The sequence below is a fragment of the Melopsittacus undulatus genome, chromosome 18 (genome assembly GCF_012275295.1).
Source record: "Melopsittacus undulatus isolate bMelUnd1 chromosome 18, bMelUnd1.mat.Z, whole genome shotgun sequence".
NCBI classification, from domain to species: Eukaryota; Metazoa; Chordata; class Aves; order Psittaciformes; family Psittaculidae; genus Melopsittacus; species Melopsittacus undulatus.
Window position 1 is genome coordinate 4,340,142 of NC_047544.1, and position 132,479 is coordinate 4,472,620.

At 53.1% G+C, this 132,479-nt stretch overlaps 9 protein-coding genes across 13 annotated transcripts; 5 read left to right on the top strand and 4 right to left on the bottom strand.

Moving 5' to 3' along the window:
• Positions 1–11,993: 11,993 nt before the first annotated feature.
• On the top strand, positions 11,994–13,987 carry NKX2-6 (NK2 homeobox 6). The gene is made up of 2 exons (XM_034070602.1): positions 11,994–12,231; positions 13,398–13,987. Exons 1-2 carry the CDS (start codon positions 11,994–11,996, stop codon positions 13,985–13,987), a joined length of 828 nt encoding a protein of 275 aa, XP_033926493.1.
• Positions 13,988–15,103: 1,116 nt separating this feature from the next.
• NKX3-1 (NK3 homeobox 1) lies at positions 15,104–17,137 on the top strand. Its single transcript, XM_031043294.2, has 2 exons — positions 15,104–15,293; positions 16,749–17,137. Exons 1-2 carry the CDS (start codon positions 15,104–15,106, stop codon positions 17,135–17,137), a joined length of 579 nt encoding a protein of 192 aa, XP_030899154.2.
• Positions 17,138–28,415: 11,278 nt separating this feature from the next.
• SLC25A37 (solute carrier family 25 member 37) lies at positions 28,416–38,595 on the bottom strand. The gene is made up of 4 exons (XM_034070489.1): positions 38,392–38,595; positions 32,530–32,758; positions 31,427–31,483; positions 28,416–30,530 (listed from the first exon to the last, which is right to left on the bottom strand). Exons 1-4 carry the CDS (start codon positions 38,593–38,595, stop codon positions 30,013–30,015), a joined length of 1,008 nt encoding a protein of 335 aa, XP_033926380.1. The 3' UTR covers positions 28,416–30,012.
• A 6,304-nt stretch (positions 38,596–44,899) lies between these two features.
• ENTPD4 (ectonucleoside triphosphate diphosphohydrolase 4) lies at positions 44,900–52,762 on the top strand. 2 transcript variants are annotated; one of them, XM_034070517.1, is made up of 13 exons: positions 44,900–44,945; positions 45,734–45,849; positions 46,096–46,293; positions 46,516–46,721; positions 47,264–47,414; positions 47,499–47,602; positions 48,184–48,243; positions 48,482–48,636; positions 49,501–49,667; positions 49,867–50,191; positions 50,842–50,927; positions 51,144–51,305; positions 51,694–52,762. In XM_034070517.1, exons 2-13 carry the CDS (start codon positions 45,797–45,799, stop codon positions 51,920–51,922), a joined length of 1,896 nt encoding a protein of 631 aa, XP_033926408.1. In that variant the 5' UTR covers positions 44,900–44,945; positions 45,734–45,796; the 3' UTR covers positions 51,923–52,762. The 2 variants fall into 2 exon arrangements, with proteins under 2 accessions (XP_033926408.1, XP_033926409.1); XM_034070518.1 differs by having other exon boundaries at positions 48,482–48,612.
• Positions 52,763–59,517: 6,755 nt separating this feature from the next.
• On the top strand, positions 59,518–88,819 carry LOXL2 (lysyl oxidase like 2). The gene is made up of 14 exons (XM_034070382.1): positions 59,518–59,651; positions 63,689–64,119; positions 65,059–65,234; positions 73,008–73,219; positions 76,248–76,470; positions 76,827–77,010; positions 78,126–78,277; positions 78,632–78,799; positions 80,372–80,537; positions 80,623–80,866; positions 82,453–82,568; positions 83,047–83,183; positions 83,978–84,089; positions 85,459–88,819. The coding sequence occupies exons 2-14, from the start codon at positions 63,759–63,761 to the stop codon at positions 85,536–85,538; spliced, it is 2,331 nt and encodes a 776-aa protein (XP_033926273.1). The 5' UTR covers positions 59,518–59,651; positions 63,689–63,758; the 3' UTR covers positions 85,539–88,819.
• R3HCC1 (R3H domain and coiled-coil containing 1) lies at positions 85,796–95,062 on the bottom strand. Of its 2 annotated transcripts, none has more exons than XM_034070383.1 (8): positions 95,008–95,062; positions 94,352–94,474; positions 93,428–93,565; positions 91,814–92,993; positions 91,432–91,604; positions 90,416–90,486; positions 89,494–89,589; positions 85,796–87,773 (listed from the first exon to the last, which is right to left on the bottom strand). In XM_034070383.1, the coding sequence occupies exons 2-8, from the start codon at positions 94,444–94,446 to the stop codon at positions 87,625–87,627; spliced, it is 1,902 nt and encodes a 633-aa protein (XP_033926274.1). In that variant the 5' UTR covers positions 94,447–94,474; positions 95,008–95,062; the 3' UTR covers positions 85,796–87,624. The 2 variants fall into 2 exon arrangements, with proteins under 2 accessions (XP_033926274.1, XP_033926275.1); XM_034070384.1 differs by having other exon boundaries at positions 95,015–95,046.
• Positions 95,063–98,671: 3,609 nt separating this feature from the next.
• On the bottom strand, positions 98,672–107,408 carry CHMP7 (charged multivesicular body protein 7). Of its 2 annotated transcripts, none has more exons than XM_005142622.3 (10): positions 107,052–107,408; positions 106,028–106,202; positions 104,352–104,537; positions 103,539–103,672; positions 103,090–103,138; positions 102,665–102,784; positions 102,270–102,368; positions 101,586–101,646; positions 100,985–101,146; positions 98,672–100,349 (listed from the first exon to the last, which is right to left on the bottom strand). In XM_005142622.3, the coding sequence occupies exons 1-10, from the start codon at positions 107,339–107,341 to the stop codon at positions 100,285–100,287; spliced, it is 1,341 nt and encodes a 446-aa protein (XP_005142679.3). In that variant the 5' UTR covers positions 107,342–107,408; the 3' UTR covers positions 98,672–100,284. The 2 variants fall into 2 exon arrangements, with proteins under 2 accessions (XP_005142679.3, XP_033926407.1); XM_034070516.1 differs by having other exon boundaries at positions 107,222–107,350.
• Positions 107,409–113,109: 5,701 nt separating this feature from the next.
• On the top strand, positions 113,110–120,113 carry LOC101867904 (tumor necrosis factor receptor superfamily member 10A). Of its 2 annotated transcripts, none has more exons than XM_034070414.1 (10): positions 113,110–113,260; positions 116,056–116,188; positions 116,551–116,679; positions 117,018–117,132; positions 117,216–117,304; positions 117,399–117,488; positions 117,586–117,626; positions 118,041–118,181; positions 118,596–118,677; positions 118,770–120,113. In XM_034070414.1, the coding sequence occupies exons 1-10, from the start codon at positions 113,111–113,113 to the stop codon at positions 119,054–119,056; spliced, it is 1,257 nt and encodes a 418-aa protein (XP_033926305.1). In that variant the 5' UTR covers position 113,110; the 3' UTR covers positions 119,057–120,113. The 2 variants fall into 2 exon arrangements, with proteins under 2 accessions (XP_033926305.1, XP_033926306.1); XM_034070415.1 differs by having other exon boundaries at positions 118,805–119,003.
• Positions 120,114–122,096: 1,983 nt separating this feature from the next.
• RHOBTB2 (Rho related BTB domain containing 2) lies at positions 122,097–125,804 on the bottom strand. The gene is made up of 9 exons (XM_031043288.2): positions 125,603–125,804; positions 125,325–125,428; positions 125,051–125,236; positions 123,941–124,965; positions 123,097–123,215; positions 122,871–123,021; positions 122,703–122,791; positions 122,411–122,516; positions 122,097–122,335 (listed from the first exon to the last, which is right to left on the bottom strand). The coding sequence occupies exons 1-9, from the start codon at positions 125,792–125,794 to the stop codon at positions 122,097–122,099; spliced, it is 2,211 nt and encodes a 736-aa protein (XP_030899148.1). The 5' UTR covers positions 125,795–125,804.
• Between the last annotated feature and the right edge of the window lie 6,675 nt (positions 125,805–132,479).

The window sequence follows — 132,479 nt, forward strand, 5'->3', positions numbered from 1 at the left end:
TCATGCTAGAGTGAGACTTGTCCAAGAGAACCAATGAATAAATATTAGCAACACAGCTGGGCTAAAATAAATCTCTGCTTCCTCTTGCTTTGGCCAGGAATTTAGGAATCATTTTCACCAGAGGCTATTTAAACTTTGCTGTTATTGAAATCCCATTTTAGTTGAAATGGAAGCTCCTCCTAAGGCCCGATAAGTCACCAAAATCATTATTTATCATGCATTGCAAAGGACTAAGCTGCTGTGGTTCACAGCAGTGGGAATTGATGCGGCTTTCCAAGTGGCTTAGGAAAGGATGTCACCCTCTGGCTTTTTAATTTGCTTTTCCATAAGGAGGAATCTCCAGATCACTCATGGAACATGCACCTCCCCTCTCCTAGCTGTAAATCACTGCCTGCTAAGTAACACCCCCACTTACCAGAAGCCAAAGCAGCAAAGGGAAGAGGGAAATGGCACAAAACTTTAGGGATACCCACTGCTAGAACCAAAGGCAATGAATGTTATATATAATATATATAGTATATATGCTATATATATAATTGATATATATACTGTACTATATTAATAGTACATAATGTAAATAATTATATGTACTATAAATGGTACATATCAATAATTACTACACCAACACAATGTACTGTTCATAGGGACTCTTCATCAGTCTCAGCCTGCACGGCTGCCTCCTCAGCAAGCCACATCCATTCCTGGATGAGCTGAAGGTTTCACACAGAAACACAGAGGTTTCCAGAGGCATTTTACACACCAGATTCGGTTTGAAAACCTGCTCATTCTGGGCTGGGGTTTGTTCTTTTGCCCCCCAAGTGCTAAAACTGAAGCCCAGAATGAAAGGAGTAAATACCATGAGAACTCTTCAGCATGGCCCAAAGCAAGATCACCTGCAGCAGCCTAATACAGGTTTTCCTTTCCCCTCCCTCATTCAAGACCCACCTCATGATGGGGATTATGCATCCTATGGGTTAAAATGTCTGCAATTCATTGACACAGCTTATGAAGCAGGCAGCGTGAGTCAAGGGCAGGTGTTTATAATGAACAAAGATGCTCATCAGGAGGGTATTTGCCATTGGTTTAGTGCTCATCTCATTCTTCTACTTCTCTTTCTTACTATTATTGGAAATTTTAGGGTACATTTGTCCCTTATGTCCCCGATTTCAACCCCATTTGTGAAGTGCAACAGCTTCTCAAGGGTTAATAGAAGCAGGGGTTTGCAGGGCCCTCCTCAGACCCATCACCACAGTGCAAGGAGACAGCCCCAGAAAAGGAAATCTCAGCTGGGTGGCATCAGAGTGCATTAAAGTCCTGGTTATCATCTTCAACTGGAACGAAGAGCCCTGGACTTGATGTGATTTGGCCAAAGCCCAAAGTCCATGATTGACTGATGCTCTTGTCTTGTCCTTTTTCTTTTCTTTCCCAAGTTTCATTACAAAACAAGGGGGAAATCATCCCAACTTTTCCTGGTCCTAACCCTTCCTGCTTGCTCTGCTCAGAGAGAAAGAGAAAGAGAAAGAGCAAGAGGAGGAGTGTGAGCGTTGGTCTCTTCCAATGACACTGGGCAAAATGGGAGCGAGATTTGGGAACAGGCTTCGCTTCCTCCCTCCCCTGAGCTGAGACAAATAAGAAGCAGAAAATAACCCCTTGCACAGTCTAATAAAGGACATTGTCTTTGCCATCGTGATTCAGCCGCTACAACCGGGAATATGAAAGGAGCTTAAATAATAAGTGGGATGCTAAAAATACAATCAAAGTGCAAAGGAATTGATTCCACAGTGGCCGTTCCCATCACGCGAGATGCCAAAGGAAAAAGGCAGAAGAAATCCAAATGGATGCAGATTTTACCACATTATAAACCAGGATCTCTCAGTCACAGGACACCGGGTGATGGGAATGCAATTGAGATCTTTCTATAGCTCAGTGTAAAGCAATGGCCAAGATTATGTTGGTGGATTTGGGGAAGTAACGCTGCTTCAAATCACTATTGAATGACTGTTGGCAAATCAGAGGGTAACACAGCTTCTAATAGTGCCAGGGCAATGGGAATGGCTTTAACCTGTCAGAAGGGAGGTTGAGATGAGATCTCAGGGTTCTATGAAATCCCTCTTTCCATGGCCTGGCCAGAGGGAGGGATACACAGTGAGTGCATAGAGCTTACAGCCAATCCTGTCCAACAGCACAAAGCACCCACCAGGATGACTTTCATTCAATACATCATCATTTCCCAAGGAAACAGCTCCTCCCCATCCCATTCCCAGCAGACAAACCTGTATTTCCAAAGGCTCCTTTCCTGCTCTGAAAAGCCAAGTCAGGTGTGAGAGATAACATCAGGTAATTCCTGCTGTAACCCCCCCCTTATCACAGCCATGGGGAGGGATCTGGGTAGCAGCAGCTGGAGAACCTTAGGCACAAAATACCTGTGAGAGAGATGAGAGGTTTATCCCAAAGAACAGCAGGAAAAACAAGTCCAACCTGTAGGAGCTCCCGGGAGGAGGAATGTGGTTATTGTTCACACAGATGAGAAGTTGTCCTCCTTTATTCCTCTTTGCTTTCTATAGCTCATAGCCACAAAGGATGATCCCTGTCACCTGCACCTCCCCTATTCCCCCTCCAGCCTTCCCCCCGGCTGGGATGGATGCTGCAGGTCCAGGAGCACAAAACTGAGATGGTCCTAATGGTATTTAAAGAGCAAACAATTATTCCATGGAAACTGCATTCCCAGTATTCCCAAAAATTCCAGTTGGTGCCTTTGAATTTCCTTCAGGCTCTTTTTCAGCTGCAGGCTTGGAACGGTTTGCGCTGTGAAAACAAATCCCTGCGCTTCTCTCCATGTGCTGTTTGGCTTGGAGTAATCACCCAGGCTCAATAAAATCATCAGCCAGCCATGCCGAGCCCAGCATGGAATTCTGACAGCCTGGACCAGCAGAAAGAGCATTTGGGTTTATTGCTGTGCTGATAATTAATCCTAGAAGGGGGTTTATTCAGGGCTTTAAAACCCTTATTTTTCCTAAGCTGATGTTTGCTTCACTGTTTCACACATGGTTCTTAGCATCACGTCTATTTGCTGGCCATGGCAATGAGGTGTCCGGCTGGGGGTTCAAGTTCACATGTGTGGCTCATTACCTGCAACAGGTCCCTTTGCTTTAATCCTAAACACTCCTTTATTCCTCCAGTGAGGAGTGCGACTCCCATAGGATAGACTCACATAAAGCATAAAACCTTTATATGTGAAATCAACCTGAACACTAAGAGGAGCATATGGGTTTTCCATTGGTGTTCTCACTCCTTCCCATGAGCATCCCTCATCCCCATGCCCTCACCACCATCCCCTTCCCCCAGCCCAGGCAGGACAAGGGAAACCTTTTCCTTCCCTTGGAAGGCCTCTGTCCTCAGGAAGGAGGAAGGAGGAGGTCGGGAGTCCCGGAAGCGTGTGAGGTGGAGCTGCCATCGGTGAGGCAAGAGAGTCCCAACGACGCACGAGCGTCTTCCTCCTCGTCACTGGGCAGGGACAGCACCCGAGCCCCATTGACAGCACTGCAGCTCTGCCCCATGCGCCTGCAGCAGGCAGATGCTGTTATCACTGCATCAGAGGAAAGGGCTCCAGGCAGATCCACCCATGGGATCCCTGAGGAGATGCAGCAGCCCCAGAGCTGGATTCCCAGGTCAGGGAGCAAACTTCCCTTAAGGATGGGGAGGGGATGTTGTGGCTGAAAGAATGAGCTTACCAGAAGGACAATGTTGGGTTTTCCTCCGGTGTGGGAAGGAGTTCTGCTCTGCTCCCAGCATTGTGCTGCTGTATCCCTCCTAGGGGTGGATTTGGAGTTCACGGAGCCCATCATTAGTCACTAATCAGAGTCAAGTACCAAGGACCTTTTCCTTGAAGCCTTGGGGCCCCCAGTGCTGGGGTGGGGGGGAAACAGCATCCAGAGGAGTTTTCCACAAATACCCAGGATTTTCCCAGCATCCCATTTTGGGGCTACTCCAAACACTGAGCCAAAGCTCACAGGTATTGAGCAAGGCTGAAAATCACATCCACACTGACCTGGACAATCCCAGCCCCAGCCATCAGCCTTTCCTTATCTTAGTGGTCCACAGCCCCCACCCACATCCCTCCTCAATCACCCAGAAGTTAGTTTCATCTGCCATTAAAATAGCAAATAACCCTCTATAGGATACTCAAAGTGCTAGAAAAAGCTCATTGGTTGCCATAGAAAGAGCAAAATCTCCTCTATAACCTCAATTGCCAGCAGTTTGCGAAGCAGACACCAACCAAAAGGCCATCGGGACCCACACACATCCCGCTTGTGCAGCCAATGCCAATGGTGCTAATCCCCAGCAAACCCCATCCCGGCTGCACCAGCCCTCACATAGCATCACTCCAGAGGATTTCTCATGCTCCAGGCTTGTCAGGAAGCGATTAAGAAAGCAAAGGAAATAAAAGCAAGTCAAAGAGTTCTGATCCGGCTCAACCTCTTCCCCCCACAAGCGCTGATGATGGAGAGTGGGATTATCCAGGGTCCCCTTTGAAGCCATGCTTGCGTCAAAGGACAGCACCTGGAAATGGGGAATCACCTCCATCCCAGCCTGGATTCAAGGCAGAGCAGAGCAGGGGCTGGTGTGGGGCAGAGCCTCACAGCTGTGGGTTGTTCAGCCTCATTGAAGGCTCCAGCACAGACCCAAAGCAGAAAGCCCCATCTCAATCAGGCCACCGAAGGGCTGGGTTCTCCAAACCCACCCCAAAAGCCAAGGGGATTCTTTGTCTTCCTCCCCTCTCTCCTCCTCCCATGTGTTTTCAGCTGGTTTGGCTGCCCTCGGAGCCAGTGCTCAGCCCCAAGTCACTCCCCCCACTGCACCTCCAGCTCCCATTTATGCTGGCAGAGCTCTAAAGATAGATCCCAGTGAAGATTATCAGCCCCAGCAGTATTAATAGGAGGCAGCTGCTCTCTAAAGAGGCTTTTAAATGATGGAAAGAAACTTTGCTGTATTTTTAAAAGCCTTTTAAGTGAGCCAAGCAACCCCTCTCCTTCCCTTGCACCCCCCAAACCCACACACACAGCACCCTAAGGGTCCCATTTTGCCACCCTGCTTGCTTGGAACCATGGTTTGTGTTGGAAAAGACCTCAAGATCATCTGGTTCTACCCCCCTGCTGCCTGACATGGGCTGGGGTACAGGCTCCATCCCTGCTTCACCCAAAGGGAGGGTTTATGGAGCAGGGAAGGGGTCCCATGGATCGGGGGGGTCATACTGGGGGTCTTCCCCCCCAGCTCTGCAGTGGGGCCATGCATATGGCACAGCCACAAGCCCTGTGAGCAGGAGGTGCTGCCCTGAAGCTCTTTGAATGGCACAAAGGGAAACAACACAAGAGTTTGGTCTTTCCTCCAGCCAGCACCGGCTGTGGGGCTGTGCTTCAGCCAAAGGAATGGCCCCTGAGTGCAACAGCCCGAGAAGAGCGTGAAAGGCAAAGCACGCCTATTGTGAAACTCAGGCTGCAGAAACCAGCTGCAGCTGCCGATGGCCACATCTGGATGCTGTAGCATGGCACAGGCAGGACCCGCTCGGAGGCTGCAGACAGTCACCAGATGCAGCATCTCCCCCCTGGTTTGCTGGGAGCAGAAGGAGGATGCTCTGGGTACCCCTGGCCATGGGCTCTGTGGTCCCTGTAACCTCATCTCCCTGTTAACTGCAGGGAAACCTCAGCTGTGCTGAAAATGAAACCTCCCAACACTGAGCAGGCTCCTGCTCAACACTGAGGGTTTTCTGAACCAAAAAGGGAGTAAATACCTTTAAATCCTCCTATGAAACCAGTGAGTGGCCCTATCACATCCATCATGAAGGGCCTGGGGTTTGGCTGGAGCAGGCAGCAAACAATGCAGCAGGGCACCACTGTGCTGCCTGCTGGCCCTGAGATGATGCTCATGCCCTCGGGCAGCAGATGCCTGTGGTTGTTAGAAATAGATCCCTGCGGCTCGCTGTTACTTTTAAAGGCCAAAACAGGGCAAAATCCTTTGCTGTGATGTGAAAATAGATGAGAGCAAATTGGAGGGCAATAAATGGTATTCCCTGTGGAAATAGAGGCAGCAAGGCCGGATGGGTGCAAACACCCAGCACAGGAGGGATGTGGAGAGCTTGGAGTGAGGCCATGGAGCTGCTATGAGGGCTGGAGGAGCTCTGCTCTGGAGCCAGGCTGAGAGAGCTGGGCTGGGGCAGCCTGGACAAGAGAAGGGGAGACCTGAGAGCAGCTCCAGTGCCTAAAGGGGCTGCAGGAAACCTGGAGAGGGGCTTGGGACAAGGGATGTAGGGACAGGCCAAGGGGAATGGCTTTAAGGTGACAGAGGGGAGATGGAGATGAGCAATTCCAACCCAAACCCATCTGTGATTCTATGGTCTGTGCCAGTGCAAGAAGCAGGACATGGCTGCAAGAGGGAGACACGATCCCTGGGCTCTAAAGAGACTCTCCCAGCCACCAGGCCAAGACCCATGGAGGAGTTTGTGACCCTCAGCAAGCACAATTCACACACTTGGGTTTTAAGGAGGCTCTTCCTTTTGGCAGCCTTTGCATTGGAAGCGGAAAGTTACCGTGCTTGCCCTCAGAGCTGATGCTGCCTCATTCATCATGGTGCTTTATTCCTCTTTTCAATCACATCCCAAAGAGGACACCACAAGCATCAAACAGGCTGCTGGGCTTGACCTCCAATTGCTGCAGCACATATCCGGCCCCAGCTCAGGAAGTTGCTCACAGCCAGTTTATATGTTTTAAGGGTGGGTAGATTGACAAATAGGAAACCTATGACATGTAATAGCTGATAAAGGATGATGCATTTCCCCCTGCCCTGTGAATTATTTGAGGCTGTGTTTTAGTTCAGTGTTATCATGCCTGGGATTTCGGCCTGTGGCAATCGCAGATGACATCAGGGAGAATGAAAATTAAGCAATTCTCCTTATTTTAGCAGCTTGTTTAGTCCAGATATTTTAAGTTACATTTTTGGACCAGTATCCAAGGGATCTTGCTGCCATCTAAATAAATATCCCCCCTTAGGGAGGCAAAAACAACCCCAAACCCAAGCCCAGCAGATGTGGCGATCCCTGACGGGTGTTCCAAGACAGAGAGCAAAGCAATTGCCAGGCCCCATCCACCCACTTAACCCAGGCTGTCATAACCAGTAATAAAGAACACTTGTGCAGCACTTGATGTTTGCAAAGCACAGGGCAGCAATGGGGACACAGGGGGAGGAGGAACCCCTGGGTTTCAAGGGAGGATGCTGAGGTTTGGGGAGGGGGGGCAGGATTTGACACCCCACTTTGCACCATTGGAAGGCAGGAGGGCACATCTCAGCCATGCACACTGAGCATCACAGAGGCACAGACCCACTTCCCCCTTCCCAAGGATCGTTTGCATCCCAAATACACCATACATTTCCTATCCCACCTCATCCCTATTTCCCTTACCAGAGAATCATAGAATAACAGAACAGTTTGGATTGAGAGGAACCTTCAAAGGTCACCTCCTTCAACCCCCTTGCAATGACCATAGCCAGTTTGGGCTTGGTTGCCACCAAAAAGCTCCTCAGTGCCCTGCTCCTGAGGCTAAATAACCCCCTGGCTCCCTCCTGAATAGCCCATCCTGCTGCTGGGGAATAGGATACAGCTGTGGGAAGATGGAGGATGAGTTTGGGATGCTCCAGAGCTGCTGATGGGAGAGGAAACAGCCCTGATGGACCCCCTGGGTGCTGGGAGGGGGCTGGAAGGGCTCCGTGCCTCCCTCTCTACCCTCATTCAGCACATTACAGGGGAATGCGCTCCTTTCTTTTCCCGTTTCTGTTCTCCGCTCCCTGCCCAAGGAGCTCAGCCACGGCTCTTGTGCCATCTGCTGACCAAAGGCTGCTGGCTTCATGGCCCCAAAACACCCAGCACCCACTGTGCCTCCTGCACCATCCGCACCCGTCTGGCAGTTCCCAGGTTTGGTTCTGTGATGTGGAATGTCCGGGTATAGAATCGTTTAGAATGGAAAAGACCTTTGGGACCATCACATACAGCTGTAAATCCAACACTGCCAAGTCCAAGTGCTGGGAAGAGGCAGCTCAGAGGCTGCAGACCCTCCATGGGGAGACTCTGCTCATGCTCTTCAGCCCAGACACTGCCACAGGCCATGGCCATCATAGAACCCCAGCCTGGTTTGGGTTGGAAGGGGCCTTAAAGCTCATCCAGTTCCAAACCCTTTCCAACCCCTTCCACTGGAGCAGCTGCTCCAAGTCCCTGTGTCCAACCTGGCCTTGAACACTGCCAGGGATGGGGCAGCTACAGCTTCCCTGGGCACCCTGTGCCAGCACCTCAGCACCCTCTCACAATGAAGCCTAATCCAGCCTAATCCAGCCTAAGTCTCCCCTATTCCAGTTTGAACCCATTCCCCCTTGTCCTGTCACCACACTCCCCGATGAAGAACCCATCACCCAGCAGAGCCTTGCACACCGATGCCATAACACACACAGATGCAGGCACACATCAGCCTGTTGCAAGCCTGAGGACCACACACTTCCCCATGGAAAACCACGGGGGAAGGAGCCGGCAGCTTGGTGAAGGATGCTCCCTCCAGCTGCCTCCTTAGAAGTGACAGCCACGTAGCAGGGATGCGATGCTGGAAGCTCAGCTTTGCTCCATCTGGGAACACTGAATTATTCATGATGCTTCGCCAGAATAATCCCGTTTAAAAATAGCTCCTCTGCTCAAAAGACGGCGAAAACCCTTTAACACCGCCGCTATTTCTGTCTCCCGAGCGTGACACAGCAAACCCCGAACCTCAGCAGCTCTCACCCGCTCCTCTCTAACTGTGGATGGAGCAGGGGGTTTATTCCCTTCCCTATTAGTGCTCGGCTTTGGTTCAGGGAAGCTGCACAGCTCCAGCGTCCAAGCAGAGGGCACTGCTGCCTAATGAATAGAGCAAGGGCTCTGCCACGGGGGCTTGGGTTAAATCCATCCCGAAACCTCTCCCACCAGGAGATGGGACCTTAAAGCTCATCCAGTTCCAACCCCACCTAAGAGCTCAGCTCAGGCTCCCCTCGGGCAGGTTCAAGCCATTCCCCTTGGCCTGTCCCTATATCCCTTATACCCCAAAGCCCCTCTCCAGGTTTCCTGCAGCCCCTTTAAGCACTGGAGCTGCTCTCAGGTCTCCCCTTCTCTTGTCCAGGCTGCCCCAGCCCAGCTCCCTCAGCCTGGCTCCAGAGCAGAGCTGCTCCAGCCCTCACAGCATCCCTGTGTCCTGCTTTGGCCTTGCTCAAGCAGGTCCATAGAACCCTGGGCAAACCCTGGCTCATCTCAAAAGGGCAAGAACTGGTTAAAATGGAGGCTAAAGAGAGAGGCACAGAAGGCAGGAGGTCACAGCCTGCCCCAGTTTCAGCTGCACATGGTCCCATCAAGATGTCCTTCAGCCCTGCCCGCACCCTCTGCCAGCACAGCGCGATGTGGCCTTCATCCAGAGCAGCGAGAGCTTCCCTGGGAATCCTTGTTAAAGTGTCAGGGTTATTTTTATCCAGGGATTGGGAGAAGCAGCACATTTTTGTGTGCTTCTTTCCCAATGTGTTTATTAGAAAGCCTCCAGTGGGAATCTGCTTTCTCTCCTGCCTGCAGCCCGTTCGCTGCCATCACTTCCATTCTCTCTGCTTTTCGTTTCATTTCACTGATGGAAAAGGACAGAAAGTAACTGAGAAATAGAAGAACATCTCAAAACCCCTTCAAAGTTGAGTTTCAAAGCATTCACAACCTCCTTAGAGATGCCTCCACACACCCTCTGTGCTTGCAGCCCCCATGCATCCACCTCCTTCGTTATCCCCTTCCTTCCCATGAGTCAATATCCCCATTATTCCCTCACCCTGAGCCCTTTCAAAGCAACACCTCCCGGCAGGCAGCGTCGGGTTTCCAGGGTTTCGGATGCTCCTCCGACATCGCGTTGGGATCCTGATGCATCCCAGCGATAGCTGCCAGAAATCAGATACTTTGGGAGCTGCAGTTGTGCTGCTGCCATAGAAATCCTCCCGTTTAAACACCCGGCGGTGGCTGGAAGCAGCTTACTCCTGATTGCACCTAACCCAGTTAAAGAGAGGAGTAATGTCCCTGTGGAGCAGTAATGGCATCAACTGCCCGTTCCGAAAGAAGCCGATGATTTATGATGGATCCTCTCAGGCTTCTTCCCAGAAATCCCTCAGGAGCCTCTCGCTGCCAAAATGCTGTGGCTAAGAGCTCTGCTCCATCCCTGGCACAGCAGCAAGGGCCTGAGCCCCTTCGGATGCCAGTATCTGCGGCATTGGGAAAGCAATGGGGAAGCTCCCAGGCATGGGGCAGGGAGCAGGGATGGGGCTGGGTGCGCTCGGCAGCAGGTTTAGGCAGGGAAGCCCCTGCTGCAATGAGTGACAAACCTCACCCAAGGAAGGGAGGGCTGGATGTAACCCATGGGGACACAGAGAGCGGGATGGGGGGCACGAATCCTGCCCCACTGCCGTGTCAAGCTCCGTTTCCCTTCACTCTCCCCTGACTCAACCCACCCAGTGCTCATCTCTCCACAGGTCCTGAAAGCCAAACTCCAGCCTCTCCATTAATCTCAGCCACTCCGAGTCATTAGGGGCGGATAAAGCTACTTACCCCAATCCCTTCCTGCCCGTCTCGATCCCAGCCAAGCATTTTACCTTGGCGCCGGCTGCCTCCTGCCATCAACAAGCCAAGGTGTAATGTTACTGTCTGTTTGCTCTCGCCTTTTGGTGCTTCGAGGCTCAAACAAGTCGCTTAAACCTGGCCATGAATCCAGCTGGGGACTGGGAAGGGGCTTTGGGAACAGGGTTGCACTTGGAGAATGGGATCTGAAGGATCTCACCTGTCCATAGGGACCATGGCAAAGGGCTGGTTGAAGTGAGCTGCAGCAGTGTTGTTCCTCTATGGGATTAGAAATGTGGGGTCTGGGAAGGAAGAGCCCCAAAAAGACAAAATTAAGGATACTCCAGGTATCCCTTCAGCATCCTTTACCAACCAAGGGTAAAGAGGGCAGGATCAGGCCTGCAGCAAGGAGCAGCACAACTTGAAGCCATCCCAGAGCAGAGCAAGAGCTCTCCAGGGGAAAGCCTGAAGGAAACCCCTTGAGCAGGGTCTGAGCTTTATCCCTGCCAAAGGCACTTAGCAGATGCTAAAGGAGGGCTGTGCCACATCCACACACATCGCCAAACCCTCCCGGAGAACGGGAGCTCCTATGATGTATCCATCCTAATTCCTGGAGATACAGGCACTGTGTGCAGGGATGTTCCATGGGCATGAGCAGAGCTAAAACCAGAGAGGGGCTGGGAGCTCCCCAGTGCATTACACAGCAACGAGGAGAGACCTGTGAGCACTTCTCTCCCCAAGCCACTGTATTCATTTCCCCTCCTGTCCCAGCCCCTCTCTTCCTTGCCTGGTTTATTTATTCAGCCCCCCCTCACAGCCCAGTTTGGCTGTTCCGGTGCTGCAGGAGATACCAACTGAACCCAGACTAAAAGCCAGCTCTGCCCTGTCAGGGCTATCAGCAAACACCAGCACCAGGAATTTTAATTGACGTAGCCGCTCACTGGGCTCCGATAAGACCCAGCATCACCCCACGGCTGGAGGGGTCGACCCTGCTCCCCAAACCCATTTGGGGGGCCCTAACCCCACTCCATGCCCTGCTGGGGGTCTGCTACTGCCCAAGGCAGCACTGGGACACACTGGGAAGGAAGTGGTGGCTCCCACAGCATCCCCCCCCCCCCCCTCCCCGGCCTGCAGGAGCTTGGTGGTCTTCTCCCCTTATCAGCCCTTATCTCCCGAAGCCGCTCGCTAATGTGACCTTAATGGAGCTAAAACCGACCTGATTTGGTTTATTGCTGTTTAGCCCAAATCCCCCCCCCCCTCCCCTCCCTCTTCTCGCTTCCCCCTTGTTTCGGGAGCATCGAGGGGAAGGGTCTGGCTCCGTCTGCGGGAGCTGCAGGGGGGGCAGCGCATGGGGACCCCCCCCCCAACGGAGGGGCCAGGGGTGGCGCTTGGCCCGACGGCTACGGGAGGGTCAGAGCCGGGCAGCGGGGCCCGGAGCGCAGACGGACGGCCCCGACGGGCCCCGCCGGCCGCGGGGATGCTGCCCACCCCCTTCTCGGTGAAGGACATCCTCAACCTGGAGCGGACGGACACGGCCGGGGCGCCCCTCGGCCCCCGCAGCCCCGGCGGGGAGGAAGAGGCTCCGCGTAAGTGACCGGAGGGGTCGGGGGGGAAGCCGGGGCCGGGGGGTGTCCTATGGAGCCGCTTTCGTTCCCCCCGGGTGGAAAACCGAGGGCAGCGGAGCCGCCCGTTGCATCTTCGCACCCTGCAGGCACGGTCCCGCTGGAGCAGGGGTTCCTCGTCACGGACCGTGGAGAGTTTCCTCCTTTTCCCTTCTCTTTTCCCCTTTGCTCACTTTTTTTCCTCTTTTCCCCTTTTTTCCCCTCTTTTTCCCGAGGGTTTAGGGGTTTTTGGGGTTGTTTGGGGCATTTTACCGGCATCCCGGCAAGCATCCTGCGCATCCCTCCCCGTGCGCCCTCGGGGAAACGAAACGGCCGCCGGCGAAGGGAAGAATAGATGGAGCTGGGGGGTTCTGCCGACAACCCCAAATCGATGTCACAGCCCCCCCGTATCGATGCTCCAGAGCTGTCCCCGCTGGGGACGGGGACGAACGACCCAAGGGACAATGAGGGGATGTGGCTCCGGACCGGGTCCATACCTGCCCTCCAGCGCCCCGGTTCCCAGCACTGTGCCCCCCACTTTCCCTGAGCCCCTATTGTGGTTGCTGGGGGACCGAGCGCATCCCAGGCAGGATGTGCAGGACCCGTGATTACCTCACCTGCAACACAAACCCCAGCAGGTTAAAACAGACCCAAATAACTCCTTTACATCTTTGCTCAGATCTGATGTTTTCCCCTCCTTCATTCCCAGCCCTTTTCCTTTTTCGGGGTTTGCTTCCATTCGGGATTCTCCTTTCCATTGGTGCTGCAGGTAATTCCTGCCAGAGATCCGACTGCTGTCGCTTCCATCACTCCTGAACATGATGATGGGAAGGGGATTTGCCTTTTGGAGTACTCAAACCTGCGGGTATCCCACTTTCCCTGTGCTCCTTCGGGCTGGGGCTCCCACAGCAGCAGGGTTAGGAAGGACCAAAAGGCGGCATTATCCAAAATCCATGTAACAGCCTAATTCCATCCCAAAAAGGAGGGAATTGTTGAGATTTCCCATTAAATACCACAGGAGAGTTGATGTTAAACTTACCAACTCTCAGCCCTGCTTCATCTGCCCCATTCCCGGTCCAATCCCTCCTTCGGAAGCACTCCCCGGTCCCAGATCCAGGCTCGGGTCTCACTTTGGCTTTTCCTCACTGCAGGACATCGTTTGCTCTCCCCCGCTCCGGAGGCAGGGGAGCAGAGAGCTGACCCCTGCCACCACCCCCGGCAGCGGCAGCGCAGGAAGCCTCGGGTTCTATTCTCGCAAGCGCAGGTCTCGGAGCTGGAGCGGCAGTTCAAGCACCACAGGTACCTCTCTGCCCCGGAGAGGGAGCATCTGGCCCGTGTGCTCAAGCTCACATCCACCCAGGTGAAGATCTGGTTCCAGAACCGCAGGTACAAGTGCAAGAGGCAAAGGCAGGATAAGTCCCTGGAGCTGGCTGCCCACCCGCTGCCTGCCCGCAGGGTGGCAGTGCCCGTGGTGCTGGTCAGGGATGGCAAACCCTGCCTCGGGGGGGCCCAGACTTACCCGGCCCCGTACAGCGCCGGCCCTTACTCCTACAGCTCCTACTACAGTGCCTATAGCAGCAGCCCCTACAGTGGTAGCTATGGGGGAGGCTATGCTGCGGTGCCCCCCAGTGCCACCCCCAGCAGCCACACTGTGAATGGGAGCTTGGGTATGGCCAGCGCAGCTCAGCACCAGCCCCTGTGCTTGCAAGCCACAGGGCAAGCAGGAATCAGGGCTTGGTAGGTGATGACTGATTGGGAAGCACCAAGGAAAACCCCAGTGCGTTCGGGATGGGAGCCGGATCCAGAGGTGTCTGACCCCTGGACAGCGGGATGACTCCAGGACATCCATCCCATGTCTGCAAAGGCAGAGCAGGAGAGAGGGGGACCCAGGGACTCAGGGTGTTTATTTATTCAGTGCTTTGCAGCAGGGGATTTGCTCCTCCAGGCTGCCAGCACAGGACCTCAACACTGGATTGCTTCCTAAGGACAACTGGGAAACAGGGTCTGTGCACATCGCTGTGTGTCACTGTTCTATGGACGCTATTGGACACTTGGAGTTCCTCTGATCTTCTGAGATGTGGTTTTCATTGATATTTCTTATGATCTTTGGTGTTTATTTTGGTCTTTACTATTATTATTTGCAAATAAAACCCCAGGATGGTGAAACAGTTTCAGTCGCTTTGCAGCAAAACCTGATCCAAAGCAAAACCAAACACACAACCCCCAAATCAATCAATAGCAGTAATTAAACCAGAAAGGCAATCACCTTGTGCTCCAAGCCTGGCCTGCGTCAGAGGATCCCAGCTCGGTCTGGGTTGAAGGGATCTCATCCTGCTCCAACCCCTGCTCCACTAGAGCAGGTTGCTCCAAGCCCCATCCAACCTGGCCTTCAAGCTGAACAAGCCCATCTCTCTGAGCATCTTTGTGGCCTCCTCTGGATCCATCACAGGTGAGCATCCCTCCGAGGCACCAACGCTGCTCCCCCCTCTTACCCCTCTCACCCCAAACCCCACATTGGAAGCATTCTGACCCCCAAAAGGATGAACTCACTTGGGCATCATCCACCATAAGAGTTCAGGGGAGCAAGAGGGGGGCAAAGGAGGAGGCTGAGGTTTGGCTGTGGATCCATGGGGAAGGGTGTCCTGAGCAAAGGGGAGCAGCAAGCAGCAGGGAGCCTGTGGGAGCCAAGACACCAGGGAAGGGCGTCACTCATGCCAGGGATCTCCAATCAGGCCTCAGAGGCTTGGCTGCCTGCCCTACAAATGCGGAGCCGGAGGGTGGGAAGGTCTGGAGGCTCTGGGCAGGGAGAGGAAGAGGAGCAGGAGCGCCTGAGAGCAGGCAGCAGTGCCCAGCAGGGATGAGCTGCACCCCAGCAGCAGCCCAGCACACAGCACCCATCACCTCCAGGCCCCGGACGTCCTTCCTCATCCAAGACATCCTTTGGGATGGGGTGGAACAGGGAGCGCAGCTGGAGAGGGGCAAGAGCAGAGGATGCGGCAGCCAGGATGGGGAGCCAGGGGCAGCGGCAGTGGAGGGGAGCAAGGGCAGCTCTGCCCCAGGGCACCCCACCAGGAGCCCTCATCCCGCAGGAGCATCCCAAGCCCAAGAGGCAGCCAAAGGTAAGGGGGTGGAAGCTCCTGGCTGGGGAATGGATCAGCAATGGTTATGGTTGGGTCGAGGAGACAGGATCCAGACCCAGATGATGGAGCCGAATGAGTTGTGCTTTAAATACCATGAGTATCTGTGCTCTAGGGGTGGGAAAGGAGGAGGAATAGCAGCAGTGTAATAGCAAACCTCTCACCGGGCGCTTCAAACAGCTCAGAGGTCTGAACCTGCCTAAAGTACCACTTCAAAATGAAACCCAACTAATGCATTTCTGTGATTTCTTGGGAAATAAAGTTCCCTTCTATGTGGAAGGTGCTCAGCAAAGGCACCATGGGGCTGCCAGCCCAGAGAGGCAGCTTGTGCCCATCCTTGATGCCACCTCAGCCGAGCTCATTGGTGCCTCTGGTCCTTTGAATGTCCCCGTGTTGAACCTGTGCTGCTTGAAGCCCTGATTTCACAGCCTGTACCCCCATATGTGGTTTACTAACAGTAACGTGCTCCTCTTGCCACAGCATCCCTTCCTAGCACATAACTCCTAAATTCCTTGTGGGAATAACGTTTCCCTGCGGAAGCATCACACTGAAAACCATACCGGGGAGCAAATCCCTGTGCCTATTCCCATCCCAAGGTGGGGGTTACACGGAAAGGACCTCACTGCATGAATAGACTTGAGAGGGTTTAACACTCCTATGGGATGCATCCCAGGGAATGCAGCACCTTTGTGCCTCAGGTGCCATAAGAAGCAAGGCAAACACTGAGATGCTGCTTTGGGGCTGCAGTGATGCACATAAAGCCAGGCCTGAAGGTTTCAAAGTGTGCCCCCAAAGTTCTCACCATTGCCTTGGAACCATGAAAGCAAACAGGGAGGGATTTATTTGCAATGCTTCCTCCCTGCAGCCTGCTCTAAGCTGCACTGATTTCCCCGTTCTGGGCTGTCCTTTGTAACCTGAGGACAGAACCTTCTGCTCTTTGGGGAATCGGGATTTTCCCATAGGCTGAGGAGGAGAATTCAAACAAGCACCTTCATAGCATGAATCCTGCAATACAAACCTCCAGAGCTGTTGGTGCCACACTGTACATAACACTAGCACCCAGGCAGACCCCTCTACCACTGCAGACCTGCCCTTTTGGATTCATTTGAGTGCCTTGAATTGTGTATTCCTATTGAATGGCAGGGATGGGGCAGCCACAGCTCTGGGCACCCTGTGCCAGCACCTCAGCACCCTCACAGGGAAGAGCTTCTGCCTAAGAGCTCATCTCCATCTCCCCTCTGGCAGGTTAAAGCCATTCCCCTTGTCCCTCCAGGGTCACCACCGCTATTTCTCTCTCTGCAAAGGGAGCATCAAGGGGCTGGGGCTCTTCCCAAGCATCTCATTCCCATCTCTTTCCTCCCACAGACACCCCAGCAGATCCCTACCCGTCAGACTGTGCCCCCCCACTGCAGCCCATGGCTCCGTGTCCCCCCAGGCAGGCGAAGCGCTCGCGGGCAGCCTTTTCCCATAGCCAAGTCCTGGAACTGGAACGGGAATTCAGCCACCAGCGGTACCTGTCTGCCCCCGAGCGAGCCCGCCTGGCCCGAGCCCTGCAGCTCACCGAGACCCAGGTGAAGATCTGGTTCCAGAACCGGAGGTACAAAACCAAGCGGAAAGAGGTGGCCTCCGGCATCACCAGACTGGGCACGCCGGATGCGGCCGAGCTCCATGGAGCATCCCTGCTGGCGCTGCGGGGAGGATGGCACTACCTGCCCTGCCTCTACTACCTGAGCGCCTGGAGCCCTGCCTGGTAGCAGCTGCTTGTGAGCAGAAAGCAGCTTTTTCTCTTCTATGTGGTGGGGGTTTAATCCTGCCTTGCTTTTCCTAGTGTTAACCGAGACCCTGCGCCCAGCATTGATCAGCATCTAGGTGCTGCACAAGCCTCTCTTGTTGCTAACAGAAAAGAACCCAAACAGAGCCCCAAAATCCCCCCTCGAGCTTTTAATTCAGCTCATTTGATTGCACTGTTACGAGGTGGAACTGCAGCTGTAAAACACTGCAGGCTTTGGGGGGGGCAGAAAGGGATGGCATCTCTGCCATTGATAGCATCGTGGTTCATGGTCCCAGAAGGGACTTAGACACCTCCCCCCCCCAGTACTCCCACATGCTGTGAGGCAGCACCACCGGTAATGCAGGTGGCTTTTGGGGTGACCTAAACCCCTTTCCACTATGAGGGACAGGAACCTGAAGTGCCCAATGGCCCCAGCTCCCCTGAGCAAACCCATCCCTCTGCCCCTGGATGCTGAGATGCCAACTGCTGCCTTGAGAAGCCAAACCAGCCCCTCAGGAACACGGACAATAGCACAATGACAGATGAGCTTTGCATATCCGGGTGTTGCTGCTGTTTGAACATTCCCATATGAGCTCTTTAGAATAGCAACGGCTCCGAGCTCAACGCTCCCACCAGCTTCCAAAGCACCAGACTCCCTGTTTGCCATTGAAATCAGCCCGAGCCCAGTGTCAGGACATGGGGACAAGAAGGGGATGAGACCTTTACAAGTGGATTCTTAGGGAGACAATAATTTGCACTGGTAAAGTAGCAAAGATTGGGGTTTTTTGCACCTAATCATACTTAAAACTTGAGGTGCCACTAAATCCATGGGAGAAAGTGTAAAAATAAATGAGATTTCCAAAAGAAGGAACACATCAACTGCTTTTGTCACTCGTGTCCATCAGCAGAGCTCTGCTGGAACACATAGAACACCCTGGGATAAAACAGGAGAGGTTTCTTCCCTGTGGTGCCTGTTCTGACAGAGAACTCAGAATCACCCTGGTCCAACCCCCTCCTGCAGCAGGGAAATAGAGAATTAAACCAGAACCTGCTTAGATCTGTCCCTTTAAACCAGTTTATTTGGAAGCTGAGCTTTGCCTTGCCAATAGACTCAGATGGTGCAAGCTCACAAAGATGAAGCTGCTGGGGGATGCGGATGAGGGAGGACAGGGAGGGGAGAACGCACAAACTAAAGCCCTTTGCAGTAGATACTTGTGTGCTCTTGCTATCAAAGCCCTTGCTGGCTTTGGAGGACAACCAGTTGCTTTCTAATAGCTTGAAAGTAACCCTTAATATCTGGAGATATCATTTTCCTTCCAGCTCCTGCTCTCAGATGCTGCGTGTCCCTGGTGCTTGAAGCAGACATCTCCCCTGCAATGCGTTTCAAACCCAGCCCTGCTGCTTATCCACTTTGCACTTTGCTTATCCACTGCTTGGAACAGCAAAATAAAGCCTTTCTGGCCTCAAAGCCAAGCCCCAGCAGGGCACGGATTCCTCTCCAAGGGGAAAAGGCCCTGCCAAACCTCAGGATGCTGCTTAAATCAATGCAGAGACACTGAAGGTGCACCAAATACACTGGATTAGCAGCTCTGAGCATCCCGGAGCTGCCCCTGAACAGAGATCATGGCACATCCTTTGCACAGGCAGCAGAAGAGCAGCAGGGATGGGCACATAACATTGGGAAGGACTGAATTGGGCTGGGAAAATCAGATCTAAGCTGAAAATTAGCTGTAAACTGAACATCTTGGATGCTTCTTTGGGAAAATGTGGTGTAGCTGCTTCTCTCTTCCCCACTGATGGTTTCTAACCAATAAATGTCCTTCTTGCTGCTTCAACACCCAACTGCTCATAGTTAACTCCTGGCACAAAGAAGCCCAGTGCAAATAGTTGCTATTTTTGTACATATTTTTTGATACTATTTCATCTGATTTGTGTTGTCCTTTGGAATAAAGAGCTCAGAGTCTTTACTAAAACCCAGCTGCCTCTGTGGGGTTTTTGCCCTGGGTCTGGGGGTTCTTTTGACCCTGTTTCTGGCCATGGGTGCCCCATCAGCTTCTCCCATGCAGATGCTGCACCCAAGTGAGTTTTGTGCAGTGAATTGTCCCAAGCACCAGCTCACAAGGTGGGAAATCATCATTCATCTATGTTTCATGCAGCCAAGTAGAGAGTGTCTGAGCATCCTCTAATCCCATTTACCATCTGATGAACATGAAACAGGTGACTACTTCCCAAAAGTAAGAGTTTATATAGGGAAGTACCTTATTTATCACCCCAAAATTACCCATAATCCCACAGTTTAAACCTAATCCCGCTGGCATCCAGAAATAAAACCTGCTCCCAGGTTTTATTTCTGCCCCTGTTTCCCCTCCTGCAACCACATCAGCACAATCAGGGCAGTGCTGGGCTCCATAAGGAGAAGAATCCATCCTGGGAGCTGTCAGTGTGAATGTTTCCCCTTGTATAGGGGTGGAGAGGGACCAACCTTGGGCACACACTCCCTCCCTGCTGCTGTTGGCAGCAGCAGCTTTGCCTGCATGGAAAGCAAAGTGCAAGAACCACCACTGCACCCAGCTTCAATGGCTTCAAAAGGGAACAAATCGAAGCCAAAGCAAGCATTAAGAGGGCAAAATGAACAGGTTCTGGCTCAGACATTGGTGCTGGTTGGAGGCAGGGATGCTGGCAGCAGATCCAGCCCCTTTGCAGCCTCTGCCATGGAGAAGCATCTTGGCCATGTCTCCCCTTGCAGCAAGCACTGCCCTCTCTCCTCTCCTTCCCAACCCTACTCTCTACAACCCCAAGTGGTTTCTTTATGGGCAGAAGATGGACTTCAGTCGGTTTGTCCTTTCCTTGTCCAAGCACAAAGCACGAGGACAAAAAGGAAGGGCTGTGCCATTTGGATAACCAAAGCATCGGAGGGTGTTACAGCATTAATCCCAGCGGGAATGACATGGGAGGCTTTCCCGCTGATAAACAGCCCCTTGATTCATAAAGGGAAGAAAAATCCCCCCCTTAACTATGGGGACTTGGAGTTCTAATGAGCCTTAACAAAGGAGAACTCCTGTTTGTACACAACCAGAAACAGAAAGCATCATTTAATGTCTGTCAATTAATGTCACGCTCCGCCGCTAACGCATCCATCAAGATTAAAGAGCTTCTAATGCTGACATAACATTTACACTGCTTTGTGCCAACTCATTTATCTGAAGCTAGGGGAAAAGAAGGCAAGAAAGAAAGAAAAAAGGCAGCCTTTGGATAATGTAACTGTTGACTAACATTTGCATGCAATAAACCACATACTTGGCACGGACTCGCAGGCCTTGGGCCAAGAGAAATCTTCAACTTGACCTACACAACATTTGCAAAGCAGAGCAGTGGGAACAAGATTGCTACATGGAGCTAAATAGGGGATGGAAAAGGCAAGGACACTGCATCAGGCTGGTGGTTCCCCCTGGTTTTGGTAGCACTACAAAGATGCTTTGGAGGGAGGCACAGAAAACCTTTCAGCAATGAGCAATGGGATGAACCTTTCGGGATGCGCGGATGCTTCCCAAGGAAAGAGGCAAACTAAGCCATAAAGCACAAGGGTTTGCAGCTCTTAAAACCCTTGAGGACTTCCAGTATTTATTGTTCTTATTGTAGATGCTCTTATACACAGAAATGCTTTATCCCCTTCTAATCCAGGGAGAGCCTCTGTGGCAAGGCCACATCCATCCTATGACAGGGAGTCCCAGAGCCCATTTTGAGCCACTGGATCACTTGGTGCTTCCCTCTGCTCCTGGAGCCATCCTTGCAGCAGCAGCACCAAAGGGGGGACAGGGAAAAGCTGAATGACAGAGTCATCGAGGCAGATTCTCACCATGATGAACAGTTGATGGGGAAAGAAAAGGGGGGAAAAAGAATAGGAAATACTTTGGAGATGGGCAAAACACGATTGGCATCCCATGGGAAACTCCTCTTTTTTCTGTTATGGTCTGGGCACTAGAACAGCCAAAGGAGGAGAGAAATGCACAGCAAAGAGCCCTGGAAGTGCTTCCAAAGCCATCTGGCTGCAGGAATTTATGGCAGGCCACTCACAGAAGGGAAAGTCGGGAGATAAGACAAGTATTTTTACAGGAAAAGGAGTGAGGAGTGGAGCAAATACGGGTGGGTTTGGGCTGAAGTGCTCAGGTCTTGGAAGGAAAAGGAAACAGGGCCAAGACAAAGGCTTTTGGAGTCAGGTACTGGGGGTGTGAGCAGATGGATTCAGGCTCCTTGCTGTATCCCTAAGGCAGGAAAGGGAAGGTGTCACCATGGTCACCTCACTTCAGCCATGGACCCCCAGCAATGCCTGTCCTGGGAACAGGGAGGGGGAAAGCCATGGAAGGAGCTGCAGCATCTGGGCTCTGCCTCCATCCCTGTGGCATGTGGGAGTTGCCGGCTATGGCAGGGAGAGCAAGGACATAAGGGAGGCTCTGGCTCCTGTGGGACATTCCCACTGGATAGTGCTGGAGCTGGGGGGGGGAATCTCTGCAGAGTCAGCAGGGGAGGATGCTCACAGCACTGTGGATGGTTTTCCCCTGTTCTTGCAGCACGAGGGTTTGGGTTTCCAAAGGGACATCAGCCAAGCACGGTCTCCCCAGCTCTTCTCATCCAGAGCCTTTTGGAGCACCCACATTCCTAGAAAAGCAGGTTTATTCCAGGCTCCAGGTGGCATAACCTTGGAATCTCCCTTGGCCATGTACATCCCCCTCCAGCCCTGACTCCTCCGGAGCCTCCCAGGGATATTCCCAGCATTTAAGGCTGAGTTTCCAGTGCCTCCTCCGTGTCAAACAGTTTGCATTGCTCACATCAGGGCAAAGGGGGGGAAAGGGAACCCATCTGGAGGAGCCCAAGAGGAGGTAAAGGCAGGGATGTCAGCAAAGCCTCCATGGTACTTTTCCATGGCCCAGGAGGCAAACGGGGTCCTGCTCACACCGCACCAGAAAGCACAGGGATTAGCACAAGTCTGTCTGCAAACAGAGCCTGGGTGAGGGCACCCAGAGCTCCTCACCACTCCCCTCGGAATAAAAGACCAGGAAAACCGAGCTCTATAGAAGCACTTATTCATCTGGAGCCACTTTCTCATGGGATACAGCAGTGCCCAGGCCCCTGCGGTGGGGATTGGCAGGATTTACCCTGCCAATTCCTTCACTTCCTATGCAGGAAGGTGGCAAAAGGCTTCATAAGCATCATCCCATCGGCTGGGACCAGGGAAAGGGCCCCCAGAGGCCAGATGTTGCCCTCAAGCATGTGCAGATGTTCCCCCCTCTCTCCAGAGCTGGGTCTGAAGCAAGTCATGGGCTCCCTTTATACCCAGATAACATTAATCCTCCTTCTAGACTGCAGCAGCCAAGAGCTCTGCTGGTGTCTATGGGGTGCGTGTGCTGTGAGGGATGCTCACAACATCCTCACATCCCTGCATCCACTTTTCCCCCTAGAACAAGACAGGGATGATTCAGGCCTTCACCCATCTCAATCCAAGAGCCAGCCACTTGAATTAAAGGGAGATGGAGATGGCCAAAGCTAAACCAAAGCTTCCTATCCCAAAGGCACAGCCTGGTCCCCATCAGCCCAGGCAATGTGGAGCATTGGGGTTTTCATGCCAACTAATAGGTAAAGGAAGAACTTTAGGGCAAAAATCCTGGAGCATCTGAGGCTTCTCTGTAAGATCTGAGGCATCACAAGGCAGCCTCATGACTAGGCACCAGGCAGCAGGCTAAGTACCAAGACATCATCTAACCGAGGGTCTGGAGCTGTCAGGCTTCAGAAGAGGGACCAAAATCTGCTTCACGACACCAAAATCTGCCTCATTTCACCCCAGTTTTGTGCCCAGCAGGAGTTGGGGCCACTCTTTTGCTCTCCCAACCCCAACAACCTGGAGCATCGTTATCAGATGACCAATAATTCACCCCTGTGTGCTGAGAGAGGCGTTTTGCTGGGTGTTGATGGCACATCAACCCTCCTCATCCTCTGTTTGCGCTGGTGAAAGGAGGAATTACCGCAGTATTTACCTACCACACTCTCTTTCACCAGGAGATTCTGCATCCCCATTGCAAAGCAGCCCTGGGGCACGGCTCATGCTAAAACCCCGCTTGCTAAAACCACCTCGGGGGGCAAAGCTTTAAAGCAAATAAAGCAATGGGACTTTAGAAAGGAAGGTGCTTGACTGAATTGGGCTGCACAGTCAGAGCTGCAGCTCCGAGCAGCTTTGGGAGGGTTTGGTTCATTCCAGGCAATAGCAAACAGGCTTTTGGTGTGTAAATCACAGCAGGTGAAAAGCAAACGGGGAAAGGAAAGCCTGGCTTTGCTGCTCACAGGGAGTAAGGGAGGCAAGGTGAGGATGCTGCACTGGGATGTACATTGTAGATCCGGGGTAGGGGAGCTGCTTAATCCCAGGATTAAAGCCTCATGGCCAAAACCTGGTGTTATTTGGGGCTGGAATCACGTTCACCTCCTCCACAGCCATTCACATCCAGGGCTAACCCAATGCTCCACAACAGATTTACACCTGCAGAGCCCGGCGGAAAACACCTGTTCTACAAAGGGATCCCTTGTCTTTCAGAAGGAATTAAGTCTTATGCATAAATACAAGTGAGTTTCTTGCCTTTGTGGACAACTGTGGCAGAGTAAGATAGCGACTCAAGGAGTGGCCGGAAAACCTTTTCCTCCACAGCCTGCATCTTGTCACCCAAGGTAAATACACAGCTTAATGAAATTTCAAGAGGGAAAAGGTGAAATATTTGCCTTTATGTTCATTCCCCTTTAAAGCAGGAACAATATTTGAAGAGAAACAAAGATAATGATTGTACGCGGTGAACAAACACAGCCTAGATCCTGGATTAATCCAAGGACTTAAAAACCCAGCGCTGGGGCTTTGGTGGCACAGGGGGAAGCACCCATGTCCATAGGCCTTGCACTGGTCCTAATGTCCCTGCCCGAAGGACCCCTTAGATGGCATCCTCACACACTGTCCCAGGGATGCAGCCCCCAGCAGCATCACCCACATGTCCCAGGGAACATTTGGCCTTTGGCATCGTGCTGTGTTCACAACTGGTGCTCGTGATGCACCTTCCACCCTCCAGCAAAGCCTTCAGTTGCTATTCCTCCTTTCACCCATTACAGAGCCTATTTAATCCTTGTAGGCCCTTAGGAAAAATACTGCTTGGGGAGTTTATAGATCATGGACTGCACAGTAGCAGGGAATCTATTTGCTGGTACCAGCCCAAGGCTTCAATATAAGAGCAAGTGCTGAGCGCAGCAAAGCCAACACCTATAGAGCTTCCCTACAGGAAATCCTGCAGGTTGAAGGCATTGCTACGCTCTATCGGGTACATACAACACATGTGGAAATACCCTCTAAAGATATTGACACAGTAAGCTGTACTGGTTCCAACAAAGCCATTAGTGTCAGTCGGAACATCGGATGCATTCCCAGAGCAAAGCACCAGCCAGCCTGGAGGGAGATGGGGATATTGGTGTCACAGCTCTTGGCAAATGCCACATGCCCATGGCTGGCACCTCCAGCAGTGAATTCCTCCTCCTAAGGAGCCATCCTAAAGGCTTGAAGGTGATGGAGGAGCTGGGGGGTCACCCTTGGGCTTTGGTTGTTCCACTGCTGCTCTTGGTACCCACATGTCCCATAGGATGTGTCCCATCCTGTGTGGCTGCAGGAATCCCCTATTTCCACTCATCAACAAGCCAGGCAGATACCAGAGCTAAAGCAGAAAGCAGGGAGCAGAGACAACCATCAACGTGATGGTTTGCAGGGTTCCTACAGCCTTCCTCTCTCCATCCAAGGGGAAAACCAGCCCCTTCTCCCAACCACAGCCTTTTCCTGCTGGGAATACTGGGGCTCAGCCCATGCTTTCCTAATGAACAATCTCTCTTTACTTCCTCAATAACCAGCCTCATTCTCCATCATTATTTGCAGCATAAGGCACAGCACAGAAGCAAACCCAAACCAGAGAAAAGAGAAAGTTCCATTTACTCACCAGAAGTGGAAGGAGAGCAGCCTGAAGCCTTCGGGGTGTTGAGGTCTCCCTGTTGGGCAGGCAAGGAAAGCTTTTCCCACGGGCACGGAGTCTCTTCCCACAGGATCTCAGTTTTCTTGACTCTTTTCCCCTTTATTTCAGCAGATTTCAGTCAGAATTTGGTCAGCCTTGAGTAAACCCAGGGGTAAAAATCCCTTCATCCCCCTGGGGTGAGCAGAGCTCACAGGGATGGGCAGCAATAGTTGCGTTATCAGCAAGTTTAACCATGTAATTCACATCCTCCATAACCACACATCAGCCAAGCACAAAGCCCCCTCCTATACAGACACTATAAGGGGCATTTCCCACTTCCTGAGGAATCACTGGGAACACGATGCAGCTGGATGGTGATTGTGATAAAGAGAAACACAGGGTCCCCATGAGCCTTCATATAACCCCAGTATTCAGTGCTTATGAAGCACATTACACACCTCACCCTTCGGGACTCCCACATCTTTACTACATGGAGGAAGGGGAGCTCAGTATTTACTCTGCAGTGCAAACAGGGATATAAACCTGTCAGAAAGGGGTTTGCTGGGCCTAAATAGCACTTTTATCTCCTGATCTTGTCTCCTTAGCTCATGGGCATTGAGGCAGCCACGCTCTGATGCATCTCCTGGAGTATTCACTGGCAGTTAAAAAGCAACCAGGAAAAGAGAAAGGGAAGAAGAGGTGACAAAAGGAAAGCCCTTCCTTTGGGGTGAGCTGAGGACAGCAGCCTCCTGCTGCTGCTTCCCTTGGCAGCCTCCTCTTATAGGTGTTTGCTGCTGAACCCTGTGATTATCACATTATTCCCACCTGAGCCTGTCCTGGAGGGGCTGGGGCATCCCAATAAAGGTTCATCAATAGGATTTTAGGTACATCTCTATTTGCCGCACCAGGAACACACTGAAATCAGTGCTTCTGTATCACTGGAAGTTGTGTATCCCAGGGATGAGCATCTGTTCCAAACTACACTGGTAGGAAGCAAGTTCTGCTCCCAGAAGAATCCTTCAGATGCAGCTGTGGAGTTTGAATGCTGGAGATTGACTCCAAGGAGTTTCAGACCCTTCTATTTGAAGCAAAGATGCACTGCAAGCTGGAATGTGAAGACAATCCAGTTTTAGTGCCGGTTTGGAACAAGGACCATGTGGTTCTGCTGGGTTTAATAGAGATGGAAAGGAGGGAAAGGAGCTGGAAAAACCCCGATCCTCCTCATAATGTTGGGAAGAATCCAATTTAGAAGAAGGAATAGGAGACTTGGGATGGACCAAGATCACCCTTGGGCTCTGCCTGCAGCCCCCAGACCCCCAAGCACAGTGGGGCTGGGAGAGCTGGGCTGGCTCAGCCTGGAGAAGGCTCCTAAAGGGGTTCTGTGATTGCAGAGCAAAGCAACCTGCATCAGACAGAGCTGAAACCAAACCCCCAGCACGGAGCCACCCCATGGGCCCAAACCTTCCCTCCTTGGAGCTGGAAGTGCCTTGTTTCAGTATTGGAATGCTTGGATTTCAAGCTCACTTTTGCCCTTCAGATCCCACCTTGGCCAAGCCCTGGGGGTCCCATTTGCCTTGGGCACAACTCAAGCTCTGCTTTAAGCCAGTGCTGCTGAGCCCAGCTTTATTCCTCCCGCAGCACCAGTGCTGGGCAGAAACCAAACCCACGAGGGTGCCTTTTCCTTTTGATGGAAGGGGAAGGTAAGATCTGAAGCAGCTTAATGGCTTCTGGGGTTTCCCCTTCAAATGATGCAGCAAACATGAGTGAAACCTCAGCAAACAAGGATCTCTCCCCAGGCACTTTCAGCTGCAGAGCTGAGGGAAGGCATTGCCAATGGGGAATGCTGAACAAACCATAGCTGTGGGTTTGCTTTGCCAATGCCAAGAGCCAATTCCTTGTGCCAATGGGACCGTTCCAAGGCCCTTCAGAGGCTCCTAGAGGAGCACAAGCCCATAACAGAGATTGCAGCTCTCAACCCCTCCCAGGACTCATTTTCTTCCTCCCACAAAGGGCTTGATGTGACTCATAGCGAGGTGCTGAGCCTGCTGAGTGCTCAGGCAACGCTAGAAGGCACCATTCACCCAGGGATCAGGACACCTCCTGCTGCTCAACACCCAACAGCAAAGGAAAGGCACAAGCAGGAGCCTCAAAGGCCAAAAAGAACGAGGATGTTTTATTTCCTTGAGCTCCAGTGATACAACTGTAGCAGCATCTCACAAAGGGAGTCCTGCACTGTTAAATATACATTTAAAGGAAACACATTAAACTCCAAGGCAGGCAAAATATATATATATATATCTGTAAAACTAAGAACTGCAGACAAAGATCCTCATCCTCCCTCTTAAATAACATGTGCGTTCATTGCAGACAAAGCAGCAGAACATGGTTCACAGACCAGGTTAAAGTGAAGCTTAACTCACAAAGGCAAACCCAGAAGGGATGAGGAGGGGCTTTGGTGAAGGGGCTTTCACTGGGGATCCAGCATCACGTACAGCAGGAAACATTCCAGACATAGAAGAGACCTCTGCTACTATCAGATGGGATGCTGCATCCCTCTCCAAGGAGGATGCGCAGCCAGGACCACCCTCCCTGTCATGCCATGTCCACAGGCTCCATCCCTGGGCAGATCCAGCCTTCACATCCCAGCTACTCACAGGTTACTCCAAATAGGAGATGAGGTTCTCCCAGAATAGCCAAGGTGAAGTCAGAAGTATTAAAGCTAAGCAGCCAGCACAAGAGGATGATGCACTAGGGACCGCTTGCCCAGTGTGACTCCTGGCTACTGAAGTCACACTGGAAGCTGTCACCTTCCATGTGATGCTACAGTTTGCCCCTTAACATTAAAGTGACCCAAAAATGTTCATCTCAAAGTGTTTCTGCCCATCTCAAAGGAAATATTTGGTGCAGTTCTGGTTCCTGTTAGTGATAACTCCAGTTTCCCAACAGAAAAAGACATCCAAGGCTAAGAGACAGCTCGGAGACCTCCAGCCCCTGCATGCATGCATAGCTGAGAGCGTTCTCCAGCTGCACCACCACCACCAGTGGCCTCAAGCTCACAATGTGCTCACTTTTAAGACACAGGGTGCATTTGACACAGTGATTCATTCAGTTTAAGTGACAAAAGAAAAGGCATCAAGAAGCTCATTTCACCATCAGCAATGGTACAAGGCTAATTTACGCAAGGCACATGCAACACCACCCCAAGAGGTGCGCTTTGATTCACCTTCTCCAAGTAACACAGCAAGAGGTTTAGGTCTGTTTAGTGTCATCCTGGTGCATGGGACACCTCCAGTGACGTGTCCCAGCCCAAAAGCTGCCCATCACATTGCAGCTCCCCCAGAGACATCCCACCCAGTGCTGACAACAAGCTGAAGCCACATCTCCCCAAGCTGCACCATGGAGATGGTGCCAGCTTGAGCCATCACTTCCAGGGAGGATGGAGATGTGCCGGCTGGTGTCCTGTCACTTAGGTTTACACATCCAGGCCCCTAAAACCCCTCATTGGCTCCTGATCACCCAAGTAACTGGTTAAAGGCTGCATTTTGGGCTGGAAATCCCATTCCCAGTAGGAGCAGGCACAGCTCTGCTGGCCACCGCAAAGCTCAGCATCCCACAGCAGCAAACCCAGAGCACGAGGAACCTCTCGAGGTTGTCATTTATGATGCTTTCTCCCCTCCCCAACAGAGATGAGCAGCAGCTTATTGTCAAACATGGGGCTGGGAGATGCCTTCGCTTCTGTAGGGCAGAATTCCCTATGGATATCCCTGCCTGCTGCTGGTTTGGTGCTGCCAGGATGTGACCCTTGTGACTCTGTAGCCAACCTGTAAACAGAAGCCCCGGGTCCTCCCTTAGGGAGCAGAGCAGCTCCATGCACCCCATTCCCAGCTATGGGGATGTGCATGGTCACTCCGGTGAGCAGGATCGGGGCCGTGGTGGGAAAGGATGAGTAAGTTAAGGGAGGATGAGGCTGTGCAGCCACCACACACCACCAGAATGTACCTTAAAAAAAGTAGCTGCAAAACACAAAAAAAAAGGACTTTTCTGATTAAAATCCACAATTTTTAGTCTTCTCCTTGTAAAATACAATGGAATTGTTTCCCCCTTTCCCCCACAACATGTTTTGGGATGTCCTTCCTTGCTGGTGCCCCTGGTCCTTCTCCTCCCCATCCCAATGAGTCTCAAGGGGGTACCAAGTACCTTGACACCCCCACTAGAATCCAGGCCACCATCTGGGGGTTCAATGTTGGAGAATTAGAGCCAATCCAGCTATAAAAATAAATGCTTTTGTGTCCTCCTCGCCCAGGATGGAGGAATTGAGCCCTTTTTAAACAGCATCCAGCTGTAAGAGTAGTTACAAACCCAACCCAAACGCCTCGATAGAAAAATAAAGGATAAACATTATCCATCTATTTTATATTCATATAAAAAAGTAAGCTCTGGGACAGGATATTTTGCTTCTTTGCTGTAAAAAAGCCACCACCCCAGCCTGGGTTTTCCTACCCAAGCTTTGCGGTGAGGAGTAAACTGCATCTTCACCTTACTCAGAGAGAAAAATATCAGTCAGCAATTTCCCTTCTCCAAAATAAAGTTATTAAATATATATATATATTATTATGAGGAGTCTTTGTAAATCTTTTCCTGGAGCAAGGAGGGGAACGTGTGGCTGAGGAGCACTTGAATCCCTGAGGAAGGGAGAAGTGGACATCAGCTGTGAATCCACCACGAACCTGGTACTTCCCTTAGCAGAGCCCCAGAGCTGGCTGGCTTGCAGGTACACACACACACACACACACACAGAGGGGACACAGGGGCTTGCATTCACCCTGGGAGTCCTTCACTAGGATACTCTCTTCTCCAGCTTGTGCTTTGTGAGGAAGTACTTGAAGAACTCGTACACGGACCAGGCAATGGCTGTGGAGGGCATCTGGTAAATGACACGAGCTTGCACCCCCCGGAAGCAGCCCGAGACCCCCCCCAGCTGATAGACAGTCTTGAAGGCATTCACCATGCCCGTGAGGTGCCCGCTGATGTTCACAGAGCTCAAGGCCATGTTCTCCTGGGTGTTGAGCAGGGTCTTGCAGACATCCAGAGGGGTGGTGGCAGCGGCAGCCACAGCCCCTGCGATGGCACCGGAGACAATGTGGGAGCGTGGGTTGTACTCCCTGCGTGGGTTGATCTGCTCCTGCATGAACTCGTAGGTGATGAAGTGAATGGCCTGGAAGGGCACGTTCATGGTGAGCTGTGTGGTGTAGCTGCGGTAGAAGGCACCGAACCCTTCCGTCTTCTGCACTGTCCTTATGCAGGCCAGGACGGACTTGTAAGGGGAGTTGAACATCTGCATCCGCTGCTTCACCACTGGTCCAGGCGATGGCCACAGGGTGGGCAGCACCAGGCAGGACAGGCACAGGGACATAGGCTCATTAGCTCAAGCACATCTTTCCTGGTCATCCCAACCCCCAGCCCTGCTCCAAGCCCCAACCATCCAGAGCCAACCTTCCCCTTTCCAAGTCCAAACTGGTACGACATAAAAGCAGGTATTTCTGTAGCAATGAGCTCCTTGACAATGGGCTTTCATCAAAAAGCTCCACAGAGCCTCTGCTTCCCCCCACTGGGCCCAGTGCCTTTAATTCTAGCTAGAAAGGCATTGAAACAGACCGGTAAGGACCTCAGATGCACCCATAAGTGCTGAAACACTGACACACCAAGAGGACAGGGGCAGAAAGGTGACTGGGAAGTATAACAGACCCCAGTCCTGAAACGGAACAACTTCCACTGACTTAAGCAAAAGGCCAATTCATTTGATCAGGATGTGATTAAAACGATTTCAAACACTAGAGACATTTTTCCTTCAGAAAAAGCTGATCTTGGGCCAATTCAGAAGCCCCATACATTAACACTGAAGAGCTGGCAGCCCAGTTCATTGTCTTCAGTTTAGCTGCATTTTACCATTAGCCCTCTTCATGCTGGACTCTACCTACCCAGGAAGCACTAGCAGAGTAGTAACAGCATCGTGTTAGTAAAGGGGACCCCAGCTTTCCTAAGAAATCACAACATGCCATGCAGATGCTGTGCACCCCCTTGGCAAGCAAGGGAGAGCAGCCAGGCAGAATCTATCCCTATGCACTGACCTGCCTGAGCTCGTTAAAAGTTGGGCAGAGTCACTAAAGCAAAGGGCTTAAGGTGCTGAGATGGCACAGGGTGTCTTCCCAGGCTAACGGGGTGCAGCACTTCCCAACAGCACAGGGCATTACCTTCAGCAGGATTCATCACTGCGTCGTGGAGTAGCGTGGCCACGCTCCCAGCTATACCTGCAAGACACAAGAGCATCCTTTAAGGACATTCAGAAGGCAGGAATTGCCTGGGCATTGCCATCTGCAGAGGCAGCACCAGCATCATCATGGAATGGTCTGGGGTGGAAGGGACCTTAAAGCTTCCAAACCCCTGCCATGGGCATGGACAACTTCCATTAGAGCAGCTTGCTCCAAGCCCATCCAACCTGGGTACCACTGCCTGGGATGCTGCAGCCCAAGGAAGCACCAGCAACACAACTCACTCCCAGTGCAGGAAAACCCCATCCAGAGCAGCCTGGCAGGAAGCAGGATCCCAGCCATCACCTTTGCTACTCCCTATAACAACTCCCAAGGTTTTGTCCATGCAGGAAAGCACCAGGTTCACTCAGCTTGTGCTGGACTGAGGCATGAGCAACGTTTAGCACTGGCTCAGTGCATCCATTATTAGGCATCTTCATCCGTTTGCTCAGTCTAGTTTTAAACACAAACTGCCCAGATTCTGCCAACATCCAGCCAGCCATTAATGATTGTACAGTTGGCTCAAGGATGGGCCTCTCGAGCCACACCTTTCTCCTTTGATGTAGGTTTCCAGCTCACATTCTCTCTCGCCCAAATGACTTTCGGTCATTTCTCATTAAGGCAACGCTTCACTCTTCCCACTGGAACCAAAAGCCTGTAGCTACTTGAAAGGCAAACCCAGGGAGCACATTGCCAGCAAAAGCAGCAAGCCAGAAAGCTGTTACATACCCTTAACTGAGGTGGTTAAGTGGGAGCTGCCACGGCAGCTTCCCACCATTGCATCATGTCAAGGACCAGCAGTGGTGGTGGGTACCACACTTGCCGTTCTGACTGCCCCTTGCCTCTGCAGCCCTTCCAAAGCCTGCAAGCCTGGGATGACATTTCCACCTCCCATCCATGTATTCACAGCAGCATCCTGAATGCTGGCTGCCTACAGCCCTTCCCAGAGCAAAGCACAGCGAGGGATGCCAGGCTAAGCACATCAAGCAAGGGACAGGTTGGTAACTGCAAGCTTATTTCTGTGCATAAACCCCCCCAGAAAATACCATTGGCCAAGTGGCTGTTTCCTCCATGCTGGAAAGTGTCACTTAGAGACTTTTTCATCTTTTCATAGCAGGCAAAGTACATGGCATGGGCAGGGCCAGCCCCCAGCATGGTGACATTGATCCCACGTAAAGGCCTCCAGAAACCCTCTGTCCGGACTATCTTCTTCAGCGCTTCATACACGCCCCTGTACTGAGCTTTGGGGTCCGGCTGCAAGCTCTGCATCCTGGTCTGCAACAAAGCACACAAAGGGAGAGGCCTCGGTTAGCACCAGGTGGAGAGTGAAAGAGCCACAGGATTCCCAGTATCATGAGTGGGCTCCATCACTCAGTCCCCAGTTGCACCCACGCCGCTATTCAGAGAGGCAAGATTAAGTTCATGCTCCCATTGCAACACCACAACCTTACGAGGCTGCTCAGACAAGTGCTCAGGAGGGAAGTGTAACCTCTGCTCCCGTTCCTGCAGGGAAAACACAGGGAATTCAGCTGGAGCAGTTCAAAAGCCTGGGTGAAGAAATACAGTTAGGTCTGTAATTGCCTCCTGCTTACAACACTCCCAGCTCTCTGCCCCAGCTTGTTCCTCCTGCTGTTGCTCAGCTGCTTGTGACACTTGTGTGCAGTGTTTGTCTGATCCATTGGGAAACAGCGTTCCTAGAAGGGCAAGGTGAGAAAACCGGTACCCACAGTAACCCCCATAGAGACAGGTAAAGGACAGCGGAACTGGAGCTGGAGCACAGGGGTGATGGGGAAGGGCTGAAGGGACCTGGGGGTTCAGATGGAGAAGGCTCAGGGGGACCTGATGGCTCCATACAAGTGCCTCTGGACAAGAGGAAATGGCCTCAAGCTGCACCAGGGCAGGTTTAGATGGAGCTGAGGAACAAGCTTTTGGAAGCCAGCTGAGGTGCTGGCCCCCAAATCCTCCCCCATTGCTGCCAATGAGGCAGGTACCATGGGAAGAATGACTCCTTTTGGTCTGTTTCAGGCTGATGCCATCACACACCAGCAACACCCAGAGCCCTTGCAGGGATGATGCCAACCTGCAATGCTGCTTGCAGGGCACAGACACCAGCTGCTTCCCACCAACAGGAGAGCCCCTGACAAGGCTTAAACCTCTGCAAACATCCCAGCAAGACCAAGCACATGCAGAGCATCCAAGATGCAAAGGGCTCTGGTGCTCCTGCTGGTCCATGATCCCAAACTGATGGGATACAGCCTCCCACCCGGAACCACAACAAGGGAAAAGCCTTCAGCAACCTGTAACAGGCACCAAACTGATGCTCCCTCAAGGAGAAGCTTGGGAACTGCAATGAACAGGTCCCTGATGCAGGGTTTGACAGGAAGGATGCTCCCACCCCAGCCTCAGATTGAAGTTCTCCCCCAGCAATGTGGCAGAACACAGGCAAAGCAGCTCAGTCCTCAGCAGGGATTCCACAGCCCTGGAGAAAGCACCAGTGCCACCTCCACACTTCCTCATGGGGACACATCCCTTCAAGCTTATCACCTCCCATCAGCAATTAGCCGGGGGTAATACTACAGCCGAGCTTACAGGCAGGACTAAGCCAATAAGGAAGGTTTGGACCTTTGATTCCCCAAACCGCTCCCATCACTGCAAACTGCAGCGCTTTCAGATACACTTTCTAGGAGCAAGGAAGAGCTCAGAGCCCAGTGCAAGACTTTAAGCTGGTACAATAAACCCAAGCTATGCAAGCAGCAAAGGCTTTGAGGCTGAGCCGGACAAAGTGGTGTGTTCGTAGTAAATAGCCTAAAACAAGGGCACAGGAATCACATCTGCGAAGTGACTTAGTGCAGCAGACTTGAGCATCAGCCAGTGTCCAGGACAAGGCATCACCATGCAGCAGGGATTTGGCAGCCTCGAGCAAAGCTTCCTGCTTCAGAGCATTAAATGCATTGTAACCTATGAACAGCACTGGAAATAGACCCAAAGGTTGAGGAAAACCCTCCCGTAAAGGCAGCAGCAGCACTGGGTTATCTTGGAGCTTAAAACAGGCTTTAAACCCAGCTCAGAGCCACCTCTGAGCAGGCACAAGGGTCCTGAAGCCCTCACCACGAATCCCAGCACATTCCCACCCTATGGATGCTCGTCAGGAGGGGCTGGTTTTGTGATGCTGCCAAGAGGCTCCCGGCAGCAGCTCCGTCATCAGCGTGACTCAGCAGACCCACCACTGCCGAGCTGGTCCCATCCAGCCAGGGCTGGGCTTCACTTGGCTTCTATGCTGGTTTTAACTGGAAGGCATTGCTTCCGAGGCCAGAGCTGACCCACAGATCCCCAGCTCACCCCCCTCTGCTGCTGGGATGCCTTCGTTTAAGCAGCTTCATCTCACCAGGAGGGGAATGAGGAATAACCACTCCTTTAAAGCACTAAGCTACCAGCCCGGCCCTGGGTACCTTCACCCTCACCGAGGATCCAGTTGCTGTCACATCACAAGGGATAAATGCTTTCCCACTCTATAGGGATCACTCAGCACCCCGGAGCGGGTGGGTGGGTGGGTGGGAAGGGTGCTGGAGCCACCCAACCCACACATGGTCTGCAGTTTGCATCACCACCAGCACAGCCGGGTCCACCAAGCTTATTGTGGTGTGAGCAATGAGTTACCATCAGCTCTGCAGCCCTTACCCCCCCCATCTCCTGCCACCTATCTCAAGCCATCGAGCTCCTCCAGAAGCCTCACCCCCTGTTACCCAGCCAAGAAATACTTCTCCACCTACTTAGATAATCCTCGTTGCATAAGGCTCTGACAACCACAAGCATCCTGGTAGTCCGGGTTTCAGCTTGGGCAGCAGAAGCAACACCAGAAGTCCCAGCTTCGGGTCCATCAGGTTACCTGTTTGTGGACCAGCGCTGCCTTTATAGGTGCTGTTTGGGGGAGAGCACCCAGAAGCACATCAATAGCCCAGGGTTGGTTTCTACCTAGAGCTGCTTTACTAACAGGAGTCTCTGGCTTTGCACACTCTCCCAAGGGTCAGGGATTGACATGCCACTGTACAAATAGGCTGGGATCCCATTCGCCTTTGTTTCCCCTGCTGGACACAGCATGCCTTCTTCAAGTCCATGTGACAGACAACCTGAGGCTAACAAAGGACATGGAGAGCACTGTATGCTTTGACCAGGAAATGAGCAGGGTTTCTGCCCTGTCTGCAAAGGCCCATGGAAGGGGAATACAGGGCCAGCCATGACTTTCCAGCATCCCCAACACGGACACAAGAGGAACTGCTCGTCCTGGACCTGCATTGAGAGGGGTGGATGCAGAACCTCCCACCACCAAACCCCACCACTAACCCCAAAGCCTGAATAGCTGCAGTTAAACAGCTCACAGGCACTCATCTGCCCTGCTCAGTCATACTCATGTGCTTTCAAGCTGCTACAAGCAGGGAAGCTCCAAAGCCTCCTTGCTCCAGGCAGGTCACCTGGTTGATTGTCCTGCCTGCAGCCATCAAAACACTTGCTCCATTCCCTCCCATCAAGCCTCATTGTACTCGTCCTTTCCTGTCCATTCCCCTCTCTGGCATCACAGATGCAGGCTCCATGTTCCTCTCACCTTTCAGCCTAGGAATTCCCATTATAGTCCAGTCCCAGCCCACTGGGAACCATACACAGGCACAGCAGAACAGCCTACAGACATCTGGTTGCATCAGCTTGGGCAGGAGCAGCTCAGGCTTTCACAGGTGACTGCAGCACGGACCAACAGCCCTGCAGGGAAGCCACTGCACAGCTGAAGAGGATGCTCTAGGAGAGTCCTCCTGAAGCCCCAGTGATGAGAAGCTGACCTCTACCATTCATGTGGGGCTGATCAGGCTCACCAGGCCAGCTACAAAACAAAACCAGCCTAAGGACTATGAGACACTCATCTAAAACCCTACAGAGTGCTTTAATACAACCACAGCATTAGGTGCGTAAGACAGAGCCCAACACATAACTAAGGCTGAAGCTGCAATGGGGTCTTTCCCATCAGAAGGAAAAGGCACCAAGCAAGCCTCAGTAACCACAAGCCTCCAGGTTTAGGTGGTAAACACAACCCACATTTCCCCTCTATAAAGAACTGGAAACACTGCTGCAGAACACCCAAGTGGTGATGACTCCAGTGGCAGCACATTCTCACAGCCGGGAGCTGCACGCAGGGATGTGCACCATGGATTTACATGTTACACAAGCACCAACAGCACTTCGGGGTATTCCCAACACTGCCACACCAGTGCCTATGAGCTTCACAGAGGTCCTTGGGTGCTCTCGTGGCTGCTTCCCACCAGGACACCACCACCACGGCCCTGCCCTACCCCAGGAATTGTGCAAGCACCTGAAGCCAGTTCCCAAATTGAAGCATTTTCAGTTTCTCTTTAGGAGGAAATGATTCGCTGGAGCCAAAGCATCGACCTGTGAGCCGGGTGCCTGAAACACATCCCACTGCAGCATCCACAACCCCTGATCCCATCAGTCCATCCCAGTGTTATCCACAAAGCCAGGCTAAGGAAGGAGCGATGCTGCAGGAGGAGAGCAGCGCATCTCCCATGGCTGCTTTCCACCAGCCTCCATTGGCGTTTGGTGACTCCCATTACAATAAAAAAGCCCTTTTTGGGTCAGTTCTCACCTTTCCCACAGGGACAGGGCAGGGGTGAGCGCCCATCACAGGACCCAAATCCTGCGGCTCCGGATCCCACCCTGCCCTAAACACATGGGGTGACTTTGGCCACGCTTCAAAGTTCTCCCAGTGTTTTACCAGCTCCCAAGTGGGATTATTCCCGGAGTAAGGCATTGCCTTGGCACCATCCCAGCTCCGGCAAGGGGGGAACTCACTGCTTGGGGAAAGCACCTCCCTCGCAGGGATACCGGGCATGGCTTTCGGCTTTCGTTTTCTCCCTCTCCCTATTCCCTGCAGAGGAAATGCCCTCTTCAACCACACCACCCGAGTGACGCTGCTCTGAGCGTGACTTGGCACAAAGCACCCGGCTTGCTTGGGATAGGAGCCAGGCTGGGCTCAGACCCCGCATCTCAGAGCAGCCCCAGCCCATGAGCCAGGTCCAATGGGCACAAACCCAGAGGGAAAACACAGGAAAGCAGCAGAAAATGTTTCCTTTAAGTGCTTATCGCAGCACACGGGCACGATCTCCAGTGCCTCAAAGCGAAGGCATTTCCTCTCCTCTTGCTACTCCTTCAGGAGCCCTGTATTGGGAAGAGGGGAATTAGAGCATCTCCTTGAGGGGACCACTGAGGATCCATCAGCACCACAGCATCGAAGGTGCTTGGCTTTTCCCAGGCTTTCCTCTCTTTAAGCGCACACTGGCAGGGCACAAAGAGGAAATACCCTTCGTGATGCTTCCGACCATGCTGGATACACTGCGAAGTCCTCCCTGCTGTGCACCCAACAGCACCCAGAGCACCCTCCTTAGCCTGGAGCTCATTTGCATCGACCTCAACCACCACAGACCCCTTTGTAAAGCCCTGACCCCGGTAACACCACCATGGCCACGGCACTGGGGTGGTGGAGGTCGGGTTCACGATCCTCATGTGTGGATGGACACCAGCTCTTCCCAGCCGGCCTTGGGATTCCAGCACTGCAGGAGGGCACCGATGGCATTTGTGCCCCGGGGCAGGAGCAGCACAAGGGGCTTGGGGCACACCTTTGCACCGCGGCTTGTGCACCGCTCAACGGGGCCGAGAGCACCGGTGCTACCGGGATGGTTCCTCCATGGGGAGACCTCGACGGACCCCTCGAGGGGGACCCTCTGCACCGCAGCCCCCGCTTCTCACCCCCCGCACCTCCCGTCCCCTGCTCCCCGCAATGAGCATCCCGCACCCGGTACCCCCGTGCGCCCGGACACCGGCAGCCACCGGGGGTCTCCCGCACGCACCTTGACCGAGTCCACCGGGTACATGACCGTGTGCTCCATGATGCCGGCCACGGCCCCGGCCACCATGTGAGTGCCGAGCGAGGCTCCGCTGGGCAGGCTCTCGTACTCCTCACCGTCCATGGGCGGCGCAGCGGCAGCGGCGGGGGGGGGGCCGGGCCCCGGGGCTGCGGCCGCGCTGCCCCCCACGCCGCAGCTCAGCTCCATCCGCCCGGTACCGGTACCGGGGAGGGGGGTGAGGGGGGGGGGCACCGGGGGGTTAACGGGAACGGGGGGGGGTCCGCACGGGGCGCGCGCACCGCCCCGGCCCCGCTTTAAAGCCGCGCCCGCGCCACGCCCCGCCCCTCGCCGCGCTGGCCAATAGGAAGCCGCCGCAGCCGCTTCCCACCGCGCCGCCGGGCGTGACGTCACGCGCGGTAGGGTACCGGGAGGGGGTGATTGACAGGGAGGCGGGCGAATAGGAAAGAGAGGCGGGTGAGCGGCTGGAACGCGATTGGCTGCTCTCGGACGCGGGGGGCGGGGCTGCAGTGCGGGCGCGCTGATGGGGGCAACAGGCTCGGGTCCTGCAGCGGGGCTTGGGTCCTCGGGGATGCGGAACATGCCTAAGAGCTCAGCTCAGTCGGGTTCAAGCCATTCCCATTGGCCTGTCCCTATATCCCATATATCCCAAGCCCCTCTCCAGGTTTCCTGCAGCCCCTTTAGGCACTGGAGCTGCTCTGGGGTCTCCCCTTCAGGAGCCTTCTGTTCCCCAGCCTGGACCAGCCCTTCTGTATGGGCTTGAGCCTCACCATGGGGAAGGGAAGCCTGGGGAAGGGCTTAGGAGAGCTTTTAGTCTTCCCTGCAATGGCTTTTCACATCCCTCTATGCAGCTCCTGCCCCATAGCAGAGCCATTAATCCTGGCCCTTCCACAGGAGGATCAAGCTCACCCCATGCCCTTGCATCCCTGGAACTCTCCCTTTGCAATATCCCTTTGTCCCACCATCAAATCAGCCCAAACCAACTGCATTTGACGCTCTCAAATAGACAGAGGCAATGGTGTCTTCTCCAGGCACAGCGCTGCCTTCATTCCATTCCTCCTGGAAGGATCACTTGGAATTCGACCTTGCTGGGAAGTTGGCATTGCGTGGCCTGCACTGAAATCAAGGTTAACCATTAGTGTGAAGCACAACAATTCATTGCTGCTGGAGCCTTGGGAAGCATGGAAGGAAACTGGCCTCTGAGAGCCTGGAAAAGCAGGGAAACAAAGTGCTTGGATTTCCCATTAACCAGGAAGCCAATACACGTGAGGTGGGAAAAGCCTGGTCTGTTCTCACCCAGGTACTTGGAGAAGGGCTGCAGCACTGGAATGTTCCATCCTCCTCCCTCCTGCCCTATGTTTGTGCTGGGAAGCCTCCATTCCTGGTGGGAACACGATGTATGACTTGCTCCTGGTTGATTTTAGGTACCCTGTACCCAGAGCAATGCTTGTATGGAGCGGGTGGGAGAGATGGAGCGAGACCTGTCCGCTGTCCTGCGTGTCCAAGCCATGACACTGACATGGAATCATGGTGATCCCATGGAGCAGGCATCACAAGAGTGCTGCGAGCTGGAGGAATCAGAGACTATTGAGAGCCCTTCACCCACATGGGATTTAACACCGGGATTTCTCAATGTCACCTTCCTTTCCACTGGAGGAAGGTCCTGGATTATCACAGCTTCATTCCCACATTGCCAGGCCCACATTGACACCACATTCCGGCACTGTGGAGCCGGGAGCCACGTGTGCACACATAACAGCAGCAGACAGCGCTGCAGGGATCACCCGTGTCTGTGGGATGTAACCAACACCGGGCACAAGAGCTTCCTTTCTGTAGGGCTGCCGTGTCCAAGGAAGTGCCTGAGCTCCGGCTCCAAGGGCAGGATTGCTCCATGCAGTCTGTCTGGGGTTTCTGTTCCATAAACAGCCCTCAAGAGGAGCTGATCTCCTCCCAGTGCTTAGGGCAGGGGAGGGTGGGGAAATTACAGTGTCACCTTAATGAGCCCTTTCCCCTACAGTCTTAGGTCTGGCTCCCTGATAAGCATTAGTATGAATCAGGCTGAAATATGGTGCTGGTTCCAGGTAGGAGCAGGTTATAGTTTAACCCTGAGGAGCACGGGCACAAGGAATCCTTTCTGCTCCTGCTCTGTGCCCCAAGAGCCAGCCCAGGGTTTCCCTGCCTGATTTTCCCCATCTTCATGAAGAAGAGATTAAATCATTCACCATCTGTGGGGCCTGATGGGGCAGGGAAGCTGGTCTGGCCTGTGGGTTTGTCCTGTCACATGCCCTGCCACAGCAAAGGAACAGCCCAGGGTGTCCTGGAGGGTTTCCTGCCATCCCTGCCTGGCAAACAAGAGTCATCCCTAAGAGCATCACCAGAGTGAGCTTGATTTACAAACCCTTCCTTTGAAACGGATCTTATGCAATGATTCCCTTCCTGCCTCCCAGGGCACGGCCGCAGCTCTGTGCATCCCATCCCTATGCTGGAGCTGCCCAGGTCCCTCTGCGAGCCCCTAACTCCCATCACAGCAGAGAAGCAGCAAAGGACAAAGCCATTTATGCTGCTAAGAGCACAACGTGGCTGCAGGCTGCATGGAGCACACTCATTTCTACACCAACAAGTCAATGCAGGAGACACCATCGCAATCTGCATGTGTGTTGCATCACAGCAAGCAGCTAAGATGATGAATCAGAGCCACAGATCTGAGTCCTCACTTGTGCATAACCTTCTTCATGGGGCCTGTGCACCTCAGGGCAGCTTTGACCCAGCAGAAATAGAACCCAAGACCAGAAACATGGTGAGGAATGCGAAATAACCTGCAAAATGAAGGGAAATGCTCTTGGCTTCCCTGAGACCTGGCCCAAAGAAGGTGTCTGCAGCCCCCAGGCCATCTGCCTGATGCTCCACAGCTGATTAGGAGCACCCAGTTTGCTTATCCTGGTCCCTCGCTGGGCAGGAGGTGCAGGACAGGGCTGCACCCATGGTGATAAAGCAGGAGTGTCCTCCTGGGAGGCAGCCACCTCTGCAACCACACAAGCTGTGGGTTATCTGCACCCTGCAGTGGCAGGGATGGCACTTTCTGCTTCACTTTCCAAATGAACAAGCTCTCTCACAGCTGAGCAACACCTTGGCTTAGGGTGTAGCTGCCCCATCACGGTGCAGAGCCATGGGTGCTGAATTGGGGTGAGGGGAAGGTACCCAGACCCATCAAATGCTTTGTGTTGGAAGGGACCTTAAAGCTCATCCAGCTCCAAGCCCTGCCATGGGCAGGGACACCTTCCACTGGAGCAGGGTGCTCCAAGTGCCTCAGCAGCCTCACAGGGAAGAACTTCCTAAGATCCCATCTCCTGGTGTGGATGCAGCCCCTTCCCAGCACACCAGCACTCGGCCTCCCCCAGCCCCATCCCTCCTTAGCCATGTTTAGTGCTCAAAACAGACTTCAGGCAGCAGCTCTGGACCTGTTTCCCTGCGGAAAGGCAGCTATGGGGATGCAGCACTTGCTGGGAAACCTGATGTGTTCCCCTTTATTTCATTATCTCCCTATCAGCCAATGCCACCGAAAATAAGCAAGCAATGTTGTTTTGTCTTCAGGCTGGACTGACCCACTTCTGTGAGCAGCAGTGTAACACAGCCCCTGGTTTAAGCCCTTGCTGAGCACACTGAGGTGCTGGCAGGTGAGATAATGCTGCAAAAGCAAGAGCATTAATCCCTGCACACAACTCAGAGCATCTCTTTCTGCCTTGATTCCCCAGCACTCCAGATTCCCAAGGTATTCATTTAATGGCCAGCACATGTATAACAGGTTTATGTGTAACAGCTCAACCACAGTGTATTCGGTTGATGCCAGTGAGGGCTGTGAACATGAATGCAAAGGGAATTAGAGGGAATTGGGTCCTAATGATGCTGTGGGGTTATTCCTAAGCCAAAACAGCCCAAATCTGAGAACTCAGCATTGCAGCTTCACAGACAGATCCAGCACCCATTAACATTTATGCAACCTCAGAGGTAAAGGAGGTGTGGATGTGAGGAATTTGGCCTCTGGGTTTTATTTCAGTGCTCACATAATCTGACCTAATTTACCATTCCCCAGCTCCATGGATTAATGGAACAGGGAGAGGCGATACCCACTGAGCATCATGGAACCTGCCTTTTGTGTTACTTCCTGGACCGAATTCTTTTCATCAACTTGCCTTACTGGTTTGAAGCCCTGGGGAAACAAAGGGAAAAGTGCTTTGGGGTGAACTGGGAGCACTGGGCAGAGAGGCTGAAAGGATGCCACGAGGTTTGCTGGGGTTGGGTTGTTTTGGCTTCGTTTCTAGCAGTCAGCAAAGCCAGATCCAGAAAACAGGGGGAAGCCTTTGGCTTGGTGAGGGGATGTGTTTAAAGCTGGGGATGATCCTGCTCTGCCACCGACTCCATGCGTGGCCGCAGTCAAATGGTTGAATTGGGATGTGTTTCACTTCTGGGTGAGGTTTGGTGTGACTCGAAGAGAGTGAGGATGAAAACCAGGATGAAACGAGGGCCACAATGCAAGCAAATGGAAGATCAGCTTTATCCGGGGGGGATCGGGCTGCGGAGAGGCCAAAGAGATCAACACAAACATACAAGCAAAGCCCATGTGGGAGGCACAGCCCAGCCCTGCCTCCTGCACATCACCCTTCGCCAGCCAAGAACCCTGCTCCTCGCCCTGCATCAGCAGCAACAGCCCCTGCTGCTGCCCTATCTGCCCGCCCAGTGTCCCAGCAGGGGCTGATACTGGGAGGGTGCGGTGGGGTGGGTGATGTGGTGCCCTGAGATAGGGGCTGGGCATCCTGCACACACCTCGCTTGGGCCATCAGGATCGACCCAAGCATGTCCCAGGGGTGGGTTTTCTCCTTCGGAAGGGCACCATCAAGCTGCTTTCAGCAGGGAGCAACTTTGGGGTGAGCTCCAAAGGTCCATTCCAACCCTAATGATTCTGTGATGGTTTTAGCATTGTCCTCAGGATAATGGAGGGGAATGAAGCAGGATTTGGTGCTTGAAGGAAACTTTTCTCCTGTGCAAAACGCTGGGAGCTCTTGAGCATCCAAGCCAGAATCCAGCCTGGTTTGGGCTGAAAGGGCCTTAAAGCTCATCCAGCTCCAACCCCTGCATCTGGAAACGGTTAGCATGCACAAAGCCAACTCATGCATTCCTCCTGGGCTTCCCCTTTTGTGCCTGCAGGCTCTGGTTTCAGCAGCAGCTCTCCATTGCTACACATTCTTCAGTGTTTCTAACACCCCTTGCAGCCCAAAGCCTGTGGGTGACACAGAAACCACTCAGCCCCATTCAACCCCCCCCCCCAGAGCAGCTTTCCTGGCTCTGCTTGGATGGCAGCACTGCCTTTTACTCCTTTCCTTGTTTTCTGTCTTGCCCTCGCTGCCGCTGACATGCTCCTACTTGTGCCTTGTCTCTGGAGATGACAGAGCTGCAGCGATGACTTTTGGGTTGGAATTCCGCTTGGAAAGGGACTGAGGGGCTGCCCAAAGCTGCTGGGATTTAGCCTATGCAAGGCCAGGATGGGTCCCCCTAGAATGGCCACCATGCTGAGAGAGGGATGCCCTGAAGGGACATTTGCTTCTCATCCCATAGGATGAGAACCATCTCATCGCCTTCGCTGGGCTGAACCCAGGGCTCTTTGTTTCCCTTGCAAACCAAGAGCAGGTCTAAGAGTTCCTGGAGGTCTTGGCATTAACTCCATGTAATTTGCCATCCTAAAACACCTGCTTTTTAGCCCAGGGCCACCGTGCTGGGAATGCCTTGCACACCTAACACAGCTTTCCCTGCAGGTTAATACCCTCTGCTCCGCTTTGGTCCAGGCTAACAAGGAATACACCCCCAGGACCCCGCAGGGAGAGGTGAGGCCCCAGCCACGCTTCCCAACGGGTTAATGCTGTTATTAACACATTATAACTGCTCAGATAAACCTCTTCTTTCCACGTCTTTAGCATCCTGGAGCCGGGTGGCCACAAGCTGTGCTGCCGCTCAGTGGCAACGAGGAGGGCTCCTGCTTTGCCAGTGCATTTCCAGCCCCTTTAGGGCAAGGAGAGGCTTTTTGCTTGATTTTCCTTAACCAGATTGATGTATTTATTACTTATAAATATTTATTTGCTCACTGCCGGTGCTACAACCGTTGTATATTCATAGTATATAATGAAGTATTTATAGTGGTGTATTTATACTAATAAATTTATATGTTTATATAAACATAGAGCTTTGTTTGTTCTTATGAGCAGTGTAACCCATTGCCACGCTCAGCCTGCAGCACTTACCCTAAGGCTGCCCGTTATACCTGCCCTATAAATTATATAGGGCTGAGCTATATAACCTATAGCTTAACATAACCCCTCCCTGGCCACGCCCCCGCCCCGTGACCACGCCTCCTCACGCGTGGCCACGCCCCCGGGGGAATCCCTTCCCCGCTGGCAGCACCGCCACGTGTGTGCGTGCGTGCGTGCGTCAGGTCCGGCGGCGGGGCCGGAAGCGGCGCCGTGGCCGGTTGCTATGGGGCGGGCGGTGCGGTGAGTGCGGGGGTCCCGGTGTGGGTCCCGGTGTGGGTCCCAGTGTGGGTCCCAGTGTGGGTTCCGATGGGGGTCCCGGTGTGGGTCCCGGTGTGGGTCCCAGTGTGGGTCCCAGTGTGGGTTCCGATGGGGGTCCCGGTGTGGGTCCCGGTGTGGGTCCCGGTGTGGGTCCCGGTGGGGGTCCCGGTGTGGGTCCCGATGTGGGTCCCGATGGGGGTCCCGGTGTGGGTCCCGATGTGGGTCCCGATGGGGGTCCCGATGGGGTGAGACGGGACCGGGCCCGTTCCGCTGCTGACCCGGGGTGCGGGGGGGGTGGTACGGGAGTGTCGGCCCTGGACACTGGTGGTTGACGGGCTGCAGTCACCGTCCCCGCCGGTGCACACGGGGTAGACCAGGCCTCAGTGCCGTGGGTCGGTGGTGGCCTCGGTAGGGCTGGGAATGGTTGCACTGGGCTGTGCAGAGGGAATCTTGTAGCTGTTGCCTCTCGTCCTCCATTGGCCCCAGTGTGTTTGCTTCCTTGACCTTCTATCAGATATCTATTGATGAGAACCATGCTCTCTCCAGGAAAACAGGCCCAGCTTCCTCAGTCTCTCACCATGTGATAGATGCTTCAGTGTTATAGCCGTCCTTATGGCCCACACTGGTTTTCCAGCAGGTCTCTGTATTTGTCCTTATTAGAGAGCCCACACTCCAGATGCAGCCTCAGTGCAGAGCAGAGGGGGGATCACCTCCCTCCACCTGCTGCCAGTGCTGGCTACAAGCTCACCTTTGGTTTCTATTTAATTCAGGAGCAGAAGAGCAATGGCTTTGAGAATGGTCCGTGTGCCTTGTCAGTGCGAGGGGACCGGCTGATGCTCCAACACCAGCGTCTGACTGTCTGCTGCTCACATCCCAGAATGGGGAGGTAAGAATCCAAAAGGAACAGTCCGATTCAATTGTGATGTCCTTTGAGTGAAGTACAGGGAACCTGAGCATGAATTCCTGGCAAATCAGAAATTCCCAGGTGGAAATAGTGTCTTGAGTACAGTCTTGAGAGCAGAGCAAAGTGAAAAGCTGTGTGGAGCATCTCTTTGCCCTGAGCTTGTTCTGAAATGCTGCTTTTTGGTCCTGCAGCCCATTTTTAAAGCAGGTTCTCCTCTTTGGATTGTAGGATCAGCATCTCGTGTTTGCTTCCTGCTTCTTGGCACTTCAGCATCTCTCCCGTGGGATGCCCGCGGCTTCTCAACACCACCTTGCGACAGATCCTGGTGATAGGAATTCTTGCTGCTGCTGTCTCTGTGCTTTACTACTCCCTGGTGGTCATCCGCAATAAGTATGGGCGTGCACACAGGGACAAAAGATTCCACAGGTGAGAGCTGGAAAGGGCTGAGGTGTGAAAGAGAACACACATGAATGGGGTGGGAAAAGTATGAGTCAAACTTCCTGCTTTCTTCACAAAGCTTTCTTTATCTAAGGGGACTTTGATTTATCAATACTTCAACCTCCTAATACCTTAGCCTTAGAGGTATATATACCTCTTTACCTTAGAGGAAAAGCTTCCATATGGGATTAATGCTTAGTTTTCTTCTAGGTATCTTGCCCGAGTGACTGACACTGAAGCTACAGATACCAACAACCCCAACCTGAACTATGGCATCGTTGTGGACTGTGGCAGCAGTGGCTCCAGGATTTTTGTGTATTGTTGGCCAAGGCACAATGGGAATCCACACGATCTGTTGGACATCAAACAGATGAGGGACAAAACCAGGAAACCAGTGGTTATGAAAATTAAACCAGGTACTGGAAAGAAGTTAACTTGAGGGGAGGTTTTGTAGCTAGTCGCCTGTCCTGATGCTGCTTTGGCCAACCTCTGTTTGAAGTGGCCATTTGCAAGCTGTCAGTGTGGCCTCCCTCTAGTTTTCTTTAGGCTTGGTTTGCAGAGAGCTTTGTTCAGCTTTAAAGCTTGAAATAGGGCACTGATGGGCAGGAGGGAGAGGCTCCTCTGGAGTAAGACGGTTGCTGGTTCAGTTGTCAACTCAGTTCTGTTTGTATTGGCTTTCTGTAAAGCTCTTTAAGCCAATTATAGAAACACATACTCTATCTACTCCAGGTTTTTGTTTGTTGTTTAGAGGATTATTGTTCACTTCATCCTTATTCCTGTAGTTCATTTCCTGCCTTTCTTAGAGTGGTTTGGGTTGGAAGGCACCTTCAAGCTCATCCAGTTCCACCCCCTGCCACAGGCATGTTTGGGTTTGAGTGGTTGGTTTCTCTGTGTGTTGACTATCAGGCTTTTCCAGGCAGTGCCCTGAGTTGTTTCAGTTTCCCATGTCTCTCACCAGGCATCTCGGAGTTTGCCAGCTCTCCCGAAAAGGTCAGTGATTACATTTCTCCACTCCTGAGCTTTGCTGCCCAACACGTGCCACGTGCAAAGCACAAAGAGACTCCTCTTTATATTCTGTGTACTGCAGGAATGAGGATTCTGCCAGAAAGGTTATTGCCTGTTGTATTTTTAGCATTTAGAATAGCAATCCTGGTGTGTGTGGCTATTTATAACTGTCAAATGTAACTTTGCAGCCAGCAGAAGGCAATACTCGAAGATCTGCTCACTGATATCCCCGTGCACTTTGATTTCCTGTTCTCAGACTCACATGCAGAGGTTATTTCAGGGAAGCAGGAAGGTAGGTCAGTGTTGGGAGAATTACCTTTGCATTGGTTATTCCTTTCATGATCCAAGTATATTTCCAAATACATTGGATGTATTTTGTTGCTTCTTAGAATTCCGGGTTGGTTGAGAGACCTTATTCCTCAGCAGCAACATATGGAGTGTGGAGATGATCATCTGCTGGGAGCTTCTAACTTGTCTAAATGTTTTCTAATTAGCACTGAAAATAACTTCTCTGTGTTCAGCAGGAATTTCAGGCCATGTTCTTGGCTTTAGGGAGGGAGCCACGTAATGGGAGAAACTTTGCAGGGGAAAATGGTTTCTAAAGGAGGGATGTTTCTATGGGATCGGCTTAAAAGGCACTTTAAAATCGAATGTGCTTGCTTGTTCTGAAACTCCCACATCAGGCTGACTTTAATACAGTGAATTAGGAGTTTTATCATAGCCTTGACTTGGGAGAGAACAGCTAGAATAACTTCTCGGGAATGTTTAGCTTCTGAGTGTTCTATATAATACAATATGATCAGTGATATAACACATGTGCAAAAACCCCCTTTTTGTTTCTAAGAGGAGAAACTTGTTTTCTTATGCACGTAGGAGTATATGCATGGATTGGCATCAACTTTGTTCTTGGAAGATTTGAACATACAGATGATGGTAAGTGTCTTAATTGTGAATTGGGTTTTAGAAAGGACTCCGGTACCTTCCCCTGGTGCTGGTCTGGTTTGAGACCAAGATGTCAATGAATAGTGTGCGTGCAGCTGATGTTGACTTCATTTGTACCTGAGCCTTCACTGATCTGCATTGCTACAAACACTAAGCTAACTGGCAGTGTACTGCTGCTTCAGGCCCACCCTGGGTGTAGTTCTCACTACTTGTTTGCTGTTGTATGCAGAGGATGAGGCCGTTGTGGAGGTGCATGTCCCAGGCAGTGAGAACCAAGAGGCCATCTTCCGCAAGAGGACAGTGGGTGTCCTTGACATGGGCGGAGTGTCGACCCAGATAGCGTACGAAGTCCCTAAAACTGTAAGCTTTGCCTCTTCACAGCAGGTTATTATCTGTGCAACTTTCTTCTTTGCCTTTTGATTTATCTTAATGCATCCTTTTTGTTGTTTTCTTTGTGTTGAGTCTTATTCTTCACGACATCACATTCCAAACCCGAGGCATGAGAAGATGGGCAGTCCGAGTCCTTCATCAGCTGAGCAATTCATTTGTGTTTTGGTCATTCAGAAAGCTTGTTTCAGTTAGTACAATTTGCCACATGCATTCTGTGTGTGTCTGCATGTATGTTAAATGTGCTCTGCTTAAGAAAGTGTATTCTGGAGTCTCTGGAGAGGCTAGGAGCAGATTGCCCCAGGCCAGTGCGAATTAGAGCTGCAAACAATTGATGATGACTGTTGTATGGCTCCATCTGAACATAAACCAATATAAAATAGGCATTTGGTCATGGAACCTGTCCAGGTTCCCAGACAGAGAATGACAAGAGAGTCACACAGCTCTGTGAGGTTTGCAGTGCTAGTGCTGATTTTCATTTCCAGCATTGGGTGGAATCCATGCTATGTTATCCTATGGTTCTGAGCATGTTCCATATGAGGTGCTTCTGCTGCACATCTCTTATCTGAAAAGCAAGTGACTGCTGTGTGGTATGTGAGGAGAGCAGAGTGACTGCCAGGTGTCCTGAAGAGCTTGAGAACTCCAGATCGGGAAAGGAAGAACTGAGATTAGTACCTCCTTTGTCACAGGAGAAGATACTTTAGTGTCCATAGGAGCAGTCTTGGCCTTTGCACTTCCTTGAGTATCAGCAGTGATAGTGCAATTGATATTCTTTGCTCTCCCTATGAAGTAGAAGGTAATGTGGACCTGTAAAAAGGTTCATATTGTTTGTACCTAATCTTGGTGCTTGTGTTCCTACAGGAGGAGGTAGCCAAAAACCTACTTGCAGAATTCAACTTGGGCTGTGATGCTCACCAAACTGAGCACGTATATAGAGTCTACGTCGCGACGTTCCTTGGCTTTGGGGGAAATGCAGCACGCCAGAGATACGAAGACAATCTATTTACCAGTACAGTGCTTAAAAACAGGTAGCTGGCTTGGAGTTATGGGTTCTGTGCATCACCAGCTATAACTTCCTAAGTTAAATATATTTAGTAGTGTCCTGATGTAAAACTTCTACAGCATGCAAGCCTAAAGTGTCTTTAAATGAGGCTGGTTTGATGCTCTTACATCTCAGAGCTTGATGTTTCTGATATGCAGTTGTTATGTGCTTGCTCTTTTGTACAGACTGCTGGGCAAACAGACTGGCATGACTTCTGACTCACCCTACCTAGATCCTTGCCTGCCCCTGGATGCTCAGGATGAGATCCAGCAGAACGGACAGACCATGTATTTGCGGGGAACAGGAGACTTTAACCTGTGTCGGGAGATGATCCAGCCCTTCATGAATAAGACTAATGAAACACAGACATCTCTCAATGGTGTCTATCAGCCTGCTGTGCACTTTCAGAACAGTGAGTTCTATGGCTTCTCAGAGTTCTATTACTGCACCGAGGACGTGTTACGCATGGGAGGAGATTACAATGCTGCTAAATTCACTAAAGCTGCAAAGGTAAAGTGGTCTGGAGAGAAGCTTCTAATTCAACCCAACTGCTCTGTAAAAGCATTTTATTCTGATAGTCTTGCCCCAGATCTGTTCCTTTAGAGATCCTAAATCCTTTTACCCTGCAGTGAACTATCACAGGGACTCTTTTCCTCATTGGTTTTCCTTTTAGGATACTTGTTTTAAGGCACAATAGTAACAGTGACTATAGAGGGGATGGGATTCATGGTAGTCAGCTCCAGCAGAACTATTGATAATGGGAAAATCCATGCTGCTGCCATCCTTTGCTTCTTTTTAGGCATGGCTGCGTTGTTACAGATCCTTTTCCTCTTGCTTTATCCATTTTGTGCCAGTTTCTGGGGTGTTACTCCTAACAGGGTCCATCTGCTGGGGACACTTTAAAGTAAGGCTACAACATAAAGTAGGGATTGCTTTTTTTTTATCAATGCCCTAAAAATAGGTTGTCTATTTTCCCACCTCCATGTGCCCACAGAGCTTTAAGTGCTGCTGAATATTAATTGAACCACAAATGGACCAAAGTGTTGCAGGAAATACTGTGAAATTTGTGCTCTGACTTAGGAACAGTGCAAGGGAAGATGTTACTTGTTAGTTTTCCTTTTGGTGTTGAAATCCTTCTGCTTTCTTTCCTTTCCTTGAAGGATTATTGTGCCACTAAGTGGTCTGTCCTCCGGGAGCGCTTTGACCGTGGTCTTTATGCATCACATGCTGATCTCCACAGATTGAAGTGAGTGTTGGTGTTTGTACAGCAAATTCCTTCACACAGAGTTGTTAGAAGAGAGGTCAAGGTCATGTCTAACTGATCCATGTAATTAAATCATTGAAAGTGTGAATGTAACCTTAAATGTTGCATCAGCCATGAAAAGGTACTGATAATTGTGTCTAATTGCGCTCCCTTGTCCTCTGGGACTCTTTAACTGCCTTTATGCCACTCTTTCTATAGGTACCAGTGTTTCAAGTCTGCCTGGATGTATGAAGTATTTCACAGTGGCTTCTCTTTTCCTGTGAGTTACAGCAATTTGAAAACAGCTCTGCAGGTTTATGATAAAGAAGTGCAATGGACCTTGGGAGCCATCCTTTACCGAACACGGTTTTTACCTTTAAGGTACCAATTGTTTTCTGGGGTGCCCAGAAAGAGCATTTGGGTGGAAGCCTAAAGGGGCTACAATAAACCTGGAGAGGGGCTTGGGACAAGGACCTGTAGGGACAGGCCAAGGGGAATGGCTTGAACCTGCCCGAGGGGAGACTGAGCTGAGCTCTTAGGTCCCTTCCAACCCAAACCATCCTGTGATTCTATGGGGATAGCAAAGGAGCTGACAGATAGGGGGAGACAAGACATTGTTCCTGGTGCATTATGTATAACCTCAGGATGCATTTCAGGTAGCTCAGTAAATGCTTTCTAAAGACTATTCTGGCCCTTTCCTGTGGTGAGATGGTTTGGAGACTAACTCAGGTTTGCAGCTGATGTTGGTTCTCCCTTTGCTTCTTTTCAGAGACATCCAGCAGGAAAACTTCCGTGGGAATCACTCCCACTGGAGGAGCTTCTCCTTTGTTCACAATCACTATCTGTTCTTCGTGTGTTTTCTGATCGTGCTGCTCTCCATCCTGCTCTACCTGCTGAGGCTCAGGCGCATCCACCGGCGGATGCTGCGCAACGCTTCCTCCCCTTCCCTATGGATTGAGGAAGGCCTCCCACCACAGAAGATTGCAGGAGCTTTATGAGTTGCACTGATGGAGGGAGCTTTTCTTGGACTTGCTACACAAAAAGCCATTTTCGCCTCAGGGTTCCTCCTTTTTGTCCCTTTAAACCATTGAAGAAGCAGGATGTCCTACAGAAATATGGGGTCAACTTGGCTTAGTCTCATTAGACAATATTTGCCAAAAATTACCTTTTTCTTTGAAATATTGCACTTTTGTGTGTAATGGGATGAGCAAAAGCCTCGTCCTCAGTAAATGAGTAGCAGCAGTTTAAGCTCTGTATGGTAAGAGGATGAGTGTGAGTCCTCATCCTAGGGGTGAGGCTGTGAGGTACCATTAAGGTCAGATGAATGAGGACTGTGTTCAGTTTCTTTTCCAGCTTCCAGGATTGATATCACTTCTCAACTCTGAGCCTCCTCCATCAGAGAAAAGGAAGCGCAGGGTTTTCCAAAGCAGTAAGAAAACACCTTTTAGGACAGATCTGATCTGACTTTTATATTGTGGAATGAGTTCTGTGATGGAGAAGAAGAACCTTGCACCCAGTGATGTGCTTCCACAAAACTGCTTAAATCAGTTCTGTTTCTTTGGGACAGTTTCCCTTTTGTCTTGGAAGCTCCATCCTCGTAGTGGCAAAAGTCACCACTTTTTAATCCTTGATTTCTCTTTCATAATCACTCGGAGACCTCCTGACACTCCAGTAGGCAAAGAGAACTGGAACATGCCTGAGCTTTTGTTTCTGCTAGAGTAGACAATGCACAGTGTCTTCTTTGGAGTATGATGATTTGTTAATTTATATTTTATTTAAAACTCTTGATTTTACTTGAAAGTAAATTTGTCCATGATTAAAAGTGGGATTTATATGAACTTTGGGTGTCCGGGTGTCTTACTGCATGCTGTCTCTTCTGTTCTCTGTGGGCCAACTGGCAGCACTGTGTTCCAGTAGGTGTGAGGATGCTGGCAAACTGGGTGCTGTTCTCACTGCAGAATGAGACACGTTGACACCATGTTTGTCATTAATGTACAACTTAAATCTAGGGAGTTTGTTTTCTTGTCTCCTTTTGATACACTTGCTTTTGCCTAGGACTATAGGGAACTTAGGCTTGATCTGCTGAACTGCCTCTGCCTTCCTGCTGCTTCCATCCAGGGTCTGGGAGATGCAGTCACAGGATTACCTATGAAACATCAATGCAATCTTGAGCTGACACTTCAGATATGCCAAACAGCATCTTTCCTTCCCTGCAGGATCCTTTGTACCTGGCAAATCCAAGCACTTCCCAGCCTGATCTGCAGCTTGCTATTTTTTGAGCAGCATCTGAGTGAGGGCTTAGATAATCCAGCTCTCACTTCTGATGTCTGGTACAAACCTGTTGCACTCCTAAGCTGATAAGAGCTATCAGCCAACTCCCAGTGCCAATTGTTAAGAGAGCCTCTGCTTCCTGCTTTAGAGATACCCAACACCCGAGCACAGAGCCTCTAATTGCAGGCTGAGATAAAGCAGCCAAGGGCTGAGGTTAGTGGTGAGGTGGCGAGGAAGCATCAGTGTGTGACTTGGCAAAGCCCAGATGCCAAACATCTCTTAGCAGAAGAGATAATGTCTAAAACGCAGCAAGAAAAAGACAATGAACAACTTTAGCATCGATTCTGTAATGGAACCAGCTCTTTTTTATTAACTAATGGACAGTCTGGGCTAAAAAAAAACCTATTGTGACATTCCTGTGGTGAGAAAGGGATGAGGAAAATGAGCATGAATGGCCAGGAAGCTTCCCATGTACGAGGGACTGCTCTGCAGTCTATTGGCTTTAGTTTGTCCTTTTCTGTGCCTCAGGCTCCTGGCACTGTTCTGCTGCTTCTGGTGGTTTGCTTTAGGAAAAGCAGAATGAGGGTGACCAATTCATCCTGCACTGATGAAGAGATCAAATCAGCACATGAAGAACAGATTCAAACAAGTCGAAGGCCTGGAAATGTGGCTCCAGTCATGCAAAAGAGGGCATCGAGTCCTGGTTTCCATCTGTATTTTTCCTGCTCATTCAGCTACCAGGTGGTAACTGCTGTTGAAGGTGAGCAGAAAGTGCTTCAGAACCTTGGCTGCTTCTAAACCAAAGCCACCTGGTTCTTCTCTTTGCTTTCCTCTCTTCCTTAAGGTCTTCAGCTGCATCCCTGTGCATGAGAAGGGGCAATTTGTCATGGGGATACCAGGCTCTGAGCTCCACATTCACACCTGGGGATGGATTTCGGGTGCTTTTCTTCCAATAAACTCCTTGGGTTTCTATTTCTTTGGGCAGGTTTTCTCCTCCATTGTGTCTTTATGGCTGTGGTGCTAACAGAGACATGAGGGGAACCAGCTGAGTTGCTTTAAGCCCTGTCTCAGCTGTTTAACCCATGACCACACACTCTTTAACCTTTGGAGGAGCACAGGGGTTGCATACACTGGTAAAGCAGGGCTGGGACCCTGTTTCCATGCAGCAAGCAGGGAGTTAAGCCCCTTGGTCTCACTCAAGCTGCATCAAGAAGCAGCTGAGTTCATTAAGTGTCCTAAAGATGCACAGGAGAGAGCCATTAGGAGCAAGAGCCCATAAAGGCCAGGAGAACAAAGGGCTGAGGAAGAAGAGGTGGTGCTGTGCCCTTTGGATGTGTTATTCCTCATCTGAGGTGTTCCAGCTTCCAGGTAAAGGTCTTTTAGCTCTGTTGGAGAAGGGTTGGGATTGTGTTTTCCTTGTGGATCAGTGGGGAAGGTGCAGTAGCAGTGGGGTGGGATGCTGTAGGTGGTTTTAATGCTGTAACTGGGCTGTGCTTGGGGTTGGGGTATAGAAGAGAGAATTTTGTCTTGGGGAGACATGTTTTAGAAGGAAGGACATTCAAACCAGCTTGAGGCCCAGCCTGGCTATCAGGGCAGTGCAGAACAGACTGTAGTGTGATCAGAGAGTACCTCCATGCATGGAGTGCCCTGCAGATCCCTCTGCTCCTATAGCCCTGCTGCTGCTGTGCTTGTGAGGCCAATGGGATGGCCTGAGGGGTAGGACTGGGATTGGGAACAATCTGCTCCTGGTGGGCATCTCCTTGGGGTGCTGCTCCTTGATGGGGAATGAGACTTTGGTATCCACCCTCTGTGGTGCAGCACATGGGCTTTGTGAGACCCTTCCTTCGAGGGCTCTGTTGAGTCCATCCTATTGGTGTCTGCTCTACATGAAGGGAAAAGGCAGGAGGAAGCTTCTCATCCCCCTCTGGATGAGCCTGCACTAAGCTGCATGATTCCTGGAGGAGCCTCAGCAATGCCTGTGTTCACTCAGCACCTGCTCCTGGGCTCGGATTCCCAGCTCACAATGGGATGTTTATCTGTTTGTGTCTCCTTCTGCATTAACATGCTTTAGCTTCTTTCTCTGCTTCTCCTATTCACATTCTCCTCTCCAGGTCCATTAAGCACAGGGAAGGGCATGCAGAAAAGCACAGAGGGGAGGTAAGGGCACTGCTCTTTGCCCTATCCCAGTGACCTGGGATGGACAGGTGAATGTCACTGATGCTTTTGGCTTCATGGCCTCTTAAATATGTCACTCTTCTTTTTGTCGCTGTGTTTTTGTGTGTGGGAAGCATCCAAAGCAAATGTGGTCCCTAATGGAAGAAGTGGTTGGGAGACCAAAGCCTACAGGGTATGATGGAGAGGGTGGAAACAAAAGGGTTTCTGTCCCTGCAGCACTTATGGAAGGGGACAGTCAATAGCAGTGGTTGATGGCACAACTGAGCAGGGGCACCTTGTTCTGCTTGTCCCATTGTTCCTGCCATTGTTGCTACTAAATAATGCATGAAGCTCATTGAGAGCCCAAATGAGCCTCGTGAGGACTCGCTGTGTCCCTGGGCACCAGCCTCTGTGTGTGCAGTGGGCAGGGGACCTGGTCCTGACAGGGTCACCCTCCCTTTGTTCAATGGCTGATAATCACTTTCTCACCTGCTTGTGCTTGAGGGCCTGGGGATTGGCAGGGATTGGTGCTGGGAAGTTGCTTGGCCCTGGGTTAGTGGTGTCTTAGAGATGGCAAATGGGATGTGCTGCTGGAGATGCTCCTTTGAGCCCTGATCTACAGCAGGGAGCACTCAGCACACTTGTACCGCACAGCATAGAAAGGAACTGAAGGCACAAAGGTGATGTCCAGGTGTTCCTGAACTCCAAACGTCTTCCAGGGTCCTGGGCATCACTGTTCTATGTTCCCTGCTCTATGAACTGAGCAGGGCAGGATTTGAACCTATGCATTGCAGCTGTTTTCTGTCCCTGGGTTTCATGTCTATGGTGCTTACCAGCATTTCCCTTGTGCTGACAATTCCATGGTGACTTACAGACAGGATTCCAGCGGTGCCAGGCTTTTGCCCATGGGCCTCTTTCGGTTGCCATGGCCAGATCTTGACCCCTGCATGAAAAGCTGCGCTTGCAGAGGCCCTGCTGTTCGGAGGGGGACTCTTGCCATCTAGTGGGAGGGGATGGTAAGCCTCCAGGCCCTCTGCTATCCCTTAGGATAAGACAAAACGCAGCTCTCCCTGCACTTGCGGGATGAGCTCTCGTTGCTTTCCCAGTTGGAGAAGTGCGTTTCTCAAACGCTTTTCCTTGTTGGAATTCTTCCTCTTTTCATACTTTTTAGGGGCAAAAGTTTCTTTATGCCCTTTTATACTCACATCCTGGATGGCTGAATGGGAACGCGTCAGGGACTGGGATGCATGGGGAGGATGCTGGTGTGCACTGCTCAGATGCTGCCGCCTGCACTGGGTCAGGGCATTGCTGGGGGGAAGCTGCCTTTCAACAGCTGGCTCCTTGAATCGGTGCTCGGATCCCAGTCACTGCCCTTGCAGATAGGGAATGACAAGTGCTTGCAAAGGGCCCTGTGCTCGGGTATTCCTTAGCTGAGGAAAACCGGAAGCTCACATTCCAGTTGGGAAATCTCAGTCTGAACTGGCCTCTCCTCACCCCTTTTGTGGAAGGTTAAAGAGAGAAATCCAAGGAAGATGAATGTGCTGTGCTTGGGAATGTGCTGTCTTTGGGAATGTGCTGTCCTTGGGAATGTGCTGCTCCGTGTCCAGGCTGCCAGGGCTGAGAAGGAGCAGCTGCTCCCATGGACAAGGAGACATCATCCCATAGACATGGATCTGCTGCAGGTGTTTCTCAGGGCTCCAGGCTTGCACCCATTGCAGTGCATGGGCCTTCCACTCGCTCTGAGGTCAATGGGTGTTGAGGATGCTTTGCATCAAAGTGAGCCAGGCCCATCTCAGATCTCCATGAGGATGATGTGTTTGGATGGGCTCCTTGCTGGGAGCCTGGACTCCAGCAGAGAGCTTGGGATGCTTTTGTAGAGCTGTGCCTTGGTGGGGTTATTATGGGGGCTGCAGAGCATGGAGAATGAAGCTGCTGATGGGAAGTGAGCATGAGGTGGTTGTTGTGTGCATTGCATTGACCCTTGGAATAGAACACATGGAGAGGAGGGGAGAGCTCAAAGGACTGAGGTTATTTCCTATGGAAAATGAGCCTCCTTTTCCCAGCCTTCCTGGCTGCAGAAGAGCTGTGTTGTGCACGGGGCCTTCCCTGAACAGAACCAACACCACTTCACAGTGCTTTTAACAGCAACTTGTAGCTACCAAACCACAGGGGATGGGCAGCTCCATCCCTTCCACACATCATAGCAATTCCAGCAGGATTAAACCTCTCGGCTGGTTTCAAGCCCTTGAGGGAAGCATGGCCCTGCTTCACTGGGAGAGCAAAGCAAGGGCTCCAGCTCTTCACTTCCACGTTGGTGTGAGAGCTGCCATGTGTCAGTAACACCCTGGGTCCTTCATGTCTTTATTATCACCAAGGGCATCTCAGCACAGAGCTGATGGATCCGCTCCCTGAATGTGCAAGGCCAAGTTGCCCTGTGGCTCCAGAGAGTCTAGGGTGTGAAAAGCCCAGTTTGGGGAGGCAATGAGCCTTCCCCTTTCAAAGGAGCTGAGGGCTGGAGAGCAGATTACAGCACCTAATAGCGCGTACCTAATCTTCGGGAGCACGGACCATGACTGCGGCTCCTTGGGCCAAACCAGCCTTGACTTGTCCATGGGGCAAGGTGTGGCCTTCAGGTGTAGGCAAGGGAGGTGGGCCTGAAATGGTGACTTGGCAGGGCCGAGGGATAGATCCAGGACTTGTACATCACTATCAATTCAAGTGTGGAATCACTGCATGCAGGGAATGGGAGCCTGAAGAGCAGTGAGGGGGCAGTAAAACAGGTTGGGAGGTGCTGGGGTGGGATGGCTGGTTGCCTGTTTGCACCATCAGATGATGCCCATCCACTTAGAGCACTTTTTGCCATCAATTCCGTGCTTTTGAGAGGTTTTCCTGTTGTTTTTTCGCTGGGTGCTTCTCTTCTGGTCTTACCCATCTGCAGTATGAAGGGGGCAGCAAATTCCCTGGATTACCTTGGGAAGCTTTGCTGGATGTTGCACTTTATGCAACCAGTGAGCTCTTCCATCAGCTGGAAGCCCTCATGGCATTTGCTGCTGTATCCTTACCCGACCCGGGCACCCGGCAGACATTCCTGGGGCAGGCTGTCATGTTCCTCCATGCCCTGCTCGGCAGACGCTCACACATTCCTTCCTCTGGCCAAGCTGCTTCCAGCTTCCTGCAGTCTCCAAGAGCTCTGCCCTGTGGAGCTGCTGCTGGGACATGTGGCATCCCTCATGCCCCCAGCACTGACCGGTCCAGCCCTCCCCAGAGGGCTCTGCTGGCAGCCATGGGGCCATTTGTGGTGTTTCACTGCTTGCTGGTGTGTTTCTTCCCCTTTAACAGCACCATTGATGCTGGGGATGCTCTGCAGGAAGAGACAACTGCTGTGGTACACTAAAACCCAATGAAGAGGCCAGTTTTAAAGCAAAGGGGAGATTTGTGCCTTTAAAAGGTTGCAGAAGTTGTGTCTGAATCACATCCAATTGATTTAAGCTGCTGCTTGTTGATAGCAGAACTGTTTGAACCAGCTCTGAGCAGTGTTTCTTGGTCCCTGCTCACATCACAGATGCTCTGAACCTTCTGACATAGCAGAGCTCAGGCTGTTTGAGTTGTTACATGAAGAGCAGTTTGCTCTGTCTCCTTAGTCTTTGGGACATCAAAGAGCATGGAGTAACTTGCTGCAGGTCTACATGGCTTGGTTTGAGCTTAAGGCTGTTTGAAGAGCTCTAAAAGCACTTTCTGGCTGCTGAAGGGTTAAGGTGGGCAATAGCTTCAATGGAATATTGAAGAATTCGAAGTATTCAAGGGGAGATGGACGCTGCAGACCCTGCCCGCTGTGGGAAGGGGTGTAAGTGTGAGGATGCTCTGCCCTAGGACCCTGCCCTCCTCTGTACTGTGCTCTGGGATGCTCCGAACGGGATCGGGGTGATCAGAGTCTGTACTCGCTGTGCTCGAGCCCTGCACGGACCCAATTCCCAGGGTTTGTGCTGTGGAAACATTCCCGTTCCTGACCCAGCTCCTTCCCTGCTCCTCTGCCTCGATCCCCCCCCTCATTTCTCCCCTGCCCGCAGCCCTTCTGCTCGGGTTACAAGGCAAGCCCATGATATCACCGCTCGCTGAGGCTGGAGGGGCCGGCTCTTGGGAGGGGTTTGCTTCCCTGGCTCCAGTGAAATTGGCCAGGAAGCAGCCGCTTCCCGCACCACATCGCTCCGGCTGCGGGAGGCTCCCAGCGAACCGGGACGAAGAGCTCCATGCGGCAGGACCGGGCATCGCTGGCCCCCGGCGCAGCCCACCACTAACGCCAAGGTAACGGCGCTGGAGGTGAAGGGGTTGAGTGCTTGGAGCGCTCCTATCCCTCTCTTGCTTCGGGGCTGGGAGTTGGAGTTCGCTTCTTCCCTTCTCTCCCGTGGGTTGGTTCTCAAGGGGGATGTTTGCATGGAGCAGGCTGCTCCTACCCATCCTGGCCCCCAAGACTTGCTTTGGCAGAGGTGGGACAGCGCAGATGCTCAGTGCTGATTGCGAAGGTGTCGTGGGCAAGTTAAAGGTCTTCCCCTTGCCCACAGGGATGAAGTAAAAGCCATGCTGCAAACAAGCCCAGGCAATGGGTGTGCTGTGAGACTCTAAAATGGGCTTGATTGAGAGCAGAAAGCTGCAGCCCTGGGTACACGTTACCGGGTGCACTTCAGGAGCAGCTGAAGGCTCCTCTCTGCTGCTCTGTCAGAGGAAAGGCTCCAATGCAGCAGATGTTTCCCATTGGCAAATCGGTTTTGTCCCTGGGTAAGGACCTTTGTTGCTGTCACTGCTTGGGGTTTGCAGCCCTCAGCCTAACAGCACCGTTCTTGAGGCTGGTTCATCCCAGGGGTGCTCAGGATGACTCCAGGATACTTGGAACCAGGGGAGGTTTCTCTCTGTGCTGACCCTTCCCCAGGCTGCTTTTATTGCCTTTTATGAGCAGTGAATGCATCCAGGGGTTAAAGCTGGAAGCAAATGTGCATTGCTTCACTTGAAGAAATAGATCTGGGAAGAGGCCTGGATTTGGAAGCTGTAGGAAGTGCTCAGCTGAGCCCTTGCATGAAACGTGCTGGCCATGGACCAGGCTGTTTTGGCCTGCAGAAATCCCTGCATCCTTTGGAGAGCAGCACACTGCTAAACACTTATCTCATAGGTGTTATCAGTGCTGTAAACGGCTTTGGTTGGGCACTTGCCACAGACACTGATTCTTTGTTGTTAGACCTGTAGCTGTCTTTAAGAGAAAACCCAAGCCAAGAGCTTTTTCCTTCCTAACTGATGTGTTTGTCCATCAGGGCTCCTCTTGCTTCAGCAGCAAGTGATGGCAAGCAGCATCCATCCCTGGGCTATAGGTGTGTGTTTGCTGCCTGTTCAAAGTGCTGTCTGCTGTAGCTCATCCTCATCACTTGGCAAACAGTGCAAAGTGCTTTCTTTTCCAGATAGCACATATTTCATTGAGTTTTGGGAGGAAGTGAAAGGAGTGAGTGTCTATGTAGGTATGGTTCAGTGTGAAGTAGAGGCCAGAAAGTTCTTTAGTTGTTATCAAGTGATGTTTCCCTCTTGAGTGAGACCTTTGGCAGGTAAAGCCATGGCAGGGCTCTAGCTTTGCCTTGTGTGAGCTTTCCTTCTGTGAGAAGTCACAGTGGGACTTTGCTCTCTCTTTCTCTGCAGCATCCCAACAGACCAGAAGCAGCAAATCACATTTGGAAGCTCTCCTGATGCTTCCCAGCAGTTGAATTCGGTACTGGTTGCCCTTGGCCTGTTTGCAGTGATGTGAAATACCTTCCTTAAGGCAGCTCTCAGGTAGCAGGTTTTGGTTGCTGAGCAATGGCAGCTCTAAAGTGACTGCAGGGCTTGGGCTTTGATGGGGTGCATGGTCTTCTCCTGAGCTCCTTATCCACGGAGGTAAATCCTGTTCCTCTACCTTATGGGTCTCTGCTGTAGATTTGGGTTTATTGCCATTGCTTGGTGTATCTGGGCCTGCCAGTGACATGTATGGCTTTGTGTTTTAAGAGGAGGATGTGAACAAGAAGGCTCTTACACCAGGGTTGTCATCAACGGGGTTTAACCTATGACAGCATCACCTCTAGGGCCTGAGAGGCAGGCATGCAGCATGGTCCCAGTGCCAATGCCTCTTCCTCCCAATGGATGCCAAGCCACACGAAGCATTGCTGGCTCTCCAGGCACAAAGGACTCAGATCAACCCCTCCAGACTTCCCTTGGATGTCTGGATAAGGATGGAAGCAGGAAAGACGGTTTCTGGGTTGATCTGAGCTCATCTCTTGGATCATTTGGTGACGTTCAAAAAGGAATTCCTGTTGGCAGGAACAGGTTTGGCTTTGGGGAGATCTGAATCCCATGGGTTGCACCAGGGAAGCCTCTGAAGAAGATCAATATTATCTTGCAATGAAACTGGTGTTTCCTTATAAGCCTGTGTCTGTTCCCTTCCAGACTGATCCTGAAAAGGGCTGAGTCAGCAGCCAGCAGGAGCATGCCTTAAAGCCTTCAATTACACAGTAATGCAGTGATGGAGAATCATCCTATGGCCTCAAGTAGAGGATGGGGAGCCAGGAGACCTGGAGCATTTTCCTGGCTTTTCCACTGACTTTATTCAATGGGATTTTTTATGTTCTCTCTTGGAGGCTTTTGAATGGGGAGACCAAAATATATACTTTTAGGATGACATCATTATTAAATCTGGAGGCCATTAAGGAAAGGGTGTGAGGGGAGGAATGAGCCCTGCAATAAAGGGAATAGTCAGCACAAACCCAATGTCCTGTGCTGCTTTATCAACCCTCTAGATCAGGCCTTGTGTGTTGGATGTGGTTGTAATGGGTCCCAAGAGCCAGAGGTGGAAGAAGCTGTTTCATAGCCCATACATCTCATCCCAGGGACTAGTGGGGTATTTGTTCTGTTGAGACTTCCCAGTGTTTTCCCTGTTGTTCTTTGGGGCTTGTTGTTCTGACATGATTCTGCTGCTGTTTGGCTTGCCTCCAGTGGGAAGTGGCCTGGATGGGATGGATGGATGGATGGATGGATGGATGGATGGATGGATGGATGCTGCTGCCTCTCCAGTGTGCGTCTGAGTCGTTTTCCTTGGGAAAGGTTTGGGATTGTGTTCATGCAGGCTCATTCAAACCCCTTTTTGCTGGTCCTGGACAGGGGCTCTGGGGCAGCCTTATCCTCGGGGCCAGGGTTTCTGCTCTGAGCTTTTGGGGAACAGGAGCAAATGCGCTGCAGTTTGGGGGTGTTCGACCCCTTTGGCTTTGCCAAGAGGGATGATGCATTCCTGTATCCCAATGGGCATCTCCCAGGCTGAGCTCGGTATCGGGTGAAATAACCTGGAAGGCTGTTGCATGTTTTAGGGATAGCAGAGAGCAGGAATACGGGAGGGTTTCAGTTTCTAGGCATCTGCGTTTAGAGCCAAGTCTTTCCCCTTCTCCCTCCCCTCTGGTGGTTGCCAGGAAATAAGAGAGCTTTAAAGAGCTGGGAGCTGTTTCCCACCACACTCTGGCATTGCTTCATTTGGAAACTATGGAATCCTCAACCCCCTGTGTGCTGCTTGTCCGCTCCATGCGCTGAGTGAGGCTGGGGATGATGGGAGCAGGCAGACAGGGACCAGGATTTAACTCCGCATGGGATCCCTCAAATGAGTCAGTAAACTGCTGGTTCCTACTCCCAATGCCAAGCTTAAGGAAGGATGGAGCACTTGCCTGACAAGTAAGGCCCTATCCAGACTTAGCAACCCAAAGCTGGAGACCATTAGTCACTACTCCATTGGCAGACAAGGTGAGCAAAGTGTCTGTGTACAGTAATGTGTTGATTCTCTATAGAAGGAACCAGACATGCAGCAAGAGAAATACATCATCATTGGACTGGGAAAACAGACATCAATAGGAATAGCAAATTGTAACACATCTCATTACCTTCTGCTTTTCCACTGTTTAAGTGATAGGTTTGGCTTCTTTCTTGAGGGAGGGATGGGAGCAAAAGGGTTCAGTTGTGTCCTGGTAGGATTTGACCTGAGGTTTGCTGGAGCCACTGAACTGCTGCATCTGCAGAGAAATAGGAAAACCCATTGCACTTGCAACCTGTTTCTATAGGGAAAAAGGGTTTTCCAGCTGAAATGATTTGGCAAGTTGCTCTAAACTTAGAGTTTGCTTTAATGGGAGGGGATTTACAGCTCCCCCACCCCCAAGAAATCCTGTGCTTGACTTTGGTTATCACAGGTATCATTGGACATAGCCAATTCCTCAGCTCTATTCCCTGCTGAAGCGAGAGCTACAAAGTCCATGTCATTACCAAGCCTTACCCAAGCTTTTGTTCCCTTCCAGGCCAGGCCTGCAGCACCTCCCTGCACTGACTGGCAGCTGCTGGCAGGGGCTTTGGCTCTGAGCACTGAAGATGGGCAGATTCCTGGGTTTCATCCATAACCACTGTTTCATCACACTGCTCCTCATCTCCTTGAGCCCGCTGAGCCTTGCCCAGTACGAACACTGGCCCTACCTCCCCGGGTACCCTGAGCCACCCCCCCAAGTGTACCAGCCCCCCCCGAGACCAGCAAACGTGCCCAAGATCCAGCTGCGGCTGGCAGGGCAGAAGAGGAAGCACAACGAGGGCAGGGTGGAAGTGTTCTACAGTGGTGAATGGGGCACCGTGTGCGACGATGACTTCTCCATCCATGCTGCACACGTGGTCTGCAGGGAGCTGGGCTATGTGGAGGCTGTGTCTTGGCTACCCAGCTCCAAGTATGGAAAGGGAGAAGGTAAGGACATGCCAGGGAAGCAGAGACTGGATGTCTGCAGCTCCTGGGAATTCCAGAGCTCTCTGGTTTAGGGTGCAGTGATGCTTCCTACAAGCATCCCTGAGGCAGCCCCTTCTGCTGCAGTACTCTTCAGACAAGCAAAGCACTTGGTACCCCAAAATAGGGGAATTGCTTGTTGGCTTTTGCACCCTGCAATGTAGGAGGCAAAGTGCAGGGGAGCAACATGTGCCCAGCACATATCCATAGGGAAAACAAGCACTATGGGAAGGAGGATCTCAGAGATGCCGCTGAGGCTTTTGCTCCTCTTTTTGGAGGTGGCACCTATTGGTTTTTGCCTGTTTAACTCAGAAGTGAGCTCTGAGAGACCTGATTAAAGAGTATCTAATACATTGGCTGGGGCTAAAATGGCCATTGCAGTCTGGAAACTGGACCTGGCCATTTGCTTTCAAAGAGCACCCAAACCCCAGCAGGTTCCAGTCCATGGGGCTGCGTTAGAGCTTAGGCAAGGACCTGCTTTTGAGAAGCTGGGGTGTTCAAGCAAAGCTTGAGCTTTTCCTCCAGGTGCTGCAATGAAGATTGGAGACCTGATGGAAAGAGAAGGCCGATGGGGTGTGATCAGAGGTGTAATTGAGCCAAGCCGAGGGCACTGGTGATGCTGTGTGCTCCAAAGGGGCTGTCATCAGCACTGATGCATCAAGGATCTGCTTCCCTCTGAGCCCAGTGCTCATCCCCATGCAGACAAGGAAAAGCTGTGGGGCAGAGCTGCTTCCAGTTAGGAAGCACTTCAAGTGAATCATTGATGTTCCTTGGCTGGTTTGTCCAAGCTCACTTTAGCAGCACTCTCTTCCCCTGCCACAGAGCCCAGCACCTTGCTTGCTATGAGTGCAACCCAGATTTACCCCTTCAATGAGGCTCAGTTCTGTGTTCTTTCCCCTTCAGGGAAGATTTGGATGGACAATGTCCACTGTAACGGGAAGGAGCCCACCCTGGCTGCATGCACTTCAAACGGCTGGGGAGTGACTGACTGCAAACACACCGAGGACGTGGGGGTGGTCTGCAGTGAAAAGAGAATCCCTGGCTTCAAGTTTGACAACTCCTTGCTTAACCAAATAGAGGTAAAGGTGCTTACAGCTGCATGCTGCTGCTCCAGAGACATCCCTGTCTGCTGCACACTGTGGTTAAAGCAATCCCAGCAGTGCCCCTAGATACTGGCTGAAGATGCAGTTTTCAGCTGGTCAGACCACTATATGCATGATAAGAACTGGAAAGTGGGGTTGGGGGTTGGTTTCAATAGCATAAGGAATGAGAAAATAGGTTACTCCTGTTCTGCCATCACTGTTCAGCTGCAAACTGGTTTATTGCATTTCTAAGAATGGATTTAGAGAGACACGATGGGTGCTGTGCTCTCAGACCTTCCATCCAGGTGACTTTGTTGGTTCATAGGACTAAACAATGAGTTTTCTTCCTGTCTACCTCCCTTTTGGTGCTGGGAACAACTGGGAGGTCTCTGGCATAACCAGGGCTGAGCAGGTAGGGCTGGGTTTGGAGGTGAATAGGGCTTCCAGCCATGACATGGAATGGGAGGATTTAGGAGAGAGATAAAGCTATTTTTGCACAGTTTGGTTAAGCAGAGCTGACGTAACCATGATAACTGGATGGAAATATTTGTGGGAATGGGGGATTAGTGTGCAGGAAGTGCTGAAAGTGGTTGAAGAGGGGAAAACATGGGCTGGTCACTGGGGGAAAGGCTCTGATTGCAACTGGGTTAGGCTGAGACTAAGTGCTTGAATCACCATCCAGGACTTGCTGTATTCCTGCAGAATAAGGAGCTGGGAAGAATCTGGGGAAGAAAGTGGTGTTTTCCCTTGGGCTTTTCAGGTTGGGAAGTATTTGTGGTGGCTCCACTACCAGTTCCCTTGTTTCAGGTGCTCTGATGTGTCAGTGAGTTCAGTGGCTGCTCTTGGTCAAAAGAGCCCATCCGGTAACTGCAGCCAAATCCTTTTAAGCAGACAGGGAATCCAGGATGTATCCCATCACAGTGAGGTTTCCATGGCTGAATCTTGGCTTTGTTCATGGTCTGAAACAATGGATTCAGCTGCCTTCATCCCTTTAAACCCAAATCACTCTGGCAGTTACAGCACAGCCACTGGTTCCCAGCGTTTCCTTCTCCTTTAGGAAGTACACTGCATGGGTGAGCAGGCACCATTCATTGTGCCATGGAAAGCTCCTGTGCAAGGGGGCAAATGTGGGATGCGAGAGCCAAAATGCCCTTCCTTGCCTTGCCCTTGCTTCGCTTGGCTCAGGAGGGAAAGGCGGCTTTCCAGAGGGATCCAGCTTGGGATCCAGCCTCTGTCAATGGCACCGTTGTTGCTCAGGGAATGAGGCGAGCTCATGGAACACCAGTGATGGCTTTGGCAGACGTGTGCTTCCCCAAAGCCACAGGGAAGCCTCACAACAGAGGCCTGGAAGAAAAGATGCTTTCGTCTAGATGGAGGTCACTTCTCTCTTGTATTAATCATAAAGGCTTTAGAGGGTCTGCTTTTCCATTAGCTCAGCCCTGGGGTTTGACTAATGAGTTGAGCACATTGGGTAATGCAGGGCCAGCTGGTGCTGTGTGGGTGCTTGAGCTTTACATATGAGAAGTAAAGGTTGAAGCAGTTCATGGAGCAGAAGCCTGGGTCACCAATAGGAGAAATGGGTGGAAGAGAAGTCATATTCCCCATGTTCTGACTGTGCTTGGGAGCTGTGGATGGATGAAGGCATCCACTGATGTCATCAGTAACAGCATCCACAGGGGGAGGAAAGTTGTTGCTTCTGCTTTACAAAACCCAACTGACTTTACTTGGATCCCTATAAGGTCATTGGTAGCTGAAGGGTTCCTTTCCTGCTGGTTTCCTTGCAGCAGAACCAAGGCTGAAGGGGATGTGCTATAGACATGTTTAGGATGCCATTTCTCATCCTTCCTCCTCTTAATCTTTGCTTTCTCTCCTTAGCAGCTGCTGTGCCATAGTTAGAGCCAAAGCTGACGAGCAGGGTTACTCATAGGGTCACAAACTCCAAACCAGGGAGGTCAAAAGGCTTGTGTGAATGTACACTGGAAGTCTTTGCTCTCTCCAACCCGCCTGGGAATGCTGCACATCCTACCTCCCATTCACCAGAGGAAACGGAACTGATTTGTAAGCTGCTGGTCCTTTAGGCTGTGGCCCAAAGCTTGCTCAAGTGATGTTTTCTCTCTGGAATGAGACCGGGGGTTGAGGGGCCTGGAATTCCCTGCTGAGCAGCAGTGCTGTGGTCAGGTCTCTCCACCAGCCCCACTGGCTTCAGTTATTGCGCTGACAGAGCTAAACCCGCCCAATCCCACTGAGATTTCCAATGGAAACATTTCAGATTGCCCTTAAACTGCTTTTAAAACCAGGCTTGGCTCGAACTAGGCCTGGTTTAAGATGATGCTCAGAGCTTGCATATTCAGTTGTACCTCCCTTTGCTTGTGACAGGCAGAGTTCACACTTGTGAAAGCAGCACGATAGCCCTTGAGCTGTTTGGCCTGGACAATGCACATCTCTCCATCTCCCAGTCTAGAAATGCAGCAGATAAGTGGTATAGGATGAATTTTCCACCCCTGTAAACCACTTGGTTTATACATGTCTATGCTCAGATCTTTTCCCATTACAGCTCATATTTTGAGGGTTAAGTCACTTCTCTTCCTGTCCCTGAACCTTTCCATTCCCTGCCTGTTGGCAAGGGGCAGTGCTTGACCCTGCTTCTGTAAGACAAGCTGCTTGTCACAGCCCAAAGTGGCAGGTTGCAGTCGAGGGTGAGTGATGGAAGGTGGTGGTAAGGAGATAGGAGACAGGCAGGAAGAGGTTAATCCTTTAACAGGACGGAGGTTGGGGCAGGCCTGAAATCCATCAGTGTCTTGTAAAGGGCAGTGAAGCTCCATTGCTTTTCCTTGCTGTTTTCTGCAGCTTCTAGCCTTGGGACTTGTTCAAAGGGTTCTGTCTGGGAGTGTGATGAATGGGCAGAGCAGAGCAGCCCTGTCATGGGCTGCTGCCAGCTCGGAATTAGCCCAGTCCCCTTTCAGCCCAGGGGCTGCACAAACACTGGAGGTTGCTCCCCATTGCAGGGCAGGGGAGCAGTGTTTGCTCAGCACCAATGTGTGATGGCAGCAAGTGCATTTCTCAGAGGGGCTTTTCCCCCTCCTCTTTAAGGCATCTGGGCCTCATAGGCAGCTCCTCATGAATGGAGAGAGCAGGGTTTGTGGTTTGACTTTGTTATTGCCTCCCTGGGAGCATTAGGAGGGGGAAAGCAGGTACATATCCTGCTGGAATCGCAGCCTCTCCCTTCCTGCAGACCCAGTGTGCTCTAATTCACATCAATGGCTTGATGGCACAGCTCGGGTTCTTGCCTTGCAGTTCCCAAGTGTCTGAAAGCAGCCGAGTGGGCAGCATGGTCCTGCCTTAAGCTCCTTCATAGAGCACCAAGGGCTGCAGTTTGGATGCGTGCACAGGCTCCAGGGTTTTCCCAGGTCTTTGCAGGATGCCAGAAGCTCTGAAATCAAAGTGATCCAATGAGTGCTCACTAAGCCAGGAGCAGGGAATGCTGTCCTGCTTCTCCAAACAGCCCTTGCAGCCACTTGGGGCTGTCCAGACACAGCAGAGGCCCTCCTGCAAGTGCTAAATGGGCTGAGCACCAGTATGAAGACCACAGGAACCAACTCCTGCCTTTAATAGATTTCTTATATAAATGCACCATAGCGAATTCATTTTAACCCAAAAACATCCCTAACAAAATATTTGTTGTCCACCCTCTTCCTCCGGGTGCACAGAGAGGCTGCAAATAGGACATACTCTAAATATATCGCATTCCTGAGCACATTACACGCTCACAAACAGGTCTGGTACCTGAGAGCAGCCCCAGCTTTGGCCAGACGGTGGGCAGGCAAAGTCTAGCTAAACACAGCAGCTATTTCTGGCCTTCTCTTCCTTTCTGGGGGGATGTGAAGCATAAAGGAACCTCACTTCCAAGCCCAGCGGCTCAAAGGCTCTGGTTATCCCATCTCAGGCTTCAGCTCTGTCTTGGCCATCCAGTTCTCAGGGCTTTTGGCAATGAAAGGTTTCTTTGCCTGTTTGTTATGACAACAGTGGCTTAATTTCTGTCCCCTTGGTGTAAATGTTTGCTTCTCTCAACATAAACCCATGTGCACCATCAGTGCTGATGCTCTGGGAGCCTAGAAAGGGTCTTCAGCATCTCCTCTGCAGCAGACTCCAGCTGCTATTAATGAAGCTGCTTTGGGATAAATCACTGCTTTTCTTCAGTGCTGTAATTAAAGGTGAGGGGATGACAGTTTGGAGCTGCTTTCCTCAATGGGCTCTTTGTGATGGCTTGTGGCATGTTGGGGTGCTGGGTTTGCTGGGCAGAGACCTGGTGCTTGTCCCCTACCTGGAGGTGGAAGCCATGAACCCCATAGGTAGAGCTTAGGAAGCACCAAGGCTGCAGTTCCTGCTTGTCTCCTGCCCTGGCTGCCTCCAGCCATCACGCTGGATGTGGCACCATCTCCCTATTACACCAGACAAGGTTTAACTGAGCCTGGGAGCAGGGTGTGATCTTGTGGTTTGCAGTGGGGAGGTCAGGTAATGAGGGAGGTTTCCTTGCAGCCTCTGATCCAGCTTCTCTGCATCAGGAGAAAGGAAACGGGGAAGGTAAAAGCTTTGCTCAGGCAGAAACCCTCTGACCATGATGTGCACAGGACAGAGCCGCATCCTGCCTGGAGCTGAGCCTCCCACAGCATCTCCAGGGCTCTGCTGCTGCCTTCCCTTGCCCCTGTCACCAGTTTCTTTGCTCTGGTGCTTTTCACTGTCCTGTTCCGCATTGGCAATGGCAGGGCTGCTGCTGGAGCAGTTCACAGCTCAGCAAAGGCCTTGGCTTTTGTCACTTCCAGCCCTGGCCCCTAATCCGGGGTTGCTCTCTCAGCCCTTACCCTTTTGTACTGCACATACCCAGAACAAAAAGTGCTTGCGGTCCAATGCAGCATCACATTCCCAGGGGATCGCTGTCCCCCATCCATAAAGCAGCCCTGGTCTCGCAGCATCCATCTCCCTGTGTTTATTTAACAGCTGGGGCTTTGTCAGTGACTCAGAGGCAATGCTGCAGATGGTTAAAGCAAAACAGATTCCACCCATTCCTCGGGCTGTGAAGAGAGAAGTCAGCATCAGGGGGCAAGAGCTGGGACTTCAGTGGAAGCGAGTGCAGGGTTTGAAGAGGGGAGAGGCGATGCCCTGGGGATAAAGTTTGTGGAAGGAGATTGGTTTGGGCTTTCAGTATTGCAAAAGAAATTGTGTCTGGTCCAAGCTGCAGCCTTAAAGCCTCCGGGTTTGGGAAGCCAAGAACTGGAGCTCCACTGTGCAGGAGCAGTGATGATCTGCAGAGGTTTCTGCCTCCTAAAGCAGGACAGCAATGAATATGGGTTAGGCAGGGACAGAGAGAGCACCTCCATCCTCTGCCCTGCGCTCCTCAGCATCACCACTGGGGATGGGCTCCATCCTGGTGCCCTTTCTGCTTGTTTTGGGCAGTTTCTCTGTCCTTGGCTGTTCAGACCCATCCCATGCAGGTCTCTTGCTGCTTCCTGACCAGGGCCACTGTGCATGGGGGTGTTTCAAGTGAGTGTTAAGATCCTCCTGAGCTGGGTCTCTTCTTGTGCTTTGTGGATAGAAATCTCCCCCCAGTGCTTTTCCCTTGTGCTGAGGGAGCTGAGCTCTGGCTCTGGGCCTGATTTTCTCCCTCCCTCCCTGCTTTGCATCCCTCATGCTGAGCAAACCACATCCCATCAGCTCTGGGGCTGGAGTCTCTGTTTCCATACCTACAACCAAGCCAGTTGTGTTTCCTAGAGCTCCCATTGCTCTCTGACTGACTGCTTGGCTCCTGCAGTACTGCTGAAGGCTTTGCTTTATGGCTGATACGTGAGGTGGGAGCTCACCAAGTGCCCATCCAGGTGCTGAGGCTGCTGCTTTGTGATCCTTGAGAGGATTTAACCAGCCTCCCTTGTAGCTGCAGCATGTGCCTTGAATGCGAGCAGAGAGAAAGCTTTCAGAGATGGGTTTTCCCTGTGGAGGGGACAGCTTGTCGTGGATGTTTGTCTCCACGTGTGCACAAAGCATGGGAGGGTGATTTTAGAGTCTGTTGTAGCCATTAAGGATTGTTTGCTTCTGATTTTTATGGGGAGCCTGTTTTCCCCATCAGAGGCTCCGCGCTGGTGTTGGATGATACAATACATCTGCTTCTGTGTGTGTTATTGAGCACTCTCAGGGTAACAGAACCTCTGCAGTGAAGCCATCAAAAGCTGCAGAATTAGGAGGAGAAAACTCCTGGTTCTTGCTCCTTGGGAAACCTGCAGCTTCCTCAGCTTGATCCTTCCACTATAAAGCTGAGCTTGACAATGCCTTGAATTCAGACTCTGGGCAAAGCCTTGGCTGCTCTATCAATAGTGCTCTGCTCTAACGCGCCCCTCTGGGAGTGGGAAGGGGAATGGATGGGGATTGGGTTTGCTCTCAGCCACATCATGAGGATGTCATTGTGTGCTGGTCTGCTATAGCTATCTGAGGACTGAAGTACCCTCCAGGGAGGGAGATGATAGCTCAATTCTTGCTGATTTGCTCACTTTGCTTCTGCATCCTTGGCAAATACAGGCAAAAAACCCCATGACAAAGGAGTTGGACTCACTGAAGAATCCCAGGGCAGAGCAGGGATTGGGTTTGTGTCTATGTCAGCATCTCCGGGGGAAGAGAGATGTGTTGTGGGACCTTGCTTAGGAGAAACTGCATTGCAAATGGACTTCCCAGACTACACATCAGTCATGTGTTTTGCTGTAGAATAGGTGGTAAATGGAGACAACAAAGGGGAATCAAGGAAGAAGAAAAGCCTCAAGTGACTTGCCCAGGTGTAGTGTGGGCAGAGCAGGAGCAGAGCTGAGGTTAAAGGGGAGATGCTCACTTGGTCTCCACTTGCCTGCCTGCCGTCAGTTGTATCAGTGCTGGAGATGGATGTGCCACGTTTCACCTGCAGGACCCGGCACGGCCTCAGCACCTCTGCCTAACCCGGAGCCTTGTGTCTCTTTAAAGCTCTGGGCATTCTTCTTTTCCAAGTCATTGGATTCGAGCAGAGGAGCGAATTCCTGAGCTCTGATGTAACCGTCAGCAGGACCCACGTGGGTTATGCCGGTTTTGACAAGAAAAGGTCTCCTTGGAAGCAAGTTATAACGTTTTCAGTAGCTCTTTTGTACAGCAGTGATTTTCCAGCCCTGCAACGCTGGTTTGTGCCGTGCCCTCACGTAGGCTCCGAATGTGAAATCCATTCAACCTCCGTGACTCATTTGCTGTCCCAAGGAATGCTGTGGCTATAGCAGGACCCTGGCTTGGGGAAGCAGCAAAGTGCTGGTGTCAGCACAGCAGGATTCCAGCTTTTCCAATGCCTGCCCAGGCCAGGAAGGGGAGGGATTCCTATGGGCTTGATGAGACCCCCAGCATGAGGCTCCCGCTTCCCTGTATCTCGCCAGCATAAAGGTGGCTCTAGGAAAGCTGAGCTGGGTTCACTTCCATAGTAGCTGAGACCAAACTGATGCCCCTGTGCTTCCAAAACAAGCCCTTCAGTGAATGTGAGTAGCAAGGGAGGTTTCTTATGCAGCCATTTGTGAAATCATGGGGTTTCTCTCTAAATGAGGACCAGCATCCTCTTGCATGGGCTGGAGGATGGATTTGCACAGGGTAGAAAGGTTGTGTTGCTTCCCTGTTGTGTCTGTTCCTGCTGCACCTCTCTAAGCAGAGCTGGGTTTTGCTCTCACCTCAAAGCCGTTTCCTTGCAATCCGGCATCATCTCTGTTCCCTTTATGCTTTCAGAACATGAACATCCAGGTGGAGGACATCCGGATCCGTCCCATCCTCGCCACCTACCGCAAGCGGGTGCCGGTCACGGAGGGTTATGTGGAGGTGAAGGATGAAGGGACCTGGAAGCAGATCTGTGACAAGCACTGGACCATGAAGAATTCCCGTGTTGTCTGTGGCATGTTTGGGTTCCCAAGCGAGAGGAAATACAACACCAATGTCTACAAGTAAGGGCAGGGTTTGGTGTGAGGGCACCAGCGGCTTCCTTGGCACACTTGGGTTCAGATTGCCAAGTGCCCTGCTCCTTTGGCTCCCATCCATCCAGGTGCCAGGCTGGAATTGCTGCAGCCATCCCCAGCTGTGTGTGGCTTGCTCTGAACTGAGCACTGAGCTAAGAGTATCGGTAGCACCTCCTTGCTCCTCCTCCAGCATCGCTCCTGCCTGTGCAGCTCAGATGGTGCCTGTAGAAAGATGACTTTAGTGTTGCTTTTTCTTCCTGTAGCCGTAGAAGGCTTTAAAAGGAGGGAAGAAACCAGTGATCCACAGGGAGACCATTGCTGGAAGCTGATGGCTTTGGGCTGTGTTTCCTGTTTCTTGAGAGCCAGGAGCTCTGGGCTCTTTTATCACTGCTTCAGTTTGTGTTTCATCACCAGCCTCCATCACAGACATGGTCCTTCCTACACTTTTCCCTAGGAATAACACCCTAAAGCAGATGCAAAACAGTTTAAGTGAAATCCTGCCTCATTCCTTCCCTCTGCTGTGACCTGGGGAGGGGGAAAGCAGCAATGCTGGGGGGAGAGCTGAGCTCTCCAGCCAGGAATATGGTTTTCCTGCCTGCCCCTTTTGGCCTGAGTGCTCCCACTGGAGCTGCCTGGCCACGTTCCATTGCTTTCATTAGCCAGGTCATGATCAATTGAAGAGGGCCGTGGGTTGGAATAGTGCAAAGCCACACAGCACAGAGAGCATTGGGTGAATAACCCAGGTGGAACTCTGCTTTCAGGCTTCCCAGGGACATGAGCAGTGGGCTCATAACAGGTACCAGGCGGCCTCATGCCCTGGACACCACTGAGGAGTGTTGCTTCCATCAGTGCAGCAAACTCCTCTCTGAGATTCCCATCCCCTGCATGGGAGCAGGAAGGATAAATGAGCCCTGCTAGCACAGAGGAGAATTTTCCTGCTTCTTAGTTGTGGTGTTTCCAAGAACAGCATTAACTGGAGCAGCTGGAGCCATCTGCCTTCAATAAGAAGGGGCTTGGTAATTGTCCCATCTCCTGCAATAGAGATGGAAAATCCAAGGCACAGTTATCCAACAAATCCTATTTATTGTGGGTGAAGCCTCAGGACTGTTCCTCTCATTTCTCAGGCTTCGCTCTCCCTCATTTGTAAATCCCATTCTCCAAGAGCGAATCCTTCCCTGCTCCTGCTCCGCAGATGGGAGATGGGCAGGAATGGGATTTCTGCTGGCTGGGGCTGAGTGCCCCTTCCCACATCCCTGCCAGCCCCATTGCCCACACGCTGAGCTTGCTGATCCCCTGCTTCTGCACAATGGTGGGAGGTGAAATGATTTGCAGATGGAAGAAAACAACTTAGTTCACGGCTGTCCCGGTGCCAAGGGTTTATTCCTGACCGTAACCGGGAGCTGACAGTGTGATTTATGGTAGGAAACGGAACAAATCTCAGTCTTGTTTCCATGTTCTTGTTCAAAGCGATTTGCTGTGGGCACTGCTTGTGAGCTCCTCCTCCCAACCCCTGCTCTGCTCCAGGGAGCACAGGAGGATTAAATGCGTTTTGCTGATGGGGAGAGGAGGTTCTGCCTGGAGATGCCTCAAGCCGGGAGCTGGAGCTGGTGCCTTCCTGAGGCCTCCCAGCTTTGTGATGTGTCACATAAGTGCAAGGAGGAGCTCAGCAGTTCCAGGATACTGGGTTCAATGTCAGCCCAAACAGCATCGCCCAGTTTCCCCAGTGTGCTCCCAGCACTGGAAAGCTGCTCAGAACTGGGGGGCTGTTAATCCCTGCCACCCTCATGGTTGGGGTTCTCTCTGGCAAAGCCGGGATCTCAAAGGCTTTGGCAGGAGGTGGCAAGTCTGGCTCCTCTTCTGCCTCCCTGAGGCTGAAGGCAGCAACCGCAAAGGCTTGGAGAGCACCTCAAGGGTAAAGACTTTGTGCTCCCAGCCCTGTGAGGAGTTCCTTGTGTTTGGGTGAGTTTTCCCAGTGTGAATGTGGCAGTGCTTGGTTTTGTGCTGCCAGAGTCCTCTCGGATGCCGTCTTCCATTGCAAGGCTCCTTTAGCTAAAGCTGCAGCCCCTTCCTGCAGCCCTTGGGCTCAGTCTGGGGCTCTGATTAAAGCTCATGTGAGGAAGGTCCCTGCCTCCTCACCAGCAGGAATGATTTAGACTCCAGCGTGACTGCTCCCTTACACCTCTGCTCTGAGCAGCGCTGCCCTTGGCTTACACCAAGGCGGGGGAGAGAGGGTGCAGCCTTTCTGTGTTAAAAGGGGATGAACAAGGATGCCCTGGGTCTCTGTCTGCACAAATCAGTGCTATTCCACTCCTTATCCCAGGGAAACGAGGTGGGGCTTTCTCCGGCCCTTTCTCCCCAGCCTACCACGGGCTGTTAATACCAACCAGATGTTAAAGCCTCCTGAAGTTTGCAGGATGAGGTCACTGCTATTATAAGGCATCCCCACAATGAGGGCTCGAAGGCAGGCTGTGGTTGTCTGCTTTGGAGCTCTCCTCACGTGTCTGCAGTGGGAAGTATTCCCTCAGGTTCCCACTTCCATACTGAGCACATGCAGGAGCACAGAGGGTGGTGGGGCAGAGCTGGCTTGTGCAGGGAGAGTACAGAGCAGTGGTGCTGGGCTGGATGCTTTCCAGGGTACCACACATGTCAAAAAGCCATGGAAGCCTCTTCCCTGGGGCTGCTGGAGCTCAGCACTGAGGTCCCACTTGAGCATCAACTGCTCTGGATGGCAGAGCAAGGGGGCAGATTTGGGCACTGTTTGCCCACTGCCTTTGAATGAGCTGATTTCTGGCCTGTGCATGGTGCAGGGAACTTCATTATGTGCCTGTCATTGTTGCTCCAGCTTCCCTGTGGATTCATGCTCTGATCTTTAGCTGAAGGAGATGACCCCTTTACTCCCAGGTGACACTTTAACAGAGTCATTGTGGGCAGGAATGGATGAGCCTTCAAACAAGGCTGCTCAATCCCATCTCAGTGCAGCTCCTATGGGCTCCCTTTTCCCATCCGTTCCTTGCAGGATGTTTGCCAGCAGGAGGAAGCAGCTTTACTGGGCATACTCCATGGACTGCAGTGGGAACGAAGCTCACATCTCCAGCTGCAAACTGGGCAACCACCTCAATGTGGATGTGGAGAAGAACGCCACGTGTGACAATGGGATGCCTGCAGTCGTCAGCTGTGTCCCAGGCCGGGCCTTCGCCCCCAGCAGCCACAGTGGCTTCCGAAAAGCCTTCAGGCAGGAGGTGAGGAGATGCTCTGTTGTGCAACAGTGATGAGCTCATAGGCAGAAGGGTTGAATGAGCTCTGTGTGCTCAGCCCAGCACGGAGAGGGCTGAGTGTAGCACCAGAAGATGTGCAAAAGCCCTAGAAAATGACCCTGGAGTCAGTTTTCTCAGTGTGAGTGCAGAGGAAAGAGCTGTTTAACTTACAGCAAATGTTGTTTAGGTTGATGCTCAGGGCAGTATTCCAGTTGTAAGGGTTGATTTAAGGTGCCTCAGGGTAACACTTGCTGGGTCACAACGTGCCATAAGTAAGGGCTTTAGGAAAGGATGCTTTGGTCCTGGGCAGTGGGAACCCCTCCTCTGTCTGTGTCTTCCAGCAACCACTGGTGAGGCTGAAAGGAGGAGCCAACACTGGCGAGGGCCGAGTGGAAGTGCTGAAGAATGGGGAATGGGGAACAGTTTGTGATGACAACTGGAACCTGGTGTCAGCCAGTGTGGTGTGCCGGGAGCTGGGCTTCGGCAGTGCCAAGGAGGCCATAACAGGAGCCAGGCTTGGGCAAGGTAAGGCCTCCTAGGGAATATCCATCCAGCCTCTTTTTGCTTCTTCCTCATTAAAATCCTGTTTGTGGTCTGCATCTGGGAACGCTGACATTGACCCAGTCATTCTGCAAGCCACCGAACAGTTGGAGCAGGAGGAATGCCTTGATGCTGACCGGAGTTGGAGGGTGATGCCCCAGGAATGCAGCATGGATCCAGCCTCACATTTCCCACTGAAATAGCCCAGCAAAGTCATCCCAATGGAATGCCAAAGCAAGAGGGCAGGGCCATGGTGCTGAGCCACTAACCTGGGCACATCTCATCTTTGGGGGAAGTTCTTTTAGGCCATGGGGGCAGGAAGTGCTGCTTGCAATCCAAGTTGTATTCCCTCCCATGTCCTTCCCTTTAGGATCAGGAGTGGATTATGTGTATTCCAGGCAAGACTCTGGTTGCTCTTTGTGATGAAGATCATCTGCTGGAGCCTCTGATTCATCCCCCAAGAATCCCTTTCTGACCAGCTTTGGAAATGGGACCTCATTGCTTTACAGGCAGGATTCATCCCATGTGCCCCTCTCCTCATGCTGGTTCTCTTGGGGAGAAGCAGCAGTTTTCTGATGCCATTTGTCCAAAGAGGATCTAGGTTATTCCCTTTGGCTCCCAACATGAGGCCGTTCTCTGTGGTATGGAATGATGCTTGCTCCTGTTCACATCAGCAGTGTTGGAGCCGGTAGCACAAACCTGCCCTGAGCTGTTCCTCTCCCTCCTCACTCATCCCTGTGCTGCTGTTGTCCCATTTTGTCCCATTTAAATGTCAGGCCTTGATTGGGAGCAGATTCCCACTCACGACCCCAGCCAGAAGGATTCCTGCAGCTGAGGTTTGTGACTTCTGGAACAATGGAAAGTTTTGGCTTTTCCTGCAGCTTTTTGGTGCTCAAGCCCCAGGGATGCTGGAAGGAATTTAATGGTAAAATCAGGACTTTTATCCTGCAGCTTTTTGCTGGATTTGTACAAGAAATGCCTGGAATGTTTTCAGGATTACTGTGCTCTGATGCCTGCACTGTGCTACCGGCCGGCACTGGGTATTCACCATGCAGCAGCATGGGCAGAAGGTTAAACCTCTCTTTCCCTTTCTTCCCAAGGCATGGGTCCAATCCACCTAAATGAAATAGACTGCACTGGCTTTGAGAAGTCAGTCACAGACTGCAAGTTCAACATGGAGTCCCAGGGCTGTAACCATGAAGAAGATGCTGCTGTGAGATGCAACGTCCCAGCAATGGGCTTCCAGAATCAGGTGAGAAACCAAGCGATCCAGATGGGAGTGAGCATGGTGCCATGTGTCCAACCCGGAGCATCATCTGCCCTCCCTCACTATGCAGGAACCATTTCACCTAAGCTGTGATTTTCACGTTGCATTGTATTGGCCAGGAGGGCAAGGAGGGTGATGCTCACTTTCTGTACTGAGCTTTGAGCTCCTCCAAGCTCAACAGAGGCTGACTGGGTGAAGCAAGCACCGCTTTGGCTGCAGTCAATGCAAGCCAATAACACCAGTGCCCATCCCTGTGGTGATGGGAGCTGGAAGCAGGGTTCTGGTCTCTGTGCCCATGAGTTGTGCTGGTTCCCATGTGTGCTCTGTTGTGCCCTGCAGCTGCGGCTGAGCGGCGGCCGCAACCCCTACGAGGGCCGGGTGGAGGTGCTGGCGGAGCGCAATGGGACCCTGCGCTGGGGCACAGTGTGCAGCGAGAACTGGAGCACGGTGGAGGCCATGGTGGTGTGCAGGCAGCTGGGGCTGGGCTTCGCCAGCCATGCCTTCCAGGTGAGCCCCTGCCCTCTCTGTGGGTGCTGGGATCGGTGTGCTCGGCTGGGGATGCTGCAGGAGGGGGAATGGAGCAAAACACCACAAATCACAGCCTTTCACTTCAGGGCATTATCTAGAGAGGTCCTGAAGGTTAAACCTCATCCACAGCAGCCCCTGGGTGGAATATGGAGCAGAAGCTGTGGCAAAGCTGTTTTCACAGCTCAGATTTCCTGGGAATCCTGACTCCCTTATCAGTGGTTGGGCTGTGGTTCCAGGTGGTTTCTTGGCCTTGCCTGAACCATCAGGGAGTTGAACTCCTCAGGCTGCCTGATGCGTGGGAGCTGAGTTTAAGCTGGTGTCAGATCACTTGAAACCAGTTGTAAGCTGGGTCCAGGAGGACACACGGGGCTCATGGGCAGGCTGATTCCAACTGGTTTAAGCATTCTCCATTGCCAGAGGGGATGTGCGGGTCCAGGCAGGGGTTGGTGCAGGAGGCTGCAGGCACTGTTGTAGTGATGTCCATGCACACCCTGCTTCCTCCAGCTGATCCTGTGTGTAGATGCCAAGCAGACACAAGGGCTGAGGAGAGGCACGTCCCTGCAGTACAGCCTCTCCAGCCGCCTGCCTCTATTGACACAGCCTCAAGAGGCCAGCGAGGAACAAGACGTTTTTTCCTCTGGTTGAGGCTGCTGGTATTTAGGGCAGAAAAAGCCCTTCTGTGTTATCCAGGCTGCAGCAGCCCCGGGAGCATAAAGCTACACTGTGTGGAACAGGGCAGCCCTGTGTGCGGGTGTGCAAAGGGCTGCTGCTGGGGTTGCCAACCAGGCTGCTGCAATGGGAGCGGTCCTATGGAGGGGTTTCTCTTCCTGGAAACGTGCTCTGACACCAGCAGAGCTGAGGGATGTTTTCTCCTTTCCTTCCTCCCTGTATCCCAAGCTGTGCGATTGCAGCATCCTCAGGGTTTGGATGTTGGGAGTTAATGTCCTGTTATTCCCATCATTATGGAGAGCTGGGTGATGGAGATGAGGGTTTGAGCATCACTGAATCCCCATTGAAACCAGGAGGTTTAGGAAACCCTCTTAGTCCTGGTTCCCCTCAAATGCCTTGTTTCCAGTGGCATTCCAGCATGGCTGTGGATGCTGCCTCCTCTCCTGTGCAAGCAGGCACTGGTATTACTCATGGCCAAGTGCACAGATGTCACTAGACAGATGTGCTTTGATTGCTGGGCATCTATCCCAAAGCACAGCCTAAACAGCTTAGAACAGCCCAAGGATGAAAGCATCATGGTGTAAAAGTGAGTTTACAGCTGGATTAAAACCAAAGAGAGACTTAAACCAGCTCAGACACAGTGTTTGCTTAACACTGGGCAGGGCAGGGCACATGGCACTGGGATTAAACCCCAGTCTTCTGCTTAAACAGACCTGGGCTCATCCCCCAAGTTACTCTTCCCTGCCTCAGCATCCTTTGGCATCATCTGTCTCCTTGTGTGCTCTTGCACCTCTCTTCCCTGGAGGGAGCCTGCGAGGTACAGGGGAGGATCCAGCAGTCCCAAAGCACCGAAGAGGGGGTGAAATTCCTTGTTCTTCCCAGGAAACCTGGTACTGGCATGGGGACATCAGCGCCGACAACGTCGTCATGAGCGGTGTCAAGTGCTCGGGGACAGAGATGTCCCTGGCCCACTGCCGGCACGACGGAGCCCACGTCTCCTGCCCCAGAGGAGGAGGTCGCTTCGGGGCCGGAGTCTCCTGCTCAGAGAGTGAGTAATGGGGCTGGGGTTTCCTCTTAGCATCAGTAACCAGGGGGTCTGTGATGCACTGGGTAACCGCAGCCCTCCCTTCCAGCCGCCCCTGACCTGGTGCTGAATGCAGAGCTGGTGGAGCAGACGGCGTACCTGGAGGACCGGCCCATGTTCATGCTGCAGTGTGCCCTGGAGGAGAGCTGCCTGGCCAGCTCGGCCGCCAACACCTCCATCGCCTCGGGCTACCGCCGGCTCCTGCGCTTCTCCTCCCAGATCCACAACAACGGCCAGTCCGACTTCCGACCCAAGAACGGGCGCCACGCATGGGTCTGGCATGACTGCCACCGGTGGGTGCATGGGGAGACCCTGGCCATGCCCAAAGAGGGATCGGTTGTGGGAGCTGCAATGCTGGAGCGGTGATGTCAGCATCCCACAGACCCTGATAGTTGGAGCTATGGGTAGGAACTGGTGAATGAGCATAGATCCCAGCCTGGTTTGGGATGAAGGGACTTTAAAGCCCATCCAGCTCCATCCCTTGCCACGGGCAGGGACCCCTTCCATTGGAGCAGCTGCTCCAAGCCCCTGTGTCCAACCTGGCCTTGAGCACTGCCAGGGATGGGGCAGCCACAGCTTCTTTGGCCACCCTGTGCCAGCACCTCAGCACCCTCACAGGGAACAACTTCTGCCTTAGATCCAATGTAAATGTCCCCTGGTTCAGTTTGAACCCCAAATGTACGGGTTAAGATAAGATGGATGTGCAAGGGCAGTGTGTGCACACGCAGAGGAAGAGCATGGAACGATGCAGCCATCTGAGCTACCCCCTCACCTGGGAAAGGACTCGAGGATGCACTCAAATCCTGCATCTTTTAAACACATCTCAACTGTGCTTACACTGTGTGCAGCTGGGAGGTTGTTTGGGGCCTATTTGTGACAAGCAGGGAATTCACAGCCATAAAAGCATCAGTTTTGAGGGAGAAATGGACAATCTGAGCCAAAGTAAACCATGGGGAGGAAAGGGAGCTGGAACGCAGCCATCCAGATGCTTTGCTTCTGAACTGGTGGCTTGTTACAAGGTTGATTCTCTCTAATGTGGGGTAAAAAGGAGCTGGGTCACTCCTGCCACTGGTGTCAGGCTTGGGTGCAATCAGCTGATGCTCAGGGCTCAGCTCTTTCTGGTCCTGGTGAGGTGCAGGTACCACTCCAGTGGGGCTGCTGCTTGGAGGCTGCTTCCCTGGCCCTGTTGGGATGGGCTGAGGGAACACTTGGGTACCACAAGGCTTCACTGAGCACGTTGCAGGCTGGGCACGTGGAGCTCTCTGGGACAGACCTGGCTGAGGAAGAGGCCGGGAGCCATCTGTGTGCTCTGAACTGGATCCTGTCTGCACGGGGGAGGATGAACTCAATTCCTCTTCAGTCTTTCCAGTCTGTAAACACCAGCGTGTAAACAGTCCTTGGAGTGATTCAGACATAGCTCAGGCCTGAGTCAGGACCTCAGCCTCGGGGCCTGCCTGCCCCAGCGCTGGGAGCTGCTGTGTGGTTGGCTTTAGAGGTGGGAGGAGAGCAGAGATGGGGCAGACCTGCAGCAGGGAGGGAACAGTGAGGAAATGCTGGCAGTGGCAGTTCCCTACATCCATGGGTATGGATGTGGTTAAGGGAAAGGCAGGAGGAGGTGAGAAGAAACCCACTCTAAAGAAGCTTTCTCCCTTTGCCTCCCTTCTCCTTCCTCTGTAAAGCTGTGCTGCTGCAATACTGGGAGCTGGGGTGTTGGAGCCATGATTATTCCTAGCACTGGGTTTGACTCTGGTGTGTCCCAGTGCAATGTCCCAGGGCCAGGACAGCTGTGCAGTGATTTAAGGACCTGCACTGCTCTATAGAGCTGGGGATTACAGGGATGCCTCTTTTCCCTAAGGATAACTCTGTCTGTGCCTTGCAGGCATTACCACAGCATGGAGGTGTTCACCCACTATGATCTGCTTAACCTCAATGGAACCAAGGTGGCTGAAGGGCACAAAGCCAGCTTCTGTCTGGAAGACACCGAATGTGAAGCAGGTAAATGCCAGAGCCACTTGTGCTGGGAGTTTCTTGCTGTCCCCATCGGGGTGAATGGCTTCAGAGGTGCTCTCACAGGCCTAAGCAGGGCTTGAATGTGGCCTGACAGGAGCCAGAAACCAGTCCTGAGGTTATATAGGTATGGAGTGGTCTCTACAGGTGTATGAAGCCCTGAGGGCTCCATATGCTCCGTACACCCCTATTCTGAGCTGCTCTAAATAGCCAAGGGTGTGTGTTCAGCTTCCAAAATGCACCCCTGGGTGATGGGTGATGAGGGATGAAGGCGGCCGCTCCTCCCCTGCAGCTCAATGGTCCAGCTATGGCAGCACAAGACACCAGTGGCTCATCACTGAACGTGGAGCTGGAAAACAACTGCATCTTCCTCTGCTGTGCCTGCGGGTGGGAAATTCCCAGCCTGAGCTGTGGGGATGTGGCTTTGTGCCTCTGATTCTCTGTACCTCTGGCTCTGCTCCTTCAGATGTGCAGAAACAGTATGAATGTGCCAACTTTGGGGAGCAAGGCATCACCGTGGGGTGCTGGGACGTGTATCGGCACGACATCGACTGCCAGTGGATCGACATCACCGACATCCCACCAGGGGATTACCTCTTCCAGGTAGGAGCTGCTGCCGTTGCTTTTATCTTGCCCATGAGAGAGGAATACAACTGATTTAATGGGGCTATAAACCAGGCTGTGTGGGGCTTGGAGCGAGCTGCTCTAGTGGAAGGTGTCCCTGTCTGTGGCATCCAGAACTGGATGAGCTTTAAGGTCCTTTCCAACCCAAACCATTCCATGATTCTATGAAACTTCTGATTACAAGGAGATGATGTTCCCATACCTATAAGCCCTACCCACCAAGACAACAGCAATCCCATCCCCAAGTGAGAAATCACTTCTAACAACCGCATTAGGACATCCACATCCATCTAACACTTGATAGTCCTACACAATCCATGTGCAGCTACTGTGTTGTTAGCACACTGCATTCCATGTCACATTCTACACACCCACTGCAGGGTTGTGCTAAGCTTTTGAGCTGTTTGTAAGCAAAGCTCACTTCATGTGGGGATTAAATGGTGCTGTCGTGGTGCTCGCAGGAGTTAGGGCTGTGCCTCCAGTCTGCTCTGTGCAAGAGGGGGGAATTGTATGGGGAATTGTATGCTTCTGAAAAGAGCCATTTGAAATGCAGCAAATGCCAGAGTTCATTCTGTCTGCACTGCTCCAGTGTGAAATGAGGATGTACCTTGGTGCATGGTGGAAGGTGTGAGCTTCATCCGCCTTTAATGGAGCTGTTTGCATCCCCCTGCAAAATGAGTTAGGGTTTTTCTGTTAACAAGTATTATGGTGTCATGGGAAGTGTCCCCATGAGCCCATCTGCAAGAACTTTGTGTTCCTCTCCTCCTGCTCAGGTTGTCATCAACCCGAACTATGAGGTTGCTGAATCAGATTACTCGAACAACGTGATGAAATGCAGGAGCCGCTATGATGGGCAGCGCATCTGGATGTACAACTGCCACATAGGTGAGATTCCTTGGGCAGGGAATGCAGGGATCCCACTGCCTCCTCACCAGGAGTTCTCTGTGCTTCCATTGCAAGGTGTTTATGTGCTGGTTTATCACTTTGTGGGAGATAGAGCCCAAACAGAGGTGCTGTTTGCTGTAGGCTGTGCAAAGCAGACCCCACTCTGTCCCTGTTAGAGGCTGCATGGAGTAAGGCAGCAGGAGGGTTCAGTAGTGCTGCATCAGACAGGTTGCTGGAGCAGCAAGCACAGCACTGGTCAAGCTCTGGAAGAAAGGCCTCAGGCTTGGTAGAATGGGGAGAGCAGATGGTCCAGCTGAGTCCTTTCCATTGGGAAATGAGCACTTTTCCCTTCCAAGACCATCGGATGTAAGGAAAGCTCCTGTGCAGTCACAGAGCTTGTGCCCGGGTAGGTCCAGGCAAACAGCTCCACCTTCCTCCCAGGCTCAGGCTATTCTCAACCTGGGGCTCATGTTTAGACCCCAAAGCTTCTCTTTTCTTGCAGTGCAAACAAGAGCAGTGGAGAAGAGCTCCTGCTCGAGCCAGAAAATGCCCTCCTGGCCTTGGAATGGGAGGGAAAAGTGTGGAAATATCAAAGCCAAACCAGTTGGAATCTGCATTAATGTCAAGGCCAGTTAAAATGGAATTGAGGCTTTGTGAGATAAACTGTTTTTAACACAGAGATTAACAGCAAGTGCCTGCCACCCTCCCAGCAAAGCCAGCAGGGAAGGCAAGCTCCAGAGCTGGCTCCAGTCCTGCAAGGAATGTTTTTCCTGACAAAATTCCATGTCCCCACTGATTTTTCCTGTTAATTTGCTGGGTGTTTTTTCACAAGACGACTTCTCGTGTGTCGTGCTTCAGCTGTGACCTAGTTCTGCAAAGCCAAACCCACTTCACGTGGATGAGCAGGCACTTCAGTGGCCTTCAGCTGAGGCTCCAGCTCAGCTTGCAGGGATTTCTCTTTACAAATCAATGGATGTTGCTAATTGAGAAGCTAAAACTGAGGCATGGTCCTGTGGGAGAGGAGCCACCATCAGCCTCAAGGAGACCATTCCCAGGTCCTGCTCAGCATCACCTAGTTCTTCTAAGCAAGAAAAGTTTGCAGTGAATTGAGGGTAGTTTATGGTCTTCCTACTGCAATAAAAGCCAAGATCAAGGGCTCTTGGCTGGATTTAAATAGTAAATGGTAAAATTTAACTAATGCTTAAATTAATTCACCCAGGAAAATCTTTGTTCTTTTACGTCCTTGCTTTGAGCCCTTTGCTCCATGATGGCTGCAGCTTGCACAGAGCCCCTGTGCTCTCTGCTTCATGCTATGAGCTGCTTTGGGTGCCTCCTGCTCATCACTGTCCCCTTCCTGTGTGCTTCCCAGGTGGCTCTTTCAGCGATGAGACAGAGCAGAAGTTTGATCACTTCAGTGGACTCACAAACAACAAGGTGTCCACCCGATAGACGGGCAGCGCCTCCCACCCCACTATTTAAAGAAGCCAGGTTTCCCAAACCACTGCACACACACACGAATCAAGCAAACAATCAAACTCTGCATTAGCAAGGTAAATTATTTCCTACAGATGCCTTCCTCCCCGGGTTTAGGTGCTCAGACCACCACGTGCCTCCTGTAACTACCCCAGGTAGTTGGGAGCAGGCTGTTAGACTCGGCTCCGTATCTTCACCATTCCAAGCTTCGCCACAAAGACTTCTCCCTCCACTTTGCAGCACCATCTTTATTCAGAGACATAGGTCCAGGCTGCAGCAAGCACCAATTGGCTTTAGGTGCCAACTACCTAAATATGTCTTTACCATTCATTTTCCTCAAGGCATTAATCTTGGTATCTTTAAGCTCTTTGACTCAAGCTTGAACACTGTTGGCGCAAAGGCCTCCCCTGGCGACACTGCTTCTTGACTGATCCTCAGTGCTCCCATGAGAGGCCTTCTTCATTTTAGCAAAGAAATACAGGAAAGGAAAGAAATGGAGCAGCTTTTCTGAGCAGAACAGTGTAAAGCATCATTTAATACTGCAGTGAAACTCTTGTATTCAACAATCAACTCCCAACACAGTCTCGTAAGTGGAGCAGCTAATGCAGAACGGTCCTTCTGCAAGTGGATCAGGGCTCCATGAAGCTACACATCCCTTGGAACATCTCCAAGACTCTGCAGACCCAACGATGAGGCCGCTGGACACAATTTCCATTACACAGTAAGCTTTTCACCCCATAGATTCTACATACATCTGAATATTACCTTCTAAGCTGGATATTCACTCTGTTCTTTAAAGGATGCGTTTAGTTAAGGCATTGTATCATCACTACCTTACAGAGGTAACTTCATGGCTTTTCTCATCAGGGATCTGGACCTGTGCTGTCACAGACCCACCTGTGTAAGTTGACTTTAAAGGATTTGAACACTTGGTAAATTCACAATGGTGCTAAGTGTGTTCCTCTGTTTGTTTGAGGCCACACGTTGCTACAGATCTGCAGACACAGCTACTTGAATAAAAGCCTTTTACCCAGAACATGTTTTACATGCCATTTGTCTATTTCTACTCCATGAAAGTTTAGGGACTTGGTCACAATTCCTGGGACTGAAGATTTTTCTCTATACATACAAAAAAAACTTCTCTAAGTAACTGAATACTTAAAGCTGCCCTTTTCAATCCACAGGGGAATTGAAACTGGCTGCATCCAACTTGTGCTCCCCAAAACCTACCTCACAGGGATGTTGTGAGGCTTAAAGAATGCAGAAGGACTTTTGCTAATGCCTGTCAAGAGTATTTCTGTCATTTATTTATCCAGTGGCCCAGATGGTGGCATCCAGCCTACTGTAAGTTGGAAAACTCCATTTTGTTCTCAAGGTGCTGGACTGTGTAGCAAAAGCAGAGCCTGAGCTGTGTTGGATGCCCTACTGCTGCTGCCACAAGGTGTCTCACAGCATCTCCTACCACCAGGCTCTGGGAACATCAAAACTGTCAAGTTCTGGCTTCCTAATCAGTGTATAACTTGACTTGCTACCAGTGCAAGGCAGCAAGCACAGGCTCTCTACACACCATGTAAATAAGGAAATCCCTGAACCTCACTTGCATTCAACGCTTGTCATTTTGATGGGATACTATTTGAACAATAACATTAGAACAAAGTGTAAACATTAAACAGCTTTTTCTGACCCCTGCAGATGCTCTGCTCTTGCTTACAGCTCAGTTTTGGCCAACAAGATACAACTCCCTTCACCTAATGCTGCTTTTTAAGTACAGAGCAGGCTTTACTGTAAGCAGACTCCCTTTCTGCAAGTGGCCCAGTGTTAACAGACCCTTTGAATCTGAGTTCAGCAGCATGCTCTCCATAACAAAGAGCTAACAAAACCCCCACAGGGTTTGGCTTCAAGTGCAAGATCTCACTAATAGTAAACCTTTCCCCTTCCCAACCTCAGAAACGATGGTGCTAGTCCATAAGAGAACACCCCCCATGGTAACTCACTGTTCTGCATGCAGTTTAATATCACAGCCATGCTCTTCTATACAGCTATTTGTTTTAGCTGAGATGGTTTATTCCTCCTGGTCCAAGCTCTCTGGCAGGAGCAGGTCGGTGCCTGAGCCCTCCTGCTGCTTGTGCTTCAAGCCCAAGGCACGGGTCACCAGCCGCTTGGCCACCGCCGTGTCCGTCTGGGGTCTCTCTTTTGCCAAGTGAAGGAGCTCTAGGTACAAAAGGGTGAGAAACCATCAAGTTAGTGCTTGTTCAGGAACAGGCTGGGGGCTAACCCAGGGGCCTGGCAGACAGAAGGGCTGATGTCCATTTCCTTTGTTCCGTTACACATTTAGCCCAGGAGCATGAGCAACCATTCTAGGCATAGCCAGTAAATTGCCTTTCCTTTTAGCAAATACCCCTCCTGCTTTATACAGTCCAACCAAACAGAACCAAGTTTCTCCACACTTGGGGATGTGTGAGCTCAATTTAGACCAAGCAAACCAGCAGAAAGCACCAAGGGAAGAAAAATCTGCATTTCTTAAAGACGACCTGGCTACAGCAGATGCTTTGGGAAAGCCCTTGGCCACTAACTCCCAGTTACTGGTAGACGCGTGGCTTGCTCCAGTCTCACCTGACAAGAAATTAATACATCAAACCTTTGCCCAAGGCCAAAATCTCATGATTTCCTACTCATTTATTAGCAACTGGGTGCAAATCTATTATCCAAGTCAGTAATGAGGCGTGGCTTTCTCAGAGGGTTTCTTAGTAAAAGCAACAGGGGTAACTCCAAGCTTGGGAAATAAACCTGCCACTCTTTCTTAACAGGAACAAAGCAAAACACTAAAGATAAGAGACACTGTCAGCTAAAGAGCCAAATCTGTGTTTGGAAAATAACTGCTATTGAAATTGAACCCAAGAGTTTATAGATGATGTTCCCCAGGAGGAGTTTATAACCTGATTCAGAAGTGCTCCAGCACCAAGAATCAGTAAGATGGAGTGAAAAGAGATGCTGGGGAGTGTGTAAACCCAAATTGCATCCTTTGATGTGCCATTGAAATCTACCAGTCTTTAAAACTCAGGAAATTCCAACTGTGACAGTGTCCCTTGAACCCATTCATACAGAAACTTGTTTAACTGCAGTGTACTGGAGAAGTAACAGCATCATTGTACCTTCAGCAAAGTCTCTGCTGCTACCAGGTTCATGGCATTTCTTTACTGTGGCAAGTATAACTGATTACAATATGATTTTAAAAGGCAATAAAAGAAATAAACCAATGTTTATGGCTAAGCTTAACAATTCTTTTGCCTTCACCTGATACCGAATAAAATGACACCAACCACAAAAGGGCACTGTTGTTGCTTTGGTCTTCCTGTGCTCACAGCTACAGCTCCACCTCCCTGCTGCACACAACCCTTCACTTCAAGCTTCTCATGACAGAAGCAAATAACACAAGAAAGACTAAGCCTGAGTTCTAGCAGCCCACTTAGCTGAAGAGAGAACAAAAAGCAACAGGATTTGGTGCATTTTGCTTCAGTCCTGGTGTAGCAGAAGAAAAGGGACCAAAAATACACCCATAGGTAATAGCCGTAGCTCTCCTTCCTGTAAGCCATCTTGTGCTGCCAATTCATTCTTGTCATCACATCCACCCTTGCTGCTGCACATGGGCACAACCAGCATTGCTGAGGTAGGAAGTTTTACCAGGAATAGGATACAAGTTGGCTGCAAACACTGTTAAAAATACAAATTCATCTTCAGGCTTCTACTAAAGACTCCACACAACAGCTCCATGTCCTGCAGCGCCAATGAGGCTCTAAAACACCAACTAACACCAAGAAGTACAGCTCCTTAATATGTATTTCCCCATTTAACATGTCACAGTGACCACTCAGGATGTACAAGGTTGGTAAACCAAGGAATACTACTACTAATAATTAAAAGACTGACTTACTTGGTCTCTGAAGGGCCTTGATTTTGGACTGCTTTGTGGCATGGATCAATGGTCGGATCTTTAAAGCAGGATAACGTCGCCCTAGGGCTTGAGATGCTTCAGAGAACAAAGAGTGTTGAAATCAGCAAACTGAATATGGTAAAAAACAGTACGTGGTATAATAACAGTGAATAACCTGAGCTCCAGCAGCCACTGTGTTATCTCAAGCCTTGTGCTAAAAGAGCTAAGCTCATTCAGGTCACCTCAGGCTTACAGGAGCACAGAGAGAGTCCCATGAAAACACAGACATGTTTTAAGAGACAACTCTGATATTAGTAGACTAAATAAGAAGGAAGGTACAAGGAAGTTCTTCCCTGGATGAGCTTTAAGGTCTCTTCCAACACAAACCACTCTGTGATTCTAAATCCCAAGGAAAGGGTGTGAGCTTTGGGCCTGCTGGGTGCAACCATCTCTTGGGATGGCTCAGATCTGAGCTTGGCTGTTTGTCCCCAGGAAGGCAGGTTTGGCCGGAGGCTTGGTGGCTGCCCTGCGTGCCACCATGCTCAGGAGGTCACTGTACCCCAGGCAGGACTTTCTGTCTAGTTAAAGGAGGAATAAACCTGCAGGAGCAATGCAGATTCACTACTAGAAACACAGCACAAGTCACTCCCTATGCAAGAGGTGCCCTGGTGCCCATCCAAACCAGTTACAAACCTGCTGCTCTGGCAGAGCAGCGTTTCCACACCCACCACAGAATTCCAGCTTCTCCAGCTGGAAAAGCCTTTCAAGTTGGAAGCGTGTGGGAAGAACAACGCGATGAATCCCAACCGCCCTTGGCAACCCAAGTATAGGACTCAACACAGGTCAGTGCAGGGGCACTGTTGCCAAAGCAGAGACCTCAGCAGCTTCACAGGGCTCTTGAACATGAACCAAGTTACTTTACCTGTGGAGAGGCTGGAGAAGATGCCCAGGGCATGTGTATCATCAACCCATTGGATTTTGAACCCGCTCTCACTGAAATGAAGAGACAATGGAATGTTGCTGGTTAATGAGAGAAAAAACCACTCCCCACACACTAAAACCCATCAACCACCTTGAGCTAGCACAAGGACTGAAGTGTTTTCATGCAGGTAGATGGTGCTTTTCAAAGCACTACACATATGTGACACAAAGTGAAAGGAAAGGAGAACATCAGATGTGCCCCCTTCAAGGCCACAATGTGCAGTTACCCCCTCAGCTGCTCCCAGGAACTCTCATTTTCCCTCAGCCAAAAGCAATCTCCATTGCAGGCACTGCTCCATTGCAGCAAATGGAAATAGCACACGAGGGGAAACACACAGAGGAGCTTATTTAAAACATAAATCATGGCTGTTAAGGGATCTGCAGAGAGAAGAGCTCCCATCTGATCCACCAGGGATAGCAAGAAAGAAGGAGGATGGTGGTGGGAGGAAGACAACCTCCTGCAGACATCAAATCAGTTCAGAGCTGGACCTTTATCACTAACCAGGGCTGAACTTTGTTCTGCTCCTGATGCAGCGTCACTCCCTCAGGCACAAGGCTCTGTTCCCTGGATTCACATACTAAATCTGATCTCCAGCAGCAGAATCGAGCCCTTTTTCTTACATAAGCTTTTGCAAGCACGTAATTTCATTGTAATTTCATCCAGGCACCCAAGTGCAGGAACCAAGACACTCCTAGAAAGCACCTGAAGCCTCACTGATGCCTGTAGGAGTAAGTGCAAATACGGCTGCACGTAGCTAACCATGAGAGAGCCCTGAAGAACCAGCTGTGGTTTAAATCAGGCATGAACTGCAGGAAATGTCCTTTAAGGCACAGAAAGAGCCTGACACAAGGGCACGAAGGTGAAACAAAGATTCCAGCTCCATCAGGCTATCCCATTCAGCGTGAAGGCTGCTCCCTTCATGCCCCTGCTGTGCTCAGGCTCTCACAGATACTCACTGGAAGTCAGAGAACATTTCCACCAGGTCCTCTGTCTTCAGGGATGGGGAGAAGTCATAGATTTCAGTCACGTGGCCAAAATCCCCCTCGCTGACCTGGGCATCCCTGTAGCTGGAATAGTCTAAGCTGATCTTCTCGATGCTTACACTCTTCACAGTTAAATGACCCACAATCTGAGGGGATTAAAGAATAAAACCATTAAAAAGATGAGGTTTCACCCCAAAGAACAACCCGCCAGGTTCCACCTCGGTCCCTGCAAACCACTTCTGTGGCTCCCACCACCAGGCCCAGCCCCAGCACAGGGACTATTCCCATGCCCTGAGGCACAGCCTCAGCCCCATCCTTTCCCCACAGTCGCTCCCCATGGGTTGCAGAACACTACCTCTGCCAAGAGCTCTGTGGTACAGTCGTCCTCGAGGCTGCTCCTCCTCTGCACGGCCACGTCCTCCTCTCTGTCACCTGCAGGCATGTGAAGCTCATGCCACAGAGCATCGGCCAAGCACGAACCCTCCTTGTCCTCCCCTTCCACCACCGACTCCTTCCCACTGCGGCTCTGCACTGGAGCATCTGTCCCGTGCTCCGTCTGGTCCTCAGGAGATGGCTCAGCACCACACATGGGCTCAGCTGCAGGGAGAGGCTCATCTGGGGCTTCTGCAGGGTTCTGGCACTGGGCAACACTGGGGCACTCATCTTGGCTTTCCAGGTTGGAGGAACTCTTCCCTCCGTCCATGGTGCCGGCATTCAAGTCCTTGCACTGTTCTTCAGGCAGTGACACGACTCTGCTGCTCTCCAGGCCCTTGACAGTGGTGTGGCTCTCATCCTGGTTTTCCAGCACCAATGACCCTGCACTTGACTCTGCTTCAGCAGGGTCTGCACTGCAGTTACTGGCTGTAAGGGAGGAGGTTTTGGCACACTCCGATACACCGGCATTCCGGCTGCTTTGGTCTTCAGCTTGCACTTGGCACAGGATTTTGGTACCTTCTGGTGGAACAGTGTTGTCACAGCTCAAATCTTGCTCTTCTGCTTCAGTTGGGGGTTTATTGTGTACAGAAGAAAGGGAATCTGAACAGTCTTTACCCTGATCTTCCTGCCCAGAGAAATCCTCGTTGCTCTGTAACAATGGGACATCCCTAGGACATGGGGGACACTCAGCACTAGTACCTCCTGGAACGCACCCTTCACCAGGCTCCTCCTGCTCACCAACAGCCAAGGAGACATCACCTGAGCTTCCTTCACACCTGCCCAGCTCCTCCTGGGCACTCTCTTTGGGGCAGGGCTCTTCCTCCTGTGCCACATCCCTGCCAGCAGCCACCGGGTTCTCCTGCTCGCCCCATTCCTCCCTCTTGCGCATGGGCTTGGGCACATAGAGAGCTTTATCCGGCTTCCTCCTGGGCGGCCTCCTGATCCTGCCAGAGCCCACGGAGGCTCGAGGGTTGTCCCCATGCACGTCCCCAGGGTGCCGCAGCCGCCCCCCTCGGCTCCCCCGGCCCCACGGCTGCGGAGCCCGGGCTGGTCTCGGGGGGTTGGTGCTGGGTTTTTGGTCACTGGTTTCAGTGGGCAGCCTGGGAACAAGGGAACAGCAAGAGGTGAGCAGAGGAAACCAAGTAACATGGTGCGTGTAAAAGAGAGGAGGGAAAGCATCACATCCATGGCCAGTCAGCAGGTAGGGAAAAAAAAGTCATGGAATCAGCTGGGTTGGAAAAGACCTTCAAGATCATCCAATCCAGCACTGCCAAGGCCACCACTAACCCACGGCACTGAGATAAGGCCTCCCCTGAGCCTTATCTTCTTCAGACTAAACCTGCCCAGCTCCCTCAGCCACCCCTTATCACACTTGTGCTATTCTTGTGCAGAAGAGCCTTTGTTTCCTCAGTGCCTGGAGGATGCCATCAGACACCTCCTCTTTGAAGAGGGGCACCACACACCCACTTTGTGCTTGTAAGCTTAACCAAACCCTGTGCCCATGGAAAGAGAAGCACTGTTAGAGCTACTGCACCTTACAGCCGCGTGGCAGATCACTGTCCTCCTCCTCCAGCCTTCTCCCACTGAAAAGCTGTTCAACAGATCCATGCTTTCCACGGTCCGATGGATCAGGTACCTGAGGCGGCTGGACAGGGGAGGGAACAGGAGCACGCTGAAAGGAGAGAGGGGATCCAGGGCATCAGCAACTTGGAGGAAGGCAAAGGACAGGCACACAGCAAGGATTTATCAACCTCTCTTCCCAGGTCATTCCCAGAGTGGGGCTTAAATCCAAGCCCAAAAGCCAAGCAGGACATTCTGGTATAAAGGAGCCCAAACCCCCTCCTTATCCCAGATGTCTACATGAGCTTGCTTTGTATGCAGCAGTGGGAGCAACCGGACTTTGCCTGGGAATCCTAGTGCTGCCTGTGTCCATGGTGGGAGATCACCAGCGCAAGCTCCTGGGCCCATTCCACCCAGTCTGTGCTCCAGAAACCATCAACTATGAACACGACTGGATGAATACAGACCCCATTTGACTTCATTGCATTTAGTCATGTCCTTACAACTTCAGTTCTATTCCTCAGCATCCCACAGTGGGTGCCCCATCCCTGGCAGTGCTCAAGGCCAGGCTGGACACAGGGGCTTGGAGCAACCTGCTCTAGCTGCAGGTGTCCCTACCCATGGCAGGGGGTTGATGCTGCATGAAGGTGTATAATGAATGGTGTATAATGGTGTATAATGCACCCTTAATGGAGAAGGGCACAGGGCACAGCTCCCTAGTGATCTTTGCCCTGCAGGGATGCTCCGAGCCAGGCTGGACCCTCCAAACCCCACAGGCAGAGAACTGGTGTAAAGGAGGAGACAAGAGCCCCCACGTGCTGCTGTGTGTGCAGTGCCCTGTGCCACCACCCAGGGGTGCAGGACAGCATCACCCCTGCACCCCCAGCCCAGCACCCACCTGTGGAGCTGCCCCTGCAGCATGAAGCGCTCCAGCTCCTCCGTGATCCTGCCCACGAACTCATCCTCGTTGGGCGAGAGGAAAACCCCATCCATGCAGTGCAGCGCCAGTGTGGCAGCAGGTCTGGGGGGGGGACAGGGATGCATGGAGGCACCCACAGCAGCACCCAGGGGACCCTGCGGACCTCCCCTGCAGCTGCATGCATGCTCCCTGGTGCAGGCCTGCCCCGAACCAAGGCACCCTGCACCCCTAAACACCCCTGTGCACCCCCAAACACCCTTGTGCACCCCTAAACACCCCTGTGCACCCCCCAGCACTGCTGTGCACCCCTAAACACCCCTGTGCACCCCCCAGCACCGCCGTGCTCCTTCCCCAGGCACCCCAGCACAGAGCTGTTCTTTGCACGTTACCCCTTCCCCTGTGCACCCCGCTCCGGTCCCCGGGCCCCCTCAAGGCCTCAGGGACTCCTCAAGGCCTCAGGGACCTCTCAAGGCCTCAGGGACCCCCGGACACCCCCTCAGCCGCTCGGTTCCCCGTTACCCCCCGCTCCGCTCGCCGCTTTCCCCCGCACCCCCCCTCTTTCCTCACCCCCTCTCCCGTTCCGAGCCCCCTATTGCCCCCCCTGAACCCCCATTTCCCGGCCCCCCCCTCCTCACCGCTCACCGCCAGGCCCGGTCCCAACGGCAGCTGCCGAAGCTGCGCATGCGCCAGGCGAGGCCCCGCCCCCCCCCCCGGCAGACCCCACCCCTCCGCGGGATGCGGGTAGGGGGGAACCCGCAAACGATGAACACCCCGAAACCACCCTAAAACACCCCCAAAATACCCCAAAACACCCCACAAATACCCACAAACCACCCCAAGCTACCCCCAAAATATCCAAAAGTACCCAAACCACCCCAAAACCACCCCAAGTCCCCACCTTCACCCCAAATCAAACCCCAAACCAAACCCCAACCCTCCATCCTCCTGCAGGCACTTGTAGGGAGCCATCAGGTCCCCCCTGAGCCTTCTATTCTCCATCTGAACCCCCCACGTCCCTCAGCCATTCCCCATCTCTCTTGTGCTCCAGGCCCTGCTCCAGCTCCGTTCCCTTCCCTGGGCAATACTCACCTTTTCTCCTCATCACAAAGGTTCTTCCAGCCAAAATTCCCAAGTTTGAAGCCATTTCCTCTCCTTTCTTGGGCACACGGCAGCACAAAGCACTAAATGAGTCCAAATGATGCCAAGAGCTGGAGCTTGGGGGGGATAAACAGCACTTTGGGCTTGTTTCAGGTGAAGCCAATGAGCCTCACAGGTGCTCTGCATTTCTTGCTGATTTCTCTGTTTGCAGGGAGGGGGAGAGGCCTTTCTGCTGTGCAGGGAGCTTCAGGATGGCACAGACATGGCCCTGGCTGCTGTGTGTTTCACCAGGCCTGCAGCAAAACCCCTCTCTCAAGGCAAGCAGCTTGCAGGGAGCTGATGGGGGCTGCCCCCCTGCTGTTTCTGCCCCCAGCTAAGCAGACACAAGCTCCCAATGTGCAGGAGAGGCTCATTGAAGAGCACAGGTGAGCACAGATTGCTGCTTAAGAAGCCATTCTTACTATTGAAATGGGCCAGCAAGGGAGGCAGTGGGGAAGGATCCGTAATGAAATGGGGGAAGAAGGGAATTAAAGGGAATACAAAGTGAAAAGGGGAAGAAACAGTCCAGGAAAAGGAGGACTCGACTGATGAGGGCACAGAAACCAAACCAGCAATGTTCTTGCTTTAACATCCCATTTTCTCCTCTACCCTCAGAGTCTGAAGGGCTCAGATGCTCTCATCCCCATGGCAAAAGGTCCAACATCCTGAGGCTAAACCCCAGTTTATGTTCATGCACCCCTCAACTGTGCATGTCCCAGCTTAGAGAGGCTGGTTCCTGCTCCAGGGACCAGTGTAGACCTTTACACACCCTGTCCTCCCCTGCAACACACTCATGACAAGCTGCTACCAAGCACAGCCACAAGGCTCCAGGAGAGGTGGCTGCATTCCTGTCCAGACCTGCAGGGGTAGGAGAAGGCTCAGAGGCCTCAGAAGCCCTGCCAAAGGACATCTCACTGTTGTCCATGTGCAGAGCAACGTGGGGGAGAAGCTGGTGGTAGCTGAGGGTCACAGCTTCCTTCTGGTACGTGGTGTGGTGGTAGGAGACCAGCTCATTGCTGAAGTTCACCGGCTCCACCACATCGCTGGGGCAAAGGCACCTCAATTCCCTGAGTCACAGCTCCATGTATGACCCTACATCAGTTGTTCCCTGTCCCAAGCTTCCTGGCTGCAAAGGGGCTCCTTTGATTGGGAAATGGCAGCAAACTCTTCCAAGAAACAAGTTTCCACCAGAGCTGGCTCTGCTCAATGGGGACTTTCAGGGAATGCCTTGCTGGAAAACTGGCCAAGATGGGGAAGAGCAGCAGCTTTCCAAACCAAACTGAAGGCACGAGCAGGCAGCTGAGCAGCAGCTCACACCACACTGGAGTGGATCGTGATGACCCCTGCCTGTCCCAACAGCACTTCCGAAGCAAGCAGCAGCCAAGCTCCACAGAGGCAGCTCAGCTACACTGAGGTTTCATCACCCTGACCTTGCACAAGCCCACATGGAGCAGGAGCTGCCCAAGAACAACTTCCAAACAAGAGAGCAATTATTCCCTTGAAGACACAGCACCAAGCAGCTTATCCCCAAAGCAAACAGCACGCTCGGTCTGTGGCAGGTTACAGGAGGCTCGATGCCAGCGAGTCACAGCCTTGACTTCCAAGGCTTTGTTTCATTAAGCCTCATTAGTTCCACCGTCTGCAGCCTCCTCCTGCCAAGTGCCTATGCCAGAAGGAGCCGCTAGATGGCACCAGGCACCGGCTCAAGGCTCAGCACCCTCCTTGGGTCTTTGTGTCAGGCCAGCTCCCTCCTGTAATCCTTACCAGAGTTACATCAGAAGAGGGCTCTCATTGCCCAGAGCACTGCACTGTCCTCTGCACCTCCAAGGGCATTTTTCCACATATTCCCTATATTAGGAACAAAGAGTTTTCCAGATCCAAGTTGCAGGACACAAAGAGGATGTCTTCATTGCTCAAGAGAGAGCAGCAATGGCAGGTAATCTGTCCTATGGCATTAAGCCATGGCAGAGGCTTGAATGGGAGCTCATGGCACACTTAGGATGCACATGCTAAGCCTGGAGGTGTTCCAGGAAATCATGGAGGTACAAGGAGTTTTCTTCCCCCTTAGGGGCTTAAAACACCTCAGAGAGGCTCTCACCCCTGCACACAACTCACACTGAAGCAGGCATGGGAAGCTGCGTTGGCAGGAGCAAGCAGATGGGAAGGGATCCAACCCATTACCGAGTTTCTGGGCATCTCGGAATACACCTAATGAAGACAGGACCCATACCCCTGCTGTCAGAGGCAGTCAAAACAGCTCCTCAAACAGATGCCAGGCAGGTCCTGCTGTTCCCAGGTTAACTCCTGCCGCCTGGCTCTGATCTCTACTGAGAGCACTGTTTGCTGCCTCCTATCACTAAACTGTTGCTCCGTTTCCTCACATAAGCAGCTGCTATTTTTGCTGAGACTCAAGTTAAGTCCTATTTTAACCAGCACTCAAATAGAAGATTCCAGTGTGGTGGCAATTCAGCTCTAGGCTTTCATATTTCATGTCCTCACCCAGCAAGAAGCTGCCCTCGATTTCCCTTCCCTGCTGTCGCACCAAAATATCCTCCCATTCTCCATTCAGCCATCTTGATTACATTCCCCACTTTGCATCAAAGGGAGAAAATTGCCAAACACTTCATCTAAAGCAGCAGCTGCTTGGGTTTAACTCTTCAAAGCCTCTTCCAGAAGGGCTGCCTCAGCCAGATGCAGCACAGAGTGACAGGAGAGCATTTGTTCCTATGGGAATCACTTGGAGCTTCCCTTCCAGGGAAGGTACAGGTGATAGCAGGGGATGAATGAGGGGCAGGCAGATCTGCGGGCTCCCTGCAGCCATGTGAGCCTTGAAGCTGCACAAAAGTGGAACAATGATGAGCAGACGCCAAGAAAAGGAAGCGAGCCTTTCCAAAAGGATACTCACATTAAGGCTGTACAACCCCAGAGCCAGAACAGACAACTTCTTCCACATAGGAACTGCTGGGCCTTTTTATAGGCAAAGACTGGAAGCTGTCCAAGTGCACTAGAGCAGTTACACAGCTTGGGTTGTGACAAAGCAACCCCAGAACCTGCCTGTTTACTGTCAGCACACAAGTTTTATCAATGCTGCAGCACCGCTGGAATACCACTAACACACAGTCATCTGTGGCACAGGGAAAGAAAAGGAGGCACCACAGGGGATTCCGTTTCCTTCCCTCCCTTTTATTACACATAGGCAGAAAACACAGTGGTTTTTCTCCCGTTTACTTACAAAGCTTCAAGTCATTTCACACAACTCCATGTGCAGCCCGGGTGAACTGCTCCAGCACACCTCCTGTGGCAGGAGTCCACTCTCCAACAAAGCAACAACGAAGGCAGAGAGAACACAGTACCATAGTGACACCTGGAATCGCTTCCCTGGCCCTCTGGAACTAAAGCTGGGTCACCAGTAATGCCCAGGGCATGGGAACTCCAGCCCTCCTTTACTGTTCACCCAACCTGCCATCCACATGGCTCGAGCAACACAGCTTGGTGCAGGAAGCAGCAATGGTGATGGGAATATGGGAATACATTCCAAGTCAGGGAGAGGGGCAGGGAGGACTGGTTACACACCAGCACAGAGCTGGTCCCTCCCCTGCCACACACACAGGCTCTGTGCACAGAAAGCCCAGTTTCTAGCACATTCCTCTCCTAAAAGAATTCACTTCTCCATGTTCAGGATCAGGCTTTCTGCTCTCCCCTGTGCATACATGTAATAAAAAAGTGACCTGCAAAAGATGGGGATTTCATTTCTGATGGGTAAAGAAAGCCTCTAAAAGCATCTTCAGTTGCTGTGCTCAGGTGGGTTTGCATCAGAAACACCATCAGAGTTTTGGCTTGGGGCTTTCTGGTTATCGATGATCTTGTGGAATTGCAACATCAAGACTGAAGGCAAAGAAAGTGGCCTCTGGGAAAGGGAAAATGATGCATCCCTTCTCCTCCCATCCAACTCACTCAGCATGAGAGCTCTAAGATCACCCTGCAAGTCCCAGCAAGTTTTACAAGCAGGGAAGATACAAAAATAGCTCAGCTTTCAAGTAAGAGTGAGCAACAAGTTGTAGTGCAGTGCCCATGAGCCCGTGTCCCAACCAGCAGTGTCAGGACCGCCTTCAGCTCAAGATCTTTTGCAGGTCTCCCTTTTAAGGCCTTAATGTCATTACAGAAAGAGGAATTCTTTTTGTCTTGTGCTTGCAATTGCTGCCCTCTAGAGCAGCAACAAAATCTCCTACAATTGAACACTTACAGTGTCTAGTTGCCCACGACCGTGCAAAATACAGACAGGGAGGGATAGAACTACCAACGGGTGTGTAAGCTTGTTGCAGGTTACTTATGGTAAGGACAGTACTTAGGTGCCAAGTGTCTTAACAACCACACAAACAGCCAAATGTTGAGCAACTGCAATACTGCTGCAACTCAGGTTCTCAACATCAGCCACAGCAAAGGGGAAATGAAAAACGAGCACTGTTATGGACATAGAAGAGTTTATCTTCGCTGGGCAGAATAGTGAAGGGCATTCCCAGAGGGAAGACTGGATGTTGCAGTGACTTGGGATCACAAGTCAAATTGAAACCAGCGCAGATGTTGGCACAGAGATGACAAACACCAGCTGGGGCCAGTTCCAGAGTGGATTGTCATGGCAGGAGATCCTGTTGCTGAGCAAAGTGATATCCATGAAGAATGGGGGAGTGTTATCCCTCTCCCCAGAAGTTCTAGTCATTAGTTAAGGAACCTTAAGACAACTTCTCACACTGCAGCAACAGGATGCTGTTGGGTCTTTAGAGATTCAGTCCCAGAGCTGTTTGGGGTTCAGAGGAAGTAGAGGGAGTCTTTTGTGCCAAATCTATAAAGACAATCACAACAGAAAGAGACCAGATTTCATCAGTAAGATGAACTACATCAATCACCTCTATAACAAATACAATCTCAGAGAGCCTCACTGCTTCAGTATTCAATTACTGTTCTCTTGGAAACCCATGCTCTATGTTTGATATGGGATGCTGAGCATTCTTCTGGTCTGAAACTTGGGAATATCATGTGCTCAAATAGGAAGAAGACTATATGGACAGTCCTGTGCAACTGTTTATTAACTGATTCCTGAAAGGAAAATTAAAACCTATTTACCCCTGTCCAAGACAGGTCTATGGAAAATTCACTGTGCAACCCTTAAGCTCTGGTCACTCACTGTTTCTAAGTAAAGACTAGGTTAGTACTGGTTCTAGCAGACATCATACTTATAACATAGGATATAGTAAGTACTGTGAGACAAAAGATGCTGTGTGCTTAGCCAGGCAGAATTCCTAGCAAAGAGACCGAGTCTGGTTGTGAAAGTCATCAGTGAGCAGGGATACAGAAGAGCTCCCTTTCAACCCTGTAACTGGAAGTGGGAAGGATTCTAGCTCAGACTTCAGTTCTGGACCTCTTTGGTTTTGCAAGGCTGATAGCAGTTAGCTTAACACAACTTGCTGACATCCATACCTCCATCAGACACAGAGAGCTTCTCCAGTTCAGCTTCCAGCTCAGCATCAGAAATGGGCGGATTCAGCACCTTCTGGGGAACAGGAGGCAGATCCACAGGCTCCTTAGTCGAGTCCTGCAGGAGACTGTCCAGCTCCTTCTCAAGCTCCTCAGTGTCCATCTCTGCTGATTAAAAGAAACATTCAATTCCCAGAAGAATGAAGCAGCATCTTCATAGCACAGACTGTGTTTCAGCAGAGACAAACAAGCTGCAGCAACATGCAGGCCAGAGGAACAAGATTGTCTCTTATAAAACAAAGCAGTAGCCACTCTAAAAATAGATCTAAATCAACATGACACAACTCGGAACTGAAAGCTACCAGCACTTAAGAGACTACAAGGATTTGGAGATGCACAAATACCCACTGTCAGAGGAGACAATTCACTGTCAGTCCTCATCCCCTCTCAAGGCACCAGTAGCAACAGCTCTGGTATTTCAGTGAGCAATTATCCTGCCAGGAAGGAGGACTGATATGTGGGGAAGGAGCAGGGAAAGGATGCAGCACAAAGGGCCAGCAGTGGCAAGAGAAGACAAGCAAAGGATATAAAGCCCAGCACATACCTAGACCATTGATCCCCACTCCAGCCAGAGTCTGGGCTACTTCATCTTGAGTATCACAAAGCTGAGGAAAAACATACAGTGTTTGATGTTGAATAAAACCTCATCTTATGTCTTACTGCAGCCACTTGTGTCAAAAGTAGGTAACAAAACACAAACTAAAGTCCCAAAGTTGACTTAAAGGCAGAGTCACTCCAAGTACACAGAGCTGAAGTTGCTCAAGAAGTAATCCTTTCCTGCTTTTTACACCAGCTTCTGCAGGCAGATTGCTCCCTTCATTTCAATTCGGAACAATCCCATCTCCTTTCCCATCCTGAACTGCAGATTATGGATTAGGCAGTTTTAAGACCCTGTTTGCATGCACAGTTGCATTCCAGCTTGTATTTCATTTTAATACATCTTGCTGAACGTTTTCGAGGAGAGCTGGGCGCTTGTGCAATGCTCTAACCAAAAGAACACATAAAATGCACAGATTTCAGGGAAGCTCTGACTACTGGCTAGCAATAAATGCAAATATATAAAGCCAGTCTGAAGACCTCTGCTTGCTGATCTAAAAAGATCAGGATTAAGTTTTCTCTGGTGACATACAGGGCAGAAACCAAACAGCCTCAACACTGGTAGCTGGCCAAGCTTGCTGTGTACATCTACACGCCACTTATTTATCTAGATAAGCTCTCGTGTCAGTACCTCTTGTATCTGATCCACCAGGTTCTCTGCCTTCTCCACAGTAACATCCTTCATTGACAATTTCAGAGCTCCCACACCAGCCTGATAGGCATTAAATACCTTTAAAATACATTAAAAGGGAGAAAAATTAACAATGCTAAGAACAAACACCACCTTCTCTCAAAGCTTGGTATCCAAGCAGGACCCTTAGAGAAGCATTAGCATCCAAGCAGAAAATGAAGCCATTCAGAGCAATACCCCAACAGCAGATTTGCTGTTTCCTAGAGCACAGAATCAAATCCACCAGCCAGCCTGCACCCACCCCTCAGACATGAGCTCTGACAAGCAGGTAAAGCAGCACACAATGGGAAGAGCAGGGCTAGAGTGAGAAGCACAAGGCAATATGAACACACTACCATCTGGTCAGTCTGGGAGGCGTAAATCCTGTCCAAGATCCCTTGCACTGCATCCAGCTTGGAGTGAAGCTCTTCAATGCGCCTCTCTGTCCTTCGTTTGGACTTCAAACATCTCAGTGCCTGGGGACATGAGAGACACAGCCTAAGATAACCAACCAGGCAGCAGCCAAAGGAAGACTGAAGGAATCAAAACCAGCAAGCCCTCTGCAGCAAGGCACACACACACCAGCTGGTTTTAAGAGCTGGATGCTTCCATTTCGCTTCACCACCTCACTCTGGATAAATACATTCTTATCTTCACCTTAAGGAGACCTTTAGCCTCAGCAACCTCACTTCAACACATCTACGATCAAGCACCCTAGGCATCATCTGCAGTTATGGACCAGCTCCAAGGCACTTGTAGTTCCAAGTAGAATGGGACTTACCAACTGTTTCTTCCCAGCTCTACAAGCACTCCGGGCATCCTCTTTACACCTGTACAGATGCACAAAGGAAAAGAGGTTCAGTCCTTTGCAAGCAGTAGTTATTTTACAATCAGCAACCATCCTCACTGCTTTGCTCTAACCCAAAGACAAGGGAACAACAATGCATTTCAGACACAGCCACCCTTAACCCATTGCTGTTCCTCAGCAGTTGTCCTTGAATTCATTCCAAACCTTTGCAAAAGCTTTAGGCATCCATTCACTGCAGTTTGTTTTTACGGGGATAAGGAACAAAGAGTGGAAAACCTGCCCATTCACATGACTGTGACTACTGTGTTTACAGAACAGGAAGAAGCCTGCACCTTCAAAACCAGCTTCGTTCTAAGTAGGTCACTGGAATTCAAAGTTCCACATCCCACAGAAGTTCTTCCCACCACCCTTCCCCAAATTACTTCTCTGCTTCCTGGGAAAGGGACTCCACCTTCTGTGACAGCAGCTGTTCACTCTGCATCAACTGATAAACTCCAATGTCCACATCATTCATCGGAGAGACTTTGGCATGAAGCCCTCGGGCAAACTTCACTATCTAAAGGGAGAAAACCACACACTCAGTCACTTGTCTCCACAATCTGTGCCTGCATCAGAAATACTCCAACTCTGATGAAAGAGACAATGTTTTCACCCTCAGTTTAAGCCTTGTAATAGTGATGAGGACTTATCAGTCACCATATAATCAAGTATTGAACTAGCCAGGATCAAGTAACATCAGTGTGAAAACAGAAAGCTTTACTGGAATCCCCTAAAGCTGCCCTGATGCACTGACCAGCGTATGGCAGTGTCACACTTCCAAGCCCTTCAGTACTGAACTGCACAGTGCAGCACCACAGGGAAAAGTGCTATCTCAGAGACAAAAGTGTATCTCTGCAGTTCCTGACAGACAGGAAAGCCTTCTCACAGAGAGCAGAACAGCGATTCTAGTGGCGTGGAATAACTTGAATTTGGGTATCTAGGGACAGTCAACCTGCAGGTAGACAACTACAGTCCCTGCCCATTTTCTAGCTAGTAACAGCATAAATGTTTAAGAACCTGCTGTGCAAGACTGAAGATTTAGTCTCATCTATAACCAGATTACAGTGCTGGAGCCCCCAGGATTTACTTGCCCAAATGAAGAACACCCACACTGATCCAATAAGGTACTCTTTCCAGCCAGATGAAATGCAAGACAGGGATTATACCACCCAAAAGCAGTCACCTTTACCCTGTACCTTCTCTCCATTCTGTTCCAGGATCGTGACCCTCTTTTCCTTTTGCAGCTGGAGGAGCAGCAAGTAGAACGTCCTTTCATCCGGACAAACACTGGCACAGAGGGAACGCAGCTCCGAGAGGGCAACAACGGGGTGAGAAGAAAGTGCAGAGTTCTGATAGAGGCGATAAACTTCCTCTGCCTTCTCCTGGAAGGAAGCAGCAGAGCGGGCTGTGAGCGTACACAGCACTCTGCCTCCTCGCACAACAACTGCACATCCACACCTGCTTCCTCCTACGCACTGAAGGTGAAAAGGCAGACGCCTTCTGAGCCAGACAGGCTCACAGAGTGAGTTGTACATCAACATTCAGAAGCAACTGCAATGCTTTCAAATAGCACCATTAATGGGATGAAAAAATAGCACGTTTTCATGAGAATCAGAACCACAGCACTCACTTTCCCCATGTGAATGCGACGGATGGAGTAACACAGGAACCACACAGGCTGTGCCCTGGCTTGAAATCCCACCTCCCACCCCCTGTTTAAAACCAATAGAAGCTTTTCTTTAATCAAAGAATCCTGGAATGGTTTGGGATGAAGGGACCTTAAAGTTCCTCCAGCTCCAACCCCTGCCACGGACAGGGACCCCTTCCACTGGAGCAGCTGCTCCAAGCCCCTGTGTCCAACCTGGCCTTGAGCACTGCCAGGGATGGGGCAGCCACAGCTTCTCTGGGCACCCTGTGCCAGCGCCTCAGCACCCGCACAGGGAAGAGCTTCTGCCTAAGAGCTCATCCCAGTCTCCCCTGTTCTGGCAGGTTAAAGCCATTAATCACACCAGAATTGAGCTTGCCAAGTCATTTTGCATCATGTGTACATGAGCAGAGGAAAAGGTTTTCCCCATTTCAAGTGAGAGTTATGATCTATTTCAGACCACTGAAACAACTCCAAGCTCCACATCAAAGCTTGTGGTTTCTAAAACATCTTCCTTCCTTTCCCATGCACATCCCCTCTGAAAGAGCTGTGGAATACCCACTGCAGAGGGAAGGCTCTGTCTGCTATCAGGATAACTACAAATAAAGGAACCCAGCCAAGGAGTTCTCACATTTCTGCTGGTCTCAGTCACTTAAATGCTACTCTCATGCAAAAGCAACAAGTCTTGGGGCTCATGCAGAGCAACCCACGCTCTACCCAAGTCAGTCAATGAGTTACAGAACACAACCCACAGCTCTACCACTACCAGTGTGCCAAAGGAAAGGGGCTTTGACAGGATCCAAGGGCTGAATGCTCAGGGCAAAAGTGACCTTTGCAATAACCCTCATGCAAGCTGCACTCAGTGATGCATGGCTGTGACAGCAACTGCTGCATCACCCGTGTGTCCCTGCAACGGGTGGCACTCAACATGCAAGCTCCTCTTGCGTACCACACTTGCCCAGACTCAAACCTGAGCCTCATAGCACACTCCTTGCTCCCCTCAACAAGCAAGCCTGCCCTCCTGCTTCCTAGAAGCCAGTGAGCAGTCATTACGTTAAAGGAACATCCATAGATATGAACTATTTCTTAGCCCTGAGTTATCCCATCCACCTTTAGACACCACAAAGGAATATCCATTCCATGCTGATCTTTCCTCCTCAGAGCACAGACTGAGCCCTGATGCTTGTGGAGATGCAGGATCTCAAGCAGGCTCCCAACAACACTCACCTGAAGCAGCTCCACATAAATCAGAACTTCCTCTTCTTCGGGTATCTTACTGTCTCCCAGCACGCTGGAGAGAGTCCACTTCAGGGGCTTCAAAATGAAGACTCCCACACCCCAGGAGATCCAGCTGCTGTCTACACTGGCCATGAAGTCTGACTCCCTCTGCATCTTGCCGCGTCTGGAGGAGAGATGCATGCAGAACTGAGTATGGTCACTCTACACCCTTCCACCAGCAGAGAACTGAAACACTGCTCTGTGCTTGGTACACACACAGGGCTGGTGGTGGTTCCCAACACCGTGTTCTAGCTGAAGTGTGAGGTGTTACCACTGGGAATGAAGGTAAGCGGAGGTCTCCCTGCCTCCCTATGGGCACAAGGGTCTTTTTGTCACCATTTCCCAGTTTCCCAAGCTTTTCCCAGGGTTCTGACTTGAAACTGATGAGGCAAAGAGGGAAACCAACGGGAGGCTCCGCTGGACACCTGGGGGTGTTTCAGTGGGGCATTAAACTGCACCCATCGCTGGTCTGATACCCACAGACCTGGGGGTTATGCTACAGTCCCAGCTGCCTCCTGCTGCTCCTAAACCTCCGCAGGGCACCAGCCCCGGGCTCTCCTTTCACACTCCAAAGCCCTCGGTTGCAAACACCATCACTCACCACATCCCCACATGCAGCTGTGTGCACCGCAGCACCCGCGCTGGGGAACGGAACCCAACCCTACACCACGGCATTCCCTTGGGATGCCTGCACCCCTGGGAACCCCAGCGTGAGCTCCAGCTCCCTCTCCATGCTTTTCCTTGCACACAGCTCCCATATTCCCTATCACACACACAATATTACCCCATATCCCTACAACTCCCTGTGCTCTCCTCCAAGAACAGCACCGAGCCCTTCCCCATGTCCCCCTCCGCCCTCCCTGCCATGCACACACACCATGGAGCTCTCCTCGCCCGCATCCATGCCTCAAAGCTCCCTTATGCAACCACCCCCGTCACGGAGCCCCCTGCGCGGCCTGCCCGGCGCCGGTACCTGAGCAGCTCCCGGAGGACGGTGCCGAGGCCCAGCGGGAGGCTGCCGCGCCGCTCGAAGCCGTGCTGCAGCTCCCGCAGGCAGGTCCGCACCGCTCCGCGCCGGCGGCCGCGGGCCAGCACCAGCCCGACCCAGAAAGCCATCTTACTGTCCCACTCGGTGCTGTTCACCTCGCGGCTCTGCTTAAAGGCCGAGAACAGGAAGGCCATGCGCTCGTCGTCCGTCTCCCACTCGGGCGGCAGGTCCCCCGCCGGGGCCGGCCCAGGCGGCTCCCTCCCCGGGCTGCACATCTACGCGAGCCCCCGGCTCCGCCGCGGCCTAGCGCCCGGCCGGGACCCGCCTGGCTGCCGGGGAGCCGCGTACCGCGCAGGCGCACTGCTCCCCCCCCCCCGCCGCCGCCTTTGTGTGGGCCGCGCCGAGCCTTCCCCCCCCCGGCCTGCAGTGGTACGGGCCTGCGCCTGCGCACTGGGACCGTGGGGCAGTGGGGATACGGACACAATGGATGCCGGTGTGAGGTGCAGCGGAGCCTGCAGTGCAACCGGTGCCACGGCCGGCACCAGCACCGGACATGTGTGTTCACCATACGTGATGCTTCTCAGTCCGTGTGGAACATCAAACTGTGCTTGGGGCCTCGGCGCCGGAATGGGCTCACTTGAGGCACTTAAAACCATAGCACAGTTTGGGTTGGAAAGGACCTTAAAATCATCCAGTTCCAACCCCTGCCATGGGCAGGGACACCTCACACTAAACCATGGCACCCAAGGCTCTGTCCAGCCTGGCCTTGAACACTGCCAGGGATGGAGCATTCACAACCTCCCTGGACAACCCATTCCAGTGCCTCAGCACCCTCATAATAAAGAATTACTTCCTTATATCCATCTAAACTTCCCCTGTTTAAGTTTGACCCCATTACCCCTTGTCCTATCGCTACAGTCCCTAATGAAGAGTCCATCCCCAGCATCCCTATATGCCCCCTTCAGACACTGGAAGCTGCTCTGAGGTCTCCAGGCTGAACAGCCCCAGTGTTCTCAGCCTGTCTCCACACAGGGGCTGCTCCATCCCCTGATCATCCTCGTGGCCTCCTCTGGACTTGTTCCAACAGCTCCATGTCCTTATGTTGAGGACACCAGAACTGCACACAATGCTCCAGGTGATGTCCCACCAGAGCAGAGCAGAGGGGCAGGATCACCTCCTTCACCCTGCGGTTGGCTTGAGGCACCCTGGCTCTGTTCCTGCCAGGGGCACCCAGTGCCGCTGCAGTGCACACATCATGGGGTGCTCACAGCCACTGTGTGTGATGGGTTCCTTTTCCCATTCACAATCAGAAGCCTCAGTGCAGCCCTGCAGATTCCCAAAGCAACGGGCATTGACAGCGGTAAATCAGTGCTGGAGGAAGCCCATTTGGAGGGAGAGCCTTGCCTCCCATCCCCTGGGCTGCAGGGAAGGCAAAGAGCAGCCTTGAAACACACCCTGCCCCATGGCTGAGCTGAGGAGATGACTCAGCAGAGCCAGAGCCTATTTTTACCCTCTTCAGGCTTCTCTGCCAAGCTGGAATTTTACATTAATCCTGTCCAAAAGCCCCAAACCCACATCAGCTTCTGACTGAAGCCAATCGTAGCCCAGGACCTGCTCTTCCCTGCTAGGGAGGGCACATTCATTGGCTGCAGGCAGCAGAGCAAACACACAACGGTGGCATCAGAGCACGAGGCTTCTTCAAAGCAGCCGTGTTTATACACCTGGGGAATGGGCCTTGACCCTGCGGTGCTGGAGGCTGTTAAACAGGCATCACATGCTGGGTGATGGAAGAGCCAAGTGATGGGCTCATCCTGCTCCTGTTCCAGATGAGATGCTCCCGGTCGTGCTTCAACCCCAGCCCCACACATGACTGGGGCACAGAAAAGGGTAAAAGTGAGAAAACTCAAGGGATGTATTTGCCACTTTCCATAGCCGGGCAGGAGTCCAGCCATTCCCAAAGGAAATGGGGCTCTGTCACGAGGAGCAGCGACTTGGGAGAACAAACACCATCGCTTCAAAGGTCCTTTCCTTCCTCCCCAGTTCTCCTGGCTGTGGACACCAAACAGGATGTCATAGTGTCAGGAATAGCCCTGGATCAGTCAGGGTCAGATGTCCCTGCTCTGTGCCCTCCCAGCTCCTTCTGTGAGGAGCAGAAAAGGCCTTGGCTCTGTGTAAGTGCTGCTCAGTGGTGTCTGAAGCATCCCGGGGTCAGCACAGAACCCAGAGCAGCTACTACAAAGGGAATTAACTGTGCTCCAGGCACAAAGCACAGGAGGAGCTGTGATACCAGGGGAGCTGTGACATCCAGAGCAGCCCTGAGAAGGATTTGGGGTGCTGGGTGAGGAGCAGGTCCCCATGACCCAGCTTCAGTGTCCGCTTGGGCCCAGAACCCCCCCATGTGCTGGGCACGGTGCTGGTGTCCTCAGCATGAGAAGGACATGGAGCTGTTGGAGCCAGTCTAGAGGAGGCCATGAGGATGCTCAGGGGCTGGAGCAGCTCCAGTATGGACTCAGGCTGAGAACATTGGGGCTGTTCAGCCTGGAGGAGAGAAGCTGTGCGGAGACCTCAGAGCAGCTTCCAGTGTCTGAAGGGGGCTACAAGGATGCTGGAGAGGGGCTCTGCATTAGGGACTGTAGTGATAGGACAAGGGGTAATGGGGACAAACTTAAACAGGGGAAGTTTAGATTGGATATAAGGAAGAAACTCTTTACTGGGAGGGTGCCAAGGTGCTGGCACAGGGTTGTTGAGAGAATTTATGAATGCCCCATCCATGGCAGTGCTCAAGGACAGGTTGGACACTGGGGTTTGGAGCAGCTGCTCCAGTAGAAGGGGTCCCTGTCCGTGGCAGGGGCTGGAGCTGGAGGAGCTTTAAGGTCCCTTCAACACAAAGGAGCTGGGATTTTGTCCCAGTTTCAAAGCCTGGCAGATACCTTGGTTTGGATTTGGAGCCTGGGCTGCAGCTCAGCCTCCAACACCCTCACCCCTCTCCTTCATCCCAGAGCTCCTTTTAAGTCCTGCTTGAAGGGGAGGAAAGGGAGGAGGGCAGGGAAGGGGGTAGGTCATTGTTCACTCTGTCTGCTGCTGAAAGCTTCTCCTTGTTTCAGGAGCTGTCTGGCCTGGCAGGGAAAGGAGGGATTTAACACTTTCCCTTGCCAGCGGCTGCAGGCTCCGAGGCAGGGAAGCTGCCTCAGGAAGGGTGAAAGGAGAAAGGATGCAGAAATCACCCGCTTGGATTTCCTTGTCCTTTCCCCTGAATCCCAGGGGTAAGGCAGGAAAAGGGAATGAAGACACAAGTGTGAGCCCTCCTCTGCACTGTTTCAGAGGGGAAACTGAGGCACGGAGGGAGGGGGTGACAGTGCAGTGCTGTGGGGCATTGAGCTCCCTGCAAGGTCACAGCACAAGCTTCTCCCTCCCTCTTTTAAAGAGGAGCCTTTAAAAAGGCATTTATGAGACAAATCACTTGTTAGTGTGGAGGGAGAGGCCAAAGTTATCGGGTGGCTTCAGATCCCTCCCAGGCACCAAAACAGCCGAGAGGGAACAAAGAGCTGAAGGTAAAACTGGATGTGGATGTTTGAAGACAGATACAAGGGCACGTACCCCATCACCTCCCTGGCGTGTGCCGAGGGCCACAGTTACACGCAAGATGCTCTGGAAGGGGAGATTAGAGCCTCTCTCACCCCCTCAATCTCCTTTCAAGGTGGAGCATGAGCAAAGAGACGCTACAAGGACACAAGTAATCCAAGGGGCTGAGCTGTGCAGGGCATCAGCTCCCATGAAGTTAACCACTAACCCTGGCCGATAAGAGCAGGCTTCCCCAGCCAGCTGTCCTCCCTGGGCAGCTTGGGCTCCCATCTCCCTTCTCCCCATTGCCATGGAGTGGGACACAAGCCCTGGTCCTGCTCAGACCCTGGTGCTCATTTTAATACCCACTTACAACAGAACTGAGGAGGAAGGGAAGGAATTCAGCACCTTACCCCCCTCTTCTTCTCCATGGGGTTACTTTACCCCCAGTGCTTGTGCTGTGCTGGCTGCTGGGGGGTCCTGGTTCAGGGGCCTATAGGGATGAGCAGGCTGCCTGCAGTACAGACTGGGTGCCTGCAGGAAGGCCTGTCCCTGGGTGATAACCACCCACCCTTCTCCTGCCCAGAGCCTGCCCTGTAAATCAGCCTTAAATGGAAGCAGCGTGCAGCATGGCTGCAGTGGAAATTCCTGCTTGAATTGGTGGTGGGATGACGTATCTGCCGGCATATCCCACAGCCTGGAGAGTGGGATAGGGTGGGCATCGCTCCCGAGCTTCAGCACCATGGGCTGGATGGACACAAAGCTGCCTTTGTCTGGGGCTCTGTGTCAATGTTATCTCGGTGCTTTGGCAGCGAACGTGGTTTTGACCGTCCCCTTTTATCCATGGTTGAGACACGTGGAGCAGGCACTGGGGATTTGTAACAAGTGTTTGCCAGGAGGAGGATGTGGTCACCACGGGATGGATGCTGACAATTGACCTCCGGCTGCTGGGATGTGTCTGAGTACCCAGTATAAACCTTGGGGTAAACTGGGAAACCCCCTCCCATGCTGGTTTGTGCACAGCTAAGGAGCATTAGGGGGACTTTTCAGGGAGAGGATGGAGCAGGTCCTTCCCCATCCTGCTGGATGTGCACAGAGCAGTGCACTGGCACTGACTGTGAGCTAACTGGAAAATTCATTGCTCTCTAAGGAGCCCAATGACTGCAGCTGAAGTCAGTGGTATCTGGAGCACAGAACACATGGTTTTGGTTAAACAAAAGGCCCTGCATACTTTTGGGGCTTGTAATAGAAGTACCCACCCAGGAAACAAGCAGGAATCCTTCCCCTTCAAATCCCAGTTCGGCTTAACTATTTTTGGCATAGACAGGCACAAACTGCTGCAAGGAGAAACCCAGGTTTCCATTGCCCACCATGGCTGGGTGCACAAGTGTTCATTCTGCCACGAGTGTGGCCACCAAAGAGAAGATGCTTCCCATATATCCACATCTTGCATGGGTTAGAGAAGATGCTTCCCATATATCCACATCTTGAGTGGCTTAGAGAAGATGCTTCCCATATATCCACATCTTGCATGGGTTAGAGAAGATGCTTCCCATATATCCACATCTTGAATGGCTTAGAGAAGATGCTTCCCATATATCCACATCTTGAGTGGCTTAGCTACAACTCTGCTCATCTGGCTGGAGCCAAGAAGCCTCGCTGCCTTCCTCCAAGTCCCGGGGATGATGATGATGGTGGGGACCTGCTCAGCAGCCCTGTTGGCACAAAGGTGTTCGATGCCCTGAGCCCTTTCCCTGGCGAGCAGCAGTTTTCCTGCTGATCAGCTTTTCCCCTGCAGCACCATGGGAATGCTGCTTCCTGTTTTCAGGCCGTCTTTGCCTCTGGTTTGGCTCAGGGAGACTCCTGTTACTCACAGCAGAGCCCCAGTGAGTCACGGTTCTCAGGAAGGGTCCACATCATCCGAGCGCAGACATTGTGCGTCCTCCAAAGCTTTACATTATACAGGGTTTGTTCCCTTTCAACACAAGTTCCCCTGCACAGAACCACCCCAGACTCAAACTCAAGGTGATTTCCTCACTTCCCAGCTTGTTGGGAAAGGAAAGGGAATGAGCTTCTTTGTGCCTCCGGGATTTATCCCCCAGACGTGTTCGTATAAAGCCCTTTTCCCTGTAAAACCAAACCTTGCAACTCCCCTCGCTCAATGTGGCCGCTGTGTGATGGGGACAAAGCGAGAACACCTCTCGGGAATCATTCCTGGTGCTCGCGGTTAATGGGGAGCTTGGAAAACGAGTTGGGGACGGGAAAAGGAATGAATGGGAAGGGGAACAAGGGATGAGAAAAGGAAAGTTCTGGGACTGGGTACAACCAACCCGCGGAGCCCTTCCGGGACTTGCGGAGCCCTGCGCCGGCCTCCGCGGCGCTCCCTGCCTCCTGCCCCTCCTCTCCGGTCCCTCCTCCAGCCTTCATAAGCGCCTTCACCCTCCGCTCCGCGCAGTCCCTGTTCGTCCCGTCCCGTCCCGTCCATGCCGTACCCGAGGACCTCCCCCGAGCCGTGCCCGGAGCCGCTCTCCGCTCCTCTCCGCTGCCGGCCGCGCACGATGCGGCCGCTGCTGCTCTGCGCGCCCCGACGGCGCTGCCCGACGGCGCTGCTGGTGCTGCTGGTGCTGCTCACGGTACGTGGGGCTCTGTGGGGCTGGGGGGGGGATCTGTGGGGCTGGGGGGGAGGTCCCGGACCCCCGCTGGCGCTGCCGGTGCTGCCGAGGCGTGCCCGGGCTTGCCCCGCCATCGAGGGGCCGCGCTGGGGAAGGCGCTGGGGAAGGGGCTGGGGGACACGGAATGAATGGGGGGGAGCAACAGGGGTGCCCTGGGATGGGGGTGCGGGTTCAGCCGGTGGGGGGTGGGAATGGGGGTGCCGCTGGTGGAGGGGAGCAGGGTTAGGGCTTGCCCGGCGAGAGCAGCGTCCTCTTAACCAGCGATATGGGGGGGGGTTTCATTGGGTTCCCCCTCAACTGGGGGGAAGCTGGGGCGATGGTGGGGTCACCTGCGCCAGGGACCATGGTTATGGCAAGGTTATGGGGGTCTCACTTAGCCTGGGGGCTATTGGAAGTGAGAGGGCTATAGGGGCTCGCCTGGTCGAGGGGACTGGGGGGTGAGGCTATAGGGTGTCCCCATGGCACAGGGGCTATGGGGAGAGCGGAGGGCTCAGCGGGCAGGTGGGGGTCAGCGGGTTCATCTGTGCTGATGGAGGCAGCAGCGCTGGGGGGGTTCAGCAGCACATGGGGGCCTGTGGGGCACAGTGGGAGCAGCAGCTTGGAGGTGGAATGGGACCGGTGATCTGAGCCTCCCCAGTGTGGGGCTGTGGCTGAGCGGGGGCCATGAGGCTCCATGTGGGGCTGGAGGCCTGTGCCAGACAGGGGATTTCCAGTCCATGCACTTCCCGGCCTGGAGTGTTGTCAGTGCTGAGGCTGTGCAGGTGCAGCGGGTTCGGATGCGGGAATGCTGCCTGTGCGGGAATGATGCGGGAATGATGCAGGAACGCTGCCCAGTGCAGGAACACTGCAGATGCAGGAATGCTGCCTCTCCAACTTGCCCAAATGATGCCCAAACCCTGCACGCCGCTGCCTTTTAGGACAGAAAGTCCCACTTGGATGGATCATGTTTGCCCATGCAGTGGGTGTTGCCGCAGAGCTCTGACATGCCTAAAGTCTTGTCTCATCTCAAGGCTGTTGGATCCTGCCCTGAGTTTTAGGCTCCTGCTGCCACGAGGGATCGCAGCGGAGCTGTGGCCCAAGGACATGTGGGTGCTTGCTCCGCACTGGAATTCCTTGCGTTGCAATTGGCACTGCCATAGCTGGTTGAAAGGAGTCACCTCCTCATCCAGTTCCTGCCCTCTATCAGAGTTCACTTACACGTGCCTGAGAAAGCCAGGCCTTTCCAAACCCATCACCTAAGATCCCGTTTCTCTTTCTCCCATCTCCTATTTAACACCACAAAAGGGGAGGAGGGACCTGTTGGGACTGATGATGCTCACGTAATAACACACGATACTCACGTAATAACACACGATACGGTAGCTGCAGCTCTTGCCTGTTGCATCATGCCTGGACTTTGGCCACCCTTATGGGCTGCTGAGAAGGAATGCGGCTTGGATCCGTGCTTGTGTGGGAGCTCACATTCCATCTGCGGGAAGCTGGGAATGGGGGGAGCCCCCCTGTGTTGGTCACACTGTGCCCATGGAGGAGCAGCAGTCAGTGTCTGCTGCCCCCTCCTTTGTCCCTGGTCCTTCCTATGGTCGGCTCAGAGCCTCTATGACTGAGGGCTGTGGATGCTCAGGGAGGGCTCTGTCCTCTGCTGTAGGCTCCAGCTCCATCCTTGGGATCCCTTCAGGACATCCCACATTGGGGATGGAGGAAGGGAAAGTTCAATGCTTGGTGGCTTTGGGATGTTTACCTCGGGTGACAGCTACTCTTGGTTTCACCCACAGCTCCCAACCGGTGATAGCTTAGTCAGGGTTAGTCAGGGCTGCCGAGGGCTTTGTGTGAGGCTGATGTGCTTGAGCTGCGCTCACAGGTGCTGGGGGCCGATAGCCTTATCGTGCACTTGGGAAGCTCTGTCTGAGCTCCACGAGGAGCTCCCCCTGCTCCCCTTTCACAGAGCACGTTACTGTGTCCCTATTGTTTTAACCTTTAAGGCAGCTTCTGACTCACAGGAGAAATATTTCCTCAAAGAAGCAGGTTTCATGCTCCGGGTGGGAGGGGAGGAGGAAATGCCTTGGTCAGGCTGACAGTGCAGCTTTGCCCTGCTGTATCCCAGCATTACAGGGGCAGAGGCAGGAGCAGGTTTATCCCCCTGGAGCAGTGCGAGGACATTGGGATGCCCCAAAGCCCCCCAGACCCCAATGGGGTGAGCGGCAGCCCCTGGCGAGCGTTGTGCCCCCATAGCTGGGGTGACTCAGTGCAGGAAGAGCTGAGCCAGGGAAGGGTGCTTGGGAGCCCGCAGAGACGTGGGTGGCCCTTGTTTTCCTGATCCACAGCAAGATAACACGGATAAGGCGGAAACTGGAGCAGCCAGGGTGCTTGTGGTGGGCACAGGAGCCACATCCCAGCTGTGGGGCTGGTTTCCTCCCCACAAACACCCTCCCCATCCCTCTTCCACTTTCTTCGGTGCTGTGGGCTCAGGTTGTCGGCAGTTGGGGAAGGAAAAGGAGCCTGATGTTATCCTGAGGAAGCATTAGGGAGCCTTGGCCTTGCTGATAACCTGGCAGCAAACCTTCCTGCTCCAAGGAAATAACCACCCTGCATGGGGGAAGTGCCCTTCGCCTGCATGGAGGGGGGTTTGGTCCCTGGTCCAGCAGCTCTGAGCCATCCCAGGCCTCCTCTCCCATCTGGGCAGAGCCCTTGCCTGTCTCTTTCTCCCATTCCCCATGGGTTTGGGGTGGGTTTTAAAGCAGGGTTTTCTCTATTCCCAGGAAGTTCCTTTGGGAACGGCTGCATCAGCGCTGCACAGGAGGGACAAGGTGGATCTGTCTGATGCACACAGAGGAGAGGATGAGTTTTACCCCGTCCCGAACAGCAATATCTACTGCAGGAAATGCCCTGCGGGTAAGGTGGTCTCCAGCATCCATCACTGTGCAGCCTCACCATGTCACCATGGTGTGTCCTTGCTGCTGGCGAGGAGGCACTGGGAGCTCCAGCTCTCCTGTGCTCCACTCTCATAGAATCCTGGAATGATCTGGGTTGGAAAGGACCTTAAAGCTCATCCAGTTCCAGCCGCCTGGCAGGTTAAAGCCATTCCCCCATGTCCTGTCCCTACAGGCCAGGATCTGGTTGGCAGAATGGCAGTTTGTCTCATTATGAGATCTAAGGACTCATGATGGGAACATTTTCCTCTCTGTCTGCAAAGACATCTCCCTCCTGACCCCTATGCTCACACAAACCCTGTCTTTCTCCTGCCCTCCTTGCAGGTACCTATGTTGCAGAGCACTGTAAAGAGCAAAATGGCTTCAGCAAGTGTTTGCCCTGTAAAGACAATGAATACATCAAGTATCCCAATGGCCTCCTCATGTGCTTTGACTGCCGGACGTGTCGGGAAGGTACAAAGTGATGGGAAGAGCTTCTCCCTAAGAGCTCAGCTCAGTCTCCCCTCGGGCAGGTTCAAGCCATTCCCCTTGTCCCGTCCCTACATCCCTTGTCCCAAGCCCCTCTCCATGTTCCCTGCAGCCCCTTTAGGCACTGGAGCTGCTCTGGGGTCTCCCCTTCAGGAGCCTTCTCTTGTCCAGGCTGCCCCAGCCCAGCTCTCTCAGCCTGGCTCCAGAGCAGAGCTGCTCCAGCCCCTGCAGCATCCCCATGGCCTTGCTCCCACTCAGTCAATGAGCCTGAGTGATGGAGCATGGGCTGCACTGGCTACAGCACTGTCTCCTCTCGCCCGCAGATGAGGTGCAGCTGAGTCCCTGCCGAGCCGTCCAGGACACTCAATGTGCCTGCAGGAACGGCACCTTCTGCTCCCCGGAGCACCCCTGCGAGATGTGCCAGAAGTGCCGGCCCCGGTGAGCTGTGGGAGGTGCTGGGTGCCCCTGCCATGGGTGCTGGGACCCCCAGTGCTGAGCCTGCCCTGTGCTCCCCTCTGCAGGTGTCCCAATGGTGAGGTGGAGCTGGCTCCATGCACATCATCCAGCGACCGCCGCTGTGGGCCTCCCACCACCACCCACAGCCTCTCCAGTACGTGTGGGGCTGCTGTTGGAGGAGGGATGGGGCTGAGCTGCTGCTGGGACCTGCAGCATCTCCCCACATGCTCTGTGTTATCCCTTTCCAGCCACCTGGATCGTGATCATCGTGGTGGTAATTGTGGTCTTCGTGGTGCTCTTTTTTATCTGCGTGTACTGCTGCTGCTGCCGTTCCACAGGTGAGCACAGCATCATCCCAGCCTCACCACGGGCTCTGCATGGGAGAGGGGCCTGCTCTGGAGGCTGAGGGATCACAACACTGCTTTCACCTTCCAGGAGACAGGAGAGACCTGAGTGGGAAGCCCTGCAGCATGATGGTGAGTGTCTGGGATGAGGTCCCCCATGTCTTCTGCTCCCCATGTTGCCCGTGGCTCCTGGGAAGGCTAAAGGAGCAGGGGGATGAGTCTCATCCCTGCAGGGCTGTGCTGGAGCTGGGCTAAGCATAGGAAAGCCCATGCTCCACGTGGAGTGCTTGCAGCCCCCTCCCCAGTGCCTTTAACCCTTCCCTAGCAGTGGTGTTGGCACATCCAGAGTCCCCAGTGGGGAGCCTGGTTTGAAGGGAGGGCTGTGCTCTGCTGGGGTCCCTTCAGGCTCAAGATGGGCACACAAGCCATGCCCTTGGAAGCAGGGCAGATGCTGGTGCTGTAGGTGGCATCTTTGGGGGGTCAGTATGAGCCCTACCCTCCCAGGACCACCCATCTCCACTGGTCTGTGCTCCTCTCCATCCACAGGACTACCTGCTGCAGCGCCTGACGAGGTTCCAGAACAGGCGCCTGGGGACTCAGGACAACAGGCACAATGAGTCACTCTTCCAGGATCCCCTGCTCCCCAGTAACCCAGCAGAGGTGTCTCCCAGTGCTCCAGGAGCAGAGGTACATGAGCGTGTTCCTCTGCTCCATCCCACTTGGCCAAGGCCTGATGCTTTCCTCTGCCTTCACCGAGCTCATCAGCTTGGGGGCTCGCAGGGCTGGACCCTGGTTCCTGCATGGAGACAGTGAGGGCTTCCCTGGGCTCTGAAGTCTGCTCATTGCAGCCGCCTGCCACATCCTCTGCAGGGTTAACTGGGCTGCTGGGCAGACAGACAGGAACCAGGACCCACGGGTCCCCTCTCTGCTGCTCGTGGCCTGCAGAGCCAGGAAGCGATGGGTGCCTTTGGGGTGTGCGGTGATGTCCTGCCCCAGCACCCCCAGAGGCAGGGAGAGGGTCCCCAACCCTGCCATAAACGGGGCTTGGGGACAGCATCTGTGCTGGGGCTCCGCGGGTGCTTGAGGACGTGCTCTTTCCAGGTGATGGTGCCGAGGACCTCGCAGCCCACTGTGAAACCCAGGAAGAAACTGGTTCCAGTGGAAGGAGTACAGCCTTACGAGTGTAAGTGCTGGGGCCCAAGGGGTGTGCTGGGGGTGAACCAGCTCTGCAGGCTCTGCCCTGTCCTCTGAGCTTTCCCCTTTTCCCCCTGCCAGGTTTGCGAAACAGCTTTTACACCTTTGCCCAAAAGGTGCCCCACGACCACTGGAAGAGGTTCGGCCGAGCCCTGAGCCTGCTGGAGAACGACATTGACCTGGCAAAGAAGGAGGAAGGCATGGAGATGTTGATCGAGATGCTCAAGAAGTGGCAGGAGAGAGGAACGATCAACGCGTCTGTGAACACGCTGCTGGACACCCTGCACCAGATCAACCTCGGTGGTGTTGCTGAGGACATCGCCTTCGAGCTGGTCAAGGAGGGATCTTTCCAGTATGAAGTGAGCTGAGGAGCAGGACAAGCCCCACATCTCCCTGCTTCAAGCTGAGGCCACAGATACCTCTGAGAAGACTGGAGTTTTATCTTCCTATAGCTCTGCTGTGACTCTTCAGTAGCCATCGCACAGCAGGAGCTGGGGGTTGATACTTCATGAACATGCAAACCTCGTGGTCCTCTCTGCTGAAGCTATGGGCTCAGTGCTGGTGCTTCCTTAGGAAACCCAATATGGTGCTTGGAATTCACTGGATCAATGCACAGGGCCTTAAACTGCTGCAAGCTGCCTCTGGCATGGTCTCACCTGGGAGCTCTGGTACTATATGGATGTCTTCAGGACCAGTGCAGAGAGGGCAGGAGGGAGGCATCCCTGTGGCTTTTAACTGGATCATCCTTTTGGAGAGCATTCCTGGCATCATGCAATGGCTTCTGCTTGTAGGGCATTTCTAAGCTGGCCAGTGAGCTCAAGACTGTATGTTCAGTGGGCAAGCATTAACTGGGTTCTTGGGTTACTTTCTCAAAGCTGTTGATGGAATGCATTATAGATGGTAGTGCTTCTACTTGCTGCTAGGAATCAGCTTGAAACTGGATTTTGAGGGGAGAATGGGAATGGTTTACAATGGTGATCCCTGGGGTTGCAGGCTCTGCTGTCCCTGTCTCATCCAGCTTGGAAAGATGAATGCACTGAGGTCTGAGCAGAACTGTGGGTACCGGCCATTGATCCTCTATCTGGATTTGCTGCTCCTCACTGTGTCTCTTGCTCTGGCTCCCACCCATCACTCAGGGACAACTTAGCTGGAAAACACAACTACTGCATTACTGGAGCTGGTGTGTGCTGCATCCCAGTACAGCCCAGCCCATCAGAACCTGCCCTCCCCAGTGTGCTGGGAGAGCCTGAGGGGCATCACCAACCCCTCTGGCATCCCTCCTGCTGCTGCCCATTCTCCCCAACACTTCAAACTCCAAAACGATCAAGCACAAGCAGCAAGGTTGTATTTATGTATTTATTAAGTAATGTAAACTTCTACATATCTTAACTTAAAAGCGAATATAAAAATAGTGTTGTTTCTTTATGCATGGGTGTGTTTTTATACAGAGCTCTGGCCCAGCCAGTTTCTTATGTCCAGTTTTTACATGTCTCTTTATCAAGGAAGGATTAACATTAAAAAAGCCTCCTGATTCCTCACCTGGTTTCTTCCCCCTTCCCTTTGCCACGGGCACCAAAGGAGCTGGACCAGATGCTCAGCACTGAGGATGCAGCCCGTGGCATCATCACGCCAGCATCCAGCTGGGAATGCTCCCCCAGCTACACTGCCAGAGAGAGCCCTCAGCAGCAACCTGGGTTCTGCCTTTACACCCACACCAATGTGGAGTCCTGTGCTCCTGAGGTGCCTGCGGGAGCCAGGACCTCAGTCCCTTGTGTGCGCAGGATTGGGACCCTGCTGCTGCTCCAGGACACCCTGCCAGGGCTCTGTTGCTATCAAGCTGCGGTGCATCCATGCAGTGCTCAGTGACAGAAGGGCTCTGCCCGCCCCCAGTGCCCCTTTGAGCTTGCCCCCAGCCTTTGCACTGCGCTTTGATCCCTAACAGGGCCCGGAGGTGAGCGCTCAAAGCAGGAGCTGCCAGGAGGCTTCGTGCCCAGGGTCCTGTCCTGGGCAGCCCCAATGCCTCTGTGCATGCAAACCTGGGCAGGAGGCTCCTGCAGAGCCAGGCACATGCAGGGGGTAGTGCCGGGACACAGGCTCAGCTCCCAGCCTGGGGAAGGCAAACGGGACTCGGAAGCAGCCTGGATTCAAAGGGAAAGAAACTTCCATCCTACCTGGAGCTGCAGCCTTGCTCCTGCAGCTGAGGATGAGCATGCGGAACGCGGGACTCCAAGGTGCTCTACGGAGGCCAGGTGGGAAAAGGAGCAATGAAAAGCAGGAGGACACCACCCGGAGCATCCCTGCTGGGAGCATCCCTCCAGCAGCAGCTTCTGCCAGGGATGGGGCTTAAAGGAGCATCTCCATTCGCAGCTGAGGAAGGAGTGGAGGTTTGGGTCTCTCCTGCTCACCCCCCCTGCCTGTCAGTCCTGCAGAGCCCTGGGGCCTCGCTGCCTCCTCCTGCCGTAGGTACCTGCTGTGCTTGTGCACCTGCAAGGTGGGACATGCAAAGTCAGTCCGATGGGAAAGCCACCTCTCGTTGTACAAGGCGTTGATGGCTGGATCCTGCAGAGCATCCCTGTCCCTGTCCATCCCAGGAGCGCTGGTTGGGGGGTGCTGGTGTCACCCCAAGCAGGGCACAAGGAAGCCTCGTGTCCAGCTGCTTCCTCCCAAACACACAGGGACCACGCTGGGCTTTGAAAACACCATTTATTACAATGGAGCCTTCCCGGCTAAAATCCCAAGCCGAGGGCCTGGGGTTGGGTTCTGCTGTGGCAGGTTGTGATGGGGCCGTGGGGCTGGGGATGGGGCTTGGGTTTTGCTGGAGGATTTCCTGTTGAACAAAACGAGTTGGGAGGCAGGAACGAGGGGGCTCCTGCTCCCGAACCAGGACAGACCCCACTGGTGAGCACAAGGGATGCTGCAGTGCCTGCAGGCAGGGGGACCACGGTCCCCTGCACTGTGCCTGACCCTGCTGCAAGTCAAAGGGGGTGGCAGAGCCCCCCCGGCGGCTCCGGCTGCCCGGGGTGATGAGATGCCATCAAACCAACCACGTCCCCTTGCTCCTGCTCACACATCAGAGTGGAAGCCAATGGATTCTTCCTCTTCATCGTCTTCCTCCTTGCGCTGCTGATGCTCATCAGAAGAAACAAAACCACCCCCAGAATAACCCCACAGCAGCCCTCGTGCTCCTGCAAAGGGAGTTCCTCCTGCTGCTGGGTCCCTGCTGTGCACGGGGAGAGCAGGGCTCCCGGAGCTGCTGCACATCCACAGGGATGGGTCCCTGCTGCCATCGTCTCCTCCAGGGCTTCGGCTGCTGGCGTCTGCTCCACGCCTGGCGCTGGGGCAGGTCACCCCCGTTCCTCCTCCTCCTCCTCCTCCCCGGGATGCTGGAGCCAGGGCGAGGACAGGCTCTCAAACCACAGCCGAGGAGGAGGAAGAGGACGAGGAAGAGGAGGCTGTGGCTGCCGACGACGAAGGAGAGGAGGAAGGGGAGGAGGAGGCGTTCCAGAAGAGCCAGCGCCTCTTGGGCTGCCGTTTGAGGTGGAGGTAGTCTTCCTTCTCCCGCTCCTTCTTCGCCCGCTGGTAGTGATCCTCCTCCTTCAGGTACCACACCGGCGGCCAGCGGTGCTTCTCGAAGTACTCCTGGTTCTCTGCAGGGAGACGGGGGGTGAGGGCAGTGCTGGCACCCCCGGACCCCCCTTTATCCCCCCCTGGCACCCACTCACCTCCCGACATGGCCTTCATGTCCCGCGGGAACTTGCGGCACACGTTGTTGTAGTTGGTGCAGATGTGATGCAGGCACCAGTCTGCCAGCTGGTAGGCGCAGTGGAACTGGGAGAGATGGAGCCCATGTCAGACCCACCATCGGGCAGGTTCAAGCCATTCCCCCTGTCCTGTCCCTACAGGCCCTGGTTCCAAGCCCCTCTCCAGGTTTCTTGTAGCATCTTTAAGCTCTGGAGCTGCTCTAAGGTCTCCCCTCAAGGATCCTGCTCTTCTCCTTCCAGCCCTTTCTCCTACCTGAGCCAGCTCCAGGAACACCAGCACGTCCCCATCGATGTCCACCATCATCTGTGCCGCCTCCATCAGGCCGGTGACCGTGTACTGCTCTGTGAGGGACACACAGGATCAGAGGGGCTGGACCGACGGACACGGGGACAGCACCACAGTGCAGCCGGTGACACTCACCAGTGAGAGCCACCAGGTGCGGCAGGCAGAGGCGGTTGGCGAGGATGATGAGCTTCATGTCGTCCAGGTCGGGGCTGGAGCTGAACTGCCCAGTGTACAGGTACTCCAGCACCGCCCGCATGCAGCTCTTGCTGGTGTGAGGAAGGGCCACCTATGGGATGCGCATCATGGTCACACTGAGGCCATCCCCTCCTGTCCCCCCCATCCCTGCAGGCTCCAGCCTCACCTCGTTGGTGGAGCTCTCCACGAAGGGGCCACCGAACATCGCGGCCATCCAGTCACAGCTGGAGATGAGCAGGGGCTTGTGGGCACTGATAGCACCATCATCCAGCACGAAGGTGACATCTGGGGACAAGCAGAGGGATGCTGCTGGGACCATCCCTGTCACCCAGGCCTCAGGCACCCCCTGTCTCGCACTGGGGACCACAGAGGGAAGGGGACAGAGCCTGGTCCATCCTGTGTTTTCTCCCTAAAGATCCCTATTTCATATCCCAGCATCTCCTGAGGGCTCAGAGGACTTCAGGGCAGGGCCTTGCTCGGGCTCTGCCTCTTCCAAGCGGTTTTCCCAAGGCACAACACATTGGGAAGCAAAGTGGAAATCCCAGGAACCAAAAGTCTCACCCAAGCTTGGAACTTGGCAAAGCTCAGAATTGATGGGGATTTCCCACCCCTGCTCTCCACCCTGCACCAGGGCTTGACCCCAGGGCCAGCACATGTTTGTCCCTGACAGGATGCTGGGACACTGAGCCCATGGGACATCACCCGCAGCAGCCGGCACACACCAGTGGCTGTGGTGCTGGGGAAGCCCCATCAAGGGCACAGTGCTGCTCATAAATCAGATGACTCCATGAAATCCAGAGCCAAGGGGAGGGCAGGAAGTCGCCTGTGCTGCTCTCTGTGCATAAACAGAGCCCTGGGGCTGACGGCGGAGCAGCAACCCCTATGGAAGGAGCATCACTCGCAGGGTAAAGCACAAAGCTATGGAGCTTGCAGGCTCCCAGAGCCCCCATCCTTCCATGAGAGCCCCCCACAAGGGGGATGAGGTCCTCCCCCTCAGCCCATGGTTGTACCCGAGAAAGTCCCCTTGGCCAGGCATTCCTTCACCCGGTTGGTCCTCCGGACGTGGAAGGCTTTGGTGATCTCCTGGTTCATGAACGCCTCATTGTTGAGGATGTTGGCCACCATCATGCGGAGGTCGAACACCTCCAGCAGCTCAGCGATGTGAGCGATGTGCATGAGGTCCCGCTCGTTCTCATCCAGCTCCCCTGTGTACAGGTACTTCAGCACGGCCCGGAAAGGACCCGGCTGGATGGAAGCGTCCATCTTCACCACCACCATCAGCTTGGACTTGTAGGTCAGGGGGTCTTCCGCCATCTCCTCCTGGATGCTGGTGAAAGCCCGGCTCCAAGAGGACAGGTTCCGTCCCCGCCGCAGCCCGTGCTCCCCGTTCTCATAGCGGTTACCCCGCAGGATCCCATCACTGGTGGAGGCTCTAAGGCACGGTTTCCTCTGGCCAGACCCGGCCTCCTCGGTGCTCTCACAGATATCAAAGCTCGCAGCACGGAGGAGGAAATCCCTCCCGTGGTGCCTCTCCTCTTGGTGCAGCATCCTCTCGGCGGCCGCAGTGACGGCCACCCCGAAGCCGTGCCCCGCGGTGCTCTGCTGGTCCTCCTCGCTCAGGTCCATGAGGAACAGGTCGTAGAACTTGGAGGAGGAGGTGGAGAGGTAGATCTTGTGTGCGTAGATTTTGATCTTCTCTTGCAGCACCAGGATGACGTCCGCGCACAGGGGGTCCTCCAAGAGGTGGGCAGGACGCTCCTCGTTGTTGGAAGGGGGGTCCGGGACCATGATGATGGGTGGAGGGGGCTTGGGGGGCAGGAAGGGGGCTTGGAGCAGAGGCCGCTGCACGTTGCGGAGATGGGACTTCCAGAACTGGAGGTGGCGACGGGAGATGAGCGCGGCACGGATGGCGTTGTCAAAGACATCCTTGATGCCAAACTGGGCCACCACACTCGTCTCGTAATAGGGGATCCCCAGTTCCTTGGCCACCTCCCTGCCCTTCTCCGGGGGAAGGATCTCATTGGGTTTGATTGGCCTGGAAAAGAGGGGGACAATGAAGAGCTGTGTGCTAAGGAGAGTGCATAGGGCAGGCACAGGCATCCCCATGGAGCACATCCTACCTGGCCAAGGGTCTCCGTGCCCGGTTGACGGCCTCCAGGTCGGCGTAGCGCAGGTCGAGCTGGCAGCCCACCAGGATGACGGGCGCACGGGGACAGAAGTGCTTGATCTCTGGGTACCACATGGTCTTCACGTGGTGCAGGGAGTTGGGGTTGGCGATGGAGAAGCACAGAACCACAACATCGGACCTGCGAGGAAGGGGAAGGTGCAGGTTGGGGATGGAGCTTTGCTTGCCCACCATGCCCAGGGTAGCACAGGGCTCTGCATCAATCCTACCTGCCATAGGCAAAGCGCCTGTCCTTGTGGTGGTCACCAAAGGTGTCCCAGAGCCGCAGGGACACACTAACATCATCTACCACATCCCGGGAGCGCTCCAGCACCTGCAGGAACAGAAGCACCATCCAGCTCCTTAATCCTTTAGCCCTGCAAGAGCGGGGTTGTCCCCACCGCATGCAACATACAGAGGAGTCATCCCCAGTTCCCCCATGGGGAGGATGCAACTCCCTCTCCTTGGGGTTCCCTTGGAGCATCCATGAGCTGAGCATCACCCTCACCTCCTGGCAGACTCGGTACTGGTCGATGGCCCACACTGTGGGCACATGTGTGGCAAGGAGCTGGTACTGGGTCAAGGTGGCGTTGCAGGCGCGGGCGCAGATGAGTCGGGTCTTGCCCACCGCGTTGTCCCCGACCACGACGCACTTGATAGTTTCTACGTTTGGCCTCTCATAATCCATGTCAGAATCCATTAATTGGGACCTGGAGGGGAAAGGGGGGGGGGTGTTGGGAATATGCTGTGGAGAAGCCAGGGTGGGTTGTCTCCAGATGGGATGGGATGGGATGCCAAGGAGGGGGAAGCAACAACACGATGCCCATACTCACACTCGGAGCCACCGGCCCCTGGCAGCACAGGGGAAGCGCTGCAGTGAGCGGGAGCACGGGTGAAGGCAGGAATGCAGGCAGAGTGCAGGCAGAGGGCAGGCAGCTCCCCAAAGCTCCCCACTTGTACCCTGCGGGTGCCCATGGCAGCGTGCATCCCTGTGCCGCGCGTCAGACACATGCCCTGTGCTTCATCCCCTCCTCCCTCCCTCTCTGCCTTACGCTTGTTCATGTGAGATGAGGCTTCTGCCTTCCCCCCCCTTCCTTTCCCCTTTCTCCCTTCCCAGCCTTGGCAAGCGAAGCTTCCAGATCCGACCGAGCGCACACGGGCACTGCCAGCCTGGCTTGGGGGGGTCTCACCCTCGGCGCTCACCTCCCACCCCATTCCCATAGGGAATGGTTGCTCCCAGCTAAGAGCAGCAAAGGAGAAAGTCATCACGTTCGCAGGAGGATCAGGAGCCGCCGGGTTTGGGAAGGTTCCCAGCATCTCCAACCTTCCCGGATGCTCCCAAGAGAGAGGTTGGTGCTGTGGGTGCTGCGAAGCTGATGCGAAGCACCCGTATCCCATGAGGTGTATAACACCCTTTGCCTGCTCAAAGCCCCCTAAACCAGCCGGAATGAACTCACCACATTAAGACAGGGATTTATGTGGTTTCCAGGAGGAAAAGCAGGGAGGAGATTGAACCAAAGGGGGAAAAGGACACAAAAAAACCACCTCACATCCCAATTGCTTTGAACTTCCCAAAGCCACAGATCTCTTCCCCCCTCATCACCCCAGCTGCTATAATGAACCACTGAGCCAAGGCTCAGTGAGCTGAAGCACCCGGTAACGATGGCAACGGAGCACGGGGACCACGGCCCCAAACCAGCCTGGCAAGGACTTCCCAATGTTAGCACCTCCCTCCCGTGCGCAGGCTCCCTGAGCACACCTGAGCTACGGGAGAGGGCTCAGCACCGAGCAGCATCGAGCCCCAGGGCAAGCGTAGGCAGGGGCGGGTGGCACTGATCCAGGCTGCTTTAGGTGCCAGTGCTGAGGCATCGGCTGGTCCCAAGGCAAAAGTTCTCTGAGTTGCCTCATCCCCTCCATCCTTTGGGATGCAGGGAATTCTATCTGCTGAGGGCATCGAAAACTCGGAATTGCCTCTGCTTTGGGCTCTGCACAGTACAAGAGTCAGGGCAGGTTCCATCCTTCCCTGTTAACCCATGGAAGTCTGTTTCCACCTCATGCATCCCCCTTCACTGCTGTCCCTGCTCTTCCCAGGATCAGCTTTGCCTTATGGGACCAGGAGATCTCTGGGGGGGTCATCAGTGCTCAAGGAGCTTCACTGCAGTTATTTTTAGGACCAGCCGTGCTCCCAAGCGGGCCAAGCTCATTCGGATGGGGAGAAGGCACATGGAGATGGCAGCTGCGGGTGGATGTTTGGATGCTCATCCTGCACCCAGCCGAGCAGAGGGCAAAGTCTGGTGGTCCAGGGGAATTAAGGGCTAAATCCTAGCGGGATCAGTGCCTGCATGGAGGGGAGGAAGAGGGGGACAGCAGCAGGCAGGGAAAATGGGCTTGGAATAAAGCAGAAGCACACTGGGGAGCTCCCATCACCCCCGGAGGGGGCTGAGCCTCTTTGCAGGGACAATTCCAACAGCACCACGTAGCCACCTCCGCAACCACCTTCCCCCATCTCTCCCAAACCCACCAGAGAGCAAGAAATAACCCGAGATGCCAAAACATCGGAGATTCCCCCCCCCAGGAAAAGCCTTTCCCTATGGAGCAGGGATGCTCCAGCCTGCAGCAGCCCCCGGCACTGCTCTCCCTGCCAACCGCAGCCCCCAACCCAAACCATGGGCACCCAATTCACCCCAAGGGGACCCCCCAGAATCGCTCCTTCCAGGCTGCCCGGCCCGCGGTTGCCAAGGCAACTGCACCATCACCCCCGGACCGTCGCCTAGCAACTCCCAGGCTAAAAATCCTCCATCCCGCACCTCGCGAGCGGAGGAGAGGCCCCAAAACGGGGGGAAACGGCCCCAAAACGGCAGCGAGGCACAGAAATAACGCGGCTCCTCCCGGGACCCACGGACCGGCAGCCGTGGGGTGGGGGGGGGAAGCCGGGGCCCGGAGGAAGGAGCCGGGGCTGTGCAGGCCGCGATGGGAGGGAGCGGGGCCCCGAGCAGGGCTGCGGCACGGACGGGCCCGGCCGCCGCACAGGGGAACCGGAGCACCGGGAGCGGGGCCGGGGTGCTCGGAAGACCCACATCGGGGATGTGGGGCATTGCGATGGGGCCGAGGGCCCTCGGAGCACCCATATCGGGGGTGCAGAGCATTGCAAGGGGGCTGAGGAGCTATACAGTGGGGATGGGAGTGCTCGGAGAGCCCACGCTGGGCTGCAGGGCATTGCCATGGGGCCAGGGATGGTCGGAGCACCAAGATTGCACCTTCAGGGCATCGGGAGTAGGAGTAGGGCGCTGCAAAGGGGCCAGGGATGCTCGGAGGACCCGGATCGGGCTGCGGGGCATTGCAAGAGGCCGGAGGTGCTCGGAGCACCCATATCGGGGGTGGGACAGCTCAAGGAGGCTGGGTTAGACCCAGGCCGGGGGTGGAGGGCACAGCAGCGGGGTCGGCGGCGCTCGGTACCCCCAGGCCGGGATACGGGCACTGCAAGACGGCGGCGGATGCAGCGGGACGGGGCCGGACACTGTGGCGGAGCAGGATGCGCGGAGCGGGGCTCGGGAAGCGGGGAGGGGTCCCCGGTACTTACACCAACACAGATGAAGCGGCGGCTCCCAGGGGCCGGGGCCGGGCTCGCCCCTCCGGACATGGCCACGGCGCAGGTTGCGCGGCTCTGCTCGGCGGGGCTCTGCGCTGCGCTGCGCGGCTCAGGGCCTGCGGCGGGGGGGCCCATGCCGGCACCTCGGCCGCTCGGCGCTCAGCATCCGCGGCCCGCTGCGCTGCGCGGAGCCTTGCGCGGAGCCTTGCGCGGACGAGCCCTGCGCGCTGCAGTCGCGCCCGCCCCGCCTTTCATTCACAAAAACAACCGGCCCCACCGAGGCTCCGCCCCCTGCCCCCCGCCGCCGCCCATTGGCTGAGAGAGACCGGGGGGGGTACCCCTGGGGGGCTGCGGGACCCACCTCCTGCCCCCTGCCCTCCCTCGCAAGGGTCTTCATCCTGCCCCCCGCCGCATGGGGACCCTTCCCTGCCACCCCAGACCTGCTCTTGATAGGGACCCCCATCCTGTACCCCCAATCCTGCCTTGAATGGGAGCCCCCATTTTTCCCCCAGTTTTGCCATGGATGGGTCTCCATCCTGCCCCTAACCCACACGTGTGGGACTCCAACCCTATACCCCCATCTCAGCCTCCACCATCTGCTGCATCCAGCCTCATCCTCTCTCTGCATCCCACCTCCATCCTCCCTCCTCTCCCTGCACTCCTGCCGCTGGGAAGGGGTTCACCCTCTGCCTGCCCCCTCCTTGGACCATCTTTGCCCCCCAGCCCTTGTGGGACGGGGCCTACATGGATCCTTCCAGCCCCTCAGCTCCCTGCCAGTCCATGTGCCTGCTGCAGGCCACCAGTGCAGCTGAGGAAGGAGCTGCACCAGGGCAGACCCCTCATGTGGCTACTCCCAACTCCCAGTCCCCCCCTCCCAGCACCGGGGGCAGATCCCGTGTGTGTGTGGGGCAGATGTGACCCATCCATCCACACTCCGCAGTGCTGCCCTTGAACCGCAGCCCGTAACGCTCCTCACCGCCCCCTCCTCACCCCACAGCCCCCCCAGACCCGAGTACAGGGCACATGAAACCCCAAAGTCATCATCCCCGCAGCGCAGCTGCCGGGAAGGGCCCGGCCCCACTGCCTTGACCCCAAACATCCGCATCATGTGATGCTTCTCCATCCCTTCCCAAGCCTTTCGGCCGCCTTTCCCCCCCCTTTTCCTGGCGCCGGGTTAAGCTCGGCCTCCCGCTCCCCCCGGCCCGTGGCACTGATGCAACACCGCGTCAGGCCGCGTCAGACCCCGATCCCTGCTCCCGTCCATCCCACCCCACATCCCTTCCTCCGGCATCGGCCCCCTCCTCACCTAACTCGCAGGACCGGGATCTCTCTCTCCATAGCAGAAGGAGATGGAGTCGCTTATTGGGAAGGGGGGGGTGTCTGAACAGGGCGCAGGCAGCTCCCGGTGCTGCCTCCGAGCCCACGCCGGCACCGTGAGCCGCTGGAGACGCTTTTGGCTTCCCAAGGAAGCTGTTCCGGGCCCTGCAGCGGGAGCTGCCGCAGCTCCGAGAGCCTTCTCCTGCTTGGAGTGGGTCACGGGGAAGGAACACGTAAGGCTGGTTTGGAGCCGCATGATTTGGCTTATTTGCTCTCTTGTAGCAGGTGCTTAATTGTGGCATAAAGAGCTCCCGGCGGCTTTCTGGGCAGCCGAATCCTGCCTGCGCCCTCCCTGCCAGGCACAACAAAGGCACAGTTGTCCCTCGCGGGGCTCCCGGGCCCTATTCCCGGCAGGAGGAGCAGGGACACGGGGGTGGAGGCACCAGGGCATGGATGGGAATGGGCTCCGGAGCATCTCCATGGGAGGTGAAACACATCCCAGCTGATGTGCTGCATCCTGCTGCTCCCCAGCACCGCTGCCCCTGTCAGGGCTGTGCTTACAAACCTGCTCCCATGGCTCTCTCTGGTTTAAGCCTCTTGAACTGGTCCCAGAGGGCTCCCATCTGCCCAGCTCCATCATCACCCTCATTCCCAGGCACAGAGCTCCAGAGCCGATGCTGAGTGCTATGGGGGGGGTCACACCAGGAAGCTCGCACTAAGCACTCCATAGCATCCTCCTACCTCTATCTCCCCCTTCCCAGCAAGGAAAGAAGAAGCTCTCTAGGTATCAGACACGAGCAGACATTGCTCCAGCCATTGGCAGTCATGGGGTAAAGGTTGGACTTGTTGATCTTAAAGGTGTTTTCCAACCTAATTGGTTCCATGATTCCATGCCCTCCCTGATTACACTTTATGACTCTAATGCCGGAGCATTCCCATCCCTTCCCAGGTGCTCCCTGTGTCCAGCCTCGCTGGGGGCTGGCTGATGGATGCAGGGATGCAAACCCTCTGCCACCACTGGAGCTGTAACAGGGCTGCCCCCCAGTGCCCCCCACCCTGATCCCTGTATAAGGCTGAGCTCAGTGGTATTCACCTTGCAGAGGGCAGCATCCCTTGCCAGCAGCACCCCAGGAACAGCAGATTTCGGGGGGGGACACCCCAATACCCCCCATCAGCCCCTGCTGCTGTGGACCTGCCTTTGCCTTGCTCTGCCCTAAACCTTGCCGTGGGTTTTCTGCCTTATCCATGCGGGAATGAAGGCGTTGGGAGGTGGTGGCAGAGGGGAGCAAAGAGCAAAGTCCCCTGGAGAAAGTGGCCGGAGGAAGAGCGCGTGAGGAGGAAGGAGCAGGGGGTACTCACAGGCTGTGGGCCATGGCTGTCATCTTCCCAGCGGGGCTGCCTTTCCCTTGCGTTTCCATCGCTCTCTCCTGGCAGATCCCGAAGGGGAAGGGCAGAAGGGCTCTGTGAAAACACCCCACACATGGAGTCACATCCCACAGCCACCCCCTGCCCTCATCCCGCTACCCAGGGCACACAAAGCCTGTTCTCAGGCACGAGGTCTGCTCTCCCCATGCCATTGCCTTCACCACAGAGAGCAGCCAAGGGGAGATGCATGGATACATGCACCAGGTGTGCACAGACCCATCCCTTCCACTGGATCCCAGCCCTAGTGATCAAGGGGGAGTCCCCATTCCCTGCTCCAAGCATCTTACCCTGGGAGTGGGAGCCGTCCCTGCGGGCACATGGAGCCCAGGCGGTGCCTGGTGCCAGCACCGAGCATGTTTGCCTTGGCCAGGGCTCTGGAGCAAGGCAGGGCAGTGGGGCTGTCCCCTCCTTCCCCAGCTCTGCATCACCGGTGCCTGCACACGTCAGGCTGGAGCAGAGTCCAGCCCAGGCAAAGCCTGGCTCCTGCTGGGAATGGGGTTCCCAGACCCACTGTGGTGCTGGGTCCTTCTCTGGACCCAGGCAGGAAGAGCAGTGAGGGTCTCCCCTCCAGTGTGCTGCTCTGCTCTGCTGCAAGGGATCTATCGCATCCCCCAGGCATCCATGCAGGCTCCATCAGCCTTCCCTTACCATGGAGGGAGGTGGCAGCTCACATAAGTGTTGTTTATGGGCTTTATATCCATGTGGACCCAGCAGGCAGGAGAAGTCTCCAACCAGCACCCTGCCAAATGCTGCCAAACCCCAATCCCCATGGATGTGCCTCCGTGGGCTGGGAAGGAGAGGCCGGAAAACTGGAGGGGAAGGTCAAGAACAAGCCAAGAGAGCATTTCTGCACCTTTCATCCCATGTCCTGCCACAGCAGCAGGGTCTGTGTCCCAGCCAGGAGATGGGATGCTCTGGAAATTCACTGCATCCTGACCCAGCTCTCATCTGAAACAAGGCACCTGATAGGCCACGGGTGATAGCTCATCCTGCCATCGAATCCCAGGGATTCATCACTCCCTCCATCAATATTTAAACCCAAAAGGAGCCATTT

What these genes read in the sequence shown, in the direction of transcription:
- NKX2-6 (XM_034070602.1), top strand. Translation starts at nt 11,994, where the DNA reads ATGGGGACCCCCCCCCCAACGGAGGGGCCAGGGGTGGCGCTTGGCCCG. An exon ending in CGGGGAGGAAGAGGCTCCGC is followed by an intron (nt 12,232 to 13,397) that starts GTAAGTGACCGG and finishes TCCTCACTGCAG; the next exon opens with GACATCGTTTGCTCTCCCCC.
- NKX3-1 (XM_031043294.2), top strand. Translation starts at nt 15,104, where the DNA reads ATGAGCTGCACCCCAGCAGCAGCCCAGCACACAGCACCCATCACCTCC. An exon ending in AGTGGAGGGGAGCAAGGGCA is followed by an intron (nt 15,294 to 16,748) that starts GCTCTGCCCCAG and finishes TTCCTCCCACAG; the next exon opens with ACACCCCAGCAGATCCCTAC.
- SLC25A37 (XM_034070489.1), bottom strand. Translation starts at nt 38,595, where the DNA reads ATGGAGCTGAGCTGCGGCGTGGGGGGCAGCGCGGCCGCAGCCCCGGGG. An exon ending in AAACAGCCACTTGGCCAATG is followed by an intron (nt 31,484 to 32,529) that starts GTATTTTCTGGG and finishes TGTGTCTTGCAG; the next exon opens with GTATAGCTGGGAGCGTGGCC. An exon ending in AGTGATGAATCCTGCTGAAG is followed by an intron (nt 30,531 to 31,426) that starts GTAATGCCCTGT and finishes CGCCTGGACCAG; the next exon opens with TGGTGAAGCAGCGGATGCAG.
- ENTPD4 (XM_034070517.1), top strand. Translation starts at nt 45,797, where the DNA reads ATGCTCCAACACCAGCGTCTGACTGTCTGCTGCTCACATCCCAGAATG. An exon ending in GCTGATCTCCACAGATTGAA is followed by an intron (nt 50,928 to 51,143) that starts GTGAGTGTTGGT and finishes CTCTTTCTATAG; the next exon opens with GTACCAGTGTTTCAAGTCTG. An exon ending in ACACGGTTTTTACCTTTAAG is followed by an intron (nt 51,306 to 51,693) that starts GTACCAATTGTT and finishes GCTTCTTTTCAG; the next exon opens with AGACATCCAGCAGGAAAACT.
- LOXL2 (XM_034070382.1), top strand. Translation starts at nt 63,759, where the DNA reads ATGGGCAGATTCCTGGGTTTCATCCATAACCACTGTTTCATCACACTG. An exon ending in AGGAGCCAGGCTTGGGCAAG is followed by an intron (nt 77,011 to 78,125) that starts GTAAGGCCTCCT and finishes TTTCTTCCCAAG; the next exon opens with GCATGGGTCCAATCCACCTA. An exon ending in GATGTACAACTGCCACATAG is followed by an intron (nt 84,090 to 85,458) that starts GTGAGATTCCTT and finishes TGTGCTTCCCAG; the next exon opens with GTGGCTCTTTCAGCGATGAG.
- R3HCC1 (XM_034070383.1), bottom strand. Translation starts at nt 94,446, where the DNA reads ATGGATGGGGTTTTCCTCTCGCCCAACGAGGATGAGTTCGTGGGCAGG. An exon ending in CTGCAGGGGCAGCTCCACAG is followed by an intron (nt 93,566 to 94,351) that starts GTGGGTGCTGGG and finishes CTCTCCTTTCAG; the next exon opens with CGTGCTCCTGTTCCCTCCCC. An exon ending in GAAATGTTCTCTGACTTCCA is followed by an intron (nt 90,487 to 91,431) that starts GTGAGTATCTGT and finishes TCTTCATTTCAG; the next exon opens with TGAGAGCGGGTTCAAAATCC.
- CHMP7 (XM_005142622.3), bottom strand. Translation starts at nt 107,341, where the DNA reads ATGTGCAGCCCGGGGAGGGAGCCGCCTGGGCCGGCCCCGGCGGGGGAC. An exon ending in CCTCCCAGACTGACCAGATG is followed by an intron (nt 102,369 to 102,664) that starts GTAGTGTGTTCA and finishes TGTATTTTAAAG; the next exon opens with GTATTTAATGCCTATCAGGC. An exon ending in AGTGGGGATCAATGGTCTAG is followed by an intron (nt 101,147 to 101,585) that starts GTATGTGCTGGG and finishes TTTAATCAGCAG; the next exon opens with AGATGGACACTGAGGAGCTT.
- LOC101867904 (XM_034070414.1), top strand. Translation starts at nt 113,111, where the DNA reads ATGCCGTACCCGAGGACCTCCCCCGAGCCGTGCCCGGAGCCGCTCTCC. An exon ending in CTGCAGGAAATGCCCTGCGG is followed by an intron (nt 116,189 to 116,550) that starts GTAAGGTGGTCT and finishes CCCTCCTTGCAG; the next exon opens with GTACCTATGTTGCAGAGCAC. An exon ending in TGCCAGAAGTGCCGGCCCCG is followed by an intron (nt 117,133 to 117,215) that starts GTGAGCTGTGGG and finishes TCCCCTCTGCAG; the next exon opens with GTGTCCCAATGGTGAGGTGG.
- RHOBTB2 (XM_031043288.2), bottom strand. Translation starts at nt 125,794, where the DNA reads ATGGATTCTGACATGGATTATGAGAGGCCAAACGTAGAAACTATCAAG. An exon ending in GCACGGAGACCCTTGGCCAG is followed by an intron (nt 124,966 to 125,050) that starts GTAGGATGTGCT and finishes CCTCTTTTCCAG; the next exon opens with GCCAATCAAACCCAATGAGA. An exon ending in GGCCAAGGGGACTTTCTCGG is followed by an intron (nt 123,216 to 123,940) that starts GTACAACCATGG and finishes GCTTGTCCCCAG; the next exon opens with ATGTCACCTTCGTGCTGGAT.